Source organism: Xyrauchen texanus, chromosome 26 (genome assembly GCF_025860055.1).
Source record: "Xyrauchen texanus isolate HMW12.3.18 chromosome 26, RBS_HiC_50CHRs, whole genome shotgun sequence".
In the NCBI taxonomy this organism is placed as follows: Eukaryota; Metazoa; Chordata; class Actinopteri; order Cypriniformes; family Catostomidae; genus Xyrauchen; species Xyrauchen texanus.
In genome coordinates, this window is record NC_068301.1 from 26725006 (window position 1) to 26869184 (window position 144179).

The window sequence follows — 144179 nt, forward strand, 5'->3', positions numbered from 1 at the left end:
TCTTCTGTGAACGCCAAAACGAATTCACGGTGTATGCAAAAAATAAAACAATAATAAAAAATATACAAGCACTGGTATCATAACAAGATAAGAAACTTTTGTGAGAAAAGGTATAGTAAAAAAATAATTCCACACACTGAGAATAATAGGGAATATTGATTTGCGTGATAGATGCGTGTCATCGGTGCGCAGTGCACATGCAGCATCAGAAGACCTGTGGCTCATACTTTCACGCGCGTTGCCTACATCAACATTCGCGCTCATTCTGCTTGCATGCGCAGTTGTGTGGAAGATTTAGGGGTTACGATACTAAACAAAAGCAAGTGTTACATATTACTATTCATCACAAGGAATAAATATGGATTGCTCTGAAGAGGTGCAGTCACTCTCAGATGAAGCCAGTACACCCATGGAGTTAAAGAGAGGAATGTCAATATTTTTGGATGTAAGTGTTTTTAACTATTATAATTATTATTATTTTTTTTTATATCCCGTATCACAATAATAGTACCAAATAATTGTTTCGAACGATAAAAGTAAAACAGAGTGGTTAAACAATCGAAATATATATATATATATATATATATATATATATATATATATATATATATATATATATATATATATATATATATATATAAACTGTTGAAAATCGATCACGATTGACCGAATTTTGATAATTTGCTCATTAACACACTATTAACATAATCGGAATCCAAGTGTTACATGATTTAACATTTACATCTTATCTATCTATATATGGAACTAGTTGGACGTCTATTTCGTGGACCAGACGTATTCCCTTTAATTATTGACTAATTGATGAATGTTGTGGTCTGTAGGTATGGGTGACATATATCTGTAGGTAGGCTATATGGCTATATGTTTAAAGTAATGTTGTAAATCTGTCTATCTGTCTTTCATAAGACTGTATTGACTGATGAATATATCGGTTTAAAAATTTGGTTGGAATATGAACTGATCTCTGGTCTTGGTTGGCTCTTGAAATTATGTTAAGGTAATGTGAGACTAGCATCCTCCATAGATATTCACGTTTGACTTATGTAATGCTCTGTGATCAGTGCATTCATCATATAGATTCATGCATATTTAAAAGAACCGTGCATTTTGTTAATTTGTTGCATTGTTTATTTTTTTTTATTATTAAATAGTAAAAAATACAATAAATAAAACAGTCAATTTTCTGCTTTACAATGGATGCTGGTCATCTTTAACCACAATGAGATTCTCACTTAAAGACCAGTTGTAAGTGAGGTTTCAGTTATTAAATGGTAGTATGCAGTTTAAAAAGCTTCCTCTGGTACAAGTGGTGTTTACAGTTAATTATGATTCCATTCCTTGACAGAGTGGTGGCATAGTTTCCCCCCTCACTCCTCTAATGAGGAGGCTAAATTCAGCATAATCTTGGCATGCCTATCAGAGGACCATATTTAGAGTGTGAATATTCTTGCTGTGAATTGAGACCTTATCTACCAGACCACCACAGTGCGCCTGAGCTTAGACTGGGTGTTCAAAGTCAACATAGCCATCATCACTTTTTCTTTCATCTTTGTTTTTTAGGGCTCGACCTAAATAATTTAGAGCAAGCAACCCTTTACATGATAAACACAGCATCCATTTTTCCATAGCCTTTGTTTATGTACTCATATTCTCCTATTTGCTTTCAGATATTGAGAAGAGCTGACAAAAATGGTAAGACACCATTTGTTGTTCACCTGCATAACTGTATTATAGATTGGTGCACATTATTCATGGTGTTTTCATATGTTTCATTGGTTTTCCTCGCCAGCCAATGCTGTTGCTCTGTTGTCATGGAAACACTAGCCTGTCCATACGTTCTTTAATTATAGACAAAATTTTAATAGGGTGTCACCAAACAAATGTCACTGTACTCCTCCCTGTTGCCCACTTCCCCTGCTTTGGATTTTGCCACCGTGGACTGGTGCTAAACTTCTTGAAATAAGTAAAAATCTGATTTAACTTTGATAAGAATTTTAAATATTGTTACAGGAAAACAATACAAACATTATTAGTTTAGCATAAAGCTGACAGTTTACACAAGGTTCATTTCTATTTCTTCTGCTCCAAACTTACTTCAAAGTTACTTCAAACTTACTTCTCTGTCTGCTGTATGAATGTAACACATCATAAGAAAGTGTTTCACCGCTGTTCAAATGCTCTTTGGATCGCATCATTTGGATAAATGTTTTCCATCTGAAAGGACTAAATATTAAATTAAATAAATGACAAAAAAATGCAAAGTAATCTCTTTAGTAATCAAAATACTTTTTGAATGTAACTGTATTCTAATGACCAATGATTTAAATTGTAACTGTAGTGGAATACAGTTACTTATATTTTATATTTTAAATTCGTAATCCTGTTACATGTATTCCGTTACTCCCCAACCCTGGGTTCAGAAACGAAATACATGTAATGTCACGAGTTGCAGACAACGAAGGCAGACGAAGGTTGAGGATCCAAATGCAGCTTTCTTTAATATAAACAAAACACAAAGGAAAACCCTCAATGGGGAAATAAACATGAACAGAGAACTAGGGCAAGGAACACAGACCAGGCTAACTACATTTCACAAACATTCAACGATAGACAAGGACTGAACCAAAAACCGGGGTATAAATACATGAACAAGGGACAAAGGGGCCAATGAACAAACAGAACTCAAAACAAGATAACAAGATGACAAATAGAAGCAAATGGCAAACTAATGAGGACAGGTGAAAACAATGACAGAAAAAGTCTCGGGTTACATGTGTAACCCTTGTTCCCTGAAAAAGGCGGAACGAGATGTTGCGCTGCTAAGCGCTACGGGGGGAACAGCTTTAGCTGTGAGCCGAGCTGAATAAATGTGTGGAACACGTCAATGAACATTGACCGGAATTTATAGCCTCGGCTGATGTAATCATTAGATGCACCTGAGGCCAGGCTATAAATGGATACGTCACCAGGTGTCGATCAGATACTTCTTTTGAAGAGCAGTCCTGGGACGCCCCAGTGCGGCAAGGCAGCGCAACATCTCGTTCGCCTTTTCAGGGAACAAGGGTTACACATGTAACCCGAGACGTTCCCTTTACAAAAGGCTTCACTATGATGTTACGCTGCTAAGCGCTACGAGGAACGCAATACCCACGCCGCCGCACTTGGGGCTGTCCGGACCCCTACGGTTGTGCAGTGTACTCACAAAACGCGAGAGGTCTCAGACATGAGCTTGAGATGTCGACACAAGGGCATAAGAGCCCGGAGTAGCATAAACATCTAAACCATTCAATTTTGATGAATGTGTGCGGAGAGGACCAGCCTGCCGCATCACAAACTTGTTCAGGCATGAGCTGAGATGTCGACTCAAGGGCATAAGAGCCCGGAGTGCAGAACATCCAAACTAAAAAGTCCAATGAATGTGTGCGGAGAGGACAACCTGCCGCATCACACACTTGTTTAGGCATGGGCTGAGATGCTGCACTCAAGGGCATAAGAGCCCGGAGTAGCAAAACATCTAACCCATAAAGTTCGATGAATGTGTGCTAAGAGAACCCTATCGCACCACAAACCTGTCATAAAAACTGATGAATGTGAGCGGAGAGGGCCAGCCTGCCGCATCACAAACTTGTTCAGGCATGAGCTGAGATGTCGACTCAAGGGCATAAGAGCCCGGAGTGCAGAACATCCAAACTAAAAAGTCCAATGAATGGGTGCGGAGAGGACAACCTGCCGCATCACAAACTTGTTTAGGCATGGGCTGAGATGTCGACTCAAGGGCATAAGAGCCCGGAGTAGCAAAGCATCTAGCCCATAAAGTTCGATGAATGTGTGCGAAGAGAACCCTATTGCAACACAAACTTGTCATAAAACTGATAAATGTGAGCGGAGAGGACAAGCCTGCCACATCACAAACTTGTTCAGGCATGAGCTGAGATGTCGACTCAAGGGCATAAGAGCCCGGAGTGCAGAACATCCAAACTAAAAAAGTCCAATGAATGTGTGCGGAGAGGACAACCTGCCGCATCACACACTTGTTTAGGCATGGGCTGAGATGCCGACTCAAGGGCATAAGAGCCCGGAGTAGCAAAACATCTAACCCATAAAGTTCGATGAATGTGTGCGAAGAGAACCCTATCGCACCACAAACCTGTCATAAAAACTGATGAATGTGAGCGGAGAGGGCCAGCCTGCCGCATCACAAACTTGTTCAGGTATGAGCTGAGATGTCGACTCAAGGGCATAAGAGTCCGGAGTGCAGAACATCCAAACTAAAAAGGTGCAATGAATGTGTGCGGAGGGGACAACCTGCCGCATCACAAACTTGTTTAGGCATGGGCTGAGATGTCGACTCAAGGGCATAAGAGCCCGGAGTAGCAAAGCATCTAACCCATAAAGTTCGATGAATGTGTGCTAAGAGAACCCTATCGCAACACAAACTTGTCATAAAACTGATGAATGCGAGCGGAGAGGACCAGCCTGCCGCATCACAAACTTGTCCAGACATGAGCTTGAGATGTCGACTCAAGGGCATAAGAGCCCGGAGTGGCAAAACATCCAAACTATAAAAATCCAATGAATGTGTGCTGAGAAGACAACCTGCCGCATCACAAACTTGCTGCAGAGGGAGACCTCTAGCCAAGGTTTTAGAGGAGGAGAGCCCTCTGGTAGAGTCGCCCTGAAACCTACTGGAGAAGCTTGACCGCTACCGTGAGGCCCGGCAATAATGAGGATGCCTCTTTGAGGGCACCCCGCCCACCAAGCCGTGGCAAACCGCAGTGGCCACATAGAACCTGGCAGTGGCGAGGCAAGTGCCCGCTGACAGTTCTTTCTACAGAAAATCCAGAACTGAATCAAACTGGCAGTTAGCTGGTTCTGTAATAAGAACTTTAGTAGAAGGAAACGCATGCAGGTGCATTTGCGCTACTACGTTCAGCCCCTCCCAAGGGGAGGGGAGGGGGCACTGGGGGACTCGGGAGAAGTAGAGGAGACATTGCGCTTATCAACTGAGGCTGAAGAGGTCCTCTTCTGCCCTGTAAAATCTACCCAGATCAGTTCCAAGTGGAGGGAGCCCTAGCACTTGAAATGGTCTCGATAATCTCAAGAGAAAACCCCGTGAACCTCATTTGGTACCCTTAGGGGCCAGACATGAAAGGTTTCACAATTTGGGCCGGGGATGAAATATCGTCCCCTGTGCCTAAGACAGAAGGTCCCTCCTGTCCGGAATCGCCGAGATATAATTCTAGAGATATAATTTCTGAGAACCAAATCCTGTTCGGCCAGTGAGGTGCTATCAGTAAAAGGCAAGACCCTTGCTGGCTAACTCTGGCTAAGACTCCCGAGCAGAGAAACCGGGGAAAAGCATACCGACACATTCTGGGCCATGCATGCGCCATCGGCCCAGACCCAGGGGGCTGGGTGACTCAGAGAGAAGTAGAGGGACATTGCACAGTCTCTTGAGAGGCTAAGAGGTCCACTTCTGCTCTGTAAAATCTCTCCCAAATTTGTTGTACTACCCCGGGTGGAGTTTCCACTCGCCCTCGGTATGTTCTGTCTGGACAGCAAATCTGCTCCCACATTTAGGCGTCCAGGGATGTAAATTGCCCTGAGTGACAGGAACTTGCCCTGGGCCCAAAGGAGAATCCGACGTGTCAGAAATACAGCTGACAAGAACGTGGGTCTCCTTGATGATTTATGTAAGAGGCTACCGCTGTATTGTCCACCAAGCACCAAGACATGGCAGCCTCAGGAGGAGGTATTTCAGGGCCAGAAATACAGCCATCAACCCGAGACAGTGACTGAGACAACCGAGCTGACGACCCTCCTATCCCCTTAAGCTGGACGACCACTTAAGGCCGCTACCCCGCCCATCAGGGAGGCGCCTGTCGTTAGCAGTCTGCGACAACAAGACGCACCTAGAGTGGGACCCAAGGCAGAAAACCGGGTCTGAACCACATAGAAAGGGAACGAAGCCTGAGGCGCGTAACCCTATTTAGCCCAGTGGTTTTGGCCCTTGGAAGAAATCCCCTGGCTTTTGGCCACAACAAAAACGGTCTCATGAGCAGAAGGTCCAGAGGGATCACCGTGGACGCTGTTCAGCCCTGAGACCTGGAAATCGCTGATACTGATAACAGTGCAACCTAGCCTGACTTTGCTCAGGGTGATCTGAATGGACTCAATCCTAGCGGGAGACAGTTGTGCCTGCATAGTGATTGAACTCCATACGATGCCCCGATAGACAGTGTTCTGAGTGGGAGAGAGGACGCTTTTCTTGGCGTTGAGCCTCAACCCCAGAGAAACAGATGAGCTAAGACGATGTCCCTGTGCTGAAATGCCAGTTCCTGGAACTGCGCTAGGATCAGCCAGTCGTCTACGTAATTCAGAATGCAGATGCCCCGGAGTCGCAAGGAGCCAGCGCTACATCATGCATTGTGAATGTGCGGGTAAAAAGGGCTAGGCTGGGTGAAAGAACCTGACCCTGGAAGACTTCGCCCCCGGAAGTGAACCTCAGGAACTTTCCATGTTGTGGCAGAACTTCTAAATGAAGTATAGAAGTGCGTCATAAGATCGATGGTGACCAGGCAAACGAGTTGTAGGGCTTGAGACACGACCGTCTTGACAGGCATCATCTTGGACTTGAACACCCACGGGTAGTTCAAGCTTAAGATATAAGCCAGACACCACCCCCTCACCCTCCATGGGAAACGGGAAGTATTTAGTGTAATAACCTAACTCTCTCTCTGGAAGGGGAACACATACCATGGCCCCTTTAACTAGGAGATTGAGAGTTTTTTTTTTTTTTTTTTTTTTTACAAAAAAAGAAATCCGGCTTACGGTAGTGAGAACACGCCGTTGAAACACGGAAAAGCTGGCAGAGAATTAAATCCTGACGCCTTTATAAGACCCACAGAAAAGGATATATCCGCAGAAGTTTCCACGCTGCCAGGATCTCTGAGATGGGTATTATATTTTAACACTTCCTGTTGAGGGTTGTCGGGTGTTTCAGGCCCTGAATAAAATGCAGGAACAGCTGAAAACACCCAATTTTGACAGAAGCCTCTGCAACCCGAAACACCAAGAGGTGGCGGGAATGGAGGGGCTTCGAGGGGGTACCGGAGGGGTGAAGTGAAGCACGCCCCGTCCCGAGGGGAGCTACCCCTAATCTAGGCGCAAGACCGCCAGGGTCTTCTCTTACTAGAATTTATAGTCCTGAGGGCTGGCAAGGGTGGCGAGACTGTCCCCAATCCCTGGGAGGAGGAGCACGACTCGCCACGCTTTGCTTTTGAGCCTCTTCAGTCAGGACCGAGGTGGGTCTGAGGCTTGCTCGTCAAGTGCAGAACCCACACTCAGGTCGTCCAGGAGGTCAGCCTGGTATGCCTGAAAAACAGCATAGTGTGCAGAGCAGCACCAGCCTGACCTGCTGCTTGATAAGCCCTTCCCACTAAAGTGGAGGTTGTCCTATAAGGCTTTGAGGGGAGAGAGGGCTTCTTAAGTGACGATGTCGAGCCCGGCGAGAGATAGCCCGCAAGCGTCTCTTTGACCGGCGGCATCACTGAATACCCCCGTGCCTCAGCACCCACGATAGTCGAATATAATGACGTCGAGGGTATGTGAACACGGGAAGAAAATATATATATATATATTTTATTTATTTATTTTTTTTTTTTTTTAGGGGTTCTCCATGAGCGAAAAAGCTCTTCAAGGAGGTTATCAAAGAAAGGGAAGGGACCCATGAGGCGTTCCCTTTCTTAGACTAGAAGATAAAATCTATCCCCTAATTGGAGCGTTTGGGGGTCTCTTTTTCGCGTGGCCAGTCCAATCTGGCAACCGCACGAGTAACAACATCGAGCAATTCCTCCGTAGATTTTTTTTCTCCGTAGGACGGAAAGCTCGGAGGCGGGAAGAGAATAGCGATCCACCTCATGATCCGAAGAAGCGTCGGAACGCGCTTCGAGATCATTGTGAAGGACCAGCTGGGTTTGGGGAGAGAGTGAGAGAAAGGGATCAACCCGTCTCTTGCTCCTCAGCCAAATCCATGCACGAGCCCCACGAACGATCTTTTCGTGAGTGCTGACTCCCGGAAGCAAGCGAGGCGAGCACGCCCTGCTGCAACGCGAGAGCAGCGTGCTCTACCCCAAACAAACAGCAAAAACTGATGTGTGCCGTCTTCAGCTATAGAGCAAGAAGAGGGAACACGCACCGCTTGCTTTCAGTCATTCTCTCTTTCTTTTTTTTTTTTTAAATATATATATATATATATATATATATATATATATATATATAAATATATAATATTTTCTAAACAGAAGAGAAAAATAGAACAACGTTCACTGCACACTGCCTAACTGAATCTATCTCCTAACAGAGGAAAGAAAGTTTTGACAGGGTGTGTGAAACACACAGAAACAGAATCGCTCTGAAAAAAAGAGTTTCTGACGACACCTGGTGACGTATCCATTTATAGCCTGGCCTCAGGTGCATCTAATGATTACATCAGCCGAGGCTATAAATTCCGGTCAATGTTCATTGACGTGTTCCACACATTTATTCAGCTCGGCTCACAGCTAAAGCTGTTCCCCCCGTAGCGCTTAGCAGCGCAACATCGTAGTGAAGCCTTTTGTAAAGGGAACACGAACGCTAACAAGATGACTGTGGAGCTACAAAAGGGACAAAAGTGAAAACTATGGAATAACAAAAGGGACAAAAATGGAAAACAAAGGGGCAATGGTAAAACAAGACAAGGTCATACATAACATAGCCCCCCCTCAAAGGATCGGATCCCAGACGATCCGAAATAAAAGAAACACAAAGAAAAAAACACCAGGAGCAGACAGGCAGACCGGGGGGGGGGGCACGAGAGCAGGCAGGAAGTTCAGGGGGGCACAAAGGGCAGACAGGAAGTCCAAGGGGGCACAAAGGGCAGGCAGGAAGTCCAAGGGGGCACAGAGGGCAGGCAGGAAGTCCAAGTCCAAGGGGGCACGAAGGGCAGGCTGGAAGTCCAAGGGGGCACAGAGGGCAGGCAGGAAGTCCAAGGGGGCACAGAGGGCAGGCAGGAAGTCCTGGGGGGCACAGAGGGCAAGGACAGGTTCAGGTGGTCTGGGAGCTGGCCACAGGGCAAGGACAGGTTTGGGGAACCTGGGAGGAGGCCACTGGACAGGGACTGGGTCAGGGGGCCTGGGAAGAGGCCACAGGACAGGGACCGGGTCAGGAGGCCTGGGAGGAGGCCACAGGATGGGAACAGGGTCAGGAGGCCTGGGAGGAGGCCACAGGGCGGGAACAGGGTCAGGAGGCCTGGGAGGAGGCCACAGGACGGGAACAGGGTCAGGAGGCCTGGGAGGAGGCCACAGGACGGGAACAGGGTCAGGAGGCCTGGGAGGAGGCCACAGGACAGGGGCTGGGTCAGGAGGCCTGGGAGGAGGCCACAGGACGGGAACAGGGTCAGGAGGCCTGGGAGGAGGCCACAGGACAGGGACTGGGTCAGGAGGCCTGGGAAGAGGCCACAGGACGGGAACAGGGTCAGGAGGCCTGGGAAGAGGCCACAGGACGGGAACAGGGTCAGGAGGCCTGGGAGGAGGCCACAGGACAGGAACAGGGTCAGGAGGCCTGGGAGGAGGCCACAGGACAGGGACTGGGTCAGGAGGCCTGGGAGGAGGCCACAGGACGGGGACTGGATCCGGAGGAGGCCACAGGACAGGGACAGGTCTAGGAGGCCTGGGAGGTAGCCATCGGACAGGGACAGGTCCAGGAGGCCTGGGAGGCAGCCTCAGGACAGGGACAGGTCCCGGAGGCGGAGCTGTGGGAGGCTCTGGAGACTCAGGAAGCGGAGCCAAGGGAGGCGGAGCCCTAGAAAGCTCTGGAGTCTCTGGGAGCAGAGCCGTAGGAGGCTCAGGAGGTGGAGCCGTAGGAGGCTCTGGGGCCGGAGCCGTAGGAGGCTCGAGAGGTGGAGCTGTAGGAGGCTCAGGAGGCAGAGCCGTAGGAGGCTTGAGAGGTGGAGCCGTAGGATGCTCGAGAGGCGGAGCCCTAGAAAGCTCTGGAGTCTCTGGGAGCAGAGCCGTAGGAGGCTCGGGAGGCAGAGCCCTGGAGGGCTCGAGAGGCTTGAGAGGCGGAGCCCGGAAGGCTCGAGAGGCTTGAGGGGCGGAGGAGGCTCTGGAGGCAGAGCCCTGGAGGGCTCGAGAGGCTTGAGAGGCGGAGCCCCGGAAGGCTCGAGAGGCTTGAGGGGTGGAGCCCTAGTAGACTCGAGTGACTTGAGGGGCGGAGCCCTGGGAGGCTTGAGAGGGCGGAGCTCTGGAAAGCTCAGGAAGCTCGGAAGGCAGAGCTCTGGAAAGCTCGGAAGGAGGAGCCCTGAAAGCTCGGAAGGAGGAGCCCTGGGAGGCTCAAGGGGTGCTGGCTCTTGGACGATCATGGCTACTGGTGCTGGCTCTTGGATGGTCATGACTACTGGTGCTGGCTCAGGGACGGTCGAGGCTACAGGTGCTGGCTCAGGGGCGGTCGAGGCTACAGGCGTTGGCTCAGGGGCGGTTGAGGCTACAGGCGTTGGCTCACTGACCTCTGAGGTGACAGGCTCTGGCTGGATGACCGTGGTATGCGCTGGCTTGGGTTCGCTGACCGTGGCTGACGAGGGCTCTGGCTCGCTGACCGTAGCTGACGAGGGCTTTGGCTCGCCGGCCGGGGCAGACGAGGGCTCTGGCTTGCTGACCGTAGCTGACGAGGGCTCTGGCTCGCGGACCGGGGCAGGTGAGGACTCTGGCTCACTGACCGTAGCTGACGAGGGCTCTGGCTCGCAGACCGGGGCAGGCGAGGGCTCTGGCTCGCTGGCCGTAGCTGACGAGGGCTCTGGCTCGCTGACCGTAGCTGACGAGGGCTCTGGCTCGCAGACCGGGGCAGGCAAGGGCTCTGGCTTGCTGGCCGTGGCAGGCGTGGGCTCTGGCTCGCTGGCCATGGCAGATGTGGAGTAGCGAGCAGAAGCTTCTGCCCTCCTCCTCCTCCTTCGGGCTGACGAGGTTGAGCGCGCTGGCGCAGGAGCAGAGGAAGCTGGGCAAAGACGACTGTGGAGCTACAAAAGGGACAAAAGTGAAAACTATGGAATAACAAAAGGGACAAAAATGGAAAACAAAGGGGCAACGGTAAAACAAGACAAGGTCATACATAACATGTAACGAGATTTCATATTTATATGGTAAATACTATGGCTGTGTCTCGTTTGGAAGGATGCGTCCTATGGATGTCACATTTGACGGCCGCATACATCATCGAGGCGGTCTTGTTTCAATTTTTTTTTATTGGGAATGGAAAAAAGGTTCATATAAAACCTAAAAGGTTATATACATAAATTGCATTGACAATAGATAAAAAATAAGAAAAAGGATGACAAAAAAAATTCAACAGGACAGATTCGTTGACATATGCGTTTGACAAAAGCGACCTCCGGAGGACGCATCCTTCCAAACGAGACACAGCTTACACGTTTTCAGCACAAATCAATATATACAGTGTTTAAAGGCTATCATTTTAGTTTGCGGATATTCACCTTCATTTGCATTCACTTTTATTCTTCCCTCTAAGATTCTTGTACTGCATTTTTTTCCATGTAATGAATTAGGGGTGTATCACGCAGCATGTGCAGCAGTACATTTCTTCTATTTTAAGGATAGCTTGGCATGACTCACCTGTCACTGTTTGTATAAAAACCTCTGGGCGTCCACACAAACTAACACAAACCTCAGCCCTGTCGCTAATATTCTCTTGTAGCATCTGTATGTGTTTGTGCTGTTCACCTCAGATACGAGACGCACGAGCTGCATTGTCATAGCCTGAAGCAGTGTCAAAAATTAACCTTTTAGTAAATGGCAGTTTTTCAGAGGCATTTTTATATTAGGGCATATCTTTGTTTCGAACCATATGAACGGTGTGTGTGTCATCCATTCATGTCAAATACTTTTGAATCAATGGAATTAATGAATTGAACTACTTTTATGACTGCTACTTATTGAATCCAATCAACATAAAAAGTACAGTAGCTGTAAATAATCCACAAGATATCACTATCAATATTATACGGCTCTCAATACTTTCTACTGTCATTGGTAGATTGTGATATACAGATGGTGTTGGGAGTGTTTTCTTCACATTCTCCTTCAAAAATACTGGAATCAAAATTTCTGGCAGCTATAGATCCCTTTAATACCTGCAGAGGCACCAACCCCAACTAGATAGGATTATAATAGAAAATTATAAAATACATTAAATGTTAAACAGCTACATTTTGAATACCTTAATTTTTTGCCATATCTCCATTTTGGCATTTATGCTCCAGGACCTGGTTAATTTCTCGTCCTGGTCTTAACGATGATGCACTTCCTTTTTCATTTATAAATGCAACCAGTGATGCATGCAACACTTTACTCATTAAATATGCAAAACTATTTTAAATTCGATTTTAAGGCAACTTTCTTCTGTAACCACATTTTTATCTCAATAGATGATGGGAAGCTGTCCTTAGATGAGTTCAAGTCTTATTTCTCAGATGGCGTTCTGTCGGGAGATGAACTGAAGGAGCTTTTCCATACAATTGATACTCATAACACAGAGTAAGTATCGCTGTGTACCTTGCTATATTTGCAGCATGGTCTCATGAACATTAAGTCACTCTGGTGACATTTTTTTAAAAGAAATTATGTGCATCATTACACGTTTATTTGCAATTTCCTAGTGAAATATCCAGCGGGTGAAATGGTGTTGTAATAAGTCGAGGTTTTTCAGGTGAATATTAGTCGGTGGTTTTAATGAGTAACATTTACCTCACTAACCTAAAACTTTAGCCTAAACCTAATCAAAAGTGTTTTAAAAAGTAAATGAAAGGGTGAAAAAAACAGACATCATTACCCTTAACCTAACTGATAGTGCTGTACAATGAAATCAGCATGAAAAGAACATTTTTGAAGCAACCACATCATCTCGTTATTTCTATGATACTTCCGTCTCACGTGTCAGCTTGCGTGCTTGATTGGTCTCGAGACGCAGTCCAAAGTCCAACACTCTATCAGGTGAGCTACCGCACAAACTAATCTTGTTGGAATACAGGTGAAACTCGAAAAATTAGAATATCGTGCAAAAGTTCATTAATTTCAGTAATTCAACTTAAAAGGTGAAACTAATATATTATATAGACTCATTACAAGCAAGGTAAGATATTTCAAGCCTTTATTTGATATAATTTTGATGATTATGGCTTACAGCTTATGAAAACCCCAAATTCAGAATCTCAGAAAATTAGAATATTATATGAAATCAATAAAAAAAAAAGGATTTTAAATACAGAAATGTCGGCCCTCTGAAAAGTATAATCATGCATATGTACTCAGTACTTGGTTTGGGCCCCTTTTGCATTAATTACTGCCTCAATGCGGCGTGGCATGGATGCTATCAGCCTGTGGCACTGCTGAGGTGTTATGGAAGACCAAGATGCTTCAATAGCGGCCTTCAGCTCTTCTGCATTGTTTGGTCTCATGTCTCTCATCTTTCTCTTGGCAATGCCCCAAAGATTCTCTATGGGGTTCAGGTCAGGCGAGTTTGCTGGCCAATCAAGCACAGTAATACCATGGTCATTGAACCAGGTTTTGGTACTTTTGGCAGTGTGGGCAGGTGCCAAGTCCTGCTGGAAAATGAAGTCAGCATCTCCATAAAGCTTGTCTGCTGAAGGAAGCATGAAGTGCTCTAAAATGTCCCGGTAGACGGCTGCGTTGACTCTGGACTTAATAAAGCACAGTGGACCAACACCAGCCGATGACATGGCTCCCCAAACCAACACAGACTGTGGAAACTTCACACTGGACTTCAAGCATCTTGGATTGTGTGCCTCTCCATTCTTTCTCCAGACTCTGGGACCTTGGTTTCCAAATGAAATGCAAAATTTGCTCTCATCAGAAAAGAGGACTTTGGACCACTGAGCAACAGACCAGTTCTTTTTTTCTTTAGCCCAGGTAAGACGTTTGACATTTGAAGCCCATGTCCAGGACCCGTCTGTGTGTGGTGGCTCTTGATGCAGTAACTCCAGCCTCAGTCCACTCCTTTTGAAGCTCCCCCACACATTTGAATGGCCTTTTCCTGACAATCCTCTCCAGGCTACGGTCATCCCTGCTGCTTGTGCACCTTTTTCTTCCACACTTTTCCCTTCCACTTAACTTTCTATTAATGTGCTTTGATACAGCACTTTGAGAACATACAACTTCTTTTGCAATTACCTTTTGAGGCTTTCCCTCCTTGTGGAGGGTGTCAATGATGGTTTTCTGCACAACTGTCAGGTCAGCAGTCTTCCCCATGATTGTGAATTCAACTGAACCAGACTGAGAGACCATTTAAAGGCTCAGGAACCCTTTACAGGTGTTTAGCTGATTAGAGTGTGACACTTTGAGCCTACAATACTGAACCTTTTCACAATATTCTAATTTTCTGAGATTCTGAATTTGGGGTTTTCATAAGCTGTAAGCCATAATCATCAAAATTATATCAAATAAAGGCTTGAAATATCTTACTTTGCTTGTAATGAGTCTATATAATATATTAGTTTCACCTTTTAAGTTGAATTACTGAAATTAATGAACTTCTGCACGATATTATAATTTTTCGAGTTTCACCTGTATGTGTGAAAATGACAGTGGGTCTGTAATACAAGCGTTAAAATATTATAGTTTTTCAAATGTGTTTCTATATCATAATAAAGTCATAATCAGCAGTTGTAGTCATGATTTGTGTGAAAGTGAATAAAAAGCACAGTGTTCATTTCACCAGGAAACTGCAAAAAAAAAGTAAGTTTACAAAAATATTTTTTTATTCTATGGTTATATATTTGTTATATGATTTATCCAAAAAAAACATAATTCATGTTATTAACCATGCAAGAGTGGCTTAAAGGGATAGCTTACCAAAATATTTCAAATGTCATAATTTACTCACCCTCATTGTTGCAAACCCGTATGACTTTCCCTTTTCCGTGAAACACAAAAGATGTTAGACAGAATGTTAGCCTCAGTCACTATTCACATTCATCGCATCTTTTTCCACAAAATGAAAGTGAGTGGTCGCAGGAAGGTGTGGTTCTGGGGGCAGTGCCCCCATGTCAATAGGCCTGGCCCTCCCAGGGTCCCCCCTAAATTTGAGTAATAGTATGGTAAGTGTTATTCTCATTTTCCATCCTACTGAGAGTTCAGTGACCCCACATCATATCATAGATAGTCCAAACAAATTATATTTAAACAAAACATCAATGCATTATGAATGCATAATAATATTTGGCAGGGTAAAATTTAATTAAAGTCAAATATATATTAAATATTCTCATATGGTTTCTAAGAGATAGTCTAAAAAGTCAACACACTGTGCTAAAACGTCAACAGTGTCCAAGTGTTCAATGCAATTGCCTTGCATGTTCTGTCTAAAACACTTTTTAAAATAAATTTACACATTCTAATGATTGTAAATTGTATGCATAACTTACACTTTAATTTAATGAATAAGTGAATCGGACACTTCCGATGTTTTAGTGTTGTGGGTGGAATTGAAAGCCCATTGGTGCATTTCAATGTTTTATGCCTGTATGATATAGTCATATATTCTTTAACCTAATTGTGCTAATGAATTGTCAGCTCCAGAAAGTATAGGTGGGAGAAAACAAATGTCAAACAAATAACGAGCCAACAACATCTGGAGATAAGGTAAAAGTTCAGCATTAGTTTCGCATCTTTGGACCCGTCAGCTCCAGTTTCAGTTCTACTTCATGTGGATTATACGTGCTGCTGTAAATGTACTTGTAATGTAATACAAGTTACTTTTATAGCACAATTTCCCTAGTTATTATCACGAAACCTGATCTGGATTTGATTTTCTGCCTTATTGAATGCACCTGAGCCAAACTCAGAGATCGCTTTTATTTGGCAAGCATTCATTATAAACATTTTTTAATGTATACATCTGTTAGGTTTTATTTGCCTCTGGAACAACATACAGCATACACTTATGTTAATTATAATGAGGTATTTCTTTCCACTTTAATTGAACATTTTGCACTATACAATGCAGAAACAAGACAAAGACTGTGCAACAAGTTTGGCAAAATAAACAATGAAGTGACTCTGATGAAACAGCACGCAGGAACAGATGTAAAGAAACAGGTATGAAGAAACAGCAGCTAGTGTTACACAGGGTCACACCGCACCTGCAATGGCAAATGTATTATGAATACACTTAAAACATAAAATTGGAACCCTTATAAACAACCTTCAGTGAGAAAGGCTCTTGTACACTAAGCTCACCACATCAACCTAATAATACATACAGATTAATATTGGTACATTGGGTAAAGGTGGAATAATAAAAAGAAAACGTGCAACTAACCGGGAGAGAGAGAGAGAACAAAGCTTCAGACTTGAACCTGCTGCTTCTCTAGTAAACAAAAAATGCAAGAGAAGCACTAAATAGTTCACAGTCAGTAGTGTAGTCTAGGGCATATGCAGCCATATGCCGTATGCCCACCTATCTTTCTTATGATTTTGCGTATGGCCACCTTTTTAAAAAATAATTTAATGTTACCGCCAGAGCAATTAGTCTTTTGACTCGGAACTTTTTCAATCTACTAACGGGATGCCACAGCACCGTTGAGTGAATTGTGTATATATAAATATACAGATATTCTCTCTAAACGCACACGGAGCCATGGGAGCACAACTGATGTCACTGGCAAAACAGACAGTCCGACCAAACTGATCCACCAGTCAGAATGTTTGTTTCAGATGTAATTGGATATTTGCTAACCAATAATATTTTCCATTCTTATGTAGGCTACATATGGTAATACAAGATAACCTGCAAAGTGAACATTACTACACTTATACTTTACTATACTTACTACACATATTTGCTACAATTAGTGTATTAGTTATAATAATAAAGTATTAACAATTTTCATAGTATCCCAATAAAAGGAAGATTAATAACACTTAATTTAAATACACATTTAACATCAAGGTACCATTATTCTTGATAATCTACTCTAGACCATGCCAGCAAGAAACATCCTCTTTATGAACACTGGCCCACCAGTCACAAGGGAGATGCACATGTGTGCTCAATAACGGAGAATTGAGTTTGCTGTTGCTAATATTATTCTCTAATAAGAGGTGCACACCAATCATGCTCAATAAGAAATGTACAGACACTGACAGACATAATGATTAAAAAACACATTAAAGTCATCATATTGGTCACTTATAATTACGATGCATGCAACTTTTTTAACTCATTGTAATTGAGATATATACATGCATTTAAAAATGCACTTGTTACACTGGACATCAAAATATTTTAAAAGGAAATGATGACCATTTACAAGACTTGTACATGCTGATTACAGCCTACTGATTAAATGTTAGGGTGTAATGACTTATAAACAAATAGGTTCATGACAAATGTTTCAATATCTTTTAAAATTAAAATGTCAAATTTGTACCCAAATTTGGTCAATCTTTGTCTTTAAAATTGCATGTCCACAAATATTAAAACAGCAAATTTATTTATTTGTGTACAGGGGACATTTAAGGTATAATCAAGTTGCCCCCTACAAGCACACCCAGCCCCACCCGCCCCTGGTCGTAGTTAGACATTAGTGTTCCAGTGTGTCTATTGAATCAAGGCCCTTTCTAGAGCCCAGATTTGTGTTCTCTGTATATACTGATTAATGTCACATTTATCAAGTCAAGATTTAGAGGGAGTACAGATCGCTGAATGTTCCTCACTCTGGCTTACCCAGCAGCCACTATGTCCTGATGATGTCATACAGCTCTGTTAGTAACATCCATGAGGGCGAGGGTGCTTTCTCGAACACGAAGCACTCATGTCAAACTGATGCTCATCTTGCTTCTGGCTTGTCAGGCACATCAGTGGTCCATGTTGTGAGTGTGTGTGTTTGTGTGAGAGAGAAAGAGACATACGGTTTTAAAAGTTTGACTTCTCTTTATTTCAAGCCTCTTTGATGAAAATATAAGGGTATTAGAAATAATGGGAAAATGGCAAGGATTATTTTGTGAGAGGTGAAATAATAAACACACTTTTTTATATTTTCCGTAGACTTAGAAGTAACAAATACTGGCTTACCGAAGCAAGATGTATGATTTTTCTTCTTGAAAAAATGCATATGTATTATTTAGGAATATATCTTAGGAGATATCCATAATATTTATGTGTTGCATTAAATATCCTCTTTCCAGATTAATTTATGTTTAGCAACTATGTGTAGCATATGTGATGAGTAGATCTTTATCTCGCTTTCACCTCCTCGCCGAATAATTCCATGTCACTTAAGTCATCTTGGTTTCCATAGCAGCAGCTCTCCTGGCTGGTGCATGGTCGCTTTGTAGTAGGTGTTTGATGGGAATGTGCTTGTGATTTTATTTTCCATTCATTGTGTGGCTGGGGCAGATTTGGTTTTGATGTAGGATTTCAAAGAAAAATCACTATCCTGTACAAACAAAATGGTCGGCTTTTCCCTTTAACACAAGCATAATATTGTTTTTGGTCAAACAGTTATTTATCCTGACAGATAGTAATGATAAAGTGATAGTAAACCGAATACTTTTTCTCCAGAAAAATTCCACATAACCGGTTTTACTCTGATACAAGCCAAACTAAATATTGCCCACTTATCATGCGGAGCATTCACCTAATATTTTAAATGTTTACATTTACATTTATGCATTTGGCAGATGCTTTTATCCAAAGCGACTTACTACAGGGAAAATCCCCCCCGGAGCAACCTGGAGTTAAGTGACTTGCTCAAGGACACATTATAGGGCAAAACATAAGACATTTGTGTAGATTGGAGAGTTCGAACTTTATTAACATGTTGACTTGAGGGCCTTTATCAGGTTTAAAAGAATAAGTAGCAAGAAATATTATAAATACAAACTAAAACAAGAGTTTAAATTTGAAATCAATTATGTTTAGCTCCCTCCCCTGGCACCCGTTTTATCCCCTCTTTGAATGGCGCCCCGTGATACTTGTTTATACTTGTGTGAATTGACTATGAAAATGACTGAGTGTCTCATTATATTGAACAAGCTGACAGATAAAAGTTTTTACAGTATCAAATCACAGATCAGTTCATGGTTTGCCACAGTTCTTTGTTCACAGCCAGAGAGGGCATGATTAAAAAAAGACAATAACAACATGATTAAATTACATCTCATAAGTATCTTAACTCAAATGATAAAGAAAAAAAAAGATAACAGGAAAATAAAAAGAAAAATTTATGCCAATAATTTTTTTTATCTCGTCTGCTTTTCTGGATTGAATTCAACAACACTTAAATATACAACTTCTAGGCTCTGTTACATTGTTGTGGTGTCTCTAATGGAAATATACCCTGTAAGAACCTATCAATCAGGTTCAAACTATTACTTAACATGAAAATAAAACTAGAAAGGATCAGTAAGCTATAAAGAGATGTTCACCAAAAACCACGGCTGCTACTCTCATTTCCATCCGACTAATGGAACAAAGGTAATTCTTTCTGCGTCTGCAGCTGAAATCGAAAGAACAGGCAGAGGGATATATCTCATGAGACTCACCAGCAATTAGTCAACGGAGAAACTAAAAGAATAGATGAAAACTCACCTCTATAACTTTGAGCCTTGCTCAAAAAAATAAAATCTATTTAAGATTTACACATTTCAATTATGTAACAAATTTCCATTAAACTGATGGGAGAATGGACTAATATATTATTTGAAAGGAATTCTCATTACAGCCTTCTCTGGTTGTGACCAAATAATTGTGGTAAACCATGAATGGTTCTGTGATTTGATGGTAGATTGGGCACATTTATATACTGTAAAAACTGTCACCTTGTTTGACAGGATGGCACTCCTGACTATGTCATTTTCATAGTCATATAAAATATGTATCTTACTATTCCAGTACTTCTGACCAGAGGGACAAAAACTAGAGCATAGTAAGTCAACTTAATTACTATGGGGGGAGCCATCCCCCTTGTTGCAAGAAATACCAAAAAACATCCCCTTTGTAAACCCCCTTTGTTTCAGCACTGCTCTTCTTGTGGATGAATCTCATGATTTTAGCTTATTGCCTGTGTATGATCATGACTGGAGATATTCAGAGCCTGAGTCAGATCATTCGGTTTTCATGTTGATATTCTTTTATATAATTACACATTTAAAACTGAAATGTTACTTGGCTTGAAAACCCCACTATTATTTACACATTTCTTAGTAATTTTACACTTATAGCGCTTTTCTGACACTTAAAAAAACACTTATATAGTGTATATAGAGAACACGGGACTCAAATCACCTCAAACAGCACCAGTTACCAATATATTAGATTTTTCAAGCATTTTATCCATTAATGTTTGTATTGTACTACACTTATCAATTTAAGAGGTAATATTTGTGATATGGCTGATGCAAGTTCAATGAAAAAAACTTTATAAGTTTTATATTATACAGCCTCAGTTGATAATGCAAGTGAACAGTAATACTAGAATAGTATGTGTATTCAATGCACACAATAACACCATAAACTAAAAACATAAAACATACTTCTATATAAAATATACTTCAAAATAATATGCAATATAGAACAAAAGCACGCAGATCCAACGGCAACAAACTCAGTGTGGGTGCCCAACAAAATTGTTATCAGAAAAGAGAAATGTCAGCAGACCACGGATCCAAAATGAGAATTTAAAAAAAAAAGTTCTCACCTTAGATGACGTTTCAAGCCCATGGCTTGACACTGTATATAAAATGCATACACATACATAAATTCGAAGTGCAAATAAAGATGCATTTAAAAAAAAAAAAAAAAAAAAAAGTATAATAAAAAAGTATGAATAACAAAGTATCTACAAAAACAATCAAAATCCAGAAGGCTAAAAAACATCAGGTTAAGATACCAGCATAATACCATCAGGAGCGTTGACATTAAGTAAAGGTGAGAACCCAATCAATGGACAAATGAACGTCCTTGTACACGGACAACCTTACTGCAGACTATTTTTATTACAGCCAGACTATAAATTGCACAGAAAATAATAACTATTTTAAGTAATGATTTAGATAAATGTTAGGGAAATGAATAAATGTCAAAATCTACATTCTGGCCTTTAGGTGCTACAACCCCTGGCAAAAATTTAATCACCACACTTAAGAGGATGTTCACCCAGCTTTTTTACTTTGTAGCAAAAAAAAAAAAAAAATAAAAAATAAAAATAAAAATTAAAATTAAATGATATGATTGTTTAATAGCTGAACATTCTGGCTTCGTTAAACATCCCTCAAATAAATTAAATTACATTATTTTAATGAATGGCATATTTTTTTTTCAAGATTAAGTAGAGGAAAATATTATGAAATCACTCAATGTTGAGTAAAATTATGGAATCACCTTGTAATTTTTATTTCTAAAACAAATACCAGCACAAGTCTAAAAATGGAAATAAGTCTGCAGTTAAAAGTGTGCTTACAGACCTTAATGAGCTGTTGGACTTGGCTAATTGAAAGGAAACATGGCCCAAACAAGTTGCCAATTGATAAAAAAAAATGGAGAGGATTATAAAACTCCTTAATAATAATAATAATAATAATAATCCGGAAACAGGAGTCAATGTTTTTGTCAGATCTGTATGAAATTGGCTGATTGAAATGGGGTTTACGTATACTAAAGCCAAACAAAAACCAGCACTAACACCTAACAGTGGTGGCTCAGTGGTTGAGGCTCAGGGTTACTGACCAGAAGGTCAGGGGTTCAAGCCCCAGCACCACCAAGATGCCACTGTTGGGCCCTTGAGCAAGGCCCTTAACCCTATCTGCTCTAGGGGTGCTGTATCATGGCTGACCCTGCACTCTGACCCCAGCTTAGCTGGGATATGTGAAAACTAATACATTTCACTGTATATATGCAAAAAACTGTGTGTATAATGTGTGACCACAATAAAGGATTCTATTCTAACAGCCAAAGAGAAGCACTCATGGTAGTGTGGAAGATTGGATTATAGTGATGAATCACAAATCTGCATTTGCCAAGTCAGTGATGTTGGAATTTTTGTCTGGTGCCATTCTAAAGAAACATAAAAAGATGACTGTTTGAAGAAAACAATACAATTTCCCCCAGTCATTTATGATATATGGTTGCATGTCAGGTAAATGACCAGGGGAGATCAATGCACAGGTGTACATTGAAATTTTGGACACTTTTCTCATTCCATTGATAGAAAATAGGTTTGGTGATGAAGTCGGTTTCAAGATGATAATGCATCTTGCCACAGAGCAAAGAGTGTTACTGCTTTTCTTCAGGAAAGGCATATCAACTCAATGGCATGGCCAGCAAACAGTCCAGATCACAATCCGATTGAAATTTATGGTGTAAATTGAAAAAAATTGTTCCATGACAAGATCTGTCAACCGCTATTCTAGAAAGTTGGAACCAGCTCGATGGAGAATATTATAATGTTATATAATATTATTATGTTTTTCATTAGTGAAGTCCATGCCTCAAAGAATTCATGCCATCATAAAAGCCAGCGGAGGAGCAACAAAGTACAAATTGTGATTTTTTTTGTTGATAATTCCATAAATGTTTTACTCCACATTGAGCGATTCCATATGTTTTTCCTCTACTTGATCTGAAAAAAAAAGCCTTTTTTTCCAATGTAATTTAATGGGTTTATCGAAGCCAGAATGTTCAGCTATTAAAACAAAAATTGTGTGTAATATCTGCGATTTGTTTATTTGCTATGAAGTAAAAAAGCTGGGTGAACATCCTCCAATTGTGGCGATTCCATAATTTTTGCCAGGAGTTTTATAGTATCTAGAGTGTAAATCCAAAAGGTTTCAACAATTTGACCTACTTCTAAACAGGAATGCAACCAATGGAATAGTGAATTGAAAAAAGGACATTATTCCCTCCAAAAAGATCAAATTTGATAGGAATGCATCGGATTATGCCAATGGTAGTGTCTACCAGTGAAAAAAAAAAAAAACACCATCCAGCAATTCATTCGCTCGCAATTCAATTTGGATTCAGATTCTAGTACAGTGTCTCAGCCAACACGTTTTTTTAGATGCAAGGCATCAGTCAGATACTTCTCGCCCAAGAAGAAATGCAGGAGGGGCAAAAAGTGCCCACATGAAATCAATATGCCATACGCAGAATCACCCAGAGGAATTAAAAGTCATCAATCTCTTAAGTAGGTCCAGTTCAGAGGATTGTTAAACTGCTTTAAATTTGAAAAACTACATTCTTTTACACCAACTACTCTCTGCAAAGAATTTGATTCGTACATTGTCATGCAAAAATTCTTCTGCAATTTAAGAATTTCAGTGGGCGCACCATTGTGTACCATAAGTGCCCAGAGGACAATTAACATTTCTTCACATGGACTGTACAGTCCCAGGAAATTTTGGTAGAACTAACGGACGATAACACTTTCACTGTGCGACCTCGGAATCCATTGAGATGCAATTTCACATTTATTCCTCAAAATAGAAACTCTTCTCTGGACCCTTACAGTTGAATTGTGAAACTTGATGTCACATTGATATTGAAGTGGAAAAGACAATATAAATTGGCACACAATCTTACGGAGATGCAACGGGTCGATCTGGAATCCCTTCAGAATTACATGTCTGTAATTTTCCCAAAGTGCTGACAAAGGAGCAGCTGTGGTTATACTAAATCATCAGGTATACGAGTTAGAGATTCAGAAACAACTTACAAACACAACTTATGAGAATTTAAATAGTAATCCTGTGCTTCGATTTAAAACATCTGTACTCACATTAAAACATCTTTTTGAGTTGGATCAATGAACTAAAGTTTGATTATGTGTGTGCTGAACATCCTGTCACACCAGCCTTGTACACTTTGCCTAAAATTCACAAAACTTGGTGCATTCACAATTATTTTTATTTTCGGATCCGATTTTTATTTACAGGTTTCTGGAGATCATGGGTTCTAAAATGGCCCCTAGTTTTGCCTCTGTACACATTGTTGTTCAAGTAAACCCCAGTATAGTCAAGAATGTAACCCTCTCCTCCTGTGGAAATATTACATTGATGATTTTTTTTTTCATATGGAGTGGTACAGAGTCCCAGTTACTGGAATGTCTTGTTAAAGACAGCAGTAGTGCATTAATTTACTATGGAGTTCCATTGTGACAGAATTCATTTCCTAGACGCATATCAACGATACCGCGAATGGTCTTGAAACAAGTCTATACTGAAAACCCACTGAATGTAATAAGTTACTACATGGGTCTTCTTACCACCCTGTTCAACTGAAGCGCTCTTTACCCATTTCTCAATTTAGCCATATCCGGAGGATCTGTAGTAAATATGATGACTACCAGCATCAATCAGATATTCAGTCACATAGGTTTAGACAAAGAACCTACACTGAGGAGTGGATTCAATCTGCTGCAAATCATTTCAAAAACATGTCACAACAAGAATGTCTCAAATCTACCAGCCGTATGCAGGGTACACATTAACATACAAACAAGAACAGACCAAGGAACAAAGAAATACACACACACATTCTGTCACGTTTTGGACTCCTGTTAAGACTTTGAAAGTTCCTTTGTTTCAGTCTTCATGTCCTCCTTTTATTGTATCCCAGGTGTTCCCATTTATCTTGTTATCCTTTGTGTGTGTGTGTGTATATATATATATAAGTTTGCATTTTTTCTTGGTCTTCCGTTTGAATGTTTAGTCTCTTTGTGTACATTGAGGAATCACAACATTTTCTAGTGTTTATCTCTGGTGAATCATGTGACGTATATTGATTGCTTTTTCCGGGGTACATGAGGGCTGACCTTTGAATGATTTTTTTTTTGTTTGAAGGAGAGCCATGGGCTCGAAACGTTACCTTTTCTAATTTTGAAGCAGTGGTATGCAGACTATCCTCTCCTTTTTTAAATATGCAATAACAATTACTAGAAGTACATTTCAGAAGTTATACATATTATACTTGTCACAGTAACTTCACCAGACATAGATTCATCCCAGTCGGTTAACACATGAGTAATGTTCGATTCATAAAAGCATGACAAACAATATAAGCTTCAACAACCCTACCAGAAAACATATCCAAGCATTATAGCAGGTAAACTACTCCGCCAAACAGATAAATATCCATACAGATTGGAGTGATTCGGTCCTGAACGGTGTAAGTGTGACTGACTGAACGAGGTTTCTAGACAACTGGTTCATCTTTCCTGTGTTTACGGGCATGACGCAATGATTTACAACATAAGCCAGCGATTTCACGCCGTATCCAACCCGACAACTCAAAATCCAACTAGTTATTATAAGCTTACCGTAGTGAATCGGGATAAGGTAAGAACGTCTAGGTTACGTATGTAACCTCCGTTCCCCGATGGAGGGAACGAGACGTTGTGTCAGAGAAGCGACACTAGGGGTCTCTCGAGCGCCGATATTCACCTCTGAACTATGAAAAAAGGCCAATGAGAGTTGGCAACCAGTATTTGCATGTCCCGCCCCCGGACATACGGGTATTTAAGCGGCGCAAATACGGGAGTTCATTCAGGATTTTTCTGAGGAGCCGGAAATGGTCCTGCCACAACAGGGGCTCGGCTCAGCGATGTGGCAGGGGAGACACAATGTCTCGTTCCCTCCATCGGGGAACGGAGGTTACATACGTAACCTAGACGTTCCCCTTCTGTCGCTCTCTCCACGTTGTGTCAGAGAAGCGACACTAGGGGTCCACTTAAAAAGAGCCATGCGCTGAGCCGTGTACGTGATCCGCTGATACAGGAGCAAGCAGGTATTCCTACGTGCAGAACGACCAACTGTATCAGGCTGCACGTACCCTTCCCCAATGCCCCATTTAAGCCATCAGGATTCCTTATCGTTACCCTGGAGGGGGGAACAAGGTGACGGCCGCCAACATGGGAACGGGCCAGCCTGGCTGGGCCTCTTTTCTCTCCATGTTTCTCGCATAGAGCAACTAAGGCCGGGGCCCTTACACGCATTGAGAGAAGGGGGTCTTAGCCCTTATTAGGGCGGAGAAGACCCTGCGGAGGCCACACCTAACCGGGAGGGGAGGCAAATTTTGAGTGGCAAATACATTGTATGGCCTATACTTAGGTCTTATGCGGAACAGTAGTGCGGTGGTAGATCCAGCCTTGCAGAGGGGGGGAAACATACATCACGGCACCTGAGGCAGCTGTAACTGCCTAAGGAAAACACAGAGTCAACTCTCGTGAGGGGACAGAACCGTGGTTTTACACACAGGGGGAGTCCGAACAGGAGGCCTTACCTGTGGGGCACCTATACTAGTACAGGGTAGCTAGTGGTACCCGCAGTGGTTTGGGTCGGCGAGTTCCTCTGCAGAACTGCAACCCACGAGGGCTAGGGAGGAGTCAACCAGTGTCCCAAACCTGGGATCTCCTGGGAAAGAAGGCACACTGTTTCCCCTGGTCAGGGGGAAGGGCGCTGGGTGCAAGCAATTCACCCGGTCAGATCGTGGACGTGCCACCGAGTTCTACGGTCTCGGTACCTGAGAGAACACGGGACGATACTGACGTAACTCGGAGATTGTAGAATCTCGCAAAAGTGTTAGGTGTTGCCCAGCTCACTGCTCTACAAATGTCTGCTAGGGCAATGCCCCTAGCCAGTGCCCATGAGGATGCAACACTCCTGGTGGAGTGGGCTCAGACCCGCAAAGGGGGGGGGGGGCACGGCCTGGGTGTGATAAGCCAGGGAAATGGCGTCGACAACCCAGTGGGCGAGTCTCTGCTTGGAGACAGCATTCCCTTTCTGCTGTTCCCCAAAGCAGACGAAGAGCTGCTCAGAGCGTCTGGTGCTGTGTGCGGTTCAGGTAAATACGTAAGGCACGTACTGGACACAGCAGTGAAAGGGCTGGGTCTGCCTCCTCCCGGGGCAGCGCTTGCAGGTTCACCACCTGATCCCTGAAGGGTGTGGTAGGAACCTTGGGCACGTAGCCCGGTCGCGGTCTTAGGATCACGAAAGTGTCTGCCGGACTGAACTCCAGGCAAGCGTCGCTAACAGTATGCATGCAGATCCCCGACCCTCTTGATGGAAGCGAACGCGATCAGCAGGGCGGTCTTGAGAGAGAGGGCCCTGAGTCCAACTGAGTCAAGCGGCTCGAAGGGGGGTCTCTGGAGTCCCATAAGGACGACCGAGAGATCCCAGGAGGGAAACCGGTTGGGCCGGGAGGGAGTCAGCCTCCGGGCACCTTTTAGGAACCTGACGATTAAGTCGTGCTTACCAAGAGACTTGCCGCCTACCAGTAACGTGGTGGGCCGCGAGAAGGCAACATACACCTTGAGGGTGGAGGGGACAGCCTCCTCTCCAGCCTCTCCTGAAGAAACACGAGCACTGACCTAACTGCGCACTTCTGCGGGTCTTCGGCTCGGGAAGAACACCAGTCCGTGAACAGACGCCACTTCAGGGCGTAAAGATGCCTGGTCGAAGGGGCTCTGGCTTGGTTAATAGTGTCTATGACGGCCGAAGGTAGGCCGGCTAGATCCTCCGCGTCCCGTCCAGGAACCAGACGTGGAGATTCCAGAGGTCTGGATGTGGATGCCAGAGCGTGCCCAGTCCCTGAGAAAGAAGGTCCATCCTCAGGGGAATTCGCCAGGGAGGGGCTGTCATGAGGAGCGCGAGATCCGAAAACCACGTCCGGTTGGGCCAGTAGGGGGCCACCAGAGTGACTTGCTCCTTGTCCTCCCTGACCTTGCATAGCACCTGTGCAAGAAGGCTCACTGGGGGAAAAGCGTACTTGCGCAGCCCCGTGGGCCAGCTGTGCGCCAGAGCATCTGTCCCAAGGGGAGCCTCTGTGAGGGCATACCAGAGCGGACAGTGGGAGGTTTCCTGGGAGGCAAACAGGTCTACCTGGGCCTTGCCGAACCTATCCCAAATCAGCTGGACCGATTGGGGTGGAGCCTCCACTCCCGCCGGGCAAGTTTTGTCTTGACAGCGCTCCGCTATCACATTGAGGTTGCCGGGATGTGAGTGGCGCGCAGTGACTCCAGTCGCTGCTGACTCCAAAGGAGGAGACGACGGGCGAGCTGTGACATGTGGAGGGAGCGTACTCTGCCTTGGCGGTTTATGTAGGCCACCACCGTGGTGCTGTCTGTCCTGACTAGGACGTGCTTGCCACGAATGAACGGAAGAAATTTCTTCAGGGCAAGAAAAACGGCCAGCAGCTCTAGGCAGTTGATGTGCCAGCGCAGCGGGCCTCAGTTCCACCGGCCTGCGGCTGCGCGCCCGTTGCACACGACGCCCCAACCCAATTTGGAGGCGTCGGTTGTAACCAAAACACGACAGGACACCTGCTGCAAGGGTACTCCTGCCCGTAGAAAGCAGAGGTCTGTCCAGGGTTTGAAGGTTTGGCGGCAGGCAGGGGTAACTTCCACGCCATGTGTGCCGTGGTGCCATGCTCGTCTCAGGACTCGAGTCTGGAGCCAATGCTGAAGTGGTCTCATATGCATCAACCCCAGTGGCTGCCGCCGCGGAGGATGCCATATGCCCCAGGAGCCGTTGGAAACGTTTCAAAGGGACCACGGTGCCTGGTTCGAAGAAGCGAGGCATTCCAGCACTGACTGAGCACGCCGTTGGAGAGACGTGCTGTCATTGAGACTGAGTCTAACTCCAAACCGAGAAAAGAGATGCTCTGGACCGAGGTGAGCTTGCTCTTTTCCCAGTTGACCTGAAACCCTAAACGGCCGAGGTGCTCGAGCACCTGGTCTCTGTGTGCGCATAGTAATTCCTGCGAGGAGGCCAAAATGAGCCAGTCGTCGAGGTAATTGAGTATGCGTATGCCCGCTCCTCGTAGCGGGGCAAGAGCCGCCTCTGCAACCTTCGTGAAGACGCGAGGGGACAGAGACAGGCCGAAGGGAAGGACCTTGTACTGATATGCCTGGCCATCGAACGCGAACCGTAGAACGGGTCGATGTCGAGGGCGAATTGAGACGTGGAAGTACGCGTCCTTCAGGTCTACCGCTGCGAACCAATCTAGATGCCGGACGCCAGATAAAATTTGTTTCTGGGTGAGCATTTTGAACGGGAGTTTGGACAAGGTCCGATTGAAAACTGGCAGGTCCAAGATCGGTCGTATGCCGCCGCCTTTCTTGGGTACAATGAAGTAAGGGCTGTAGAAACCCTTCTTCGTTTCGGTCGGAGGGACAGGCTCTATCGCGTCCTTGATTAGAAGGGAGGCAATTTCCTCGTGCAGGGAGTGGGCATGTTCGCCGTGCACTGCGGAGGAACAAACGCCCATGAAGGGGGCGGAGACCTGGCAAACTGAATTGCGTAACCGAGTCGAATGGTCCGGTGCAGCCACCGTGACGAGCTGGGCAGTGAAAGCCATGCCTCTAAGCTCCGTGCTAGGGGCACCAAGGGGACGAGTATTTTGGATGTACCTGGCGGGGCTTCACAGCGGTGCGGAACAGGTAACGCGGCGTCGGGATACGCTGTGGCGTACCGAGGCTCTGGTGCTGAGAATAAACTCAAAGCACTTACCTTGTTCCGCGCACCCGACAGGGGGTAGGTTCGTGACTGAGGGGGAGGTCTGATGCTGGTGTCCTCTGAACTCGTCTGAACCGGCCGGGGAACAGTCGTGGGGCTGAGGGCGGGAGCACTGCATCCTGGGCGCAGAGACTGTTGAGGCCTGAAAGCACAGTGCCGTGAGAACGGCATTTGCGGGCCATGTGACCCAGAGGTAACAGAAATAGCTCTTTTATTGAGAATTTGGGTAGCAAATGAAAAAACAAAAGATTCTCCTCCCGGCCCTCCACCGGGGGACGGAGTGGTCTTACCACCTCCGGAGCTAACTTCTTGTCCTCTGGGTCCGCTGTCTCAAGGGACGCTTGGGAGCCTTCCGGGTCCTCGAAGGGGTCCGTGAGGCAGGGGGCGTACGCTTCCTGCGGTTTGCTCGACGCCGGGGCTGAGAGCTGGGCCCAGGTTGGGGCGGAGCAGAAGGTCTTCTGGCTGCGGGAGGACGCCCTCGGCAAGCAGGTGGGGCCTGGGCCGTGGCGGCAAGCTTGCGGCGCGGCATGATGTGCGAAATGGCCTCTGTCTGCTTCTTCACCAGGGAGAACTGCTGGGCAAAGTCCTCAACGGTGTCGCCGAAGAGGCCGAACTGCGAGACAGGGGCGTTGAGGAAGCGAGTCTTGTCAGCTTCACGCATCTCAACCAAGTCCAGCCATTGCTGACGTTCCTGGACCACCAGAGTGGCCATCGCCTGCCCGAGTGCCTGCGCTGTGACCTTCGTCGCTCTCAGGGCGAGGTGGGTCGCTGAGTGCAGTTCCTGCAGCATGTCGGGATCAGGGCCACCCCCGTGCATGTTGCGAAGTGCCTTGGCTTGGTGGACCAGCAGGAGAGCCATGGCATGCAGGGCGGAAGCGGCGCGTCCAGTAGCGCTGTAGGCCTTCGCGGTGAGCGAGGATGTTGCTCTACAGGACCGGGAAGGGAGTACAGAACGGCCCCACCAGGTGGTAGTGCTTCCGGGACATAAGTGGAGCGCAACAGCTCTATCCACCTGGGGGATCTCCGTGTACCCGTGGCGCGCTCCGCCGTCGAGGGTGGCGAGGGCGGATGAGCAGGTGGCGGTGCGACGAGTGGAGAGGGGTGCTCTCCACAAAGACGTCAGCTCATCATGCACCTCCGGGAAGAAAGGAACCGGGGGGGGGGGGTTGGGGGCGAGGCTGTGAGGCGAGTCGCCGCCACCTCGAGCGGGGACGGGAGTCAACGAGCGTGCCGGGGCGCGGGTGGTCCGAGGGGGCGTACCCGGCGGAGCTGCACCCGCTGCCATCCCTGAATCGCCTCCATCACCAGCCGCATCGTCCACAATCCCGTGGGAAGAAGGAGCGACGCGGGGGCGGCTGGAGTGGCCTGCTTACGGTTGTAAGCAAGGCCAACTGTCGATGCGCTCAGGGGCAGGAAGTGCACAGCCGTGCAAACAGGATAAAGCCGCTGTTGTGCGCCGTAGAATCCAACAGCATGCAGCAGAGGATAGCAGGAACTCGGTGTGTAAAACGCAGCAGTCTGCAAACACGACCATCGGCTCTGAAGAAATTTTCTGAATGAACTCCCGTATTTGCGCCTCTTAAATACCCGTATGTCCGGGGGCGGGACATGCAAATACTGGTTGCCAACTCTCATTGGCCTTTTTTCATAGTTCAGAGGTGAATATCGGCGCTCAAGAGAGACCCCTAGTGTCGCTTCTCTGACACAACGTGGAGAGAGCGACAGAAGGGGAACATTGTTTATATACACAAATCAATAATGGCGATGTTAATTTTTAACCAAAATTTTTACATACTGCAGCTCTAAATCGCTATATTAAACAAGAAGCCACATTTTTTTGGAGCATAGGGGGCTGCGATCCCCATGTCTTTTATGAGTACAATTTTTATTACAACACAGGAAAAAAAACCAATACACAAAATCAACTTTTAACACCCACTACTACCCCTCCTCCTACCCATCCCCATGTCTAGTGGGCTTACACACTTTTGCTACACTATGATCAAGGACTGAGTCCATCAATAGATTAAAGTCTCCTCCCAATATTATATCATGAGTGGTGCCAACGGTTTGCAACATCCCTTCAAGATCTATAAAAAAAAATTATTATCAGCATTCGGTGCGTAAATTAGCCAAAAAACAACCTTTGCCCCTTAATTTCAGCTAAAACAATAATGACTCTCCCTAATTTATCATTAATCTGTTTGAGAAATTTACATAACAGAAAATACTTTGTAAAACAAACTCAAGCCAATAGAAGGCATAAGCACAAAGAACAAGCAGATTCTTCCACATCTGCTCCGAAGTTATGTTCCTCCACAAAACAAACTCCAGCCACTAGGCGGAAAAAGCACAAAAAGAAACAGGCATCTCAGTTCCTCAGACGGTCAAGTGTATATTTAACGAGAAGTTGACTAGGAGGCCACATAAGAAACACCATGATTTTCGCAGTCCATCAACTCTATAAAAGACATCGCTTGTTGTTGGCATGTAAATATTTTGCGGTCATCCTCATCACTGGCTGGGAACTTCAGTGTAAAAACGATCTTCCATCAATGCAAAAAAAGTTTATTGGATTGTTATTCCACAAAACAAACTCCAGCCGCTTGACTGAACCAACACAATAATAAATGGAAATGGCGCCCAGCTGCCTCAGATAGCCAAGAGTAATTAAAGAGAGTCAATCCACTCAAATGAGAAACACCAAAGGCTTCCTCACTCCAATGCTTTTATGAAGTACAGTGCTTGCTTGTGGCATAGAAATACTCTGCGGCCATCCTTAGTATTTATACCTAGTATGGCCGGAAACAGTGAGATTCTTGCAAATTTAAAAAATTAAAAAAAAACTGCAAATTTTCCTTGCCAACAGAGGCACAATTCAAACAGTTATTTTACACTTTCAGAAAGCATTTCACCATTTTATAAATATATATTCCAGTAAAAAAAACTTTTTATATTTTGGGTGCATGCCCACCCCGGCCCACCCTTGGCAACACCACTGATTACTATACATACAATACAGGACAGAAACTGCCACTCGTCAAGCGAATTCATGCGGTCTCTGAGTATTATCCTTCCCTCTAGTCAGTGGTGGACCCTGCATATTCAATATTTCCAAGAACGACGCTGTATAAGACTGTAATCCTAAAATCAACTGCATCCAATGAATTTCATAAAGTGTATTCTTTTAAGTGTGACAAGAGCTCAGTCGAGTTACAAGAGGTCAGTTCAGCTCCATACTAGAAAGAGGCGTGAAAAGGTAGGGATTTACTAATAATAGTGATTTTAACAATTCCCATTTTAATGACCACTATATCAATTCCTGTACCCCATAATCCTTTTAATTTAACAACTATAAACCAAGATCAAACAATTATTGCTTCAATAAACAAAATCGAATTGATTACTATTGGTTTATTAGATGTGTCTTGATATTGTGTAATTTCTCTAGGAGTGAGTTGAAATGAGAGGAGATATGTGCTGTATATCATTGACAGTGTAGAGTTACTCGGGGCTCATTGATCTGTTCTCTCGGTCTGTTTATCGAGGGCTTAACCCCCTGTGAAGAGGTCTAGCCCAGGCAGTTAGCAGTACAGCCAGGCAGTTAGCAGTACTCCTGTGATGATGTTTTATCCAGAATGTCTAACAATAGTTATTCCTTGTTGTTCCACACTCTCTGCCATAGACTCTTAACAACCAATGAATTAAGTCAATGCCTGCAGACAACTGCCAAACACAAAAAATCTTCCACCTATGTGAAAATGGAATTAAACTGCTAAATCACTGTGACTGTGAAACTACCGGTACTGCAAACTCTCAAATTTGACATTTCTCGCAACCAAAAATAATAAACGTCAACATAAGAGTATATTTCTGTCATCAAAGCCTGATATACAAAATCTTAAAAACAAAGCAAAACAACATTGCAGCTTTAATGCACACTTAGGAAAAGCACATATAGGGGAGACTGGTGACAGTTGACACATGGGGAAGGGCTTTATCTCAATAACTAGAATGTTTTAGAAATGTTAACTATAAAAAGTTATAAAATAATGTTTTGAGTCAAGTCCAATTACATAAATGCTTTTTCTGGTCTGTGCTTACTGAAATTTAAACCACTGCCCATAGTGGCTGGAACTGTTGCCGTCCAGTGTCCGGGTGAAATGTAAAATTTTTGTAACATGCTCTTATCCAACCCCAAACCTAAACCTAACCTTTAGTGGAGTAAAAAAAATGTAACTTAAGAATGAAAATGGACCTCCGAATCATGCTCATTGTTTACAAGACTGCAATTATTTCCTGGTTTCCATGGAACGAGAACCTGTGTCTCATATTGTTCATGCAACACACAATAGCTAGCACCATAGGGAAAGGTAAACAATTAAATTAATACAAAAATGTTTTGTTGGGATGCCGCTTGTCTGTAATTCTGCAGAATTATCGATTTCAGGGTACATGAACATTCAGAAGCAGTATGTCGATTTTATTAGTAGTGCTTTTGTATGCTGTTCTCAAACAAAAATTATAATATTTTTGTTATAGTCGTTGGGTTAACACAATATATCCACACTGTGATTTTAATTCATTATTTACCATTTCTGTTGACCAAAACAAAGGTTAAGTTTGTGCATGTTTTCTTTTACTTTTTGCCGTTTCATGTTTAGGTTCAAGCCTACTGTTTGGCAAAGGACATTAAATATACTATAATATATTTAAAATACAGATATGTTGTGGAAGATAGCTTTTTAACATTAAGATATTTTATATATTTAAAATAAAAAAAATGCCAACAGGTTCCAATAGTCTTCTCACGCCCAACTCTATAGGGTCAGTTTTGCCACTGTGCATTTACATTGGAAATGTTTAAGCTTTTTTTATAACCAAGGCTTTAAAATATGTGTATATTCATATTTTAACTTAAAAACTTAAACCCTAAACACACACTTATGACACATTATATGCCTATATTCTCAATGTCTAAGATTACAGTCTGCTTTCACTCACTGCCTTGGGTCTCTAATCAGGGCAGAGTTGAGACATGGAGTTGTCAGTGAGGCTCAGTGTTGACTTGTGGGTCTTACCCAGGGTCAGAGTCTCGCTGTCTGACGATGACCCTCTCTCATTAGGCACACATCGCATTCCCATAGGACCCCCCTTTGAGGCCTGCATAGTTTGCGATCACCACACAATATTAGATCACATTTAAATGTAACGGAGATGTCTTCTATCATGTTGTTATGGAAAAGAAATTAACATGTTTGTTTATCTACTTTCAGCAATGTGGACACGGATGAGCTCTGTGGTAAGAGTTAACACTTATTGAAAACATCAAAACTACCATTCAAATTGTGCTTGATTGTAATTTAAAAAAAGCAAATAAAAAATGTATTGTAGTAATACCACAAGAACTGCACTTTATTATATTGAAACATGCAAAAAAAAATATATATTTTTATACATTAGCTCTCAATTGTTGCTTTGAACATGGTCAATAAAAGTTCAAATGTTAACGCTAATGCCTAGATTATAATGATATACTGTTTTGTTGATGCTGTGATGAAACAGAGTTATATGTATTTAATTATTGCACACATTCTTCCCTTCTCCTAGAATACTTTTCTCAGCATCTTGGAGAATATGAAAATGTCCTTGCTGCCCTGGAAGACCTGAACGTCTCCATACTGAAAGCCATGGACAAAACCAAGAAGGTGAGCTGCCTTCTAAACTTACTCTGCATTGCAGCATTCAACAAATGGAGATTACCTCAATTATACAGGTGACCAAGGCCACATCTATCAGAAGAGACATTTCTCTTGTCTAAATATCCTCAGAATGAAATCAGTGTTTACTAAATGTTCTTGATCAGAATGCTATGGCTCTGTGCATTTGTGTAGGAGATGTTTCTGCGTACTTGTTTTCTCTCCGTATAAGATAAATGTGATGCCTCGAAGCATTAGAATTTGGTTTCTGCATGCATTCCTTGCGGATGTCAGTATCTTAATCACTCACAGCATTTGAGTCATAATAAAGCTGTGGGAACTCTTAGGATGGATGACAAATGCTCACTAGCACAAACTCAAATCTGTTTGACAGAAATACAGTACCATTGTTACAACCCATGTGGATGTCTAGGGTAAGGGGGGTTGCATTTCTAATTGTGACTGGATTTTGTGGTGTGTTGGCAAATCACAAAAGAAAGGATGTATACGGTGCAAAAGTAAATTTATTTTGTATATCACCGTAACAAAAAGTCCATGATAAATGAATAAAGAGTATTTACATAGAATACGAAGTATTCAATAACATGAGCCAAAGAAGAGATAATTAGAACTCATTTGTTTCACCCTCTAATCTCATTAAATTGTCAGTTCAAACAATCCCACAATATTGAAATAAAACAGGTCTTCAGTGTTCGAAACAGCAATATCTATACTATCCTACCTGATCCCAAAAACATCAGAAGTAAAGGGGTTGGCACTCACTCCTAACCTAGGGCGTCTAATACAAATAACAGTGTACATGATGCATAGTGTACGTCACATCTTACCTGTCCACTTTTCCACTCTGGTTAGAAGAGCAGCGAGTTCTATAAATAACACCAATGAAAAGTCACATAAACAGTGAATGGGTAACGAGAGACTAAGTAAACCAGTATACAAAATGAACATGCAGAGGCAAAATGAGCCAGTAACAATACACACAACTGGGAGCTAACAGGCAAAGCTGTCATCAATCAAAAAGGGCTCCAAATATATGAATTCAACCGGCTTTTAAAGGGTAGGAAGCACCATTCATTGGGAGAGAGAGGGATGATGTCATCAGGGTAATGAAGATTGGCAGCTCAGAGAACCAATAACAGCAACCTAATTATAGAGCGTGAAAGAGAGGGAAACAGAGAGTAAAGAAAAAACAATATTATATTATATTGTATTATATTATGTAATAGTATATTATATTATACTATATTATATTATATTATTTACAAATGAAAATATCAAATTAAGTTATTCTCCTGAGACCTGATCGTGACTGCTGTGTAGTACTAGTAACTATTAGCGCCTAATAAACATGCAAAAAAGAAAAGGAAATATTTTCCCTAAAAATGTATGCCCACATATATCACATTTTGAATAATACCAAGCTATAGAAAGTCTGATTTTTTGTAATCAAATGTATTTATTATTTATAAATTTATATATTATTTATTTTGTTTCCAGGGGTGTTGGTTATTCATGTTTTTGAGACGTTGCAGACATCACATAAGAAATTAGCATAATTAATTATGATTCAAAATAATGGCAAGCGTCATTCAATCACTGCCAACCATGTTAAAATAAAATTATACATTAAAAATTCTGAATCTATGTACTGATTACCATTGTCCCATGTCTACTAAACATGTTGAGTGATCCAAACATCTTCAGCCTGAAACATTTGGTTAGATTTTAGGAGTGAATGCACTTAGCTGCATAGGGAAACTGTAGGATGCTCCTTTGCTCCCTATTTAATGAATGACAACCTTCAGTGTGCTGTCTGTGTCACTGGTCTCAGAACAGTTCGAGATGCACCTTATTTTCATTGTCTATGATAGTGTAGAGGTCTGTACAGAACCCGAGAACCTGACGGTTTTCAGGCCAGGTTGGGGTCAGTTTTTCAAGTAGGACTTTGGGTTCGGCTCGGGTTCAGGTTTGTAATTAATGAAAAAAGAAACAGGCTTCCTGAACTTGTTTTGCACGCACTCTCAATCACAGACACGTGCGAATGGACGAGTTAGGGGCCGTTCACACTGAATGCATTTTTGCGCGTGGTTGTTCTGTTTTCCATTCGTTTAAACACTTGCTGGACGAATGTCTTTGACATTTGCATCATGTCTCGCTTTTTCTTCAGCGTCTTGCACAGGACCGGCATATTTTAAACACTGTGCCAAATTAAAAAGTCAATTGTCAAAAAAGCATGTTCAGACACCTGCGCTCTGTTTCAATCTTTGTGACAACTGCACTAAAAACAATTTAGAAGAAGCGCAAAGATTCAACATTCTAAACAAGTTCAGGCTGCATAGAGGGGACTGTTGCAGTGGTTCATATTATTCCAGATTGTTCTGCACCAAGTGAAGTTTCAGCACATAAATGGTAAGTCAATGCTTTTTTCCGTTCTGCTCTAGTGTAGGCTACTTATGGGCAGCCGTGCCTTGTTAAAACTGTGTATGTTTACTGTTTCAGTACTGTTACGAATGTTGCATATATGCTTACATAAAATACAGCCTATTGCAACAGTACTTGCTAGGAGAAGAAATTAGATAGTAAGCAATTTCGGGTTCAGACATAAAATCTGACGGTATCGTTCGGTCTCGGGTGTGGGTCGGGTTCGTGTTTCATTTTAATGCACTTAAAAGTAATTAAATTACTTGAAAGTCACTAACTGTAATCTGAGTACAAGAATATTACATTTACTGCAATTTTAAATTTTTACATTTTTTTTACTTAAAAGTAATTACGTTGTAATTAGATTTCACCCATCATTGGCAATAACATACCTTTCATTTTGAGGCATGACCAATTCATTCATATTTTGAATATCATGACGGAAAGAGAAGGGAGAATAGATCATATTTAAATTTCACAGCCTGCAACGCTTAAAATAAAATATTTAACAGCCATGTACTTTTTCCATGGATATACTTGTCATAATTTCAAGCAGGTTTCTCAACTAGTTTAGCTTCAGGAGCCAGATTTGGCATCAAGTGGAGTCCCAACACAGAACCAAAATTGTTCAAAAAAAATTCCTTAATTCCACACATTTTCAATCATTTATACACTTATTAATTTATTAATGGTATCTCTATTTATATAACTGGGACAAAACACACTGTGGTTGGCACAAACCATGGTTTTCTTATTTTAACCCATATTTAATTCAGCCTTGTTGTATTTTCATTTCAGTTCTGTTCATGGTTTTCGAGGATGTGGACATGTCAGTTAATCTTGGCATTTGAAATTTAGCTTGCTTCTACCAAGTGATCTTGCAGAGTTTGATCTATAGTTTGATCTACAGTGACATCATCAACAAAAACATTTTCTCCAGATTTTTAAGTTTATAAGCCTATTTATTTTGCTGTCCTGGCTATGCATGATTATATTGTTATTTGCAATTAGCATTTTTTCTGCAACCAAATTCTGGGTCATAACTTACTAGTTTAGAACCACTGATTTCCAGCACTACATCTATGTGATCAAGTTGTCAGTAAATTTCATAAAGGAAAAATAAAAAATATACATATTTTGTCAGTGGAATATTCTAACCAAACAGTGAAAAGACATAACCAGACAAGAAAAACAGTGAAGATGAATAACAGTGGTATCTACAATTCAGTTACTGCTTATACTTGACAATACAGTATATTACACTCTGTTGTGGAAACTTGGCAAATAATAAAAATATCATATCCTTATTTCATGGAAAAACAAAGGCAATTTTTTCCAATTTCCTCATAAATTATTCAGATTGCAAAGGCTTATAACATTTTCAGTGACCATCAAATCATTCATCTAAGGTTCGTTGTGACTATCAAGAAAAAATACATGTTAACAAAGGCCTGCATAAAATACATCACCAAGTGTCATTTTTTCTGTAGTCTCTCTCTTCATAGTTGGTGATGTGTAAATTTCTATTGCATGGACTCCATTAGTGTTGTGTGTGTGTTGCATAGCGCTATGAGTGGGTGGGCAAACCAGCTGCTATGATGCATTTGGTCTCTGCCCTCAGGCCCTTCTACAAACAGCAAACACACATCTGAACGTCTAATATGTGGGCGCTGGATTGGTATCATCCAGCCAATTTCTCTTGCCTTTAGTTTGCAGGTGAATTCATGACAGATTTCTAATCTGAATATTAAAAATAGCCGTTTCTTTGTTTTTCACTATTATGATTTTCTTTTCAGATGTTTTCAAAGAGTGACATATCTTTTTAATGTTTAAATGTGCCATTACGTAATAAATTTGTGGTTGTGTAAACAGATGCCAGTCACAAGCACAACAGCTGAAAGATAAAAAATCTACAGGTTATTTATATCTCTCTATGTGTGTGTGTGTGTGTGTGTGTGTCTGTCTGTCTGTCTGTCTGTCTATCTATCTATCTATCTATCTATCTAATAGTAGTTAATCGCTATTAATTGCAGATTTTGAAAGTGCTGAAATTTGACTCTAAATATAATTATTTTCTTGTTAAAATGCATTTATTTCCTTCTTAGGAAAGAAAACAAAACAATATGTAACAAATAAATGCTTTATTGAAATGTTCTGAACAAAGCCCTCCACAGTATAAAGAGAGAAATGCACTAAAATAGCACCAATTCAAGTAACATTAAACATTTCACAAAGTCTAATTGGGAGGTTGACTAATTGAAAGAACTAGTTTAACTATAGGTTGCATTTTCATCGCAATGTAAATTAAATCTCTTAAAATCTCATCATCCGCAACGTTGATCAGCCAGCAGACTGTGGCTATCTGCTTTGTTACAGCAATTATGAAGCTGTGTTCATGATTCACATCAGGGTGTCAACGTCAGCGTCAAGCAACACTTTGAACTCTACATGAAACATATTTGCAGACAAAAACATCTCATTCTTCGTTTTGGTTATAGTTAAGACTTGACATGCTTCTGTGCTAATTAAAATATTTAAAATACTTACTTATGCTGAAAAATACTTTTTCTATCACAAATCCCATCTGGGGGGACTCTGGGTGGACACATCACAAAGTTCCTGCTCTTCCATCCAGTAAATGCTGTATTAATGGTAAATACATTAACCCTTAAATGCATGGTAATTTCCCCAATATTCTTACATATTCAGGTTTTTAGAGACCCCCTCATGACGTAACTATGTTTACCTTAATGTGGTACAGGATGCTTGGCAGATTTGATTGGATTTCTTAAATTGATGCAATGTCTTAAGGCCAATTATATGTAGCCTACCTTTTAAACATAAACCGTTACAAAATCACGCATTATTAATAGGAAAGTGCATCGTATTCAAATAAGGTCTTCAACCGATCTGAATTTGACGGTACCCAACAAACCTACAGGTTTTGGGCCAGGTTTGGGGCAGTTTTTTAAGTACATTTATTTACATTTACTTTTATGCATTTGGCAGACACTTTTATCCAAAGCAACTTACAGTGCCCTTATTACAGGGTCAATCCCCCCCGAGCAACCTGGAGTTAAGTGCCTTGCTCAAGGACACAATGGGGGTGGATGTGGGGGTCGAACCAGTGACCTTCTGATTACCAGTTATGTGCTTTAGACCACTACACCACCACCGTCTGCAATGTTTTTCAATTGTTTTTCGAGACCATGTAAACACGCACTGGATGGATGTCTTTGATCATTGTGCCACAACTCACCTTTTTCAGCATACTGTCAGATTTTTTTAGACTATATTAAGTTTAAAAGAACTTTAATATTTAGAAACGCATCTCTAGAGACCTGTTTTACAATTCGTTGTGCAGGACTATCACATTTGAAATGTATGTGTAACTTATGTGTAGCTTATGTGTATCTTGAGCTTATGTGTATGTTATGTGTATTTTATCAGCACTTGTTGAGTCTAAATAGATGCACAACTTGCATTATTTCAGTAGTACACCCAATTGGCAATAGTCATACCATACTTTTCATGTGTACTTGCTATAAGTTTACTTTGATGTTGTTGCTTCGTCAAATACCAATGTCGAATGTAAATCAAGTCAGTCACTGAAACATCAGTGCCACCTTGAGTAAGAAATAACATATACACATATGTGTAATATGCATATAAAATACTGATAATTCACCTTAGTTGACAGTCCACTGTTGCACAGAAAGTCGTCATTTAGTATTTTATTTGTATGTATATAGTATTTCTTTCTCTTGTAATACATATAAATAGATATTAAATAATTATAAAAAATATAATTTATGGAAGTGCAAATAATTAAAACTGACACTATACACTTGTTGTCCTTAAACCATTATAATTTTTGGTTGTTTTTGCAACTTTGGCATTTTTTGTGTGCCACACTATTTATAAGAGATAGATGGAGGAATACTAAAGAGGTGTGGGCACAACTCCAAAAAATGGATGAGGTACAGGAGGTGGAATGAGGTCCTGGGTTTTTAAAGACCTGAGGTACGGATTTAAGGGTTCATCACGATTAAGAATAATGTACGTGTTAAACTTCTTAAATTTATTGCATGCTTTGACGCATACATTTTGATAGCTCTTATTATAATTAATCTTGTCCCTTGTCCTGAGAACACAGTTCAACTTTTTGATTAAAATCTACATTTATTATATACTGTAGTTGACCCTTGCTTGAAAGTATCCCAGTGTGGTTTTATTGTGTTCACTTGTTTACCCAAGAGCTGTAGCAGAAACTTGATGTTGGATTTTTTGTTTTGAGGACAGAAATCACAAAAAATATCCTAAATTAAGAAGAATTTAAACTAGTTGTTTTAAACCAACATATAAAACCTCTGCTAGAACAAACAAGCATTTGTGTAATTGGACCTTTGACTCAAAATAGTCCTTGTGACAACAAGGACTATTTTCCCTTATTGTCACGATTCCCCGTTGTCTGCTCAGTGTTTCTCCCCTGTCACCTGTCCCGAACTACACTTCCCATAATCCCCTGCCCTCATCTCTGCCAGTGTCATTGTTCTCACCTGTTTGTAATTTAATCATCATCCCAGTGTATTTAAGCCCTGTTTTTTGTTAATTCGTTGTTGGTCATTGAATGTTATGGTTGTCCTTGATTGTGTTCCTGCCCGTGCCCTCCGTGGATGTTTTTCCATGTTTATACTTTGTTTTCCCCTCGTGGATGTTTTCTTTGTTCCCTGTATTGTTTTATTTTTAGTTGTCCTGTTCACCGTTTGTTCCTTCATTAAAAAGAACTGCATTTAGATCCTCACTCCTCATCTGATTCATAACACTTATACAGTATATGCATGTACTATATGCATTAACTAATTATTTATGATAATCTGTTGTAATCCTGGTTAGGGGAAAATTAAAAAAATCTACAGGTTGTAGTGGTTTGGTTGCTTTATTATAAAGGCCTGCCTCACTCCAAAATCTGCCTAACCAGGTTTGCACCTCTGCTTTGTAAATATGTGCTATGTACCGGTGAATGTGTTCTGATTTTACTGATGCAAGCAGAAGAGGGATTTCTTTTGACCGTCAACATCTCGATCGTGTTCTTAATAGATGCGTAACACCTGGATGCTCAGAAGTATTATTTGTCCTGTTAGCTGAGGGATGTTCTCGGCTTTAGTAATGGCTTTTGATAGTGACAGAACAAGGCTCATTCTGCTTACATCATAATTATACAGGCGACTGTTGATTCCTAATGCTGAATAACCGCACAACCCACAAATAACATACCACTGAGCTCAGCCTTTGGGACTACGAGTGCAAAACAAGTCTCAACCAAAACAGATGAAGAGACTCATTGGCAATGTCTGAGTGTTTTCACTCTCAAAAGATATATGATCTAACAAAACACTTTCATTAAAGATGTGATGCATGAACTGTTTGTATCCACTCTATGCTATAATTGCAAGTCAAGTCATTTTTATTTGTATATTGCTTTTGTCATGTTTTGCTTAAGGCAATTGTGGCATGGAACACAAAACTCCATAAGATGTTGGTTAATGGAGAAACCAGGCTCACTGTGGGGGCCAGTTTCCCCCTGGCTAAACAGCATGAATATAATTCCAATATTAGTTATTTATGTGTAGTATAAGTAAATATTTAAAATGAGTAAACCGAAAAAGTGTTAGGGGCCAATGTTTAAACAAAAAGATTTTGTATTAACTGTAAGATTAATTACTAAAGTCTTAGAATTTACATTCTTAATTAACTGCAGAAGTGTAAACAGATGCATTTTCTTAAGTTCATCCTCTGTGAAGTCCATTATAGTAGACTGAAGAGATATCTGGCTGGCACAGGCTGCAGTTAGTCATCATCACTCAGCAACATGTAGTATTGGGAGTCAAATATCAGGACATCATGCACGACCAGAGTTAGATCTGGCAGGCTTTGGTAACCTCAAGAGATACATCCCAAGGTTAAAAAAGTGAAACAAATAGAATAATATTAGCGTAGATGTCATTCACTTTAAAACAGGGTTATAGAACATGAGAAGTGCTTCCAGTTCCGGTAGACTTAACTAATGCAGCATAACTATGAGTTGATAGAAAAATTAGGCGTATACCTGGCTGAAAAAATTAGTCTTAAGTCTAGACTTAAAATGAGACAGTGTGTCTGAGTCCTGAACCATCTTCGGAAGAGTATTCCATAGTTTAGGAGCCAAATAGGAAAAGGATCTTCCTCCTTTTGTGTATTTTGATATTCTATATATTTTTAACAGGCCAGAATTTTGTGATCTTAGTGAACATGATGGAATATAGCATAATAGAAGGTCACTTAAGTACTCTGGAGCTAGAGAATTCAAAGCTTTGTAAGTAGTTAAAAGTATTTTAAAATGAATACGAAATTTATTAGGTAGCCAATGTAGTAATATCAGGCTGATATGATCATATTTCTTGGTTCTAGTCAGCATTCTAGCTGCTTATTTATGGTAATGCATTACAATAATCTAGTCTTGAGGTCATGAACACATTAATTAGTTTTTCGGCATTAGAAACAGAGAGCATCTGTTTTAACTTAGCAATATTTCTGAGATTTCAGATGCTGTTCTACAAACATTTCTATCAAATATAAAATTCTAAGTTCTTCACTGTAGAAGACAACATGACAGTACATCCATCGATAGAATTTTTGTGAAATTTTGTTGGGGTTCAAGGAAATATAAAGTAGCATAACAGTGAAAACTAATTCCACAGTTCCTGATAATGTCTGGAGAGGCAAAACTGATCCCTGTGGCACTACATACTTAACTTTAGTTTGATCTGACAATTCCTCATTTATTTGCAAAGAGCTTTGTGACTGACTTTCTTAGAGTTCTTAGATTGAAACTTTTTGGTTCCAGTAGTTATAATTATAGTAACGGCCTGGGTTATAGTAATTAATTCAGGATCCAAATACTTTTTGGGGCCACTGCCCAGTTCATGAGCAATGTGAGTTCTTTGTCAGTGACAGTTAAATCTCTCCCTTTATCTGCAGGAGTATCAAGAGTCAACACATTTGGAACAGTTTGTGACACGCTTCCTCCTGAAGGAGACCACCAGTCAGCTGCAGTCTCTGCAGAGCTCTTTGGAGTGTGCTATGGAGACCACGGCTGAACAGACCCGACAGGAGAGGCAAGAAACATCACTAAATATACAATTGTAATAGTCCCCACTCCCCACAGATGTACAAATATTATTTCACTGTTCAATATGTAGACAGTACTTCATGGTTGGGCAAAATTTTGAATGGCCCTTTCAGCTTATGATTGGGAATTTGAATTGGCTATGGCCCATTCGATGTTAAATTGAAAGTTGAATTAAAAAAACAAAAAGAGAAAGATACTGAATTGTATAAAAGAAATGTAACACAATCACACAAAGTTTTTGCAACAAAATGATTGACTAATTGTGCCTATTTATTTTCTTATAAATTTAATATACACTTACTGAGCACTTTATTAGGAATACCTGTACACCTACATATTCATGCAATTACCTAATCAGTCAATCATGTGGCAGCAGTGCAATGCATAAAATCATGCATATATTTGTCAGGATCTTCAGTTAATGTTCACATCAACCATCAGAATGGGGGAAAAATGTGATCTTAGTGATTTTGACCTTGACTTGATTGTTGGTGCCAGACGGGCTGGTTTGAGTATTTCTGTAACTGCTAATCTGCTGGGATTTTCACACACAACAGTCTCTAGTGTTTACTTAGAATGTTGCCAAAAACAAAAAACATCCAGTGAGTCGCAGTTCTGCGGACAGAAACGCCTTGTTGACGCCTTTAACCGGACTCAGTGAAACTCTGTCTTTGACTTTGACCCCACTTCAATCCCCAGTTGTAATAAGGGTAATAAGCGGGCCAAAGGCCATTAGCCATTGGTCCCGAGAAAGCCCAGAGGAGGCACGATGAAGCCCCGGAAGTAACAATAGGAACACAACTGGCACGCACTTGCACACCTTCATTTGGCCCTTCATCAAAAATGCAACTAGTGAGTGTATATGAGAAATAAGTGATCCATGGTCAATAAAATGAAAGTTCATTAAATGTAATTAAACCCCATATGATAACATGAGAAATACAAAATTTAATTAAAGCCCACACTTACAGTAGTTTTTTTTATTTTATTTGAATTTCATTCCATTTTGACATTTTTAAATTATTATTTCAATTCTACATTCTGCCTCAATTAAAATTCAGGAACTGAAATTGAGATTAAAGGGCATTCCTGGTGCACAACCTGGCAGTACATGTGTATTGGCTCATCATAAATTGAAGCAAAAAGTTTTCCAGGCAGAGCAATCCTTGATACTGAAGAGCATCATGTGCATTTATTCTTAATAGACCAGGTGACCAATATGTGATGACCAGGCCCTGCTTATTAACTGGGACAGAAGCCAGTTTAAACCATCAGTGAAGGCATCAAAATAAAGTCTAGCCTGTGTGTGTATGTATGTGTATGTGTTCATTTTGATTGTCAGCGTCTCTGACTGATGGCATTCATGTGTGGATAATGGTCTGCTGTAAGGCCCGCCATGGGGGTCAGCTTCTTAGAATGCAAAATTTTGAATGGAAAATTATCTGTTTTGTTCCAGCACCTGGATAATTGCATGCTGCCAAGAAATGTGTGCCTAGGATTGTGAGCATAATTGAGTGTGTGTGTGTGTGTGTGTGTATGTGTGTGTGGGTGTCATAAAGTGCCCACTACATCTCCGCTCGATCTGTGGCAGCTGTGCTGCTCTGCTCACCTTACGGTCTCAAGAAAATGAGCAGGAGCAGCTGGCCTAGAGAAATTATGGATGCTGAAGCTTCATTTTAATTTCAAAGGAAGTGCTTCCTTGTCTTCTTTGGTCTGTTCTTAAAAGTAAACACACTGGCTTTGATATAGCCAGTGTGGCAGCGGGGGCATGATCAAGCATCTGTCCAGAGAGAGAGAAAGTGGTAAGGGCACTTGCACCTGTGCTAGATTATGTATAACACCTGTCTTTAATTTCAGTGAGCATGGGGAGAGCGGCATATAAGTAGCCATGCCACCAGCAGAGAGGGAGAGAGAGTCTGGCACGAGACTCTCATTGTGAAGCTACTGAGTTTTGATGTTAAAGAATTGTGATAAAGAATGTGTGATTATTGAGAGGCTGTGACTAGCAGCCTGTGATGCTAAAGAGTTCGTGAAGCTGAAGAAGTTACGATGCTAGTTGTGACTGTGTTAAACCAAAATTTGTGAATAAAAGCTCACCTGATACCTGAAGCGGCCTGTCCCAGTGTCCTTCTTCCCTCATTTTGAGTGTCTTCACTTACACTGCCGTGGCAACCCGGGAATACAATCGAGTTGGAGGAAGTGCACCCCATGGAGTCCCTGTCGTTGGCAGAAATCCTTAAGTCCCTCACCAGCCTACACCAATCCCACTAACGATCCCTGCTTGTGCTCCCTATTGTGAGATAGGGATGTGAAAGTGCGACATTCAGCTGGAGACATTCAACCATAGATCACTTTCACTTGGTCGAATGCGTACTTGAGGGTTTCGTCCGTGACTGCTCCAAAGGGAAATCCCCTTCGAGAAATCCCCGGAGGATGGGAGGGGCTTCATCCTGATGTGGCGCTGATGAAGAAGGCTCCGTCATCACTTTTATGCAGGACCCATCCGCGCATATTCCCTTTAACACATTTCTGAATTTAGGCCAATTAGTTCCCAAAATCAGAGGATGGATGAGGCGGGAACTAACCGTGGCATTAACTCTATGTTTGGTTCCCCGAAATTTTATCACAAGGTTCACCACGTGGTAATTGTGAATATCCCTCATGCACACACTTCACCCTCACACTTTTGGTTGTGCCCAAAGCCTCATGTTGGACCAAGCATTGGTAGATAGTGGTTTGATTACAACCCGTGTACCCCTTGACTCTTACCAGTATCCGGAACGCTCTGGCCCGATCGGGGGCAGCCTGTGGAGTGTCGGGGATCCGGACCACCGTCTCCAGCTCCATCACAGGGCATTGATCCTGGAAGTGTCCCCGATCCCTGCAACTCCAGCAGACCGGCCCAGGCACCACCCAAGAGGTCTAAGTACGCCTCGGGATCCATCTTCTGAAGCGGGGCATGGGGGATGTGGTGTCCGGGGTCGAGGTCAGGGCTTTCTCCAGGCTAAGGAGGCTCCGGATCGCATGCCGTTCCTCTGCTTGAGCTCGTAGTATCTTGAATAAATGACATTATCTGCATTATCTGCAATGTTGTAAAGTATAATTGAATACAGATGAATGGCTTTAATTGAACAGGCTCCAATTTCACCAAAAGTAACACTAATCACCCCCATTTTGACTTTACACAAATCACAAATATCAACCAGCTACAAAAAACAAACAAAAACAACAACAATAATCACAAGAATTGAAACGTCTTGGTTACGGATTTAACCTCCGTTCCCTGATGGAGGGAACGAGATGTTGTTTCGAAGAAGTGACACTAAGGGTCTTTCTTGAGTGCCGAATATACCTCTGAAAGGCCAATGAGAAGTTGGCAGACAGAATTTGCATGTCCCCACCCCGGATGTACGGGTATAAAACCGGGAAAATACGTCTGTATGATTCAGGATTTTTCTGAGGAGCCGGAAATGGTCCGGCCACAACAGTGGCTCAGCTCAGCGAGGTAGCCGGGAGGACACAACATCTCGTTCCATCCATCAGGGAACGGAGGTTACATCTGTAACCTAGACGCTCCCCGTCTGTCGCTCACTACAGCGTTGTGTCGAAGAAGTGACACTAGGTGTCCAATTTAAATCACGCCATGCGCTGAGCCGTGTACGTGTACTGCTGACACAGGAGCGGGCAGGTACTTGTCGTGCCAAAACGACCAACTGTTTCAGACTGCACATACCCTTCCCCAATGCCCCATAAAGTCGTCGGAATCCTTATAGTTACCCTAGACAGGGGAACAAGGCGACGCTTGCCAACCTGGGAATGGGCCTCTTTTCTCTGTATGTTTCTCGCATAGAGTCAATGGCTGGGGCCCTTACATGCATCGGGGAAGGAGGTCTTACCAAGTTTCCTATTCTTTCAGGGAGAAAAGACTCTGTGGAGACCACACCTGCAAAGAGAGGGGGAGGTAAGAGTGGTGACATACACCACATGGGCTTTTAGGTCATATGTGGGAAGTGGCCTGGTGGAAGATCCTGCCTCTTCGGAGGGAGGAGTTGTTACAGACATGGCGACCGGGGGGCAGTGGGAACTGCCCAAGGGAGACATGGGTCCGCTCTTAAGGGGACCGGACCGCAGAAAATACACACAGGGGCGAAGTCCACGTAGGAGCACTGACCTGTAGAGCACCTATTTCAGTACAGGGTAGATTTGAGTACCCGCAGTGGATTGGGTCAGTGAATTCCTCCGCTGAATTGCGGACCCAGAGGGCTAGGGAGGAGTCATCCAGGGAGCCGAGTGAGTGGGATCACCTGGGAGAAAAAGCGCATGGTTTTACCTCAACCGAGGGAAAGGGCGCTAGGTGCAAGCGATCCACCCGGTCAGTCCGTCAGCGTGTTACCGAGTTTTACTGGCTTGGACCGAGAAAACATGGGACGAAACTGACTCTACCCTGAGATTGTAAAATCTCGCAAATGTATTAGGTGTTGCCCAACCTGCTGCTCTGCATATGTCTGCCAGGGACGTGCCTCTGGCCAGTGCCCACGAGGATGCAACACTCCTTGTTGAGTATGTTCGGACCCGCAAGGGGGGGGGCAAAGGCCTGGGTGCGATAGGCCAATGAAATGGTGTCCACCACCCAGTGGGAGAGCCTCTGTTTGGAGACAGCGTTCCCTTTCCGCTGTCCACCAAAGCAGACAAAGAGCTGCACAGAACGTCTAAAGCTCTGTGTGTGGTCCAAGTAGGTATGCAAAGCACGTACCGGACACAGCAACAAAGGGGCTGGTTCTGCCTCCTCCTGGGGCAGCGCTTGCAGGCTCACTACCTGGTCTCTGAAGGGCATGGTAGGAACCTTGGGCACGTAGCCCGGCTGCGGTCTTAGGATCACATGTGTATCTGCCGGACCGAACTCCAGGAAAGTGTCGCTGACAGACAATGCTTGCAAATCCCAGACCTTCTTGATGGAGACGAGCGCAATCAGCAGGGTCCAGAGTCTAACTGATTCTAACAGCTCAAAGGGGGGTCTCTGAAGGCCCGAGAGGACCACTGAGAGATCCCAGGAGGGGAACAGGCTTGGCCTGGAGGGATTTAACCTCCGGGCACCTCTTAGGAACCTGATAATCAAGTCGTGCTTACCCAAAGACTTGCTGTCTACTGTGTCGTGGTGGGCTGCGATAGCAGCTACGTACACCTTCAAGGTGGACGGGGACAGTCTCCCTTCCAACCTCTCCTGCAGAAATGAGAACACTGACCTGACTGCACACCTTTTTGGGTCTTCGGCCTGAGAAGAACACCAATTAGTGAACAAGCGCCATTTAGGGTGTAAAGTTGCCTGGTAGAAGGGGCTCTGGCTTGGTTGATCATGTCTATGACGGCAGGTGGTAGATCAGCTAGATCTTCCGTGTCCCGTCCAGGGGCCAGACGTGGTCTGGGTGCGGATGCCAGAGCGGGCTGTCGCGAGGAGTACGAGGTCTGAGAACCATGCCTGGGTGGGCCAATAGGGAGCCACTAGAGTAACTTTTTCCTCGTCCTCCCTGACTTTGCACAGCACCTGTGCAAGATGGCTCACTGAGGGAAATGCGTACTTGCTCAGCCCCGTGGGCCAGCTGTGTGCCAGTGTGTCTGCCCCGAGGGAGCCTCTGTTCGGGCATACCAGAGCGGGCAATTGGAGGTCTGATGGGAGGCGCACAAGTCTACCTGAGCCTTGCCGAACCGTTCCCAGATCAGCTGGACCAACTGGGGGGTGAAGCCTCCACTCTCCACTGGGCAAGCTTTGTCGTGATAGCGCATACGCCACCACATTGAGGTTGCCAGGGATGTGAGTGGCGCACAGTGACTTGAGTCGCTGCTGGCTTCAAAGGAGGAGACGACGGGCGAGTTGTGACATGTGGCAGGAGTGTACGCCGCCGTGGCGATTTATGTACGCTACCGCGGTGGTACTGTCTGATCTGATCAAGACTTGTTTGCCCTGAACCAGCGGGAGAAACCTCCGCAGGGCAAAGAATACAGTCAGCAACTCTCGGCAGTTGATGGGCCAGCTGCATGCCCGTTGCACAAGGCGCCCCAACCCAATTTGGAGGCATCAGTCGTGACCAGGACGCATCGGGACACCTGCTGCAAGGGGACACCTGCCCGCAGAAAGCAGAGGTCTGTCCAGGGTTTGAATGTTTGGCGGCAGGCGGGGGTGACCATCACACGGTGCGTGCCGTGGCGCCATGCTCGTCTCGGGACTCAAGTCTGGAGCCAGTGATGAAGCGGTCTCATATGCATCAACCTCAGCAGCGCGACCGCCGCAGAGGATGCCATATGCCCCAGGAGCATCTGAAAAAGTTTTAAAGGGACTGCAGTGCCTGGACTGAAGGCAGCGAGGCATATCAGCACTGACTGCACGCGCTCTTTGATGAGGTACGCTGACATTGAGACATGCCAAGAAAAGAGATGCTCTGAACCGGGGCAAGCTTGCTCATTTCCCAGTTGACCTGAAGCCCTAAGCGGCTGAGGTGCCTGAGCATCTGGTCTCTGTGGGGGCATAGTAACTCTCGGGAGTGGGCCAGGATGAGCCAGTCATCAAGTTAGTTGAGTATGCAGATGCCGGCTTCTCGAAGCGGGGCAAGGGCTGCCTCTGCGACCTTTGTAAAGACGTGAGAGGACAGGGACATGCCAAAGGGGAGGACCTTGTACTGATACGCCTGGCCGGCAAACGCGAACCGTAGAAAGGGTCGATGTCGAGGCAATATTGAGACATGGAAGTACGCATCCTTCAGGTCTACCGCTGCAAACCAATCTAGATGCCGGACGCAAGTTAAGATGTGTTTTTGCGTGAACATTTTGAACGGGAGTTTGTGCAAAGCCCAGTGGAAAACCCGCAAGCCCAAGATTGGTCGTAAGCCACCACCTTTCTTGGGTACGATGAAGTAAGGGCTGTAGAAACCCTTTTTCATCTCGGTTGGAGGGACAGGCTCTATCGTGTTTCTGGATTACATTACATTGCATTACATAGTCCTTCAGAACCAATACAAAGGGATGTCCACGTGCTGTCCACTCTAATGGCCCAACAAGGTCCATACCAATTCTTTCGAAGGGGGCGCAATGGCACTCTTGGGGTGGCTGGCGGATTTAACAGCTGACATTCACGGCATGCAGCACACCACCTTCGAAAATCCCAGCGAATGACTGGCCATTATAGAATATAATGAATAGAAATGGGCCATTAGACGGTTCAATGGCTTTTCCTGCACTAAGCAACCCGCCATTGTATTATATGGAGCCGTCTGGAATAACATTAACAATTGAGTTGTATCCTCCTTTGTCTGAGTGTCCTGCATCACTCGATTCAACCGATCCTTGATAACTGAAAAATACAGATATGCGAGTGCTATGTGGAGGCGTTGACCATCAATCACTTTCACTTGATCAAAGGCATGCCGAAGGGTCTTGTCTCGCATCTGCTCCTAAGTGAAATCCCCTGCCAGGAATCATCTAAGGGCTGGGGAAGCCTCAGCTTCCCCCTACCTTACGTTCTCCTGATGTGGAGCTGACATAGATGGCACTTGCACCTCCTCCCCAGCCAGCAAATCACACACCACACACCGAAACGTTTTGTTGCAAGACCCGTCCACACACATTCATCTTAATAAAGTTGTAAATGCCGGCCAATTCGTACCCAAGATTAGTGGATGAGAGAGGGGGGGACTAATCGCAGCCTCGACACTATGCTTATGTCCCCAAAATTGAATAATGACCATCACTACAGGGTTATTTTTTTATATCCCCATGCACACACCTTAACTTCCCCCACTGGCTTGTATCCAAAGTCTCGGATTGAACCAAGCTTTGGTGAATGGAGGTTTGATTACAAACTGAATCAAACAAGGCTTGAAATGTTCCCCCTTAATACTCACAGGTATCCAGTATTCTCCTGCTCAATCGGGGGCAGCCTGTGGTGTGTCAGGGACCCAGACCAATGTCTCCACCTCCATCCTGGTATTGGTCCTGGAAATGCCCAGGTTCCCCGCAGCTCCAGAAGACCAGCCCAGACTTCACACTAACACCTGCGACAGTGGATTCACCATCCTGTGGTGGTGAGTGGAGAGGGTTAGGGGATACCGGCCAGCTGAATGGCCTACGGGTCTGGGGAACCTGTTTTTGGGTAGAAATTCCCCGTTTCCGGGGAATAAGAACAAGATGAGGGGAAGGAGAGGAGGAGGGAGGAGACAGGGGAGAGAGAGAGAGAGAGAGAGAGAGAGAGAGAGAGAAAGAGAGAGAGAGAGAGAGAGAGAGAGAGAGAGAAGAAGAGGGCTCGCCGGTCCCTGAATATGCTGCCATATGGTCCTTTGCCAGCTGGATCGCCTCATCCAGCAAAGCCGGGCAGTGGCACTGGACCGATTCCACTTACCCTTTCGGTATTCAGTTGATAAGCTGCTCCATCACCACCATGTCGACTACGGCTGTGGTGTCATATTCTGCTGCCAGCAACCATCGCTGGTTGGAGCATGGAGCTGTTGGGCAAAGGCAAATGGGCAGCCGAGCTCGCCAAGCGTTAGCAAGTGGAAGCGTGGGCGGTGCTGCTCTGAACTGTGGCTGAACTGTTACAAGATGGCACATTTCAAGTCCTGATACCCCAGGAGGTTGGCAATGGGCAGTTGTTGGGCTGCCAGTTGTGCTTCTCCCGACAGCCTAAGCAGCAGGCGGACCACCTACTGGGACTCTGGCCATTCCTCTGCTTCCGCCGCATGCTCAAACAGTTCTACAAATGCCTCCGGGTCATCCTCTGGCCCCAACTTGGTGAGCGTGAAGTAGGTCATAGCGAGGGCGGCAGCCGAGGTTGCACCAGTGCAAGCCCCCTGGGGTATCAAGCTCCATTGCACCTGCCGGTCCTCTGCTTGGGCTTAATGGATGACATGAAATCGCTGCTCCTGTTCCTGGAGCAGCTCAAGCAGAGCTTGATGTTGTGTTTGGTGGATGCTGTTGTGTTTGGTGGATGACTGCCCTTTTAACCCCCTCCAGCTCTCACTGCAACACAAAACAGCCTTTAGAGGTGAATTACCACAGGTGTCAATCCTAACCACTCCTCCTCTTCCGCCTCACTTTCCACAGACATCGTACTGCCACACCCACATAATCACAACGTGTGTAGCACATTTAAGCCACAAGGTTCACATTGTGGCATCTCATAGCATTAGTGTTATTTATAAAGTCTATTCACATTTTGAGACAAAAGGCTTTCATATGGCTTGACCTACTGTTACAGGACGAGCACATTGTGTGCTACTGAGTGCTGTTTCATGGGGCTTGATTCCCACTGTGTTAGGTGTACTTAGGATGGATGGTGGCTAGAGCAATTTGAAATAGCATGGTCCATTCTCTATTCTGTGTGAAGCATTGAGTTAGGCTTTCAGAGGAGCAGCAGCACACAGAGGGATGAAATGCCAGTGATGAGCACAAATCTGAATCCAGACCTAACAGGAGTTCAGCCATCATGAGCTCACCCCATTCAGTGTGAGAAGAGCATCATTATCAGCTATTAGGAAACAGCACTCCTACTGATATATGGGTGGATCTTATGAAAACAAGCCAGGGTCATATTTCACTCCAAAATTTAACTTAAAATGAACCTATAATGAAAAGCAGCTAGTTTTTTAACATTTAATTTTTTCCTCTGTTGATTCGATAAAATATTTAATATAAGCCAGACGTATTGTTGACAGGCTTTGTGACATTTGCCCATGTCTCCATTTTGTTTTCTACTGTCTTAATTTAAATATTATTTAAATCAGATAAGAGGGAAGTGATCTCTTAGCATTGGTCAGTGCAACTTCCATCATTCCATCAGCACGGGTCCATGGATTATTCACCTGTGTGGCTCCATGGTGTGGCTTATTCATTTGCAGCTGTGTTTTATGTGCTGATGAAGCAGTTGTGATCCATTTTTAACTCTGGAGGATAAGCTCCTCTCAGGACATGCTCCGTGCAACAGTGTCTTTAGGGATAATGACGAACCAGCTGAGCCATACTTTTGACACCTGCCTGCATTCATTTATTTTTTCTCAGAGTTAAAATAGACACAGCATTCTGCTACTTATCGTGAACAGCTGAACAATAGATATAATTAGATTTCATATAATAATTTTCCACTCCCAAAACCGAGTAGTGTAATCTTTAATTCTAAGGATATCATCACTTTGGTCAATGGCACATTCATTACAACAAAAGAGCTATTCAGATTACACTAAAACATATAAGAGCACTGACATTTTCGTATCCTTCTCGTATCGTATTGTTTTTTCAGAATAATGGTCTTTGATTAATTATTATAATAGGTGAGTGGTTTTATTCTGCAACAAAATGCTAAATAAGAGCTACAACTACCAAAATGTGAGTTTGCATGCTTAATGAATCGGATAACCTTTGCAGTCCTTATGTAGCAACTTATTAGCAACTAATGTTTTAAAAAACAAGGTTTGAATTTAAAAATTCCCATCTGAGTTATCACTGCATGTAATTTATATTGTAGAATAAAATGTGATGAACAAGTAATGTTAGCCCCCTACCTTATTTTACTTATAAATCGAAAACTGCTATTCTAATAGCTCTTTTGAAATTCCTGAGGGAACCCATGGTGAATAGATCGCAATGGTGCCCATCCACTTTTTCAGCCATTTTGATTCCGGAAGTAATATTCCCATTCATTTTTGTATATGCAGGTTTCAAAAAACTACCTTTATAGAGTTCTAAGCCATTAACAAAATCAATATCACAACTTAAAGAAAGACTGTGTACTTAATTTCTTTAATGAGGGTAGGAACTACAGTTCCATGAAACATTACGATTGACAAAATAAAATACAGAACAAAACAATGTAAAAATATAAAACTATTGATATAAAATTGTTGAATACATGTATTGAAACAATATATTTTATGATTAGTGCAAAATATATAGATAAAAATGCAAGTAGTTTGAAATGTTAGGGAGACTGATTCGACTCCATCATTCGTAGTGTGTCATGGGAGTGAACGGTCGCTGCAAGGCTCTTTTGATGCACTTTGTTCCCTGTAATTCTCTGATTGGTGGATCTCTCTTCAGGATTGTGGGTAGTGTAGTCATTCACAACAAATTCTGCTATTAATTATCATTTTTATTAAATAAAGATGAAAAGACGTAGATGGCTTCAAGTATAGCATTTACTATTGATTAACAAACTTGGACCTCACGGTAGGCCTGTCTTTTAAGGTTTATGGAAATAAATTATGGGATTTTTACAAACGATACAAGACTGATGAGCTCTATTAACCTTCTGTGTTGGCCAACAAATTCATACCATGACTGAACAGCTCTATAGAGAAATAAAAAACATCTAAACACCATCAGTAAGACGAAAAGTAAATTGTTTTCTTTCAGAAAGGAAATCACCATATTCCTTCTTACTGCCAAAAAAGAATATGTTCTGCTGGCATCAGCCATCTAAAAGGCGACCATTTCTTGAACTCTGAGCATTAAAGAAAGCTTCAAGTCCTGATGACTTCCTTCATACACTTTAACTGTTAGCATGTGGTGCAGGCCAGAAAGGTCAGTGTTGTCATGATGCTTGGAAATTGCATTTTGATGATGGCTAAAAATGTGGAAGCATCATTTGCATGTAAATATGCTCTGTTTCTACTCTAATGGAATTCAACCAGATTCAATGTGTGAATGATACTGTATTAGCAAAGACATTTGAGCTTTCTTAAGTGCAGGGAAATAAATATATTTTTTGTCTCCTCATGTATTACTGTGCAATTGGAAAGAGGCTCTTGCTATTGCTTGTACTTAGGGTTAGGGATTTGAGCAAACCCCCAACCCTATATTAAAGCTCTACATGTAACCTGCCACACTCCATTATACTACAGACATGAATGATACCTCAAATCATGCAGCTCGTTGAGGTGAGGTTTTATTTTTCTAAGCAGTTGGACTTTTGAATGGAGGTGCAGCAGATAAAGTAATCCTGCAGATTTGTATTAAAGGAGGGACTCGAGCCACACCTAGGGACCAGAATATCATAGAAACTTTGGGATAAACTTGACTTGGGCCAGTAAGCAACCACCCTAGCAACCACCTAGCACTGCCCAAGTAACCAACCAAAACACCCTAGCAACCACACAGACATGCACAAAAATAAATAAATAACAGAACATCTTTGGAACAGCATTGCATAACCGCAACGACATGTGAGTTTTGCACAGACAAGCACCAGAACATTTCTTCAGAGTATTTAAAAATGTTGCTTCTTTTATGTATTAATTTATATACTTTACATTTGTTTGTTTGTTTTTACAAGAAATTGGATTGTTTATTCTTCAATTGCTTGTTAGGGGCATGACCTAGAATATTAAGGAACATAATCCTTATTTGTATGTGACATTATAATGACACTCCTGTGGCTATGTTGTAAATTATTGTTTCTGTAGGGTGTTACATTTCCAGAGGACATTCATCAGTTGGTAATATGTGATATTGATTGTTTTTTTACTCTCTAATGCTCAGGGCAGAATAATCAGAATCTAATAATGAGATGAAGATGTGAAAAAACCCCCACTTTGTTCACATTCCTGAGCAGCTGCCTTGTGTATTTTATTCCTTTGCACGTGTCTGTTTTGCTGACGTGTGCATGCTGTTTTAATCACAGAAAAGGACCTGTGAAGCCCGAGGTGCTGTCGATTCAGTTGTCAGGACGGAGATCAAATCGAAGACTTCAAAGGAACAACAGCTTGTCTCCAAACAACCCACTTATCAACCATGTCAATTCAGGTGATTATTCTAATCCTCAATGCTTCAGAGGGACGAAAGGTTATTTGTCTACATCCAGAAGACATGCAGCAGATAGGAGATTTAGGATGGTGGTCAGGGAGTGACTCTATGTGAGACTCCAGAGGATGGAAGAGGATCTAATTGGGATTCTAGAATGGAGTCTGTGTAGGACCCTATAAATTAGATGGAAACTTAAGTTCTGTGATTATCTTAGTAATAGAGTAAAATTTATTTTCTGAAGTCCATTTGATTCAAATGCATTCAATTACACTGGGTCAGAGCAAGATCAGCCAAGTAACAAAAAACAAAAAAACAAACAAACCCAGAGCAGGAAAGAGCTGTATTTGACTGCTGAAGTGTGTGTTTCTGCAGGTCTATATGAAGAGGACAACCAATGGATGACTCAGATCAACAGACTGCAAAAGCTGATCGACCGTCTTGAAAAAAAGGCAACTGGCTACACACATGATATCACTTTCTCAGTAATCTCTTTCTTTCTCTCCTTCTTGTCACACTTACCTCAAACTAAGTTTACATTTTAAATCCGAAAACCTGTCCAGAACATGCCTGAGTCATATTTCATTACAAAAGTCACAAAAAATGCTTTGTTTTGAAAATATTCCCAGTCCTCATTTACAATCATTATATGAAAAAAGTGTTCATGTATTCTTCAAAATTTCAGCTTTTGTATTTCACATAAGAAAGAATGACATTAGGGAAAGTAAATAATGCACTATACATTTTTTAAATATAATTTTGAGGTAAAATATTCCTTTAAGATTTTTGCATTGTGACATTATTTTCGTGATAATTAAGCACCCCTCCCAATTCTGATTACTTTTGATTTTAGAAAAATGTGTTAGATCCAGCTTGTTATTGTTTTCATAGGAGCTGCGTCTGGAGCCTGTGGAAGAAGAGGTGTTGGAAAGCACCACCAAATCAGTAAGTCAGTAATGGTGTCTCTGTCTCTCACCATATTCTCTGAGATTCATACACAGAGACCACAGATCCCTGTTGTCTAGGAAACTGTGAGGATCAATAAACTTTCTCTAAGTTATTCTTTATCTTTTCTTCTCTCTCTATCACTCATTTGGCTCTGCCATCTTTTGCAAAGTACTTTTAGAGCGCTTTTCACTCTGGCTGACAAGATGTTGTTGGCATACTTTAAATAGGCGGTTTGTGTGTCTGTGATTCAGTGCTTGCGAGAAGAGAGTGGAACCGGGACCCCTGTGGAGACTGGCTGCAAACATGTGATTGCTGACAGACACACAATACAACATGGATATTGGACATGTTGAAGCATAAAATTACACTCTAAGTAGTAGTTCCCTTATAAAATAACACTCCCATTCAATATATCATGCTTTTAAAGGAATAGTTCACCCATCGCTTATAATTTACCCACCATTATGTTGTTCCAAACCTGTATGACTTTGTTTTTCTATTGTGGAACACTAAAGAAGATTTTTGGAAAAATGCCCAAAATGAATATGGACTGGGGCTGCTGAGCTTTAAAAAAACAAAAAAGACCAAAAATGTAGCGTATATTGTCCAAGTCTTCTGAAGACATGAGATAGCTTTTGTGTGGGAAACAGGCCAAAATTAAGGTTGTTATTCACTGAAAATCTTGCTTGAAAATGAAAGATGTCCTGATACAATACTGCTACTAATATCGGAATCGGATCCGATACTTTACTCACGTACTCGTGCTCGTACCAAAAAACGATACCACACGAATTTCATTGCATAAACATTCAGTGCAAATTAAATCCACGATGTGTCCTAATGTCATTATTCAACAGCAAAGGCTGCAACTGAATTAAATAAATATGTAGTCTGCATGTGTGCATTTAAAATCATGCACATTAAAAAAGGTGTTTAAAATCACATTGTGTCATGCAGTGACCTGCTCTTCTGGAGGTGTAGAGCTATCGTCTCAAACCAGCTTCACTCGGTGTCCCGCCAAAATAATAGCTCCATTTAAATGGACAAAAATACTACATCATTTTATCACTACTGTATACTTATGTAATATTCACAGTAATAATATTAATAATAATAATAGTAAAATAATAACTGCATTATATTTAAGCACTTCTTAACATCTGTGATGCTTGTGCAGCTCTTTATTTGACAAAAACTTGTTATTGTTGTTTTCATTGTTCAATTAAAGTTTTATTTAATACATTTATTAAGACACCCTTTAATGATCAAATTTAATTAAACTTTTGAATAGGAAATTTGTGAAAACAAAAAAAATAATTCTTGTTTCATAGCCTTGTTATCATGTTCATTAGTTTAGACTTGTCGTTGGTTGTCTCTGTCTTGTAGTTAGTCATGTTCATGTATTTAAGCCCTCATGTTTGCCATTGTCTGTTGTCAAGTATTGTGTTAATGTAACGTTGTGTCATGTCGAGTTTTTGGATATATCACTCTTCATGTAAATAAACTGCACTTGGGTTCTCACTTCATCGTCTTGTCTGTTCCTGTCTTCAGCCTGTCCTGCCTTGCCTGAATATTAGGGGTATTGCATTTGTGCTTGTTTGCACATTCTGATACATAGAGGAAGAATACACAATTATAAATTATTTATCTCTCCGTGGTCTATGAAATGATAGAACAATTCCACTTCAGTAATGAACTTTCTCATCAATTTGTCATTTGTCAGTTATCTAAACAGACTGTGACTTACACTCCAGCACAAACTTTATGCATGCAATAACTATTTCAGCATTGCTAATGCATTTGAATCATTTCATTACTGTCACTAATGTCATGTTAATTCATTATTCACTGTCTTATTTCAGCTGTATTTTATGTGAATATGACAGACTATGTTTAATTTGTATTGTTTTTAATGTTTATTAGGACAGCTATATGTGTATTTTTAAGCATCAGAGTGAGATGAGCTCTCAGTATGTAGACTCAAATGTTTATGAAAGATGAGAAGTGGCACCAGCACAGTGCCTGTGGAGAGGTCACCAATCCCTGCAGGGAAAGAACTCTCACTTCCTGTTTCATTCAGCCACAATTTACCTGTCAACAACCTTCCACCATCCCTGTTTTTAAAAAGCAACCATTATGACACGATTTTTCATGGCTCAACCTAACGCTTGAGGGGTTCCTCTCTATTCCCAATGCAGTTTAAGTCACAATTTCATAGGTGGATAGTTCATGATTTAGTCTATGAACAACATGGCTGTTCGGCCCCATTAACCTCACCTCTCCCTGGTTGATTTTAGATTAGATTAGATTAGATTCAACTTTATTGTCATTGTGCAAAATACAAGTACAGAGCCAATTAAATGCAGTTAGCATCTAACCAGAAGTGCAAATAGCAATAAGTATATATATATGTGTGTAAGTATATAATATGGGTTTTTTGAGTGCAAAGATATGATGTAGAGAAGCAGAGACCAGCTCAATGCAAATGTCTATAATACAGTACATGTGCAAATGAAGAAGCATAAACTGTAGGAGCATTGTACAGAATGAGGTATAAATATATAAATGTGTAAATATATGTATATGGCCAGTGGCCATAACAGTACAAGCAGCATCAGGAGGTAGACGTTATGTGCAAGAAATGTGCAAGGGAATGTGCGAGAAATAATAATTAAAACAAAATTCTTCCTCAATTCAGTTTTGAACACTGACCTGGTATCTTGCACTTAAAAAGTAAAAATGGGCAGTTGTTACCGACCCTTGAAGGGATATTTCACTGAAAAGTGAAAATTCTGTAACTCTCATGTCGTTCCATACCCGTATGATATTCTTTCTTGAATGGAACACATAAGGAGATGTTAGATAGGATATATTCTGCTATTTTCTACACAAAGAAAGTGAATGGAGACAGATGCTGTAGAGCTCCAAAAATGACAGAAAACACCATAAAGATGTTCAATAAGACTTGAATGCTACATTTGAAGACTTAAAAAGCCATACGATAGCTTTGTGTGAGAAACAGACCAAAATTGAAGATGTTATTTACTGAAAATCATATCTCATTTCATATTTATTCTGGCACACCATAATTTGTAATGACACACTTAACAATCAAAGGCATTTGGCACCATTGATGTGAAACCTGCTGTGATGTGATTTCACTTGTCATTTTTTTAAATAAATGCATATGTAAGTGAAATTTGAGAGTTTCAGTGAATAAAATTTTTTATTCTGTTCCTCAAAATATTGTGTGGCTTCAGAAGACTTGTAATATACTACAAGTGATATGAACTAAATCTTTGGTGCTATTGTATTATTTTTGGAGCTCAACACATCTGTCCCATTCCTATTTACTCTCAAATGTATGGAAAAGAGCAGCATAAATATTCTCCCTCCTTTTGTGTTCCATCGAAGAAAATAAATAATATGGGCTTAGGTTGGTGCTACTAATGAAGTCAGGTTGATTCAGTCGAGTCATTAATTTTTTTTTAACCTAATAAAACCAATTAATTTAGATGTTACCACATAATCAGAAGCACATGTTTCTTGCACTGTATGTTAATTTCTTAGAAAACTGGTCCAGAAACAATTTGGTACTCTTTTATAAATAACGCATGGTCCTGAATCCTTTATGTAACATCATTTCTGGCTGCTGATCTCTGATGTCCTGCTCTCTCCTTTGACCTCTTTTCTAGCACATTCTGATCGTACAGAGGCAGCTCTCCGTTCTGGAAGAGGAGGTGGAGGAGTTTCGTCTGGCTCTCAGGCAGTATATCGACTGCGCCAGTGTCCAGACCGGCTGCCTCCAGTGAGTTCACATCACCACTGGATCTGCGTGAAGCTTTGTGCTGTACAGAGGGATTGAATTGGCCGATCTGTACTTGAATTACACCTCCTTTGATTCAAACAAGAAATTAAATGATTGACAGTTTGTTTGGTAATCCAATCCATTTCATGTGTGTATACTCCAGTCCAAGTTTTGTTGGTTCCAATGCACACATTCTTGGCTCTTTTTAGTGAGTGAAAAAAGTATAGTATATATTTCGGTATAGTCTACCGAAATATAAAAATTCTTGCATCCTTTACTCACACTCATGTTGTTCCAAACCAGAATGAGTAGTATGAATAGATTAAATACATTTTGCATGAATATTTTTTTGGGAAAATTGACTACTACTGAGAGCAAGTGTGTGAGAATATAGAATATATAATTGCACAAAGCTCTGAAGTCCAGCACAGATGAACTAGAAAAAATTGTGTAAAAGGTCGCAATATATAACAGTTTTAAATAACTACACTAAAGAAATTGCAATGTTAGTGACATTGTTCCACATATATCAGTGTAATATTGCTAGGTCCCCACTGATTTCTACCCCTAGTCAACTTTATGATGCATATATATCTTTGCATATATGCATGCATTTAATTTAAATTAATGTTATTATTTCTGCTTTCTTGCCATTGGATCTTGAGTTTTCTCACTTCCAAAATCTAATTTTAAAGGGATAGTTCACCCAAAAATGTTAATTCTCTCATCATTTATTCACACTCATGCCATCCCAGATGTGAATGACTTTCTTTCTTCTGCTAAACACAAATTTTCAGCTCTGTAGATCCAGACAATGCAAGTGAATGGTTACTAGGAATTTGAAGCGCCACAAATCACATAAAGGCAGCATAAAAGTAAACCATCCAACTCCAGTGGTTAAATCCATATCTTCAGAAGCTATATGATAAGTGTGGGTGAGAAACAGATCAATATTTAAGTCCTTTTTTTCTATAAATTCTCCTATCATATCGCCATCTACTTCTGTCCAGCAGATCGCAATATGCACAAAGAATGTGAATCATCAAAAAACAAAAGAAGAAGAATGTGAAAGTGAAAGGTGAAGATTTATGGGAAAAAACTGTTTCTCACTCCCACTTATCATATCACTTCTGAAGATATGGATTTCACAATTGGAGTCATATGGATTACTTTTATACTGCCTTTATGTGCTTTTTGAACCTTCAAAGGCCTGATCACCATTCACTTGCATTGTATGAAGCTAAAGAGATGAGATATTCTTCTAAAAATCTTTGTTTGTGTTCAGCAGAAGAAAGAAAGCCATACACATCTGGGATGGCATGAGGTTGATGAAATAATGAAAGAAATTTCATTTTTGGTTGAACTGTTCCTTTAAGCCCTGGGTAGCTTTATATATGAAGGGTCAGTGTGGGCCACTTCTCCTCATTTGGTAAATCAAGCAATCAGTATTCTCATCCATGTGGTTGAAATCATTTAATCGATTGTTTCAGTTCATAGATGGAAGCACATTTTTTCTCACACCAGGAATCCTCATAGTTTTCTGCATGAGTAATCTCTTATAAAACAATGATACCCATAATTATTACCATTACACCCCAATTATACTGTTCCAAGCTTAGAAATATGTAAGATAAGATATCCAATTGTTCACATGGCTTAGCCTATGTAACGTCATAGAGCTTACAGTGCTCTGTGTATGAGTGGCATGCTGGGAGGATGCTGCCGTGTGTTTACAAGCCATCAGTCCAGGTTTGACTTTTTAAACTGATGTGTCATCGCATTAGTTAACACCACATTTCTCTGGGACATTGTGTACTTTTTTAAAGCACTGGAGGAGGCCCTCTCCTTTGGTTTTATCTTTAAATCTTTACTAATTGGCCAACTGGAATGCTTGGATGAAGAGTTTTTGCTTAGGCTATTAGATACTGTTGTAAATGACATGCTTCAAGCTCTACAGCTCAAATGACTGACTCATTTTTTCAACCTTTCACACACATTTTGTTTGATGACTTTGGAATATTTGAATTAGGTAGTAGCTAACATAAAATGTAACATAAGGAACCATGGTAGTACAATAGTTTTTGGGTCATTGTACCATGCTAGTACTATGTTTTTTGGGGCATGCACCATGGCAAAAACATGGTAGTCTTTTAAGAACCTTCAGTACCATAAGATATGTCAATGCACTGTGATATTACCAATTGATAGCATCACTGTATTAAATGGTAGGGAGGAATTGTAAGGGATTTTAACTAGACATTGATAGTAATTTTTCACTGGCTATGCTCTATTGGCAGTGTTGCAGTTCAGAGGCTTGCCAATGAATCCCGCTTCATACTGTACGAATTCTGGGAGCAAAGCAATGTGTGGAAAAAGTAAGTAACTTTTATTCCATTTAGTGATGCAACAGACTGATCAGACAGTGAATTCGGCAGCAGTAGATAGAAAGGTTTGCCGCTGAAATTGGTCTGTGTTTACCGAAATTCTAACCACTGCCCCCAGTGGCCAAATCTGGAAGTGTTGTTGAACGAATGTGCATGTGTGATCTCCAGTTTCTTGGTGAAATGGCCACAGAGTGGTGCCAAAAGCGAGTTGTATTTGTAGTTGAAAATAGTGCTGTCAATTTAACATGTTATTTTAGTGCGATTTATTATATTAAAAATGATGCTTTAAGAAACGTTATCTCCGTAATCATGCCTCCTGAACTGTATCTGTAATAAAAGTACATATTTTAATATTACTGGAGCAATTCAACGAGAGGAGCCTTTCTCAGCAAATTATAATGTATGTGAGTAACTGTGTTATCAATTAATCAGATTACATTTTAATCGATCGACAACCCTAGTAATACAGTGAACAGGAATGCACATTTAATTAACCCTACACATAACCCAAACCCAAATCCCAACTGTCAGTGGAGAATTACAGTGATGTATGAATTGCAAAATGCAAAACTGTCTCATGCAATTCAGCTGAATTGGATTGATTTCTGGGAACGTGAACCTACGGTAGGATCATGTCGTATTCTCGTTTGATCGTGTTGTTATGCTAATGGAACACATGCTAATCACTTCAACTTTATGTCATTGTTTCACATTAAAGTGCAAGCATTTTTTTCTGTCTGTAGTCATCTCCAGACCAATTACAGCAAAACCTTCCAGAGAGGCAACGTGGATTTCTTAGAGACACCAGAGATTATGACGACAATGCTGGTTCCAGGTGAACTACAAATTCTCTCTGATGGCAAAACCAAAAGCTGGCACAGTAGTAAGATTTCACATACATTCAATCTCTATTAAATGTTGTTCTGCTTCTTTCTACAGCATCATGGTGGGTCCTCAACAACAACTAGAACTTGTCAACTCTATTTACTTTAGGTGATGCCAGAAATTACATGGACCACACATGCCAAGATTGATATCTGTATCCTTCTGTCATCAGGAAGTGACCACTTGTGTTCATATTTGCTGTGTAGTCATAGTGACTAGTACTTGTTGTCCATTATTTCAATGTTGTTACATTATTAGCTCTATATGAATAGTGTAAACTTTAGATTATATCAAATAAAGCAATGAGATCTGATAGCACTCTGACACCAATAGTTCCAAATGTTTTAATCAGAGATACATAAGCTATTTGTTCATCTTTGACATGACATTACAATGATGTGTACTGTCATATTATGTACTGTTTGTCTATAGAACAGGACTGTGTCTCTTACTCATAATAATATTAACCATTATTTTGAAAATATATTCTTATGTTATTTTGTAGTTTGTCATCTCTGAATAAAAATATGACATTAAATGTGTCCAACCACCATTTTTATGATACATATTTGGGTTATTTATCTTTCTAAGCAAATGGCATGTACTTAATTTAACCTACCGTGAGGTTTAGGGTTTTTTCTTTCTTTCTGTACATGTCATATGGTATTTGAACAGCACGTGAATGATTTTCTTGGTCCAATGAGAGAGGACTGATTGTGCTAGACTATTTTCCAGAGCCAGATGACTCACAGAGGGCTGTGTGTTTCTACCTTTCAAGTATCAACACTGCCATCCTGTGGATGAACAAGGATCAGGATCTCATGATATCAAGCACTAGAAATTGGTCATTACATATTGACACTGTCAGTATGGAATAGTTTTAAAATTTTATTTGTCACACCAGAGGACAATTTAAAAATGAAATAGTGAAGGCTAAAGGGTAAAATAAATAGTAACCAGCTATATGACTTAAGATATACCCTTTCCCATATAAATTTGTTTACATTTTAACCTAGAATCTTAATGTCGATTAAACAAAAGCTATTGACACATTATGCGTCAACCACCCTTACACATCATAGTAGTATGTGTTGTACTGAATTTAAATTATGCTGATTTGTGCTGAAAAAAATGTCATGGAAAAAGAATCTTTCTTGATTTTTCATTTTTTCTTGATCATAATGATACAACATCCTAGTGCTTTGGCCCATTTACATCATGTACAAATATTCGTGCTTTGTTAAATCAAAATTATGAGATAGTCATTATGTTAAAATAAAAAGTCAAAATTATAAGATACATAGTCATAATTATGAAAAAATGAATAATTATGAGATAAAAAGTAATGTTAATGATACTGTCAAAATTATGAGAAAAAAAAGTCATAATTATTTGCAAAAAAAATCGTGTTTATGATATTAAGTCAAAATTATGAGATGCTAAATAAACAATTATGGAATTAAATTCAAAATGTAAAGATAAACAGTCATAATTATGAGATAAAAAGATCAAATGACACATTGTAATGAATGAAAAGAAATAATGAGGCTATTGTGAGAGTGGGGTCCAAATTCATATTGACAATCTAATTCAAAATCAACGGTAAATGGATTTTGAAAACAAAGAGCATTATGATGTAAAATAAAGAAGAAATACTGTGTTTAAGAATCGTCATTATTGCTATATCACGAATCAAATGTACGCAATTTTTTCAAATCGATGCATGTTAACATCTTTATACAAAAGGTCAGATTTCATTGTTCCATTGAAGCACACAGGATCATTCTAGTGTGAAACATTCTCAAATCATACTTGACAACATGGATCACAAGGTTTTGCACAAAATTGTGGTGTCCATGACATTAAATCAAAAGGGGGACATCCCAAATACTACTTTTGTACTCAAATTGTTATGCTGATAATACAATTTGTATTGAAATAAATTTGTATTACATTAGAAAAATTTACAAAAGAAGGATTTTCACTAGATATACAAAACAATGAAAGATATTCATTAAAATTCTGATTAAAGTCAAGCAAGCATGAAGCATCTGACTGTCATAGGGTTAGTAGTTTTCAGTTTTATTGAGAAATTATTGTTGTTTGAAAAAACAAAAAAACCAAGCCATATTACAACTTGAAGCAGACTTTGTGTGCTGAGTTGCCTATGTACAAAACGTTTACTGGCTTGTCACATTCAGAACAAGTTTATTTCCAATTGTCTTGACAAAATACAGAACTACTGTAAATGTAAGCTACAGCAATACTAGCAAGGTTTTTACAGAGTTTTGGAATGAGGAAGCTAGCAGTGAGGCTTTTACATTCTACACACAGGAAGAAGCACTAGACACAAATGGCGTAGCACTTCCACTGTGCCCTTTCAGTAACAGACTAATAAAATACTGTTGAGTACAAAATAATCCAAGTAAAATCATGCACATGTAATTAACATCCATTCAGCATGTGTCAAAAGGATAGTTCACCAAAAAAAATAAAAAAATTATAATAAGATAATTCTGTTATTGTTCATTCAACTTTATGTCCTTCCAAACCTGTATTACTTACTTTCTTCTGTAGGCCACGTTCAGCAGAATGTTTAAGCTACTTTTATTTTTTGTGAATGTTGACCATGGGTTTCACTGACCATAGTGAAATATCAAACACTTCATTCTATTCCTCACATACAGCTATCATAAGGCTTCAGAAGACTTAATGGTATGGTGCTTTTCGTCCTTTTTGGAGCTTGTTACCCCCTAGTCACTATTCACTGCCATTATATGGAAAAAAGCAGAGTGAACATTCTACTAAACATCTCCTTTTGTGTTCCATGGAAGAAAGAAAATTAATGAGCATGGAATGACAGAATTTAATTGATAGAATTTTCCTTTACGAACTATTCCTTTAAATTTCATTAAGAGGAACAGTGACCCTGTACATGCTTCTTTTTTACTTTTAAAGCCACAAAAACATATGATTATTGCTCACAGTGAGTTTCAGCAGCCAAAATGGATTTTAAAATACTGCTAAATTTAATCCGAAATTCGGATTCGGACCTCCCCTAACAGACACTGAAACAAAAATGTTGGCACAGGATTGTAAGAAGAGTTAAATATATCTGAACATTTCATATGACAGACAGTGCCACCATTGGTGATGGCAGGCTTTCTTAAGACATAACATCTCTCATCTCGTTACAGTTGTGGTAACTAGCAGCAACAGAACAGAATAATTGCATAAAATCGTAGTGCAATGGGCAAACTGTTCATAAAAGATCATCTCATTTGGTCAAGTTTATAACAAAATGCAGTACTTAAAATATGTCCACCCACCATGACAACTTCAAGACAAATCCAAGAGGTGTAACAAAAAGAAGAATGGATTATTAAAATTATTATTATTATTAAATCTAATTTTAGAATCACTTGTTTCACTTTATTTTCTCTAGTCATCATAAAGTTCATATCAGTTAGAGAAGTATCAGAGCCAATCAATAACTAATTCTTTTGAAGTAAATTCTGGCTCTTGTAAGATGAATGGGCATCCAGCTGTTAGCTTGTTTAAATCAGGATTAATCAAATACTAAATGGACTCTTTGAAAGATGGACAAATCTTTGTCTATGCAAAGGTGTTCTCTGGATAACTGACTTTAATAGCTCCCCAGTAGCAGGCCCGTACCAGACAGATAAGACCAAGGAGATATGCAAAGGCCCAGGACACATAAGTAGCATGATAGCGCCTGGCGAAGTCCTGAGTGCCCACCTGTGAGGAAACACACAAAAGATCTGGTGAGAACAGTTAAGGGGGAAATTAAGTTGAAGTTAAATTTAAGTTAATGGTCCTAAAATAGACAAAAATGTAATATATATATATATATATATATATATATATATATATATATATATATATATATATATATATATATATATATGTATATATATATTATTATAAAGTTAATTTAAATTCAAGTTAAAAAAATGTAAAAATTGTCACCCATTTGACCATTATTTATTCCACTTATGTGGATCCAAACCAGTAGGACTTACTTTATGTCATATAATAAAAGTGAAAAGTGACTTGTTAATGTCATGGATTTAGCAAACTTTTTCATGATTTTCAGTGTTTCTATCCTTTATGGAGCTTGACAGCCTGGAGTCACTATTTGGTTTCATTATATGGCAAAAAGATGTGAAGATTATCAGAATTAAAACATTTTGGTCAACTATCCTCACAATGTAAGTGAATGGTGACCAGAACTTTGGAGCTACAAAAAGCACATAAATGCAGCTTAAACATTATAAGACTCCAGAGGTCAAATATATTTCTTTAGAAGCATTATGATAGGTGTGGGTGAGAAAAAGATCACTATTTAAGTCATTTTTTACTATCAATCTCCACTTTTACATTCACATTCTTCTTTTGTTTTTGGTAAATTGCATTCTTCATGCATATCACCACCTAATGAGCAGGGAGGATAATTTATAGTGATATAAGTATAAGTATTTAAATCGGTGCAGCAATATATCAGTGTGCTTTGTCCCACGGCCAGCATGTCATAAGCAGTATTTATGCATTTACTCTGCGCCCTTGCGGGGGCACTGGAAACTATCGCAGCTACTTCAGGTGGATTAACTGTATAAATCCATGTAAACATCCAAGTTAACTGTAAATCACTGCCATTCGCATGATCGACAACTGGAGCGCAAATAGACAGCATTTCTGCGCGTGCACAGTGAGGTGCCCTTGGTGAGCGTGTGAGATGTGCGGGCACGAGGCAATCATGGTGCAAAAACGTCACATATAAAATTTTACTTACTTGTTATACTTAATAAATAATATATTAATACAATAAATCATCATTCTGTTCGTAATTTTTTATATATACAGTGTGTTAATATAAAGAGTACATTTTAAAATGTATCTGTATGTTTTGTCTCTAAATGTTATTATGTTAATCAAGTAATGATTTGACAAAAAGTAATTTACTACATTAAGAATGAAATAAAACATTGCTGTAGAGATGGAAGCAGTAAACTTCCAGCTTGTACATATTCCCTGTGGTGGATTGTGGGAAATTAACCATCATCGAGTGTACATCAAATGTACACTTGAAATTAGAGTGCATTGTTGGTATGAATGAGTGAACAATAGCAGGGAACGAGTGGCTCACTCAGAATTCAGACACACCTACAAAATATCAGACACTCGAAATAGTGCACTATTTAGTGGATAGGGGAAGTTTCAGACACACAAGTGTTCCACGATCAGGGTTTGTGCCCTACGTAGGCTGCGTACTCTGCATTTAGAGAGCGGTGGTATTGCTGTACAGAATTAATTATCTAAATATTTACGACACTAAAAACTGTAACTACACTGAAATAAGAATCCACACAGGACTTTAAAAGCTATGAAATAGTGAAAGGCTTTAATGAAGCATGATCTTGCTTTGGTTTATATTTCAGCATTATATATATAAAGTCCTTGTGGGACATTTTCACAGTAATAATTACAAGAAATGTTTCCAAACCTTTCTTGTTATTGAGAAATTCATCCAGACCTGACAAAAGCCATTAATGGGATAGTTCACCCAAAAATTACAGTTCTCATTATTTACTCACCCTCATGAAACCCCAGATGTGTATGTCTTTCTTTCATTTGCTGAACTAAAATGAAGATTTTTAGAAGAATTTCTCAGCTCTGTAGATCCATACAATGCAATTGAATGGGTGGCAACATTTTAAAGCTAAACAAACAAATATAAGTCATCATAAAAGTAATCCATAAGACTCTAGTGGTTAAATCAGTATCTTCAGAAGTGATGTGAAAGGTGTGGATGAGAAACAGAGAAACAAATCACTTCCACATTATTCTTGTGTTTTTGGAGATTCACATTCTTCTCTGCATATCACCTCCTGTTGTCTAGCAAAAAAGGACAAATATTGATCTGTTTCTCACCCACACCTTTCATATCACTTATGAAGATATGGATTTAAACACTGTAGTCTTATGGATTACTTTTATACTGCCTTTATGTGCTTTTTGGGCCTACAGAGCTAAAATAATCTTCTAAAAATCTTAATTTTTGTTCTGCAGAAGAAAGTCATACTATTTCTTTAAAGTGATAGCTCAGCCATAATTTAAAAATCTGTCATCATTACTCTACACTCATGTTGTTGCAAACCAGTGTGATGCTTTGTATTATGTGGAACACAATGATAGGGACTGACAGTCTCGGTCACTATTCACTTTGAATATATATATATATTAGGGCTGTCAATCGATTACAACTTTTAATCGAATTAATTACATGGTGTCCCGATTAATTAATCACGATATCGCATATCCAGATATTTGCTGAGAAAGCCCCTTATATAACAATAATTCAATATATAATGATGAAATAATTATACATAGTTATCTTTAAATATTAAAATGTATATATATATATATATATATATATATATATATATATATATATATATATATATATAAAATACAACATATTCAGATAATCAAAATGCATTACATTCTTGTGACAGAAGAGTTAATCATTAATAAGACAATACAAAAAGTGGCTTTAGAATACAATGTATTGTTTACTCTCATATTATTGATCATAAGTCAATCATTGGCATACAGTTCACAACAATCCATTTCACAAGGGAATTTGTCAATCAGTTGGAGATTTATTATGAGAGCTTGTTTAAGGACCCCCAATGTACACCTGCGTCAGACATTTTTTCTTTTTTTTTTAGAAACAAGCCAGGGGTATACATAGTACACAATACTACAGATATATTTTACAATAATGCCAAGACATTATATTCATTACATATTGCAATGGTTTTCAATGCTTTGGAGTTGTTGGAGGTACAAAGAGTATTTAAATTATATTTCAAGTCTTTACAAAAAAGTGCATATAGGGGCATTATAGACATAAATTTACACTTATGTATATAATAACTTTGCAAGAAAACGGTGTAACAGTTTAAAGGACACCTCCTTAACCTTGTTGGTAATTAAATATTTGTGAGGTAAAGACCAACGCAAGCATCAGATATGCTTGCGTTGCGTCTCGAGTGTGTTGCGTCATAAAAATAAAATGTTTAGGTCACTGTGTCAAGTTAAATATAGTTTAAAACTCAATCTTTAAACATCTTGAGATCCCTTAGTTTGCATTAGCACTCCAAGTGTTTTGAACGCAAGAACGTAAGGCATATTTGTGATGTGTGTCCGCTGAAGGGTTGTTCATGTTTTATTCAATGTAATAAACTGTGTGTTGCTCATACAGCTGAAATTTCACTTACTGCCCTCTGGAGTAAACAGGTGGTACTACACGCTTGCATTTCTCAGGAATTTCTCAGGAAAGCATTGCGATTAATTAGTTAATTTTTGTTAAATTAAACGCGTTAAATCGACAGCCCTAATATATATATATATAAATATTTATATATGTATATAAACATTCACTGAAAGTAAATAGTGAATTGGAACAACATGATGGTGAATGATGACAGAATTTCCAATACATAAATGTGTATTATGTAATGGAATATTGGGGAGTTAACGTCTATTATGTCATTTGTGAAAGTAACGAGTTACTCACTACTTTAGTACTCTTTTAATTGGATACTTTCTTACTTACTCAAGTAATTATTTTTGTTATTACTTTTACTTGAGTACAGTTTTTGGCTACTCTACCCACCTCTGTTAAACTGTAAAGTTTCATTCATACGTTCAGCAATGGAACTTATTTTCTAGACAGTGGAACTTCTGGTATATAAGTTACCAACATACAGCGACTCCCTTTCTGGTTCCCATGTGCATATCATGGGAAAGTGACAGGGTTTACTGACTTTAAATGTCAACAGTTGAAAAATTTTGCATAGACAAGGTTAGTGTGCAAATTTACTTGCATTCAACCTAGATAATTTTTTAATATTTGTATTGTATTTTCTAATATGATATTCCTCTACTTGTTATAGGTGTCGAATTTAGTGCAAAATTATTTTCTGACAATAAGATTTCTTATGCGCATTGTCAAAATGGACATACAAATAATTGGATGGAAATATAACCATGATGAATACTCACCGTTAAACCAACACCAATGAAAATGCAGATCATTCCTACTGTAATGTAGGCACAGCAGCGTCTTCTGGGTAGGGCACTGCCTACAGAGGATCTGAAAACAAAGATTACATACCTGGTAAGGCTGTCAATGCTCTTTAGCATAAAACCTGTGATTTACTGCTGGCTTTACCACTCTATTGGGCAGCAACCATCTCTATTTACACAGGTATAATGGCCTCATTACATGGATTTGCAAATAACTTAACAGGTATTATTACACTTGCAAGCTGGGCTAAGATGAAGCTACCAATCCCCTCAAACGATAAAACCAATCTCTCTTGGTTAAGCACAGCTGAAAGGGAACACAGAGCCCTTTGTAATTTTTTTAAAATCTTTTTGTTATGTTGGAAATATTTTACCATGCTTTCATAATTTATTTTTGCTGCTTTTGAAATATCTTGTATGTATAAATAAAAAAAAAAAATAATACAAATTCATGACATGCCTTTTTTATTATTTTAATATGTTGCATGATGTTCACTTATGTTATTAGTAAAGTTTTGTTCACAAAAAACAGTCATATATTTGTAAACATGATCATATTGTACCCTCATACTGAACCTGTCAGAAACGCTTGGTTTTGGTGCTGCTGCTGTTTCTTTAAGACTTCACAGCAAACGCCCACTGTTATGATTGGCTGTCTGTTCTTGACTGACCTGCTCTCTCTCTTTGCCATCTCACTGCTCAACGCTACTGGGCGAGCTATGGGAGTAATTAAAGGTAAAGTAGGCACTGATGTACTGTTGTGGAGGCAGTCAGATGCAAATGTCTACCACAGTGTGACATCACAATGTGGAGGAAGTACAGAACAAGTTGTTTTGGTAGCTTGGACTACACAAAAATGCTCTTTTCTCAGTGAGGAGGAAGTTTTGAGTTCTGAAACTTCAAGGACATTTTAGAATTTTATTCTTCATGTCATGATCCTTTAAAATAAGAAACTTCATCATAAAAATAATATTACATTTCAAAGCTATGATAATCTAAACAACAAGTTCATTGAACAAGTCATGAACCAGTTCAATATTTATTGTGTAAAAATTATTTATATAATATTTTACACAAATTTCATGGTATCATATCTATCTCAACAAACAGTTTTGTTATTAATACATTTTCATCAAAACGATCATACTTGGTTATCAAAGGAATAACAGTGTCTGGAATTACAGTTTCATATTTCTTAAATATTACTCATGAACATAAAATTGTGTGCAAATTGTGCATACTTTTTAATTGTGTGTATTTAGGATACATACAAAGCTAGCCATGAAAATGGATTTAGTAAGACAAAAGTAATAAGCCATTTCATTCATTTCCACCACCACAAAATGTTGTTAAACATAATACAACATTTGTGATATAGAAATGTTCATGATATTTCAGAAAAAAGACCAAAATGACAGAATTCTCCAGTGATACATTTATATACAGTTGGATGCTATTAGTGGAAACATTTAAAGGGATACTTCACCCAAAAATTCTCCTATCATTTACTCACCTTTATGCCATCCCAGATGCGTATGACTTTCTTTCTTCTGCAGAACACAAACACAGATTTTTAGAAGAATATGTCAGCTCTATAGGTTCATACAATGCAAGTGAATTTTGACCAGACCACCAAAAGCTCCAAAAATCACAAAATCAATATTTAAGTTAATAGTTCAAAAACACTTCAGAATGTGAAAGTGGAGATTTATAGTAAAAAGGATTGAAATATAGATCTGTTTCTCACCCACACTATCATATCTCTTCTGAAGACATTGATTAAACCACTGGAGTCTAATGGATTACTTTTATGCTGTCATTGTGTGCCTTTGGAGCTTCAAAGTTCTGGCCACCATTCACTTACACTGAATGGACCAAGAGAGCTGAGATATTCTTCTAAAAAACTTAATTTGTGTTCTGCAGAAGAAAGAAAAGTAATATGCATCTGGGATGGCATGAAAGTGAGTAAATGATAAGAGAACTTTCATTTTTGAGTGAACTATCCCTTTAACTCTGGAGAGAGTGAACATTAAGTCTATTTTCTAAAACTCCACAGGGCCAAAAGTGGCCATGGTTAAAGAAACACTCCCCCATGCTTGCAGTCAAAAGGATTGAGTCACTGGGTCACATGGCCTTCTTGTTGTTTGAGTCTCATTAAGTCTTCCTATGAACCTTCACATGCCTCTCTTGGTACAGGATTTTGAAACATTCTTTTGGAATCACAACAAACCATACAGTCTTTATCTCCTCCTGCTTTTATCTCCTTCTCTGCCTCTTTAAAGGCTCGGTTTCCAAGTGGATTTTTTAAAATTGTGATTTACTTCAGAAGATTCAGGGCACTAGGCTTCATCTCTGCTGCCTCTGCCATAACTCTCTGTCATAGCATCACTAGTGTGTGTAGTGCTCATGTTCCAATATGTCAGCATGATTTGCATTGTGATGGCCCTGTGGCCTCTCAGGTGACTGGCAGATTGGCATCACATTGCAAATTCCTCTCTAACCGGTACCACTAGCAACGGTTTATTTATTTTCACTTCCCAGGGAAAACTCTAACCTGACCTACAGCTAGTAATGCACATTACACAATTAGATTTATGATATTTCTCCCGGGAACAACAGTTCAGCTGTTGGCATGTTGAGACAACACAGGCTCAAGTCGCTACAGACAAGAACCCTGACTGATTCGGGACAGTCAACCCCATCTTGAGCCAGCAATTTTGACATACAAAGAGTGGAGAATATGAAAAATTATTGCAACTCACATTTTTTTGCAGTGTGGGCATTTGGCCAGTGTATTGAATCGGAGCTCCATCCACTGTGGACAGAAAACAGAGGAAGTTACTTATATACCAAGCAAACACAAAGCATGGTAGAGCAACAAGTCAATTCATTTGACTAAACTACACCAAAGCGATTCCACGGGTCAGTGCATGGTATTTAAAATTAAAGTCAACATGAAACAGTGTTTGCAACCCATTTTATTTTCCGTAATGTGATGTATCTCTGCTGTGACATCTGCCGAATAGGAAACATTGTTTCAGAGGTGGAGCAAAACGATTACATTTTGCTAAAAGATTATGAAGACAAAATAATTTCTTTGAATAACGCTGTGCACTGCCACCGTTGAATTGTTCACCATAAGGCTAGGAATTTGAATTAGAAAAGGACTTCATGTTGACTTTAAATGACTACTGATAAATTATTCAAGATAATTAGCAATATCTTTTGTATATGAGGATTTCAGTACAAATAAAATGTATAAGAGGGGAAAAAATGAAATGTAAATTAGTGTATTTAACACTATACAAAGGGCTTCTCCACCAAAACATTGCACAAGAATATGTGGCACATATTTTGTGTGACATAAGAAGTTCCTGCATCTTGCCTCTGTAGACCACAAAGAGTTATGTTCATTTGAATCATGCGTAATGCTTCCATTTTTGCAAATTAAAATTACATGCTTCATTGTATATTTGGCTGCAGTTTCCAAGTGAAATGTCCAGTGGAGGGCACCAAAAGGGAGTGAAATTATGTTGGAACCAGACAAGGTTTTTAAAGTGAATATTAGACGGATGTTTTAATGAGTAAAACACATATCTCCCTAACCTAAAACTTTAGCCTAAACCTAACTGATATTTTCACTTCACATTCACTCCGAGCATCCTTGGCTGGGCTTGAGGCTCAAGGTGCGTACACACTGCCAGCGACTTTGTCGCTGCAGGTCGCCAGTGGCTGGCGGTGAAGTCGCTAGTGGGTGTTCCCACTACTGGTTGCCTAGTAACGATTATAAATAACATTCACGGATGTCATTCCATTGTTGTTGACAGCGAATCTCTTTTCTTGCCACTAAAAACAAACATTTTGGAGGTAAAAGACTAAATATAAATGGAATCAGTACATAAAATCCTTTATATCAAAAATGAATGAGAAACAAGGCATGCTGTTTGCCATAGCGGCTGTTTATCTGCAGCGAAAATGCAAATGCCAGTCTGTCTGGGTCCATAAAATCCCCGCGATCTCAGATACACCTTTCCACGCAGTATTTTTCTTAAAAATGTCCTTGTACGTGGGAAGAGACATATCATAGAGCACTGGAAAATTTCTAACAGCAAGAATTAGCCTTTCATCCATCTTTCCTTTACTGCAGGAGCTGAGAGAGAGAGAGAAGGATCACGTGAGCTCTCCCGTCTTCTCTCCTATTGGCTGTCGCTTCCGTTAGTCGCTCTTCATTTGAATAAAGTTGAACTTGTCTTAACTTTGTCGCGTCGTTGGACACGCCCATATCTAGTCGCCAACGGTCGCGACAGCTCGTGTCACCGGAAGTCGCTGTGCTCTCATTGAAAATGAATGGTATGGAGTCGCTGTCGCTGGCAGTGTCTACGCACCTTCAGTCTTGAGTCCAAAGTACAACACACGATCAGGTGAGCTAAAGCACAAACTAATCATGTTGGAATGTAGGTGGGTCTGTAATACAAATGTTAACACGTATTGTTTTTCAAATGATGCAATACAGTAAAAGTGTTTCGAAAAAAGTGTCCCTAAGTAGCCCTAATACCCTCAATTTGTGTGAAAGTTAATAAAACGCACAGCTGGTGTAGCGCCTTTAGTGTTAATTTCAACAGAAAACTGCAGCAAAACGTAGATTATCTCAGTAACACTTTACAATAAGGTTGTATTTTTACATTAGTAAACAGTTTAGTTAACATGAACAATACTTTTACATCATTTAACAAAGTCAATTTCAACATATACTAATACATCCTACAAATTAAACGTTGTATACCTTATCATTAGTTAATGCATTATGAACATGAACTAACAATGAACATTAGTGTTTTAATAAATTGTCATTAACACATTAATAAACACTGTAAAATGATATTATATATATATACTAAAGTTAACTAATGGAACCTTACTGTAAAGAGTGACCATTATTTCTGATTAGTTTTTTAGTTTGTTCAGTCTGCCCAAAGGGTGGTAGATAGGGGCATTAGGACCTTGAAGACAGCAAAGGAAACACCAATATCCCGGCCTGAGGCAGTCTGGGATGACTCATCTTCGCTGCCCTACACACCGGGGGCATCACAGAAACACTAAGAACATGTTCTACAAAACTCTTCACAGTTCACAGTTCTTCTATGCTTTAATGAACTAACACCAAAAGTTTTAAGAGGGGCACACCCTGGAAGAAACTTTATTAATATAACGATTAATATAAAGACCGTACAAGGAATGTGTTTCCGCAGTGGCCGCAGATCACGCGCATGCCCTCGGGCTGGACTGGTAGAGCTGGCTGGGTGGGCTGCTCCTCTGGGATAACCATCACTGGACTTAGATTGATGATCCGTCTGCTGGGGGTCAATAAAAACAATTATGTCAATTGTAAGCTTTCTACAATTTTTGAAACAATTTTTGAAACAATTTATGAACCCCTAAAAATATCTAAAAACCCACCATTATTTGTTAAATGTTTTAAATTTAAGTCATAAAACTATACTCTGCAAGCTCACAACTTGATGTAATATATTTCTTTTGAGGCAGAAAAACATGGTGAATGAAACATGGTGGTGTTTATAGAAGTTTAGACTGCTTTGTAAAACCATGACAAATATTTTAACACCACCAAGTGCTAATTCATCAGCTGTAAATTAAAACAGCACTGCTCGTTTGAGCATTCATGGTACTGCACTTTTGCTGTGATATAATGGTGTTGCAGCTACCATAACACATGTCCACAACATAACTACCCACAAAAGTGCCCCGTTACCACTTACCAGTTGGGCCGGGGGCATCCTATCCTCCTAGATGTGTCTTTACAAATTAACAGGCAATTGCAAGGACATCTAACATACTTCTTTCCCGTTGGTGGGTTTTTTATAGGCTGTAAAAAAAAATGTGATACATGTCAAATTTTCAGATGGATCTACACTAACTGAATATGAAACATGCAAGATACAACATAACAGAGCAATAATATCTAAAGCTGTAGTCTGTATTTTTTAAATGTTATAATACTTTCTCCTATCTCAGCACAGAACACTATAAGTATACCATTCTGAGGTTGATTTACATGAAAAGTGTAATCACTGTGCCACTATAGCATAATCAAAGCATTGCTCTGTTTGATTGAGCTTCCCTGCTCGACACAACAACACTGACTCAACTAATGCAGTGAGCTTGGGCATGGGACTATCTGTTTGTTTGACCAATAAAAGACAAGGAGAGTGTGAGAGAACCCTATTTAACATAATTTTTTGCAATTCCATTGGCTGACGCTAGTTCATGTTAAATTCAATTGAAAGCATTTGTGGCATAATGTTGACTACCATAAAAAAAAAAATTTGACTTGTGCCTCCTTTTCTTTAAAAAAGTCAAAAATCAAGGTTACAGTGAGTCAATGGGGCCAATTTGTAAACTTTAAAATACTCACTGTTTCAAGAATATAACCTCAAGACATAAACAATATGCATGTTAACATGATTTTAGTGTGATAAAACGGCTTAAACTAACCTTTTCTGTGTAAAGTTCCTTTTACAACTTCTTTGCCATGACAACATAACGCTGTAAACCCTATAATCCCGCAAAAATTAGGATTTATGAAATTACGAACTTTACAGCACAAATAATACATACGTTTTAACAGAACATTTAATGCAAGTGCTTTTATAAAATTATAAGCTTCACAATTCTTCCATTAAACCTTACATAAACTGGCCCCATTCACTTCCATTTTAAGTGCGAATTCATCATTTTTTAAAGTAAAGGAGGGACGAGTCAAAATATATTTATGGTAAACAACACTATGCCAAAAACGCTGTTGATTGAGCTTAACTTGGATTGAACCTATATTCCTTAAAGATAATGCAAGTTGCCCATCTCATTTTAAATTTCATTTTGTGAATAAGCAAATAATCGTACCAAACCCATAATTATGCATAAAGAACTTTCTTTACATACCCCCTTTACATACATGCTCTTATTTAAGTATGTTCTATAAGCATGTTCAATCAGCAACGTCTTATGCATTAAATAATTCCATTATTGTGGGTAGTAGTTAAAGGCTGCATTTATAGCTGGACTAATTCATGAATATTGCACGTGGTCTGAATTCTTTACACAGAGAGTCCTCTCATTTAGTCTAGACAAAGCAGCTCCAAACTGTTACTAATACCCATTATTGAGGTCAGGTCTGCACCAGAATTTATGAAACATTTGAACCAAGCTGAGATTTTATTGTTAGCCAACATTTACAGTACATGCAGATGACCAATTATGAAAAAGTGCTTTGTTAAGCCCTTTGATTTTGCTTTAGCAGCTCAATTTCACATAAATGTATACATTAAACTTTCTGGGACACACATTTATGGTCCATTATAATAATCAAAAAGCTACAAGCATGTTTTCAGGTGACATTGCAGAGCATCCATTCATCGACTTGTCAGTGTTTATGAAAAGTATTTTTCATGTAGGTGTAAGGCAGGGTGCCAATGTGTTTGCATTCAAAGGCAAAGAGCAAATGTATGATCTTTGAGAAAATCAACAAACTAACTTTCTCGCAATTAGCAACTCTTCCTGAGGCACCACACCCCACTGAGCGAAGACTGCAAATTCACACCTCATTGTTGCCTTAGACACATCTGGGTGATTCTCACGAAATCCAGCTTTAGAAGGTGTCCAGCATCAGAACTTTTAAAATGCCCTTAAAGCCAATTTTCTTTTTGCACATATAAGATTAAGGTCTGAACTTACTATAACCATTATTTTTACAAGATTTTAAAAAATATTTCCTATATAATTATTTACATTTTTAGATGAAGTCCATAAAAAATTATCATCACCGCAACATGACATTACATTAAATACATGGTTAAAATTTTTTATTTTTGGCTAATGTTAAAGTAGACTCTTATTACTCGTGCTCAAAGCTATGTAAAACTCTGGAGGGATTACTTTTTCATATTTATTATTTTTTGTAATTTCCTTATTTTCTCTCATTACCGAAACATACGTGATGATTTACCATTTCTTTTATTTAATTGTTTTACTAAAAGATAACATACACATTTGTTATGTAGCAGACCTTAAATAAGTAGTGTTGTGTAATATGTATATACATTTAAAAAAAAAATATGATTATCTAATTATTACTTAATTTGTAAAATAGATACATGTTGTGGTAATGAAACTGCCATTTCGGTAATGAGGATCAATGTTTCGGAAATGAGATTTAGCTCACACATCAACTGTTGACAAAGGGGTTTGATGCCTAACCCTATTTTACATATTTAAAACGCATACAATTTTTAAAATAATATTTATTTCATGAACAGAGTTTCATTTTCTCATTTATCGTAATCATCACAGTACCATGCCTTGTGTTAACAAGTGTTGTGTATATAAGTTACAATGTTATGCTCATAAAGAATCATGTCATGTAGCCTACACTGTAGTACTAACAAATATACAACCATTAGTATAAATATTATCATTCTAGTATAACATATAATCATGTGTTCATGAGAACTTTTTCAATGTAACATATTATCATGTGGTCCTGAGAAACATTTAAATGTAACAGCATCATGTGCTCTTGTAAAAAGATTTTAGTTTAGCTAAAACACTTTGGTCCTGACATTCAACCACACAGCCTTTTTCTGAGAATAATTTCATGTGAAGAACTTGAATAGCAGCAACTCTATTTATGAGTTGTCAAACAACTAAAACAAACAACTGGAACGACTGCTTTGTACTAGAGATGCACCGATCGACCGTCCAGGGACCGGAATTAGCCGATTTTCCGCATGCTCGGCCCGGACCGGTAACCGGCCGGTCAGCCTCACGTCTTACCGATTCCAAGCCAGTCCGTTTTGTTGCCAGTGGCGCAGGCAATAACGTCACAGCCGCATGTAAACATGTCATTGGCGTGGGAGATCTTCACTGTGTGAGTGAAGTACACTCACCTAAAGGATTATTAGGAACACCATACTAATACTGTGTTTGACCCCCTTTCACCTTCAGAACTGCCTTAATTCTACGTGGCATTGATTCAACAAGGTGCTGAAAGCATTCTTTAGAAATGTTGGCCCATATTGATAGGATAGCATCTTGCAGTTGATGGAGATTTGTGGGATGCACATCCAGGGCACGAAGCTCCCGTTCCACCACATCCCAAAGATGCTCTATTGGGTTGAGATCTGGTGACTGTTGGGGCCATTTTAGTACAGTGAACTCATTGTCATGTTCAAGAAACCAGTTTGAAATGATTCAAGCTTTGTGACATGGTGCATTATCCTGCTGGAAGTAGCCATCAGAGGATGGGTACATGGTGGCCATAAAGGGATGGACATGGTCAGAAACAATGCTCAGGTAGGCCGTGGCATTTAAACGATGCCCAATTGGCACAAAGGGGCCTAAAGTGTGCCAAGAAAACATCCCCCACACCATTACACCACCACCACCAGCCTGCACAGTGGTAACAAGGCATGATGGATCCATGTTCTCATTCTGTTTACGCCAAATTCTGACTCTACCATCTGAATGTCTCAACAGAAATCGAGACTCATCAGACCAGGCAACATTTTTCCAGTCTTCAACTGTCCAATTTTGGTGAGCTCTTGCAAATTGTAGCCTCTTTTTTCTATTTGTAGTGGAGATGAGTGGTATCAGTCGGCCCATTCTCCTCTGACCTCTAGCATCAACAAGGCATTTTCGCCCACAGGACTGCCGCATACTGGATGTTTTTCCCTTTTCACACCATTCTTTGTAAACCCTAGAAATGGTTGTGCGTGAAAATCCCAGTAACTGAGCAGATTGTGAAATACTCAGACCGGCCCGTCTGGCACCAACAACCATGCCACGCTCAAAATTGCTTAAATCACCTTTCTTTCCCATTCTGACATTCAGTTTGGAGTTCAGGAGATTGTCTTGACCAGGACCACACCCCTAAATGCATTGAAGCAACTGCCATGTGATTGGTTGATTAGATAATTGCATTAATGAGAAATTGAACAGGTGTTCCTAATAATCCTTTAGGTGAGTGTATATATAAAGTTCGAAATGTGTAATAATTGTAAGGCCAAAGTAAACCGTGGGGGAACCACCACAATAAATTTCAGAACAACAAACCTAATTAGACACTTATAACACCATCACCCAGCTGAAAATGCCCATTTTAAAAAAGAAGCTAAAAAGTGAAAGCGGCTAAAGCTAGCCAGGGCTCAGAGCCAGCCACAAGTCAGCAGCCTCTCCTATCATTCCTTGGAATGAGCAGCGAAAAGACCAAAGCAATTACAAGGAAAATTATGCAATTCATGGCCCTGGATGACCAGCTGTTCTCCATAGTTGAGGAAAAAGGGTTCAGAAATAAATTTCCTCGATACAGAGTATGAGGTACTTTCCGACGTCGCGTTGCCAGAGTTGTTTAATCTCGTGTCATGTCACACACGCAGCCTGTTATCTGTCAACATTTGGGTACACAAATCCGGGAGAGGGGAAGGGGGGTGCTGGATGGCAGAGGCAGGCTAAATACATACAAATTGTGCCGTTGTGATTTAACGTAATTTTTCCCACCGTGTCCGATATTAAAATCAGTGCGACACACATTACAAAAGGCGTGGGCATTGTCGATATGGCTTCGGGATATGAAATTCAATTCTTCCATCCAGCTGTTGTTAAATTTACATGTATATTTAGTTTTTTCACCGGAGCACCAGCTGATTCTTCTCCTCCCATCTACCAGTGATGCTTGATTTAACATCCCGCGTCTACTGCCTGCGCAGATATCAACAGTGCAAATGGGTTGTAGGTTGCCAGATCGTGGTCATAAATGATTTGTAATGTGTATGATGTGTCGACTGTGTGAGTAGGATGCGTTTCATTCAAGATCTGGCAACTGGACCACCTTGGAATAATATATTGATGTGATTATTCATATAACGTGGTTTGGGCCATACAAATTACGGGAGTTTTTTTGGGAGAAATAACAAAACGGGAGACTCCCGGGAAAAACGGGAGTGTTGACAGGTATGCAAGCCATTCCTGAAGCAGTGCTCTGTTTTACAACTGATATTTGTACATCTAACGTAAGTTGAGCGTATTGGACACTTCGGTTTTTCAGATCTTTGGAATTGTTTTGTTAGATGAGTAATAAAGAGAAAAATGTCCATTTATAAAAATAGTGGAAAATGACATCTGTTATATAAAGCAACTCATTTGCAGTTAATTGTTATTTCTACCCCGGAGGATGAGCAACCTTAAACATTCTTGCTAACTGTGGAAGCTAAATGAGGGTTAGCTAAACTTTCCCTCTCTTTTTATATTTAGACCATAATGGGGTATATAGTAATCAAAAAATTAAAACGGCAACTTTTTTAAATCTTCACAAACTCATGTTTCAGTAATGAGAACTAAAAAGTTGTGTAGGTACTATGACAAACAAAATTTTAACTTTTATTTGGAGAGAAAAAATAAGAACTGCTTACCTGGTAGCCATCTTGAGTGTCACAGTCAATTATGTCCCTTCCAACAAAATTTCTTGAAAATGTTAGTTCCTTGAGGACTTAAACAATGATTGAAAATTGTTGCAGAGGATGAGAAAATTGGTCTTGGACACATTTATATTCCTTATTATTGTCACTACATTTACCAATGATCAACAAATACCACATGTTTCTTTACTGTAAATGTTTATAGTATAACATGTACTGAAGCATTTTATTTTTTATATTTTTTAATTATAAATATTTCCATCTCAAAAAACACAAATCCAGTCATGGACACGTTGCGGTAACGAAAAATTTCCCCTTAAATGTGGAAAAAACAACAAAATTGGTATTTATGATGTCATTTGAAATCATGTGCAAAATAGTACATGAAGAGATGTTTATAACTGTATCCTTCTTATTTTGATAGCATTTACTTTTATCATCAAAATGTTTCATGACACCTCATATGTCTAATTTCGTGAGAATCACCCATCTGTCCCATTCTCTCCTCTCTCCCCCATTCAGCTCAGAATCACCTAAGAGCTGTATGTAACAAAAGTCTATATCTGATGTATACAAATAATGTAACTAGTGTAACATGTTTGGAATCATTTAAAATGTCTCAGTGCGTCTGGTATTGTGCTCTTATTCCCAGGTTTGTAAACTTAATGACAGCAAAGTTATAAGGTCTTTGCCAAATGCTTTATAATTCTGGAGGTCTGTCTCCATCCCTGCTTGTATGTTAATGAAGTATGTCCCCACTTCCAAACCTAACCACTCCCAAAATCCCCTTTGTCCATGGTTTGGGTATTTAAGGAAAGGCGACACATTGCTCAGGGCTCTCTGTAATCAGATGATCCCAAACAGTTTACTGTTTGTAGTTTATTTCAGGTCATAGCAATTCGAATTTCTTATGTTTTGATAAAATGTCTAACTTTGACTTATCAATGTCTAATTGGAATTGATGAATTGATTATGTTACCTGATCAATAAATTGTCAACATTTGATTTTATTCTGACTGACTCTGACATTGTGTTTCCCAAAAAGATTAAACGATTCGTATGTTACCGCAAGTCTGCGTCAGATTAGTGACGACTAATATTTGGCATCGATTCAAGTGTACTTGGTTTGCAAAGACAAAAAGGGAATTTCCGTTTAGAACAGCAAATGCTGCTTGACCAATCTAAATTTGGGTGTCTAACCTCTGTTTTAATTTGATGTTTCTCCAGATAAGTGTACGTGGGAAACCACGCATGGCCAATCCAAAGCTATTATAAGAGAAGTTATGTTGGTCAACTTACATCTGTAATAGTGGCCGTGACCTCTACTGAAGAAAACGTTAAGTTACATTCAAGTGTATGCAATTCCATGGGGCTATACTGAAGTATCTTTGATTGTGTGAACGTGACTGATCTCAGGTATATAGCAATTACCTCTGTTCTCAGGTATATAGCAATTACCTCTGTTTGATGATCCAATACTGGCCGCTTGTGATCGTGAGACCCGCGGTGTAGAGAAAACACGCGAGGACCTCAAAGCGACATAGTTTCTTAATCTAAACGGGTAAAGTATAATTAAAGAGTTAAAGGAATAATCAAACATTCGCTCACTTTTAATGATACTCAGATATCATTAAAAACCTTTTTCATTTATGGAGTCAGATGAATAAACGAGATAATAAATAAGAGAAAATGTATTTCATTTAATATTGTTGTGTTGCGTAACAAGAAAGACAGTAACACGCAGAGACCTATTATTGGAGACCGCCATTGGACCGATAAACGGGCTTACATAGGCAATCCAATTACATCACAATTCAGTTCTATGTGCATACAACACTTATGGGTATGTAAGTAGATCCTTTATTTCCATGAGAGCCGAAACACAATTACTAAAAACTCTATGAGAACTATATATCTGATGTTGATGGCTGATGTTTGGTTGGATAACCAAACTTTGTCCCCTCAAAGTTTGCCAGAATTCATGCAAAACAAAAAACAAAAAACAAAACAAAATGAATGTACTTAGCTTGAAAAAGAGCAAGAGTAAAAGGGAGAGAAGTTGTGGAGGACTATGCACGAGCTGCAGATAGGTCTTTTACCGTTGCCTCGTTGCAGACGGTGCACTTCACCACGTGCTGATGGAGCTTGCCATCCAGATTTATAAGAGACTGGCACACACGACAGTTGATGACAGGCACCCCTCCTGCATCTGGACTGGCAATGGCTGTGTAGGGCGGAGGTAATTCGGCTGTAAGAGAGAAAAGAAAACATAAATGTCTTGAAGTTGTTTAGAGCACTATTTAAAAGTTTTTTTTTTATAAAAATAACAAGTAAAAATCACGGTTATAATAAGGCACACATCAGAAGTGAATGGGCCCAGTTCATTAAAATACAAATGGTTTCAAAAGTACATAAACATTATACAGGTTGTTAACATGATTTTAGTGTGATGAAATGCTTCCTAACCTTATCTGTGTAAGGTTATATCCAATATTACAACTTCTCTGTCATGACAACGCAACACCAGTATTCCCTGTAATCTGCAAAACGCTTCAACTCTAGTAAATAGCAGATTTTAGCACACTAAAATCATGTAAACATGTAGAATGTTTGTCTTGTGGCTATTCTTTTGAAATAGTGTCTACGTAACATTTTATAGACAGATTTTATCACACTAAAGATATTTTATCACACTAAAATCATGTAAACAGATTTGATCACACTAAAGACAGATTTTTTCACACTAAAATCGTGTAAACTTGTATAATGTCTTTCTCTTGGCTCTTCTTTTGAAACAGTGTCTATGTTAAAGTTTATAGACTGTATTGAACACGGGACATTTCTTTAAGGACCCAGATATTAAATTGGACATTAAGTGGTGGCCCAACAAAGTACCAATTGTTTATCGTACATAAGTTTAAAATAAAAAATTAAAAATATAAATATTATCATGAACTATGTCAACTACATGAAATATTTAAAGATGGCGCCGCGAATGGCCGCCTCGGTGTGGAGCTCTCCATTAATTTTGGTGTTTTTGTTTGTATGTCCTGTGTTATTGCCGATAGACAAGTTGCTGATTATTCGGCAGCACACACCAGACATTCCTTTACCGGTTTTTGTTTATTCGTATGTTTGAAATTTTAGTCGGAGGAGTAGCGTTGCTATTTAAAGCATGCTAAAAATGCAAATGTGGGAAGCGAACCGGCATGCTGGTCAAGCTCCGACAGTGCGGCTTTCGAACCGCGCTGCCAAGCAACCATCTAGTTCTGCTTCAAGGAAACCTGGTTGAGTGAAGCCATTCTGGACAGCGCATTACATCTACCGGAGTTTTGATGACTTTACTATTATTCTAAATTGTGAAATAAAATTAAAATAAAGAATGTGTAAAAAAGTTTCAAAATGTTTGACCAGTTGTGTATGTAACAACACTGAAGAAGATGTGCTGTCCTAATGTAGAGGTGCTCTTCATAAACTGCAAACCTTTCTACTCATCATGGGAGTTTTTCTCGTTTAGTCTTGTGTGTTAACATTCCTCCACAAGCATGAGTGAGCACGGTGCTACAACAGCTGGCTGATCAGATCACAGAAATGGGGCAAGAACACCCAGACTCATATTATTATTCATGTAGATTTTAACAAGTCAAATCTCACACGTGAACTGCCCAAATACAGACAGGACATTACATGCCCCACCAGAGACCGAAATACACTGGATCACTGATACACTACATTAAAGGATGCATATTGCTCTGTCCCTAGAGCATCTTTGGGACTCTCTGACACTGTCTGGTTCATCTTCTTACAATCTACAGGCAGAAACTAAAATCAGCTAAACCTGTAGTAAGGACCGTAAAGAGTCCCTGCATCAGTGTGGAGAGGGCATTCTCTGAAGGGCATTACCAACTACAAGACACCATCCTCCAACTCTGTAGGGAATAACCCTGTCTCTTTCGCAGTGTAAAAAGTGCACAGCTGGCTGGGGCTGGCAAGTGTTATGTTGGTTCAAGAATATTAAAATAACCATGTGAAATCCCAACAGTGGTGCTCATAATTCAGCAGTGGCACAGCGCAGCTGCAAAATACATATAGGGGAAACACTATTTCAACATCTAAACTGACCAAGGACTCATGCAAGGATACTATTTTTTGACTTCAGTTTGGCTTTTAACACCATCAAACCCACTCTCCTATGGACTAAATTAACCCAGCTCTCTGTTCCTGTCTCTATCTGTCAGTGAATTACCAGCTTTCTGACAGACAGGCAGCAGTTAGTGAGAATGGGGAAATTCACCATCACTCCAGCAGAAGTATAATCAGCACTGGTGCCCCCCAGGGATGTGTGCTCTCCCCACTACTCTTCTCCCTGTACACAAAAGACTGCACAGCCAAGGACCCCTCTGTTAAGATCCCGAAGTTTGCAGATGACACAACAGTAATCAGCCTCATCCAAGATGACGATTAGTTTGCATACAGAAGGGAGGTTGAACAGCTGGCCATCTGGTGCAGTCAAAACAACTTGGAGCTGAACATGCTTAAAACAGTACAGATGATAGTGGACTTTAGGACACCACAGTATTAACTCCGCACATATTCTGAACAGCACTGTGACAGCAATGGAGTCATTCAGGTTCCTGGGCACTACCATCTCACAGGATCTGAAGTGGGAGACCCACATAGACTCAATTTTGAAAAAGGCCCAGCAGAGGTTGTACTTCCTTCCCCAGCTGAGGAAGTTTAACCTGCCACAGGCCCTGCTGATACATTTTTATTCAGCAGCCATTAAGTCTGTCCTCTACACTTCTATAACTGTCTGGTTTGGTTCAGCTACCAAGTCAGACATCAGAAGACTTTACAGGATAGTTTGTAAATATTGCTCTATTCTATATTTCTCTTTTTATATGTTATGTCATATTTTTTATTTTTATGTTACTATTTGTATACTGTATGTTTAAATGTATGTATGTATGTATATATGGTTGCATTCTCTTTGCACTGCAAGCTTCTGTCACCATGACAAATTCTTGTGTAAGCATACTTGGCATCAAAGCTCATTCTGATTCTTAGACTTAGAAATAGAAAAATCTATAATTTTGTGAATAAACAATGGCAGAAGTGGGATTTGCCAGTCTAACACATGGAACAAACACTGAGATGAATATTGTATTAGTATTAGCTATATTATCATGCGAGAGATGAATTAATCATTCTTTTCATTGTTGAATGCTAAATTTACAAATCTATAAAAACATTTTTTTAAATAGACAATTAAAGCTGCTATGACTTCTGCTGAGTCAGGACATCTAGTATTTGTGACCTATGGAGGAGTAGACTTTCCTCAGGGATAATATATGTAATATATATAATATTTTATGTGTCTCAATTTCTATACTCCTCCAAAGGACCCACACAGAAAGAAAACACTCATTAATTTTGTTTAGCAATAAGTATATCCTATTTACAATTTAAATTGTACTGTAGCTGGCCCGTCAGCCAAGCTCTGCACTCAGTAACCTCTTGTGTACATTATTACTAAAATTCTGAGTTTAGCCATCCCCATTCCCCACCGCTTATTCTCAGTGATATAAAGACAAGTTCCTCCTACTGTCTGTCCATTCTCATTCTAAGAGCACGCTAGTCACCAACACAGACATACTGTTGCCTACCTGAACATGTGATAGCACAGCAAAAACAACTGACAGGAGCTCTGGACTAATGACCTAACTCAGCCCGCTGGGATAATCCAGCTCTTTTTGGGCTTCTACAATATTTCAAAGATACGTTGTGTGTCAAAGAAGTAAGATCCAGTATGATATGTAATAAAACTTGAATGTATTCCTAATTGGCTCAGACTGTAGAATGGACCTTATACAATTGCCCCCTTGGGATTCAAAATTTAGTACTGTTTGGTTAAGGGGACAAGATACATGATGATGTACCCTGATCTACAATGATGGAAAATAGAAAGTGCAGAAAAAAAGGTTATAATACATGGAATTTAATTCAAAAATGTTTGGGATTTTCTTTACATTGTTCCAAGAAATAACAAAATGTAAACTATATGATTAGGGAAATGTTTTTACTTGGGCACACACAATGTGTTTTATTCTGCTATAAAAATGCAGCTGTTTTATATTTACTTTTTATTTATTTATTGTTGTTTTACAATTAAAGGTGCACTCAGTAACTTTTGTATTTGTGTCATCTGTTTGGATGCAGCATCATTTAAAATAAATAGATGACTTTAATCAATGAGTGAAAGTGTCAGGTGTCAAATAACAGGACGGTTACTGAGATTTAGCAAGTAGTATTCAGCTTGTCATGTGATTCTAACATGGCAACCCCCATGTGCGGACCCTCTCATGTAGAATAAAAAAGCTTTTATAGGTTACTGATATGACTGGAGTCTTTATTTTAATTTAACTAGTAGTGAAGCAAGCTGTTTTCAGCTTTACAGGATCTTATACAACGAAGAGAAAAGCATACGTTTATAGATTCTATCCCCCAACACAAAAACAAACCTTACCTTAACAATTAGTGGAGTAAAACATTAATACTAGAATAAAAAGTGAAACCTCCGAATCATGCTCAACATTGATTATTCAATCATGGTTACTGAACCCTAGTCTCCCACGCAGCTGATGCAACGAACTGCCAATTGCACCAGGTGGAAAGTTGAAACCACTGCAAACATGTCTGATAAGAATACTGCATGTCAGCGCAGCGGCATACAGTCGCCAATCCTATGGTACCGAAACTATAGGAAACATCATTCTGACTTCACGTGTGATCATGTTGTCCACAAGCAAAATTGTCTTTAGAAGTTACATTTTTATAATGAGGAAAAAATTACTGAGTGCACCATTAAATAGCACATCTGTCACTGCTGAACTGTCACTGTATGATACGGAATTCACTTACCTAATATTTATTGCATTTGATCGGTTTCTACTGCAGAGCTCCTGACCCAATACTGCTTTCTTTCTTTCTTTTTACACTATATGACTATTTAATTTACTTACTTTAGCTTTGCAAATGTAAAAAACATACAAACTTGACTTTAAACACAATGTAATCATGAGATAAACTAAAACAATGCAATCAAGAGATGCAATATGATACAATGCAGGGTTGTTTATTATTGCACAATCCATACTTCTCACTTTGTAACTGTAGGAATGATTGAGCACTTGAATATTATTTTCTCTAAATTCTTTTTTGACCGCACTAGATGTGTAATAACCACATAGTAACTCTATATTGTGTAATACATAAGCCCAAAGTATACTTCGGTCAGAGGGATGAGTGAAGCAAATCTCGTCATCAGCAGAGTGCGTGAGCACTGAACGTGCTAAATTTTGACCTGTTGCCATCATGAAGAAAACAAGAAAATGAAGTTAAAAAGAACAACACTGGATATGCAAGTCAAGAGTGCATGAGTGAGGAGGTTTGGATATATGTCACTGCATTTGTATAACTCGAGTCTAAAGGAAAATAAAAACCTGGTTATAGGTCCAAAAGTCTGGTGTCACATAGCAGATGTAATGTGCATGTGCCAACCTCCTGTGTATATGCACACACAGTTTTATGGAGTATACTTTGACAGACTCACGTTTGACTGTATTTAGACGCTGAGCAACACTATTACTATAAATAAGGTTACTATAAATAAGTTCCATCAGTCGATTACATTTTTTAAATGTGATTAATCACACAATTTTTGGTAGTTAATCTGAAATTTTACTCTATACTTCTTTTCCTGTCGGAAAGCATTAACTTCCTTCTTAGGAAAGAAAACAAACCAATATGTGACAATATAATGCTTTATTAACATTTTCCAAACAAAGCCTTCAACAAGAAATGCACTAAAATAGCACAAATTCAAGAAACAATAAATGTTGCAAAGGCTAAATGTTAGGCTGACAAACTGAAAGAACTAGTTCCCACATAGTTTGCATATTCATAGCGATGGGCATTAAATCTCTTAAACTCTCATCCTCTACAATATTAATCAGCCGGCATCGTGTCAGTGCATCAGTGTCTAGCGCCGCCTCGAACTCCACATGAAAAGCGCTTGCAGACAAAAAAGTCTCGTTCTGCATTTTGATGATAGTTAAGACTAGTTAAGACTATAGATAAGCTGTGCTTCTGTGGTAATTAAAATGTGCCTTACACTGAAAAATACTTGATTTCTATAACAAGTCCCATCTGAAGTTTGCTTTGTACTATAAACAGCACAAAGAGCTCCTTTCCCATCATGTTATAACTGACACTGAATCACTGTTGTGTGTTTGAGTGTTTATGCTGGTTTATTCTTTATTAATGGTAAATGCATTCCTCGTAATTAAGAAAAATTAATGTGTTCATTTTTTTTACATTAATTGCTTGCATTAACATGTTAATTATGACAGCTCAAGGCAAATCTCTTTGACAAAGCAGGGCCGAGATGGATTTATAACCCTTTTTGGATGTGGTTGCCATCTTTAAATACAGCGTAAGCTTGAATTGCTGACTCACACATGATTGGTATGCATTCATATATTTTTTAATAGGTGTCCTCATGACAGATTAAGGACACATACATTATGTCTCACAAATTAATATAGTATCTGCCAACTCTCCATGGACAGGTTGAAAGTCCAATTCTTGTTCCTCTGACACCAGCCCGAACCGCATGTTATATGAGAGAGGCCTTTTTCCAAACCTGGAGACTGCAGCCAGCTGTTGTTGCAACTCCCACTCTGTCCATCTTACTATCATGTATAAAATCTGAGAGAGGCTGGGCATCCCAAGAGCAGCAGATATTGATTTAGCATTAGCATGCATTTACAATAGTCTAAGATTGTAGGCCATTCATTATACCTTGAACTGAAGCATAGTTACTGCGTTTTGGCTTTGTAGGGCATTATACTCAGCGTCTAAGTGACATACACATTCTCTGTGATTTGTAAACTTATGTTGCCCATCCCAGTTTTTACTCTTAATCCTTATTCACAGATAATTTGCTGTGCTGACTGTGCTTCTAGACTCACAGTCTATTTTTAAATGTTATGTGCATAAAATTAAATAATTATTAAATCTGAACTATAGATACTCTTAAACCTAATCTAAACCTAAAAATGTATATCGAATTATTTACATTTAAATGAAGCTAAACATGTTCCAACAAAGGAACATTAACACATTGGTAATCTAGCTTGCTAATGAGGTCACTCACAGAAGAGAGTGCTTTCAAACACAATAATATCAATAATGATTCAAAATGTGTATTTGTGTAAAAAAAAAAAAAAATATGGTAACTACATTAAGGTTCCATTCATCAACATTAATTAATGCATTAGGTACTAAAAATGAACAATATATTTTTACAACATTTGTTAATCATTGTTAATTGTTAGTTCATGTTTGTTTATATTGCATTAACTAATGATAAGATTTACTAATACTACTGATTTTAATAATGTATTACTATACGTTGAAATTAACATTTAGCCAAGATTAATAAATGCTGTAAAAGTTGTTCATTGTTAGTTCATGTTAACTAATGTTTTATTTTTATTCCAATCATCTTTGGTATATACAAATATGTGTCTGCACCTACACCTTCAAGAGTTTTGATCGACTAATATATTATATTTTCAAAAATGTCTTTGGAAATCAAATGACATGACCATATCAGAGACAATTATTTGGTCTGGTATTTTCCTCAGAGGATTAATCACATGTCACTAAAATAAAACCCACTTATTTAATGTCAGACAAGATCAATGCTGTTTCTTATCCTTTTTCCTATTCTCACCGATATCTCTGGATATCTGGATAGCTCATTAATCAAGAGCTTACAATGTAGTTCAGTCCACACAGGTGTTTTAATTAATGTAGCTTTGGCTTCATACAGCAATTGCAGAATAAAAAAAAACAATAAGCACACTAAGCAATGTTGTGCACAGACTAAAGCCCAGCTCAGCAGTTCCTCCCTCAACAGGCAAAGCTAATCCCTCTCATTCACCTTGTGAGTGATTGCTCACGGTCAAAAAGAGCGAAAGAAACAGACTTTATCCAGGGGTTTGAAATACTAGGCCAGATCATAAAGCTATAGTACACCAGGACAAATAGCTTATGGCCTCCTCATAACCTTATCATGGTGTGAAAATAAAGCCAATATGAATAATGAGTTGTAGTCTAAGGGATCATTACCTTAACGATGTCAATCTTTTGCTGCTAATCAGGAAGTAAAAACGGACTTACAAATCAGCACAAAATGGGTTGACATATCTGACTGTTTAAGACTCCCACTGTGTCCTAAAGCAGGACGTGTCCTGGCGGCCCATGTTTATCATTGGGTTGAAAAGGCTGGCTCTTATGTAAAATCTGCAATACTTAAGAAAGTGAGAAGCTATGTTATCAGGTTCTTTCGTATTACTATTAGGCTATGTTCGTGAAGGAAATACCATCATCTGTACTTCTCTTCTTAAAAGAATTTCTAAATGTGAACTTATCATTACAGCCTAGGGATGTCTCAATACCATAGTTTTTTTTTTTAGAACAAGTATGAGTAGCGATACTTCCTTTTCAGTACTCACTGATACCGATACCTGCTTTTTTTTCCTTTTCTGAATTCCATATCAACAGTTTATAAATGTTATCATCAAAATGGTGTCTAAATAAATTCATTCATTAAAACTTTACTCAAATGAAAATAGAACAATTAATTTGCAACATAATATTGTATTACCTTATATATACACCTACTATTGATCTATTATTATTATTCATACTACTTGTAGTATTAGAGTAAATATTACATAACTACACAGTGGTGATATATTTCGTCTTACTTTTTCCATTTAAATGTAGCTTTTATTTTGAAGCTCTTTCTGTTTTTGTGTTTCTGACAGTATTCTCACCTCTGGAAAAGCAGGTCTCTATGTGGCTCAAAGTGAACCACAAAAGGCTGTTATTTAATTAAATAAATATGTAGTCTGTATGTGCCACACACTACCAAGCGAATACAAACAGATCATGCTATGCTCATGATGGTGTTTTCTATGTATGATCCAAGGAGCTATACAACCTACGAGCAGACAGTGCAATTACAACATGTAATGACATTTGTACATCAGATGTAATGGTTTTTGGTATCTGAGCATTTTTACAAGCATGAGTAGAAGTACATGAGTGCTGTATCAGATCCGAATCTGATACTAGTCTGTATCTTTTTATAATTATATGTAAAAGTTTGGAATTGTTAATTAAAAAGAGCATTTTTTTTTATAATTATATATTTTTTTATCCCCTTTTCTCCCAATTTGGAATGTCCAATTCACACTACTTAGTAGGTCCTCATGGTGGCGCGGTTAATCACCTCAATCCGGGTGGCGGAGGACAAGTCTCAATCGCCTCCGCTTCTGAGACAGTCAATCCACACATCTTATCACACGGCTCGTTGTGCAGGACACTGTGGAAACTCACAGCATGTGGAGGCTCATGCTAACCTCTGCGATCCAAGCACAACTTACCATGTGCCCCATTGAGAGCAAGAACCACTAATTGCAACCACAAGGAAGTTACCCCATGTGACTCTACCCTCCCTGGCAACTGGGCCAATTTGGTTGCTTAGGAGACCTGGCTGGAGTAACTCAGCACACCCTGGAGCTGAGCTACCCAGGCCCCAAAAAGTGCATATTGATTAACATAATAATTTGAAAAAAGGGGGCACATCACATGCACTCCTCAGTGTATACAGAGGTTATGCCCATTCACAATCACTGTGAGAAAAGCATACATTTAGCAAACAAAGGATTTAATTATGATTTTTGATGTTGCAGTACAGTTGCAGAAAGCTTCAGAAATCAGAGTTTAAACTAATAGTTAATCCAAAAATGAAAATTCTCTCATAATACTTACTCTCATATGCCATTAAAGATGTGTTTGACTTTCTTTCTTTTGCAGAACACAAATTAAGATTTTTAGAAGAATGTCTCAGCTCTGTTGGTCCATACAATGCAAGTGAATTGTGACCAGACCTTTGAAGCTCCAAAAAGGAAATAAAGTCAGCATAAAAGTAATCCATAAGACTCAAATGATTTAATCTATATCTTCTGAAGCGATCCAGTTGGTTTTGGGTGAGAACAGACCAAAATGTTTTCACAGTAAATCTTGTCATTGAAGTCTCTAGCCAAGATCATGATTTCAAGCTCAATTACACTTCCAAGTGCTTGACGTATGCACAGAGCGCTACATGGCTTGGAAGTGTAATCGAGCTTGAAATCATGATTGCCAAGGAGAGAGATGATGTCAAGATGTACAGTGAAAAGGAGTTACATTGTGGTCTGTTCTCAACCAAAACCAACTGGATCGCTTCAGAAGACAATAATTAAACCACTGGAGTTTTATGGATTACTTTTTTGCTACTTTTATCCCTTTTTTGGAGCTTTTGGAGTTCTGGTCACCATTCACTTGCATTGCATGGACATACAGAACTGAGAAAATCTTCTAAAAATCTTTGTTTGTGTTCAGCAAAAGACAGAGAGTCAAATGCATTTTAGATGGCTTGGGCGTGAGTAAATGATGAGAAACGTTTAATTTTTAGGATAACTATCCCTTTAATGGAACCTTAAAGGAACATTAGGGAAACCTTTTGCACAACTTGAAACAAAAATTCTGTAAAATCAACTTTCCTGGCTAACCAAAATTGTTCATGGTAACTTTGTGAAATGTTAAATGTTCTTCTTTTTCTAGTTTGTTTGTTAACTTGTAACAGTGTGTGCATGTGCAAACAAATGTTATGACGATTCATCTGCAATATGCTTACAGGATAGTCCCAATATAATGTGGTCTGGGCCTACGAGATGACTGGCATTGCTACAGTGTCTCAAACTACCTGCTCACGAATGAAAGCAAAACATCACTAACAGCGAGATAAATGTCAAATTGACCACGAAATGAAATACCCCTGCAGATTATACTGAACGGGTATCAGTTGACTTAAAATTAAAAGTACACGTTTAATAAGCTACTAAGCACTGTATAATAATTAGCAGTCAAATGATATAATTAATTAATTAGCGTGTAAAGGAATGCAACATATTGCACCCATCACTTTAGGCTGCGATGGCAACGTAATGTCTGTTGGGAGAAATCCAGTGTTGATCGAGGCCCATTCTTTTTACACTCTCATCTGAGCTGTTATTGCATGTCGTTTTGAGACAATGTCTCACATAAATGGGCTGATGGCTGCTACACATCACTGCTCACTACCGCCCGACCAAAATGATTCAGCACTCCTACGTTATTCACAATTCACATTTACCTCTCGGGCTCTGATCCTGCAGGTATGGCGGAGCTGTGGGCGTGACATTCCCCGAGTTCGGTGCTGACAACAGCGGTGATCGTTCATCCATACCATCGGAGGCCATTATATCAAAAGATCAGCCGGCAGCACAGATAAACAACAACAGCAGCGACGAATGTTGGTCTCTCCGTCCCCTGCTCGTGATTGAGCACTAGGCTGTGGCCGTGGAGAGGCGGAGTCAAAGACGTAAACGGGGAGGATGAGAAATCACTGTTGGGTGGACGGGATCTCCATTCAGTCCACTGTAAATATTGCGCACCAGTTATTTCTCGACTCCTGTTATAATATTCATTTGACCTGGCAGTGGCACTATATATTTTGCTCAGAACGGGGGATAATAAATAACGATTTACTGTCATTTCGTTATACAATTCTACTATGGTGGAAGCTTTGCTTATGAATATTAATTAGCCTACGTTACGTGACGTTCAATTATCAGTCAGCCTTACTGATTTGCTTATGGGGTGCTTCATAATACACCAAACATTCTCAACTGGTGACAGGTCAGGACTCCAGGCAGGCCAATCTAGATCCCACACTCTCTGCTCACACAGCCATGCACTTGAGATCTGGGGAGTACGTTGTTTGAAGTTGTCCTGCTGGAAAATGCAGGGACTAGCCATGCTAGTTGATGTTCTGTTTCAGGTACATCAGGAGGATTCCCACTGAAACTTCCCGTGCCCCGTTTCTTGCTCTCTCATTGGCTGTAGGTCAACGCTGCAGTTGTATTTAGCCAAAACATATTTCACATTGCGCGATTTGTAATCGTATGGAGGACAAAACATGCAAAAATAATAAATAAATACATAAATAAATAAATGTAATTATAAGAAAATAAATAAAGGAATAAATGTCTTGATAAAACAAATATAATTAGTTTTTAATTAAAGTTATTCCTGAATTTATTTTTGTATGACTTTTGTTCCTTTATTTATTATTTTCTCTTTTTATTTTTATTCTTTAAAACTTTTTTTATTCTTTCATTTGTTTTAGTTTATTATTATTATTTATTTATGCATTCATTTATTTTTATATTTATTTATTCCAACATGTATTTATTTCTATATTTAAATATTCCCACATTTATTTATTTTTGTATTTATTCTTACATTTTTGTCTCTTGTATGATAATTATGTGGGCTGGTTTCCTCAACAAAACCACAAAATGAGCAAGTTTCATAAATTATATGATTTATCCTTGTCCTTTTCTTTTTTTTCTGTGTATATAACTTCATATTTTGATGTCTGCAAATCCATACTATTGATTTCTGATGTTATGATTGTTCATTGTAAAAGATACAACCATGCTTCATTTCCCTGATCGTTTATGTATGTATACATCTGCAATAAAAACATTTTTAAAACTATAGCTGACTCTTCACATATATCTAGAGAGTTGCGCGACATGCGAATGAAGTCGATAACCACGCATCAAATAACTATGTTTCATTTAGAGGTGCTTATTGATGTTTTAGGAGAGCTCTATGCTGGTATGAATGTCGAAGCACATCCTGGATTGTTAAACTCTCTGCAAAACGTTTCCCTGCATCTTCAAAATCTGTGCAAGTCAAACCATGCTGAGGTGGGATGTCCATCTGCTTCCGATAAGTACTATTGAGCTCTCAACCAATGATGCACTGGAGCTCCGCAAGGACCGCCTCCCTCATTTCCATGTTGCACACAGATAAGTAAAAAATAAATACATGTATAAACAAATAAATATATATGGGAATATATAAATATGGAAATAAATATATGTGGGAATAAATAAATATAAAAAAATAAATTAACACATAAATAAAACAAAAATATGCAAAATAAATGAATAAATAATTAAAAGTTAAAAAGACTAAAAATAAAGTTAAAAATAAATATAGAAAATAATAAAGGAATAAAGTCAAACAATAATAAATTCAAGAATACATTTAATTAAAAACTAATTATATTTGTTTTATCAAGACATTTATTCCTTTATTTTTTTATTATTACATGTATTTATTTATTTATTATTTTTGCAGGTTTGGGCCTCCATATAATCGCAGACAGGTCCAGATATTTAACAGTCTAAATATCTCACTGACATCGGCGACACGTCTGTGCTTCTCTCACATCGCGTCTTCTTTGATAGTTCATACATTGCGATCGTCGCTCACGGGAGCGAGCTCCGATTTGCCTATGATTACAGGATATTATTAGTCACCCCCACTTATCATATCGCTTCAGAAGTACCTAATTAATATTCATGAGCAAAACCAGAGATTATTTAGCAGAGACGGGCAACTTCTATTTAAACAAATGGGAGAAAATGGAACCCCCAACCAAGAAGCTCTAGCGCTCAACGGATGTAGAAAGGAAGTCCCGCCTTATAGGTAAAAGAGCCAATCACCTTTTAAATATAGACATCGCCTGTCAATCAACACGGTAAAGCACATGCGCATTAGCTATACAAACCAGGTAAATTGTGTGTTTTAGCATAATACGAGGTAAAGAAGCATAATTTATTATTCCAATATTATCAAATTTTATTGCTGATTTGCAATATGTTCGTTGAGAGTAATCTTGACCAACCGTTTTTGAGATTTCGGTCTTTCCCCATTCAAGTAGAAAGGAGATGCACTGTCATGACAGGAAATAACCTCCCGAGAGTGTTCCAAAGATGGCCGACAGTGGACTGACTTGCTAAACCTTCATAGTAGTTTGATTCGTATTTCGTTTCCAAGAGGCGTCGCACTACGCATGTCAGGCCAAGAGAAACAACATTTGCATGACGACTGAGGCGCTCACGTAAACGAATTCACGTAAGAACAGCATCTTTTACAAGTATTCATATATAATATAAGACAAATCCGCTTCAGTGTTAGACACGGGAATTATCGACTGGATCCGATCTAATTAGCTTTGTTTTTAGTGAACATGTCAGTACGAGTTGGTGTAGTGTTAAGGCCTACGAATGGTTTATATAATGGTTATGTGTCTGTTTCTTACTTCGTACTTTCTGCTAAAACATCAAAGCCGTGACCAGACCTCAGGTCGTCCAGCTGTCATAAATCACTTACAAGAGGACAGCTGTCGTTTCGGCAAATACAATGATTGGTGTCACTGTCCGATCACTGACATCGTGCCGAGAATCATTCTCTCGGTTATATACTCTGTCGTGTTGACATGAGTCATGACTGTCCCAGATGATGTATCACGGCGGATAAAAATGAGTGTAAGTGTTGCTAGGGTCCAAATCTTTTCTACTGTTATGCATTGCAGCTGCGATTGCTGAAGTTCAGGCCGTTTAAACAGCTTTATTTATTTATTAAGTGTGTTTATACCTATACAATATGTTTGGACCTGCTAAGCAAAGTTGTTTTAGTATTTGGCCATTTTATTTTATTGGTTTTTGACTTAAGCCATCCCAGACAGCGTAATTTTCGAATCCTCCTCTAGTGGATTTTTGTGACGTAGTGGATGTTTTGGTTTTTATGCGTTACACTGAGTACATTTTTACTTAGTATCAGTATTTAGTTTTTTTTTTATGTTGTCGCCTTTTTCACCCAATTTGGAATGTCAAATTCCCAATTTGCTCTAAGTCCTCGTGGTGGACCTCAATACGGGTGGGAACACACATTTTAATTGCACTTATTTGTTTTTTCCAGTTTCATTTGAATTTTTAGTTAAAATAAATAAAAAATAAAGTGCAGAGTTTGAAATCAAGGTGTCTTGCTTTATTGTGTAGGCCTAACCCTGCTTAAAGAAAATTATCCCATAGTACCACCTAGTGTCCAGCCAGCGGTAATACTGTTGTTCGTCGATTTGAACGTTGCACCGTTTTTTTTTTTTTAACTAGTGATCTTATTATTTAGATAACAAGAATATTAATGAATCTCATAAGCTTCGAAGCCAGATAGCAGCCTTAACATTGCCAAGCGCCATATTTAATGTAATATTTTCATATTTTTCAAATAAGTGTCAAAATAGCAAAGGTGTAGAATTAGTTTTTTATTTAGGATTAATTTAGGATTAAAACACTCAGATGTCATACATTTGCCAACATAATTGCAACCCTCATGGAAAAAAATAGACATACTCAAATATTTACTTAAGTGTGAAAACATGTAATGGATAAAAAAAAAAAAAAAACCTGCAGAAAGACAATATAACAAAAAGCAATAAATGTAAAAATTGTTCAACATTAAAAATAAAACCATATCTAAAGAAAATAGTAAAATATAAACATTTACTATGTAATGGATACATTAATATTACAAAAGCAAGCAATAAATATACAAATGATAAACAATCAAATAAGCTACAAAAGACAATAGAACTGAAACAAACAATAAATGTAAAAATGAGACATTAAATATTTTTGGAAAAAAATAAATGTTAAACTGAACTGGTAAAATAAAAGCAACCTAAAAATAAAAGAAACACATTTGTAAGCTATCATTCAAAATGACAGTTTTGATATTATAATTTTCCCATATATGAATTGGGAAAATTCATTTCCCTGAATGTACCACGTTTATCTGTACAAACAATAGTACGCAAGTATAAACACCATGGGACCACGCAGCCATCATACTGCTCAGGAAGGAGATGCATTCTGTCTCCTAGAGATGAACATAGATTGGTACAAATCAATCCCAGAACAACAGCAAAGGACCTTGTGAAGATGCTGGAGGAAACAGGTTGACAAGTATCTATATACGCAGTAAAAATGAGTCCTATATCTACATAGCCCGAAAGGCTGCTCAGCAAGGAAGAAGCCAATGCTCCAAAACTGCTATAAAAAAGACAGACTACATTTTGCAAGTGCAAATGGGGACAAAGATCTTACTTTTTGGAGAAATGTCTTCTGGTCTGATGAAACAAAATTTGAACTGTTTGGTCATAATGACCATCGTTATGTTTGGAGGAAAAAGGGTGATGCTTGCAAGCCGAAGAACACCATCCCAACCGTGAAGCATGAGGGTGGCAGGATTGTGTTGTGGGAGTGCTTTGCTGTAGGAGGGACTGGTGCACTTCACAAAATAGATGGCATCATGAGGAAGGAAAATGATGTGGATATATTGAAGCAACATCTCAAGACATCAGCCAGAAAGTTCAAGCTTGGTCGCAAATGGGTCTTCCGAATAGACAATGGCCCCAAGCATACCTTCAAAGTTGTTGCAAAATGGCTTAAGGACAACAAAGTCAAGGTATTGGAGTGGCCACCACAAAGCTCCAATCTGATAGAAAATTTGTGGGCAGAACTGAAAAAGTGTGTGCGGGTAAGGAGGCAACCAAACCTGACTCAGGTACACCAGTTCTGTCTGGAGGAATGGGCCAAAATTAAAGCAAGTTATTGTGAGAAGCTTGTGGAAGGCTACCCAAAACGTTTGACCCAAGTTAAACAATTTAAAGGCAATGCTACCAAATACTAGTGTATGTAAACTTCTGACCCACTGGGAATGTGAGGAAATCAATAAATCATTAGTTCTGTTATTATTCTGACATTTCACATTCTTAAATAAAGTAGTGATCCTAACTGACCTAAGACAGGGAATGCTTCCTACGATTACATTTCAAAAAATTATTTGTAATGAACTGCTCCAAATAGTTCACAAATCGGACTGAACGCTCTGGTTTCAAAAGTTCTCACGTCACCAGTACAATGAGTCGCTCGCAGCAGTTCTTGTGTCTGACATACTGAGAACTGTTGAGCTGCTGATACTTGGCATGTGTGTGCAGTGTTATTAAGCGGGGTGAAATGCATGTTTCTGATGTATTTTGCTGAACAGCAGAAATTATTTCAAAACGTACTGGAAATATGTTTATTGCTTGATTGTACTTCCGTTTTATCAACATATGATGATAACCCAGTCGCGAGAGTTCTCAACAGTACACTGATCCATGGAGAGCAGCTCTCGAGTTCACAGTACACTGAACTGAGAATCGCCTCTTTCAGTTTCGAAAGCGAGTGAGCTGAATGAGGGGGGCGAAACATTTCAGTCGAGAGATGTAAATTAATTTTACTATTGAGTATTCTGCATGCAAATTATATTTGAAGTTGTTATGAGCTGGATCATGGTTTCTGTAAAAAGGGTGAGTTGATTAAGACTTGTTTATTTACTTTATATGCTTCCGAGAAATACATCTGCATTTGTATATCATTGAGAGTATTGCGTGCTTTAGGTGCAAAACTTTAATGTAGAAAACGTATCGAAGATGTGCGATCACTGAATGAAACACTGACAATAAACACCCTTATTATAACTTCACTGAATAAAATGTAATAATCAGCAATATGCACTTACAAATGGCTTTATTGAATGTGTTTGAGCGTGTATTCCACGACTCCGGGGTATTATCATTATGTGTAGCACCGGTTCATTGAAACGAACTGTCCGAAAGAACCGGTTTTCGGAAAATAATCGGAATTCTCATCACTATGGCATGCTTGTTAGTGCTGATAATGAGTCTGTGCATAATGTATTGCTGTTCTCATTGTTGTATTTCTACCCATTCAGGAGTTAGAAATATGACAATTCTGTAGTCAATACTGATTTACGATCAGCTGTCCATTTTGTGATTTTAAAACTGTGCCATAAAAATGGCGGCCACTTTACTTCCAGAATCTGGGTCTTTTGAACTATCTGTATATATCTACATATATTTTTGAAACAATATTTCTAAAAAGGCATCTTTGTTATAAATTTCATAATGTAGCTGGATATGAATCGAGGCCATTGAAAGGTTGAACATGATCAGAATCGTCTCTTGTAAACACAGACTCAATCCAGCTAGAAATAAGCCGAAAGTGTGTCTTGTGTTTATCCGCACTCATGCCACAATTCAGCTGACGTCATGTCTTTATTTAATTTGGCATACCAGATCTCAGCCAATTTTGGTTGACCAGACCCAAGCCAATGTTCAGGCAAATTAATGTCTGTCTTTGCGTTGTTTCTTTTGGTTGACCAAACTCACAATAGACTTCAGCCAAATGCTATTTCACACAAAGGTGTTAAAATGTCACTGCCATAACCAAACCAGAAGTGCCAAAAAAAGCTGGATTTGGCCCACATCTTCTTGCTATCTGGGTCTGGGATCTCGCATAATTCTGATTCTGTTTTATTTGTTTGTTGTACTGTTCCATTCTTTAGTAAAGATTTTGTTCTGTTTGATTTATTCAAATTAAGGATTCTATTCTCTATTAAAGATTATATTTTGTTCAATTGCCTATTATAGATTCCATTATATTTAATTCCCTTTTAAAGATACTGTTCAATTTGATTCTCTATTACATATTCTGTTCTATTCGATTAATCGAATGGGTTAATAACTGGTTAACCAATAATCACCAATCAAACAACAAAACAAGCATGACAAAGCTCTATACTGGCTAAAACAAAACAGGCTCATGGAACAGATATGCATTTTTAGCAATAGTTATTACCTGGGTATGAAATTAACTTTTTTGTCCACCAGTTATAGTGGCACATGAATGCACAGTTTTACCAGCCACTTTCATATTATATATATTCTGTCTGTCTGTCCTTCTATCTATTTATCTATCTAATCACAGCTGTACAGAGCAGTTATCTGAGTTATCGTAGACTTTGTCAGTTCAAACCAGTCTGGCCATTCTCTGTTGACCTCTCTCATCAACAAGGCATTTCATTCCACAGAACTGCTGCTCACTGGATGTTTTTTGTTTTTGGTACCATGCGGAGTCAATTCTAGAGACTTGTGCTTTAAAATCCCAGGAGATCAGAAGTTATAGAAATACTCAAACCAGCCAATCTGGTACCAACAATCGGTCCAAATAATTTAGATGGTACTGATGGTTGATGTCAACATTAACTGAAGCTCCTGACCCGTATCTGCATTTATTATGTTTTAAGATTATATAAGTGCTTTACACTGTGAGTCATTCACCCATTAACACACACACACCCCAATGACGGCAGAGCTGCCATGAAAGGCGCTAGCCTGCCATTGGGAGCAACTTGGTGTTCAGTGTCTTGCCCAAGGACATTTTGGCATGTGGAGACATGTGGGCCAGGAATCGAACCACCAACACTGCGATTAGTGGCCGACCCGCTCTACCACCTGAGCCACAGCCGCCCTACATCCGACTACATCACTCATTTAATTAAATGTACTAGTCTGTATTGAAGATTCCCTATTATTTTATTTCTGTTCAATTCGATTCCCTATTAAAGATAATGTTCTATTAGATTTTGTTCTCTTTAAAAAGAAACCTTAATAGTAATCCTTTCCATTCTCTATTAAAGAATCTGTTCTATCCAATGCTTTATTAGGGAAGAGATTATTAAATAAATGTGCAGTTGTCTAGTAAATTCTGGGGTTTTCTGAAAGCGTACGTATATTTGTAGCAATAATTTATGTTTTTCATCCATATTAAAACATTGCTGTTATCACCAGGTGTAAAAAATGGGGAAGGCTCTTTCCCACCTGCCTAAGCATACCTGTCATGATGACTGTCAGGATAGCCTGACTTCATCACCTGTCTACAGTGCTATGCAAACTGATGAGAGCAAGAATGGGGCTGATGTGTCGCAGTTCCCATATGTTGAGTTCACTGGCCGAGACGGCATTACCTGCCCCACGTGCCATGGCACTGGAAGAATCCCACGGGGTAAATTTGTAAATTGATAATACTTTATGAAGTATCTTTTTGTCCAGAGTTTCTGTTGAAATCTAATTGATTACATAAAGTGAATGTTTTAAAATAACCCATTTAGAAATGTCATCTCTCACAAAAATGACTTGATATGTTAAATATGACACACTGTGACATGTTTATGCAGGCCAAGAAAACCAGCTGGTGGCCCTGATCCCATACAGTGACCAAAGGCTGAGACCAAGGAGAACGTAAGAGATACGATTTTCATACTGGCCACATCTAATGCATTCATGCAAGTAGTCTACACCCATTTAGACTTATTATTAAATTCTTTCATTAAAATATATTTGGCACTTTAAGAGGAACATTTTGTGAAACAGAAGTATCACCTCTAGCATGATAACACCTGTTGGTTATCTCACTCTGCTGTTATTATATTTGAACATCTGAACCGGTCATCACAAATATATGAAAACATTAATTTGGACTACATTATAGGAATAATATTATACATCCTATTACTTTGTAGATGTGAGTGTAAAGACATGGGGGAAAAATGAGTTTTTGATAAAACACATTCAGCTAATTAATGTTATATGTCTTACAGCAAGCTGTATGTGACTGCTTCAGTCAGTTTGTGCCTGCTGCTCTCCGGCCTGGCTGTGTTCTTCCTTTTCCCACGTTCCATTGATGTGAACTATGTGGGAGTGAAGTCTGTGTACGTTTTGTATGACCAGAGCAAACGCATCGTTTATCTCAATATTACTGTAAGTTCCCCTTGAGCAATTTTCAAACTACAAATGAATGTTGTACTCTCACATTTTTTTTTAAAGTGTCTGATGGTCACGAGAAGAAAAACATGTGCTGGTGTGCTCAGAAGCCTGAAAACATTTTTACAACAAAGGTGCTCTTTGGTAGGATGGACTATTAGTAGTAAAAAAAAATGGATCCAAGACACACTTCAATGTGAAAAAAAGGTTAAAAAGCCTTTATTCAAATTATACAAATGGGTTGGAAAGTCGTGCATAGCAGCAGAAAAGGCCTTCCTCAGGGTGCGTTTGAATAATGGCTTTTTTGACAATAATAATGACTTTATTCCACATTGAAATGTGTATTGGACTAGTCTTTTTCATTTCTAACTGTGTATTTTCTTTAGGAGTAACTAAAGTGATAGTTTAACCAAAAATTAAAATTCTACTAAAAATGTAGTTTGAAACCTGTATGTATTTAGTTGGCTGCCTTACAAAGGCAAAATGCAGTGACTATGCCAAGATTATAAAATATAAAAATGGAATCATATTTATTTGGATTTAGTGTAGATTTTATATTTCACACTTTGTTTATTTCGAATCTGAGCATAGCTGACCCTAAAATGTTTGTCTTAGGACAGATCATAGTCTAAGACCCAGTTTGTACCTGATATTCTGATGTGTTTCAGGTGATCCGATCAGAAGTGGTCAGTGTTAAATACAGGTGTAAATGGGGTCTAAAACATTTTGTGACTGGATCGAGAGAAAAAAACACATCGCATTTGAGGTGTAAACACTAATTCATGTTGATTATCAAGCTCACCTATCAATCAACCTCTGCGCTAAAACAAGAGATTTAACTTTGCTACTTAGCTGCTGCTTTAAAAGGAAATAATCGTCCTGTCGGAAAATTTAAAAGGCGGAAACATAAACAAGCACGAGAGCTCCTTCAGTGTATCTTACATCAACGTGCAGGGACACAGATGAGAAGCATACACATCAGAAGCAAAACTAATAGAGGTACTCCACTAAGACAAAGGATAATTTTACTCAAAATGTTGCATTTGTTCTTTAAGTTTCAACTGCATCTGAGAGAAACAGTGCACCGGTTTTTTTGTGCTTTATTTGTCTTTTCTGATTTTTCAGCGGTTTATTATCTTGCAGTAACACACTGACATAGTGATTGATGTATGTTGTCATGAGTCCCTCCCCTCCAAATCTGAACACAAGTGGTCACAGGAGATTTATTTAAGTGACCAGGTGTAAACATCGATTTGTCTTACCTGACCACTTATTATCGGATTACCCGAGATGCATCTTTTTCTCCCAATTTCTCTCTAAGTTCTCATGGTGGCGTAGTGACTCGCCTCAATCCGGGTGGCAGAGGACGGATCTCAGCTGCCCCCGCGTCTGAGACCGTCAACCCTTGTGGAAAAAAAGACCATAAGACAGTTGCAGCTCATACCGAACGCTGCTGCCAGGATTCTGAGCAGAACCAGAAAATATGAACATATCACACCAGTCCTCAGGTCTTTACACTGGCTCCCAGTTACATTTAGGATTGATTTTAAAGTATTATTACTGGTATATAAATCACTCAATGGGCTAGGACCTCAATATATTGCAGATATGCTCACTGAATATAAACCCAACAGATCACTCAGATCATTAGGATCACATCAGCTAGAAATACCAAGGGTTCACTCTAAGCAAGGAGAGTCTGCTTTTAGCTATTATGCCAGCCGCAGCTGGAACCAGCTTCCAGAAGAGATCAGATGTGCTCCTACAGTAGTCACATTCAAATCCAGACTCAAAACACATCTGTTTAGCTGTGCATTTACTGAATGAGCACTGTGCCACTGTGTGTCCTACTGTTTGTACTGTATTTTATTTTATATTCTAAACTGTTTCAATTATTCTTATTTTTTTATTCTTATTTTAATCTCTTCTATGTAAAGCACTTTGAATTACCATTGTGTATGAAATGTGCTATATAAATAGACTTGCCTGGCCTTGCCTTGTGTCTTATCACGTGGCTCGTTGAGGACGTTACCACTGAGACATAGCGCAAAGGCCCACGCCATCCACCACGGCATTCTATGCACAACTCGCCATGCACCCCACAGAGAGCGAACCACATTTTAGCCATCACGAGGAGGTTACCCCGTGTGACTCTACCCTCCCTAGCAACCGGGCCAGTTTGGTTGCTTAGGAGACCTGGCTGGAGTCACTCAGCACGCCCTGGGATTCGAACTCGCGAATGCCAGTGGTGGTAGCCAGCGTCTTTAACACTGTGCTACCCAGGCCCCAAGACACTCCCTTTATAACCACAAGACATAAAAAATATGTGTTTAAACATGATTTAGTGTGATAAAATCACTTCATTACCATGTTGATATGATGTCAACGAGCCCTAAAGCGACTTTAAAAACTACAATTTAAACAACTTTACAGGTCAAATAATACACAAGTTTTAACAGAATAATGCAATTGCTTTTATAAAATAATAAGCTTCACATTTCTGTGTTAAAACCCTCCAAAAATTTGCCCCATTCACTTCCATTGTAAGTCCCTCACTATAACCTCCATTTTTGTTTTTTTTAAAGAAAAGGAGGGATGATTCAAAATTATTTTTTGTGGTAATCAACATTATGCCACAAATGCTGTCGATTGAGCTTAACTGGTATTTAACCTGAAATACACCTTGGAAATCCCAACATCAATCTTGTTCATGCGCAATCCTCTACAATGTGAGTAAATCACTGGCATGTGCAACCAAACTTTGCACTATGCAAATAAAAATGTCTGTGATTAGCCACTGGCTGGTGGAAAAATAAAAATGCTTGCTGAACGGCCACGATTTTTAAAGAGACAGGACCATTTTAGCACTTGTTCTACTTATCAATGTAAATACTTGTAAATAGTACAAAGTATGCATGTAAAAAAATAAACATGTAACAATACATAATATGGCATTTCAAGACATCCTATTGATTGATGGAATACATTCAAGGTTTCTACATTTACATTTTTCTTTTGATGAAAGTAATGATAAAATAAAATTTATAAATTCTAATTTCATAATATACCAAGAGAGAAGGTCCCTGTTAACACCATAAACTGAGAGAGAAATTCTTACATACAGCATATAAGCAAAATAGACATTAAGTGAATATAACCAAATGGCTCTGAATCTAATCAAAAGCTTGTGGATCTGCACTGAATCTAAAAATCTGTATCAGCCAGTTTATCCTGTTTATTTATGTGTCCTTGTTTCTTTTACAGAACTTGCTGAATATTACTAACAACAACTTTTACTCTGTGGATGTGGCCAACATTACAGCCCAGGTGCAGTTTTCCAAGACGGTGATTGGAAAAACCCGTGTTAGCAACATCATCTCTATTGGCCCCTTGGACATGAAGCAGGTACAATTGGCATTTGGAAAGTAGGCAGGATTGGTGACATTTTTCAGTATATAACTTTGTTTATATGTTGTTTTTCAGATTGACTACATGGTACCCACCACTATAGCAGATGAAATGAGTTATATGTAGTAAGTTTACCCCATTTTCAAACACTAAAACATGTTTTAAGGTGTTTTCTTTCCTAGCAGACCTTTTAAAACTGCCTCTATTTTACAGTGACTACTGCACCCTGCAGAGCATCAAGGTGCACAACATTGTGGTTATGATGCAGTAAGTATCCGTGAATTACACACACTTATATTGAAGAGCTTATGTGCTTGGGGAATAATACATGCAATTTAACATCAGTATTACAGGCAAATTACAAATCATTTTAAAGGGATAGTTCAACCCAAAAATGAAAATTCCCTCATCATTGACACCCTCATGCCAGCCCAGATGTGTATGACTTTCTTTCTTCTGCTGAGCACAAAGATTTTTAGAAGAATATATTCAGATCTGTATGTCCATACAATGCAAGTGAATGGTGGGCAGAGATTTGTAGCTCCAAAAGGAGATAAAAGCAGCATAAAAGTAATCCATAAGACTTCAGTGGTTAATGTGGATTTATGTGTAATTACATAAATATGCTTGATGCCCATTTGACTAACTTTGATTCTTGTTTTCCAGGATAACAGTCACAGCAGTGTATTTTGGCCATGCTGAGCAGGTGTCTCAGGAGATGTACCAGTATGTGGATTGCGGAGGGAACACTACATCCCTGCATGAGTATAGCCTGAATACACCTTGGTCAGGCTAGAGGTGACCCTGATGTAGTATAATGCCCCACCCTGTCCCTCACCTCTCCACTCCTTGTCATTGTTTCGGCAAAATTGTTTGAATGACTACTAGAGGTCTGCAACCCTACCCGGGCCCGACCGGTTTCAGGCTGGGTTTGGGTCAGTTTTTCCAAATAGGACTTCGTATTCGGGTTTGTAATAAATAAAAAAATAAAATGGCTCACCAAACTTGTTTCTTTGTATCTTTGAGCGAGAGCACGCGCTCTCACTCAAAGATACGCGCAAACGGACGAGTTAGGGTCCATTCACACAGAATGTGTTTTCATGCGCATATGTTCTGTTTTCCCATTGTTTGCACACATGCTGGACGAATGTCTTTGACATTTGCACCGCGTCTCATTTTTTTCTTCTGCGTCTCATGCAGGACTGGCATATTTTAAACACTGTGTCAAGTTAAAACTAACTTAAAATTGTCAAAAACATGTTGTTTTGTCAAATACGAATGTTGCCTATATGCTTACATAAAATACAGCCTATTCCAACAGTATATGCTAGGAGAAGAAATTAGATAGTAAGCAGGTTCGGGCTTAAAATCTGACAGTAGGCTATCGTTTGGGCTGGGTAGGGTCGGGCCACACTGTCGGTTCGGGATTTATTTTAAGGCCAGTGCAGACCTCTAGGGACTACTACTACATTTCTCTGCCAATTAACCACTAGAACATGTTAGGGTGTTGCAATTCACAAATGCACTTTACATTTCATGTTCTTCAGGCAATATTAACATTGAGGTCTGCCTAATTCTCATTCCGTTTCACATTGCCAAACTGAATCATGCATTATTGTTTTGGTAGAAGTTGATCCCTTTTGACAAACATACATTGTTTTTAAGCACTACCTATTTAAAAGCACTCTAAAATTACTTGATTTAAAGATTACTGTTTGTAAAGTGCACTCCTGTTTCATGTTTTTTATTATAATTTTTTTTTTCTGTTTTGTTCTGTAATCTGATATTCACTACAAATTTTAAGTGATGGGATAAATCTATCCAAACTCCCTAAGAGGCCCTGCATGCTTTGGGATCTTTACATTGAGGTGAGATGCACTTAGTGTTTATTTAAAAGAAAATATTCCAGAAAACAGGTTACCTCAAGTTACTGTGCATACCTCATTTCACAGAACTCTCACAGGCTGTGAGATTGGTACAGTTTGGTACATGTAGGATGTTTCTATCTATTTCTGTTTTGCTCTTTAGTGACATTTACAAATTGTCACAGTTCATAAGCTATTAAACTCCCCTCAAAAAATGGCCTCCAAATGTAAATAGACCAATAAAGCACTAAATCTGAAGAAAACCAACAATCACTGGGATCTGAGACTATTGGATGTGTGCAAGATGTTTTTGTATGAAATTATCATTCCCTCAGATTCTCAATGTAATAACATTGATTTCATGAAATTAATTTAAATGCATTTAATTTAGAAGAATTATAGTAGTTTGCTTTTTCATCTAGAAAATTTTATGTGATAATTAAACATTTTTAACATTCTCAAAGTGACTAAAAGGACTACATTTTTAAACATTTGAATCATGTTTGTAAAAAAGTTCACAGATTGATATTTTATGAAAGATGGTCTATCGCCTCTGTAATAGGAATGGCTACTAATATGACTTTGCATTTGTGTATTTTGTCACAAGCATTTTCTTCATGTACATATTTGTATGTAGCACTTTTGATTTTTGAGAAAAGAGGTTTGGACTGCTGTTGAGATTATTAATTAACTTGACCCTGCTGAAGGCTCCGTTTACGTGTTTGAAATATGAAATATATTAGTTTCTGTTAAATAGATGTGTTTTGAGTCACTCGTTCTTTCATTACATTTATTTGATTACGAGTTTAACAAATGTGCTTGACACAGTGTATGTGCATTTCTTTTAGCATATTGCTGTGACTGTAAATCATTTTATGTTTCAATGATGTTAATAATTCTGTCAGATGATTCTGTATAGGAGCACACAACACACTTTCTTATGTGTACAAGAGTGAATAATCATTTCCAGTTTGTTTTTTTTATGTTCTTGCTTTAATATATGTGCAATTTATGCACTCATCTCAAAAGAAACACTAGATTATTTCACACCATTATTGTGCATTAAAATGTATTGAACCAGTTTAATTATATTGAAAGTGGCTGAAATGGCTCTCTCACCAATATTAAACAGGGAACAAGTTTCAAATAAATTCACTCTTATTGAAAAACAGGAAATGTGATCGAGTGTGTGATGCTGCATTTCTTCTTAAACTTTGGAAAGTTTCCAAACTTCACTTGATTGCTGAAACTACCTATTAAGCACTGTTTTGAAGCATATTTTTAATGCCATTATTTACCAACAAAGGTATAAAAGTGAAGTAATCATGTTTTTAAATGCACTGTCTAAATAGTGTTATTTTAACCTTAATAACTGCAAACTGCAATGCCAGTTCAAAGGAGCATGGTTTTGACAAATTAGCTGTCAACAAAGCAGTGCATTCAGGACACATACAAGTCCCAATGGTTGTCATGGAGACAAAACTGCCAATAAAAGTCATAATTTCTATACAGTCAGTTGCTGTAATTGTCACAAGGACATGTCTCTATAAATAGAGATTCTTCAAAGCTGCATGCCAAATTTGTTTGGGGGCACTGAGAACTTTTGACAAAAGGTCCAGCTATTAATTTACATTTCCTGAATGTAAATATTACAAGTTGAAACATCAGAATAAAGAATAAGAATGAGATTTATGAGTTCTCTACTGTCTGCAAAGATCTTCATATTTGATCAGTGGGCCTTTGTAAATCAATCTGTTGGTTTTGCCACCAGAGGGAACTATGAGTCTCAAAGTACCATTCCAAGTCCCTGGGATGATGGCTAGGGTTTGCATAATGCATTGCTATGTTCATAGCAAATAATAAAAAAACTGAGGAACAAGGTCTTGATTTATCATTCACAGAACCCCAGATCAGTCAATAGATGGTTGCCATGGAAACAGAACTGGAGGAGTGAGGACTGTAATTACCATTCTGTCAATGTGAGGATGTGGGACTAGCCCCAAAATTACCATACCCTGTGATTATTGGCCATGATTGTCCTGTTTTGATGATTTATTGTTCCCCAATAATACCTGTAATGTGGCGTTAACTCAGGCTAAACCAAAAGGGGTCAGAATGTGAATGAAGGAAACCCTTTGACTTGTCTACCTTTTTATGATTGTGATTTACCAAACCTTCCAGTGAAACCTGTTAAGTCCAAAGCAGAGAAGATGTTAAACAAGTTCCAGGGAACAGTGGTACAAGTTACTGACAGGGAGGGTCTAGATGTTTTGAGTACTAAGTGGCAAATACCAACTGACATGTCTGAACCGCAAAAAGCAGATTCTGAAATTTCTCAAATATATGCCAGTCTCTTTTAGAGGTTTTGCTTTTTGTTTAGACAATAACCTGCTGTATCGTAGGACCCAAGGGAGACAACAAATGGTTCTCCCTTTGAGTGTGCGTAAAACAGTGTTAACAATGGGACATTCTATACCCTGGGCGGGTCATCTGGGGCACCGTAAAATGTATCACCGAATCAGTAAAAAAAATTTTGGGCCAGGAATGACCAAGGATATAGCTGAATTTTGTAAGACATGTCCAGAGTGTCAGTGGACTGCCCCTCGAGGCCCCCCGAAAGCTCCTTTAATGCCTTTGCCGGTAATAGATGTGCCCTTTCAACGATTGGGCATGGATATTGTAGGCCCTCTAGAAAGAAGTAAAGCTGGTAACAAATATATGTTGGTAATTTGTGATTATGCAACTCGATATCCTGAGGTTTTTCCTTTGAAGAACATTAAAGCCAAATCTGTAGCCTTCTGTTTGGTTCAGTTTTTTGCTAGAGTGGGGTTTCCTCAAGAAATACTCACCGAAAGAGGGTCTAATTTCACCTCAAAGTTATTGCGACAGATTTATCAGTTGTTGAGGATAAAAGGTTTGAAGACCACGCCTTATCATCCAGAAACAGATGGGCTGGTTGAAAGATTTAATCAAACTCTTGTTCAAATGCTCCGTAAATTTGTGAGTGACACTGCGTCCGATTGGGACCAGTGGTTACCATATTTATTGTTTGCATATAGAGAAGTTCCTCAGGCCTCAACAGGTTTTCCCCCTTTCAGCTGATGTATGGTCATGAGGTGCAGGGTCCTCAGAGGGGTTACCAGGATATCATGTTTGGGGGGCATTTGGCTTGTTTGGGGGAGCAATATAAACAATTGAAAAAATCGGCGCAAAATTAAGCTATACTACACACAATCTGTTTTAGTGCATATCTTTTTCTAAGCCAGGTACCCAGAGATAGTCACAGGGCCCCTATTAGACTATAGGGCTTAAACTGGATTTTTGTTGTGTCAGACTTCACTCATCTGCTAGCGATGGAAAAATATGCACAAACCAATCCACTTTTAAATTGTAATTTATCATCAGATGCAGAGGCGTTTCCAGCATTGAAGGACATCCGGGGCTTAGCCCAGACAATTTTATTTTCACACTAGCAACCACTTCCCTGTAGTCCAAAGCTGGTGAGAGGGTATTCTTTGAGTTTTGCTCTGGCTGGGCCTGTTTCTACAGTTCCTAAATCTTCCACTCTAGTACTATCCTCGACTAACTCATCCTCTCTCCTCCCTGAATCATCTGTGATGCAAAAGAACAGATACAGCACATAACGCATTGCAAATCAGCTTCAAACAACTAATTCATCAAGTGCTACATACTTCAAATTATAGACCAATACCATTGAAGAAAATGTATTGGGAAGAGCAGATCAGTGGGATTGCCCTAAGATCTATCATGATTCTTGAATTTTCATGTACATTAACATAAAGTCATCACAAAAGAGTTATATTATAGTCAGTAAAGTGAGGTAAAAAAAATATTGAATATAAATAATTTATATTTTTTGACATAAATAGTCAAAATTATGTATAAGATCCTAAGTTAAAGCAATACATGAATGTCTAAGTTCATTGACACACTATGGCATCGAACTGTATATAATTCTCATCATCTCTATGAGAATAATTCATCTGTCAAAATCATTTCATTAGGATCATTGAGATAAACAATGTTTCACTTTTAACTTTCTCTAAAGTAAAGTGACTGATTAATTGTTAACAGTTTCCATGCCTGATTCTGGCACAGCTGCTGCTGCTGCTCCTCAGTCTGTTGCTCATCTTTGCTACCCTCTACAAAACCATTTAATCAAGTCAAAGTGTATATTTCATACAAACTAATATCACAAAACAAGTCACACATACATTTTATGTTAATGCTTATTGGTTAACCTTAGCGAAAACAACACCTGATAAACAAGAAAAGTACGCTTCGAACAGGTCTCGAACAGCGGTTTCCGGCGTGAGAGGCGACTGTGTTAACTCAGAGCTACCAAGCTGCGTCAATCTAAATAAGGAGGTTAGAGGCTACAACTCTTGAGGTTTAGCCTACTGTGGGTGAAAGCCAGCTAGATGATGATCTTAAGACTTTAAGGACAAAAACAAATGTGAATTCTTACCCACTGACTTCTTTCGGAAAAATCCCCAAAGCCTCATTTGCTTCATTTTTGCTGTATTTCCTGCTAATTGCCATTAACTAGCCACTAAGTAACGTTAGTTGATGTCAACGACTGTGCAAGCTCCTCCTCTACCTGCTGCATATTCAACAGAGAGGAAGAAACGGAGTCGCCCATAGGCTACCGACAGCAAAGGAACTTATTCTATAGGCTAGACTAAAGACTCATCTGTTTAGCCAGGCATACACCTTATTTATCCTCCAACCCACAATTAGGCTGCTTTAGTTAGGTCTGCCAGAACCAGAAACATTGATCATGATCTATAACTCTGCAATAAATTGAATGGAATCTATGCTTATATTATTTTATTTGTTTCCCTGTCTCAACCTCGGGACTCCTATCCTGAGGTCACAAGAACCGGCTGGATACAGCAACATTCCTGCTTCGTGTTGGACTCCACTGCTACATGTCGCTGAATGATGATGACTAAATGCAGCCAGTGCCAGCCAAACATCACTTCCGTCTATTATGATGGACTTCAGAGAATGAACTGATGCCAACTCCAACCATAAGACATGGGATATTTCATATGCCATTGTCTGAACCTCACTGAAATTAGGTTGAACTGCGTTTCACATCCCTGAACTCTGCCTGCATCCCCTCGGTCTATTGATGGACTACGATCTTGAAATGGAATGCATAGACTAACAATTGCCAACAAAAGCCTTCATCAGCCAATTAACAAGGACAATTGCATCTATGTGAACATCTGCAGTTAATCCAGGATGGACTTCAAAGACTGTGGTCATTAATCTTACAGTTTAAACTAAATTGATGTTTAAACACTGACCGTGAACACTTACTTAGTTTAATAATTTTAACCATGACTTTAACTATACATAAGTAATATTTACATTATATTCATGATGTTAGCCAGAGGGGAACTAGCCCCCACAGTGAGTCTGGTTTCTCCCAAGGTTATTTTTCTCCATTAATCAACATCTTATGAAGTTTTGTGTTCCTTGCCACTGTCGCCTTCAGCTTGCTCACTGGGGTTATTAATAGAATTATTATTTAATTACATATTTTTAAACACGATTAACAATCGTATTTTATCTAATTACACAATGATGATTCATTGACATTATAGACATTACAGTTTTATTGTCTGTTAATGCCTGATCTTCTGTAAAGCTTCTTTGAAACGATGTGTGTTGTGAAAGGCGCTATACAAATAAAAATGACTTGACTTCTTCCCTTTGGGCCTAAATTCAATATGAGTGACACATGTTCAGCATTTAAAGAAAACCATGATTCCAGGACAGTTTTTACCTGTTAGGCAGGACGAACAGACTACTACTACTACAGAAGTTAGGGTTAAAAACACGAGAACATGAGCCCCACACGTGCACAGAACTCCAATGGTGCCTCAAGTATGTTTTAATTATTACAAAGCAGCACCAGACACAGTAAAATTGTCAAAAGGAGGTTGATTGTTTTGTCATCTAAACTTGGCCTATAAACGTTTATCCAGTTTTACCACTTCGTTGCCATGATAAGGTAACACCATAAATACTAAAACCCTAAAATGACCATGAAAATGGTAATTTAAACAACTTTACAGCTCAAATAATACACAAGTTTTAACAGAATTAATGTGTGTTTTTATAAAATTATAATCTTCACATTTCTGTGTTTAAAGCCTGAAAAGGAGAAACAAATCAAAATAAATTTTTGTGGTAATCAACATTATGCCACAAATGCTGTCGATTGAGTTTAACTTGTATCGAACCCAGAACATTCCTTTAATTAGATGTGATTTTTGAAAACATTTGAGCTGTAATTACAATAATATACTCCTAACCCTAACCACAACAGTACAAAGACCAAAACTGCGTTATTTCACTTACTTATTTTTAGTTTAAAATTTAGTATACCACTAGCTGGAGATTAAAAAAGATGTGACTGACAGAGCATTGGTGATTTTCGGGCAGGATCATTCGGCACATTGTGGTGCTTGTCTACAATTTGGTAAATTGGGTCTGAAAAAAAAAACCCCACTCTCTTTCTTACTGCACCTCTCTCTCTTTACGCTTGTTTGATCACTTTGCCGTGTCTCTGAACACGCCCACTTGATGTGTCAGTGGAGTCATCTGCACACTGCTTTATTGATTCAGTGCTGTCAGGCCACAGAAGTAAACTATCTGCCTCTCATACTGCATTTACCACACCACACATCTCTGTCAGCCATGGGTCTTCATCACATACAGTTTGAGCTGGCTGGAAAGTGTACTGGTCTCCAGATCTGGAGGATTGAGAAAATGGATCTGGTTCCTCTGCCAGACAACTTGAAGGGAAGCTTCTATGTAGGTGATGCCTACCTGGTGCTCAACACTGTCAAACAGAAGAACTCATGTTCCTATGGCTTGCATTTCTGGTTGGGTAAGCAAACGTTCCTCTATACTTAAGAAATGGGCTTGTATCTAAACATATTACATGTCATGCAAAATATTAATACAAGTCATGAGACTTTGCAATTAGAACAGTAAAATGGTCTCAGCATTCTTACAACATGTTCAAAGGGTATCAGTATGGTCAAATTATAGGAAGTTCACAACCTTTTGTACATAACACATTGCATGAATGTAAAGCAATAAAACTAATAATAAAACATTAGCAAGATCTTTACTGTTTAAAAGATTAAGATGTGAAATCAGATGGCATAAATCTCAGATGTGCAATATTGTAAATACACCAGCAGAATATATGGCCACTATAAAATGCATATACAACTTCAATAAAGTGAAGGTTATAAAGTTTAAAGTTTATACTCTGCGGGAACTGAGTTAGCTGATATTAATATTGGACTTTGAATTGTGTAGTAGAAGAAACAAGACATCCATAATCACATAATTATATGGTATAGAAAATGCTTTAACTGGTGTTCTAAAAATTGTTGCCTGTTCATGACTATGCAAACAATGTTTTTAGATTATCACAATGCTGTGATTGCAGATAAGCTCTTGTGATACTTTTGTGTTCAGGGCTTTACGTTTTTTTTATTGGTGATGCCTGGTGTCTACAGAAAGCATTTTCACAGCTATTTCAACAACAATGTTCTGTGGTCAAGTGTCAAGATAGCACAAAACACAGGATATTTGTTTAACAGAGCAAATTAATATGAATATGATTTTGTAAATTTGACCTATGAAAGAGTCCAAAAGAGAGAAATGTAAGGTTACGTTTTTGTGAATGTTACCAGTTTCTTAATTTTAATTTGGAAAGAAATAATAAATTAGTTGCAATGTGTCACCAGGCAACAAATAAATCAATAAAAATCATAGAAGTCATGTATTTGCCAGAAACCAAGTGCACCGACAAGAGGCACTTAACACAGTTTCCTTCCTCTGCTGATTGAACCACTTTCTTTACTCCATTAGATATTTCCGAGACGTCAATAGAATTAAGATGCTTTGGCCTTGTGTTGTGTCTCAGTTTTAACTCTGCCACAAATCACACACACACACACACATAAAATTGTCTCCCATTATGAGTCATTAACCACTTACCATGTAATGATGTTTCTGCCCATCATGTCTTTGTTGCCACAAAATGGGCAGCATAGAATGGAGGGCCTTTAAGAAAGACATGCTGCAGTCTCGACCAAAAAAAAAACAAACATATGTGGTCACAGGCAACAGCAAATACTGCAGGTTTTAAAGTGTAAAAATTTATACTGGGTGAGAGAAAAAAAACAATGAGTTTCATCTAGTGTGAAAGACTGTACAGTGGGCACTTTTGCAGATGAAACTGCCTGTAAAATATTCGTATTGCCCTTTCTGGTAAATTTACCACTGCCAATCACACATTTTGATGGAGAGCTTTTAACTGTGTTCCAAGTTCTTATTTATTAGATTCGATTGCCTGTTTCTAGCAAATGGGCGTAACCATTTAAGGAAGCACGTGTTAGAAGTGCTCAGTTTATCTATTTTAGGATATCTTAAGGTTTTACTGTGCAAATGTTTTATCTGTCCTGTTTATTGTATTACTTGGAGAAAACTCTAATTTTATCTCTCGTTCTTATTCATTTATTTCATGTGACTTGGTATAAGCAAGTAACAATAAATCTGTTATTGTTGGAGGGGAGTATGTACTGCTTTAGTACCAAAAACAGTTCTAGCTTTTAGAATATTTTTTTCTTAAATGGGGACATGGTTACTTACACTTGGTCGCGTTTTTACTGTTAGGATAGCTATCCGATCATGAAAAGACCAAGTGTAAATGCCCTCCATGACAGAGAAATTACATAGGGCTTTTATTGCACAATAAATGACAAAATAGATGAACGTTGTAGGAGAGACAGATCATTTTTCATTTATTTGATGCAGGTCGCTGGCGAAACTGAAACTAAACACTGACAATTATATTTTTTTGTTCTCATTTATTATTTTAGTTATGGTCTAGTTTTGTTTCGGTTTTGAGCTATGGTGTTGGTAAATTTTTTTCTTTAACTATTCTTTATATTGCTGTTATTCTTAATACTTATTGTTGTGTTCTAATTTTTTTGTACCTCGCAGTAAACTGAATGTTCAAATAAAGCTTTTAAAAAAGAAAAAACACTGACAATGATTGCAGCTGACACGCATGATGCATCTGAACTACGACAAGCCCCAAAGGGAAAAATATATGCAAACACGATACCAGTGCACAGCACAAGGTCACTTAGAATCAAATAATAAATCACATATTTTAAATTCTCTGCTTGCATTAGCATAATTATGGAAGATTTATTTGCATATAGCGTGGGAATTGGAGATCAAATTTATATCCATTTAGCTGAGACAACAACATGTAACCAAGTGTAAATGGAACGTGCATACTCATCGGATAGCAATCCGATAAGTAGAAACTCATGAAGTAGCCAAATATAGATACCCCATTAAGTAACCTTGGTTTCTATTTTATTTTAAACACTAATTATTTGAACATTTTACACCACCATGAAAAAAAAATCTTTCGGATCACCATTCCTGCTTCCTGGAGTGATTCTCCTTGTGACTGCCTTGGTCGCTATCACACACATGCAACAGCTTTCCATCTTTTATCTGTGTTCTCTACCATTCAGCATCAGCACTAAAATGTCATTAAACTCTGTGATGTCATTTGCATTTAGCAGTTGACACTTTATTAGTGATGGTCAAGCATTTTATTACAAGTCAACGAAATTACTGACGAAAATGTGCATTGATGAAACAGCTTTTGATTTAATCAACAATAACGAATCTGAGATGAAAAAGACTCATCATCACAATAATTAAACTATTTTAACTAGAAAAACATACTGTTGATGAAATTATGATGAGAAAAATAGAACAGTGCAAGATTTTAACTGTGCACGAACAGAGGAAGAAATGTCTACAAAGAATTGATGATCAAATAAAAAAATTCCATTATGCTTTGTGTTTCCCTGCTAGAGTCGTGTGAGTTGAACTCGCTGAACACTGAAAAAAATGAACCACTCTTAAAAGGGTTAAAAAATGACTTCACTTAAACACATCCTATTTCTACATGATATTAATAACTATATCCACAACATATGTGTAATATTACAACTTACATCTGCACAGACAATAAAGAAAATTAACAGGTAACTTAAACCAAGTAATTTGCTCATTATAATGTGTAAGTTGCTTTCTGAATGTGCTGCTTCCATTAAAAATAAAATAAAAAGTCACCCTGTGTACTTGTAATGATGGAGGTTTGGAGATGGGATGCTTTTAAAACTATATGCAGCTTTAATGTAAAACTCAAAAACCACAAGAGACTAGAAAAACAAGAAACACAGGAAACCAAAACACACCAACACTACAACCTACAAAGGACACGAACTGACAAAGACAGAGAGCACAGGATGGCATATATACACAAGTACGAACTGGGAAATGAGACAGACCTGGGAGCAATCATGGTAAACACAGAGAATAAGAATACACAGTTAAAGTCAGAAATGTACATACACAGCCAAATCGATTTAAAGTCAGTATTTCAAAATTCCTGACATTTAATCGTAGAAAACATTCCCTGTCTTAGATCAGTTAGGATCACTACTTTATTTTCAGGATGTGAAATGTGGGTCAGAAGTTTACCAACACTTTGTTAGTATTTGGTAGCATTGCCTTTAAATTGTACCCAAATGTTTTGGTAGCCTTCCACAAGCTTCTTACAATGTGTTTCTGGAATTTTGGCCCATTCCTCCAGACAGAACTGGTGTAACTGAGTCAGGTTTGTTGGCCTCCTTGCTCGCACACGCTTTTTCAGTTCTACCCACTAATAATCAAATTGAGGTCAGGGCTTTGTGATGGCCACTCAAATACCTTGACTTTGTTGTCCTTAAGCCATTTTGCCACAACTTTGGAGCTATGCTTGGGGTCATTGTCCATTTGGAAGACCCATTTGCGACCAAGCTTGAACTTTCTGGCTGATGTCTTGAGATGTTGCTTCAGTATATCCATATCAATTTCCTTCCTCATTATGCCATCTATTTTGTGAAGTGCGCCAGTCCCTCCTGCAGCAAAGCACCCCCACAACATGATCCTGCCAATGCTTCACAGTTGGGATGGTGTTCTTTGGCTTGCAAGCCTCACCCTTTTTCCTCCAAATATAACGATGGTCATTATGGCCAAACAGTTCTGTTTTGGTACCCAAATGCTGACAGGTATATCTTAAAGGGACAGTTAACTTGGTGTATGTAAACTTCTGACCTACTGGAATTGTGATGTGGTCAATAAAAAGTGAAACAATCTTTCTGTAAACAATTGTTGGAAAAATTATTAATATCATGCACAAAGTAGATGTCCTAAATGACTTACCAAATCTATAGTTTGCTAATATGAATTCTGTGGAGTTTTAATGACTTCAACCTAAGTGTATGTAAACTTCTGACTTCAACTGTAACAATAATTTTAAAATAAAAGAGATGAATCTAGCACCATCTGCTTGATGCTAAGGAATTATAACTTATCTTACATAACTCCCCCTTTAAGGAGCACCTCTCGACACCCAACCAAAGACAGGCCAAGGAACCAAAAAAGTGAGCTGTGTCAATAGTAACTGTGTCAGGGGCAAACCCATGGGGGATCAAGAGGGTGAACAAGACACCACGGTGAAGCTTCCAGAGGTGCAGGAGACCATGGGGAAGCCTGCAGAGGCATAGTAGGTCACAGGAGAGCTGGCAAAGGGGCGAGATACCATGGGGACCAGGGCGGACCATGCGGATGACCAGGGGACCACGGGATGTCCAACAGGAGAGCAAGAGAAGATGGGAGATTCAAGCAGCTTCTAGGCAGCCAGGGACACAGGCAGGGAAACAAGGGACTCTGGCAAGGGCAAGTCCACAGGATACTTTGGTGAGGGCAAGGGTAAGCCAGCTGAAGACTCTGGTGAGGGCAAGTGCAAGGCCTTAAGAGACTCTGGTAAGGCCAGGGCAGCTGGGCACTTGGGAAAGGTCATGGCAGCCAGGGACTCGGTTGATGTAAGGGCAGCTGGGGAGTCTGGCGAAGCAACAGGAGACAAAGGCAGATATAGCTGTACCCCTGACAGGGGAGCGAGGCCAGGTGGGACTGATGGTAGTGATTGGCCTAGGGAACACAAGGGACTCTGGAGGGGTGATGGCCTCGATAGGAGACTCAGAGGGCAGAGCCACAGGAAATTAAAAGAGCAAGTTCACAAGAAACTAAGAGGGTGAAGCACTTAGTCAAGGCACTATGGGAATTCAGGAAATATCTAGGCACTAGAGATCTCAGACAATTTCAAGGCACTAGGAGACTTTGATGAGGGTCATGGCACCGTACCAGGAACCTTTTGGGACATTGAAGCTGGGACCTCTGGGACCACTGTCCCCCTGACAGGGGAGCGAGGACAGGTGGGTCTGACAGGGGAACGACTAGCCTTGGGAACACAGGGGACTCTGGAGGGGTGATGGCCTCAATAGGAGACACAGAGGGACCACTGGAACAGGGAGCAAAGGAATTTCCATCGCAGGGACCAAAGGAGCCTTCTTCATAAGAACGACCAGAACAGGGAGCGGAACAACAGCAACCGTCAAAAGTGATGAAGGCATTCCCGTCATTACGACTGAAGCCAATGCCTTATTTTTTATGCCTCCGGCAAAAGATTGCTGACATTATTTTCATGATAATTAAGCATATTTTCTCCTGAATTCAACATTTCACTTTTAATTTTTTTGTGTGATTCTTGTTACTGTAATAGAGTAATATTATACTGTACAACAGTAAGACGATTACTGTAATACAATGGCTTTTTTTGTGGCATAAAATCCGCACAACAACTGGTATCATGATGTTAAAATACACTGAATAATATATAATTTTCACAAGAATTATATATATATATTTTTAAAGAGAATCCTACAAATATTGTTTGGTATTTAAAATGTTTTCTTGAAAATAATTTTACAATGCAAAAGAATCTTAATAGTCCTAAACATTAGCTTAATTTGCATTAAGTAAAATGTAATTTCTTATTTTTATTTTGTAGTGAAGACCCAGACATGTTCTTAACAGATTTTGTGACATTCACCATACTACTGTCTGTCTCTGTCTAGGTAAGGAGTGCACCCAGGATGAAAGCACAGCAGCTGCAATCTTTACTGTTCAGTTGGATGACTACCTGGGAGGTAAACCGGTTCAGTACCGTGAACTCCAGGGTGTCGAGTCCACCACCTTCACCAGCTACTTTAAAGGAGAGATCACATACAAGGTTCAAGACAATTTCTGTTCCTCTAGTTCTAGTCATCTAATTTGCTCTCTCATATTTTTTTTATTCTATTGATTTTCAACAGCATATTATTCTTTATTTCACTTCAATTCTCAGTCTGTTTCAGGTCAAACATAAAGCTGCCCTTTGGGGTGATGGAAAGACATTTTTATGATATTTTAGTTCATCGGAAGGAAAGAATACATTTAGAAAAAGTTTCCAAGAGCTCACAGTATAAATCTGCAATTGGTTCAGTCTTTTTGGTCACTATGGTTCTGTATAGGAATGAGGTAAAATTAACTATTCCAAGAAGAACCCACAAATAGCTTCCTACCTAGGGCCTTCCATTTTTTCCCCAAGCACAAACTTCCATGATGGTGTGAGGGGACGTCATGTGTTATAGCACGTGTTTTGGAATGCAACTCTTCAATGTTGTGTTTGGCCACAGAAAAAAAGTGACTGTGGAAGAGAGGGAATGACAAGAAGAAGAAAACACAGAACATTTTGAAAAACATTGTTTATTTTCTTACCTTTTCAGATGGGAGGTGTAGCATCAGGATTTCATCATGTGGTCATCAATGATCTTTCTGCCAAGCGACTCTTCCACATCAAGGGCAGACGGACTGTCCGAGCCACAGAAGTGCCTTTTTCATGGGCCAGTTTCAACAAGGGCGACTGCTTCATAGTAGATATGGGGGAGGTAAGACTTGCTGCATCAACAAACCTAAACTGTGTTAGAAAAGTAAAGACAAGTCTCTTTAATATATCAATTGTTTCTCCTAGAATACAGTGAGCTTAAATGGAGTGCATACAGAGAATAATGCCCTTGTAATCTCACGTCTCTCGAAGTTTCTGAAGAGATCTTAAGAATGTCTCAAACTGTGCTCAGATTTGCCAAGATACCAAAGTCTGTATCAAAAGTCAGACTTCAATATGAACTCAACCATTTCTCATCAAATTCTCCCAAGACCATATTATCTGCTGTACCATCCTCATTCATTTTATAGCTCCATAGTATCAAAAGTCAGAGATTTCAATATGAACTCAAACATTTCTCAACAAACTCTCCCAAGACCGTATTATCTGCTGTGCCATCCTCATTCATTTTATAGCTCCATAGTCTGTATGTCAACTACTATCTCAGGTATTTATATTTATATTTAACCCAAGACATTAAAGAAACATCTGAGATAGTTAATACTTAAATTAAACAACTGAGAGATCCAAAAAGTCTCCTGAGCTTTGAAAGAGCAACCTCTGAGCAATCTCATTTTCATCTGGAGTGGTATCTAGACTGAAGGCTCAAAGAAATACCAAACTGAACACAATTTTCAGTTTAAGTTATCCTCCAACCTTTCAACACTTTATCACTTTATCCATATCTTCTTGATCTAATTTAAGATAACCCAGAGAAATGGGCAGTAATATTGTGATTACAGACAGTAACTTGCAGGTTGACTTGTGTGATGTGTACTTAATGTCCTCTCTGTATGTACTTTGGGTGGGATTGACAATTGGATTACCGTCAAATTATTTTGACCGTCAACATAATTTCTAGAGCAAATATTACGAGCAGGTAAAGGGCTGAACCACAGTCTCACGGCAAACAACAGGCTCATTCATAAAGCTTATGGGACTTCTGCCGACCATCAGTTGCATGGGATAGTTCATACAAATTCTGTGACAGTACCATTCAAATATAACTGAATTCTTTGACAGCATACCTAGTGCTGCGCTCATTCATGTTTGTAATGGAATTTACAGACCATGGTGTAAAATACAGTTCCCATTCCATAATGACAATTTAAAGCTAACATTGCATGTCTAGCGTAGAGGTAAAAGAATCTGGACAGATGGCTTCCTAGGAAATGTATTAATGTGACTCTACACACTTGAAATGAAAGCACATCTCACCTACACCACTAAGAATTAAACCGATTTTTTCTTTAGAAAATCTATCAATGGTGCGGGTCTATGTGCAACAAGTTTGAGCGCCTCAAGGCTGCCCAGGTGGCTGCTGGCATTCGAGACAATGAGAGGAATGGGAGGGCACGACTTGTGATTGTAGAGGAAGGACAAGAGCCTGATGAGATGTTTAAGGTAACAAATTAAAGTTTGAGAGATTTGCATAAAGCCAACCTTAGGCATGTGGTAGAACTTGCTTGCTTTTTGAAGAATTTTACATTTAATCCAAAGATTGCTAAAGGCTGTGCAATATCTGGTTTAGCTGCAAAGTTTTATGTAATGTATTTTTCATGCCTTGTTTTTGCACATCATAGGTTCTTGGTAAGATGCCTGAACTCAGTGATGGAGACGATAATGAGGATGTGATTGCTGACATGTCAAACAGGAAAATGGCAAAGCTTTACATGGTAAACAAGTCTATTTTAGACTTGCATTTTATTTTTATCCTCCTGGGACCCAGCAAAAATAAAATTGTCAATGTATTGTTCAGAAACATGACAGAATTTATTTACCTGTTATGCAAAAATATTGTAATAATGAGATTCTATGTGCTAGAAAATGTTTCATAGGAGAATCAATCTCATATTCACCCATAGTGCCACAACAAGTGAAAACACATACTAAATGTTCTAGTGTAGTAGTAAATGGCTTTCTTGTAAAGGGAAATACACTGCATTATCTTAAAACAACAACATATTTTTCTAATTTTAAAAATCTTAAATAATTATTGACAAGAAAAAAATCTATTAAAATCAATCCAATACTAATGAAAATTACAAAACATCACACCTTTGCTGTACGGGAATTTCAGACATTTTAAAGACCAAGGACAGAAAGTTGTCGTCACCGAACCCCTAAACATTTGCTATCTCTGAGAATCTCTGGGTGACCCTTTAAGGGTTAAAAAAAATGTAACGCGAGAAGTTTATGGATTAATAATAATAAATGAATTGGTGTGTCTCAGGAACATGTGCATGTCTTATTTAAATAGACACATGTACAAACATAAAAAGGAACTGTAACAGGATATAAAGTAAATATGATCTACAAAGACCCAGAATACCATTGTGCTTTACAGGTATCTGATGCAAGTGGGAAAATGCAAGTGTCGCTTGTGTCAGAGGAGAATCCATTTAACCAGAGCGACTTGTTGTCAGAAGAATGCTTCATTCTGGACCACGGAAAAAGCAAAGTTATTTATGTGTGGAAAGGTAAACCTACTTCATTGACCAAAAGGTTAACTGAGGCCATGAGATGTTGGCGATTAACTTTTGCTGATTTGAATGACCTTATTCTTGATGGCCTAGGTCGTAATGCTAATCCCAGTGAGAGGAAGGAGGCCATGAAAACAGCTGAGGGCTTCATCAAACAGATGGGCTATCCTGCAAACACCCAGGTTCACCACTCAAAAGAAATTAAAAACAGAGACTTTAATTCAGAAAATTGCAGCATATATAGAATTCCTGTTGTCATCCAGGTTTTTTTCATCATTCTTAAACACAGATCCAGGTTCTTCCAGAGGGTGGGGAGACACCCATTTTTAAGCAGTTTTTCACAAATTGGAAAGACAAGGACCAGGCTGAGGGTCTAGGCCGAGTTTACGTTACCGAGCGGATTGCCAAGATTCAGCAGTCTGAGTTTGATGCCTCCAAGCTACATGAGTCACATCAAATGGCTGCTCAGTACAACATGGTTGATGATGGCACTGGAACGACACAGGTCTCAATTTACATACAAGAGATCAGTAATTATATGTGAAAATATGTGAACTTGTTAGTGCAAACAGTGAAGGTGTGTTCGTTAAATGTTTGAAAAGAAAGAGAGAAACAGTCTGGAACATTCCTGTCATGTTATAACATATCAAAGAAAAATTCAGTGATTTGTATTGTTCTGTGTTCTCATGGGCTTGTGTTTTCAGCGCTTTTAGAGCAGTTCACATACATTGTGAAATAAAAGTAATGCAGGTTTTAAGCATACGCAATTCCAAACATTACTATCGGCCACAAGTTATTATACAAATCTACAAATATGCCACTGAATAACAGAAAAGGATGAGCTGAAATCGCTTTTTGTGTCAAAATAAAAGCTGCAGGTGAAAGGGATATGTTAAAATAAAATCTCCACCTTTTAAAAATTTAAGTATAAATGATATGAAGGTATATAAATAATATATAAATAATGCTTTTTATAAAGCTACCATGTATAATTGTATATATTGTATATATATATAAATATGCATATCAATGAAAATTATTAGATCTCATTCTCCCTTGTGTTAGTTTAATGAAAACCTGAGAAAACATGCCTTCATTACTTTATAATAGATTTTTATTCAATGCCTTTAATAAATTGAATCTACTTGCCTACAATGGCTGTTTAGATTAAATTATGGTTCCTTAGATAAAAAATTAAAATTTCAGATCAAATACACACTGTAATTATCATGATATATTTTGAATATCATCAATAGAAAGAAACATATTGAGGTATCATTTTTTTAGCCATATTACCCAGCCTTTCTTCAAACCCATATGCTGTTATTTATTCTGTGTACTACAAAATGAACATTTTGAGGAATGTTATCATTCAATGAGCACATTTCCATCAGCAATGCACTGATAACTATCAACAATCATCGTATCAAAAAATATGATAACACAAGAAAACTGCTTTCATATGAGATTTGAATAATTTTTTGCTTAAACCAGATGCTACTCTTTACACACAAACAGGTTTCAATGAAAAAACCTGCATCTAGATGCACTTTTGTTTTCTCCGCGGCCGCAGAAACTCTTCATGGAAATTGACGCCATGCTGTTGTGTCACGTGATTCGGTGCATCAGAAGTTAATCCTTTAAATGACAGTCTAGAGTCTTGTGAACAGTACTCAGTCAGTTTAAAGTCATTTAAATTATGCGTTGCGTATAGCAAAGCCAAAATACAACAAGAGGTTTGCACGAGGTTAAGCATAATCATTGTGTAAATGTAGTCCATACAACTTATGTGCTATTTTCCAAGTATTCTGAAATTCGGTGATAGCTTTTTTGTGGGAAATAGACTACATTTTAAGTTGTTATTCTCAAAATGTATTCCTCAGAATAAAGAGCAGCATACAGGTTTGGAACGACGTCAGGGTTATTTAATCTAACCTATTAAGTATCCGAATACACGTGGTGCAACTGTACATATAGTGAATACCCTTAAAGTATATAATCCCACGTTCATTGTGTGTAAGATAGGCTAAAGGACAGACTGAAAGAACGAAAGCCAAATGTGAATATATTTGGTAAAAATTCTTGTTCTTGTGCTACTTCACAGATTTGGAGGGTAGAATGCGGTAATACCACAGGAGATACCAAAGTTCCTGTTGACCCAGAAACATATGGGCAGTTCTATGGAGGGGACTGTTATATCATTTTATATAATTACACCAAGGGACAAATCATCTACACCTGGTAAGCCTTGTGGAAGTTTTCTAACTTTTGTCAATCACTGGCGGGGTTGTCAAATCATGCAATACATAACAAATAAGGCTTATTGCTGTACATTCTCTCCTTCAGGCAAGGTTCCAGTAGCACAATAGATGAACTGACAGCTTCAGCCTTCCTTACCGTTGAATTAGACCGCTCTCTAGGTGGACACGCTGTTCAGGTAAGGGGATTTTGAATTTTATGCACAATATGTAATTATTATTGTCTACAACCATGGCTGGATTGTGGACTGAGCCAGTGAGGAAAGAGCCTCTGGGCCTCAGACACCAGTCAGTTGGTCAGGAAAACAGCAGAAAACTGAATATCAAACTCTGTAAATCTAGAGGAAACATGATTAGGCAAGTGTAATTATCTTTTAAGAAGCCTTTCATTCTATGTCCATCCAGTGCCCTACTCTGATCAGTCTTATCAACATGTAGGTGCGAGTGACACAAGGAAAGGAACCACAGCATTTGCTGAGTATCTTCAAAGACAAACCTTTGATTGTGTATAAGAATGGGACTTCCAGAAAGGGAGGACAAGCACCTGCACCTCCAACCCGCCTCTTTCAAGTTCGAAGGAACCTGGGTACCATTACACGTATTTATGAGGTAAGTTCTGGCCTCCACGGGAAGAAAAACTCAGATGAAGCACAGCGTCAAGAAAGAGTTTGGTCACATTAAATTATAAGGGAAAAGATAAAAAATAATTCAAGCTTTTGTAAGGGCTATGGAGCAACGGTCCCTGCAAGAAATGCTCAGGACTATGGCTGATGAGTTAACGTGTTCATTTAGTGCGATTCATTATATACAAAATAATGTGTTAAACAATTATGCAATTAACCATGCCCCCTGATCATGCATAAATTACCAAATAAGGAGTTTTCAAACCACCAGAGTAATTCAAGCTTGAAGTACCACCTTCATGTTTTTACATTTCCTAGTTGGCAGCAGGCAGAAAGCGCAACTACAGCTGTACAGGCACACTTACGGAGTGCAGGCTGGGCAAAAGGAGCCTCACACAGCAGGACATGCTTGTGTTCAAATTAAGTTAGACAGAGCACAAACAAAATGCAGGGCTCTCAAGACACATTTATCAAAGTTTCAAACTATGTTTAACTTGACACAAGGTTCTAATAACACAGTGTTTATGGGGTGAGTGTTCATGGCTAAAAATTTAGCAATACTCAACACTAAAGCATCCATCTGACGGATGTGTACATAGACCAACAAAAAAAGCACAGAAGGAACACTAAAATGTATCCTGTTAGAACATCTCTTAAATCTACCTTGGACAGATTGATGAATTTCAGACATTAACTGGATTGCTGTGCCATGCAGAACAGTCATAAACATACAACAAACGATATAATGATTTCTAAAGCCACTTGTGTATTGTTTATTTAATATTTTACTCATCTGCCACAATAATAAAATGTGTATGAATTATGATATTTATTAAAAATGTATCATTTTATTATATTTACATTTACATTTACATTATTTGACATATTTTTAACTATACATTTAATTTTCTTTCTTTAATGGGGTTCTCAGCAAATACTCATATAGCATATGCTATTAATTGCGATTAATAAAATAAATTAATAGGCACATCTTGTACTTTCTTTGATTAGATTGTCAATTGATAAATTGACAACCCTATGGGAGCCTAGGTTCGAGTCAGAGCTGGGACATGTCTCGATCATGTTCCCTCTTTCACACCTACTTTTCTGTCTAATCTACACTTCCTACCAAATAAAGGCAAAAAGATGTCACCTTTTAGCAAATTTGCACAAAGTGCTTCACAAAATCTGAAATCAAACACACTCTGTGAATTTTTGTTTTTACTTTGTGCTTTACAAAGTAGTAAAATCAAGTCTATACAAACAAGTTTTACACGAGACTTTAAAACAGACATAGATTCAGCAGATCGAATATCCAAGGGCAGGCTGTTCCTTCACGGAATATGCTCTATCACCTTTTTTTTGCATCTGGATCTAAGAACAGCCAACATTTCACAAAAAGATGATCTAAGATGTCTAACTGTTTCATAATGTCTTAAGGTTCTGCTAAATATTCTTGTGCCAACCCTTGTGATGCCTATATGGAATTAATTAAATCTTATAAATCAAACCTAAAATGAATTGGTAGCCAATGCAAGAAACTAAAAATGGAGTAATATGATTAAAAGACCTAGTTCATGTCATAAGTCTAGCTGCAGCATTGTGTAAAGAGCATTGATTTAACACAAAGAAATTGGCATTACAATAATCAAGGTTAGACAAAATAAAAGCATGTACAAGCTTCTCTGTATCCCTAAAACTCCAAACATGTCTCACTTTGGAAAAGATTCTTAACTGATAAAATCAAGACTGAACTAACTTCCTGATGTGATATTAAAAAAAATTACATTTGTAGCAAAATACTCTCAAATTTCTCACCACCTGCTGATAATTTGGGACCACCAAGTGCTGACTCAATCTGGCTCTTTTTAAAAGCATGACCGATTATAACAACCTCTGTTTTATTAATATTTATGTGAAGAAATGCCAGCCAATGTTTTATATCTACTATACACGCTACATAGAACATTTAAATTAGTCAGATCATTGGGATTCAATGACAAATACAACTGTAGGTTATCTGCATAGCAATGAAAGTTAATGTTGTATTCAGGAATCACGGAACCAAGTGGTAACGTATATAGAGAAAACTAAATTGGCGCTAACAGGGATCCTTGCGGAACACCACAATTTATTGTTGAAGATGGGGACATGTCATCTCCAACAGACACAACATATGTTCTATTCAACAAGTTGGAAGCAAACCAGTCTAAAGCCACTCCTGATATATATGTTGCTTTGTGATCTCATCTAACAGGTCGAGGCTATGGCGTCAAGTTTAAACACCAATGATGCCTACCTGCTGAAGTTACCTCAGGGTGATGCGTATGTGTGGAAAGGGAAGGGGGCCAGTGAGGAAGAAGTACGAGGAGCAAAGTACCTGAGTGAGAAGCTGAAGTGCACATCCCAACCAATTTCAGAAGGAAAAGAGCCAGGTAATGCACATCCGGCATATACTACAGGAAGAACAGTGTATAACCATTCATGTTCTTTACTCCTACATAAGTGCAAATACACAAACTAAAACAGAGTATCCTCCATAATATTTTTACATACTCGTTGATAATTTATTTTTTAAAGAGAACTTTTGGAAGGCTCTGGGTGGAAAGACAGAGTATCAGACTTCTAAGATGTTAGAGAGTGAAACTATAGCTCATCCTCCTCGACTGTTTGCCTGTTCCAATAAAACTGGAAGGTTTTCTGTGAGTATCAAAGACCTGGTTAAAGAGTACCAAATGTAAGCTAAGATTCACATTGGGCGTATGCAAATTGGGGTGATTCCTGCTTTCAATCCTGGATTGAAACACTGCTGAAATACTGTATATAATATGACATACCTTCATAGCAACTGCAGCCTAATACAGCTATGACACCGTTTAGGCTTTAACCATGCATTTTTAAAACTATAGATTGAAGAGGTACCTGGTGAGTTTAACCAAGATGACCTGGCAGAGGATGATGTCATGTTACTGGATGTCTGGGATCAGGTTAGTCAGATTGCTTTCATCATTATCTTCAGCAAGGTTATGAACTATAAAAGTAATAACTCTGAAACGGTCTTCAAGATTACAAGGACAGCAAATTGCTGATAATCTTTAGTATTCCATATATATAAGATGGCATTCCCTATATCAGTATGCTGCTAACCTCTGATCTAATCTTGTAGGTATTTGTTTGGATTGGAAAGGATGCCAATGAGGTGGAGAGGACTGAGTCTGTAAAATCTGGTATGGTGCCCCCCTAAGCAAAAATACTTAAAAAAAATATTTCTTTGTAATTTGAATGTATAACTGAAACCGCTCAATGCCTGCAACAGGTTTAACCCCATGCTTACAAAAACATAGCACAAGATCATCATATGCATAAATGCAAAAGATACATTTAAAAATTGTAATCATAGCATGTTAAGTCTATAATCATCTTAAGTCAACAAATATGGAAGTTCAAAAAAGTATTTGTCCCACCTGCAGCAAAAATGTATATCGAGACAGACCCATCAGGACGAGACAAGGGGACATCTTTGGTTGTGGTAAAGCAGGGGCATGAGCCCCCCACCTTCACCGGCTGGTTCCTGGGGTGGGACGCCTCTCAATGGGACAGGGATGTTGTGGAAAGAGCAGTAAAATCCCTGCAGGTTAACTGAGAGCTGCCATTCTGCAAATCTTGAACGCAAGTGACTTCACTGGAAAGAAACAACAGGTTGCTGTTTACTAATGATGAGTGTCTTGGAGCTTTCTATTAAACTCTATAGAAACTATGCCATATGTTCAAAATGCCAAATTATCTGAGAGAAAATAGGCCTATATCACCTTGCTATGAGGATACTCTATACATATACAATATACTGATCTTAAAGCTCTGTATTTCCCATTTTTCCTATTGTGTCGTACTCTGTATTTCTGAATATATGCTTTCAAAATGCAAAACTATTCTACAATTAAAGACTCAATACATTTATGGATGTTTTGTTTTCTTGTGTCACGAGAGCCCCCTAGCGGCGAACCCTGAATCACAACACTTGCACATACATATTGCACATTATGCTATGCTGTAGTCTTGCTGATGTACAAAGACATATGCTTCAAACAGCACAATCCATCTGGGAGCACTCGCACCCAACTGCCTTGTAATGTAAACATTTAATATCTGTACTTAAGATACATAAACATTTTGGGGCGTTTTATGAGTAATAACATTTAAATACGTGAGTAATATATAAATTACGGAGGCCCTGAACTGCAAGATGGAGAAAAAAAAAAAAAGGTGAAATAAATACATAAATTGTGTCTCAGTTCCTTCCTGAGCCTAAGTTGTAAAAAAATGTTTGATATTTTTCTCTATTCAAAAAAACTCCACCAACCTTGGCCACCAGGTGCCACTATCAGTAAACATGTAATCTTATGCTTTCTCTTAATTAATTCACCTTAAACATATTATTTTGATATACTGGGTGGAAAATGTACAATTATATTTAAAAACTTAGTTTTTTAAATGTGGCTTTTAATCTCTGAATGTATCTCCCGTTATATCTTCATTGTAGTCGTCCGGTTGAGTGTGCGTTAGTCTACGGACTCATGCATTAACATTACATGAAATATATACTGACTTCACTCAGTTTTCAAAATAAATTAATTAATACAAGTTGAACCAATGATTAAAGAAATATCGAAATGTAGAAATAAAATTCAACTTTCAATTTAGCATTTCCCTTGTTTTATGTTTCATACTGAATTATTTTTACATTAATATTTTTTGTATTTGTGTATTTTGTTAATTATTTTTTTTCAGGTTTCGTCCTTCATAAAGTGGTAATTTGAAGGAAAAATAAATAAACAAACAAACAAATAAACAGAAAAGCCACCGACCGACAAAGTTAATCGACATGGAAAACGAGGGTGAGCCCCCTGCTGTTTCTTTCTAACCACGAGATGGCGCACAAGTAAAAGAAAAATGACATTCTTTCAAATAAACTCCAACAAAAATTAGATCAATATAACACTAAAGTGAAACTGTAGGTTAAACATCGCAAATGGTGCAGCCAAAATCTATAAAAATGCGAATATTTTATGATTCAATTTAAGTTTGGATCCATAAGGCCACCAGCAACCAATACATTTTTGTTCTATCAACATTACTTTCCTTTACGCTGATTACCCGTACAGGTGATGTAACAGATGTTAGAACTATTATTATTATTATTATTATTATTATTAGGGTCTACCATGTGATTCTGTACGCTCAAGCTCTGTGAACCGTCTCGGATAAACTTTGTTCAGATTTTGTTGAATATGCATCTTCCAATGGAGATTTGAATTAACTGAATCCGGCATAAAATGAGCCTATTTGAAGAGACAGACTGATTAACAGGTAGGCCCTTACTGGATTAACTTTGCTAGTTGTTTATTAGGAAGCTCCGACGACCGATCGTGCGCTCAACAAGGGTGTTGTAAAGTTAGACGTCTCTTTGAGATCTGTGTATGAATGGCTGTGTAGTTTACGTGACAGACAGATCAATCACAGTGTAATTGCTCACTGATGCCAACGCTAATTGTTTTGGTACTCAGATACACATTCCTTTCTTTGGCAGGGTGTTATGACACTATCAAAGGCCACTGCTCACGTATGAAATACTTTTTGACTTAATGTATTTACTCTGGTCTGTACACTGCATGGTCAATAGAAATGTTCGTAGTTTTCATACAAAACTTTTGTACATTCTTTCCCAAAAATAAATCTCACCTGTATGCGCCTTGAGCGACGTGAACAGGTGGCGAGGCGGTGTGTCCAAAAAGACGACGGGCTTGACATTTCACCAATCAGACTCCAAGAAAAGTAATACGCGCCCATGGAATCAGACCAATCAGCGCGATTCTCTGCACTGTGGGAGGAGCTAACGGTGCTAGAATGAACTGGGAACCAGCTCGCTGTGGTGTCAGTGAAACAGACGTGGTTACAGGGAGTGGATTCACTTGTCGGCTCAGCTGTTCTGAATGGAAACAAGATTTTGGAAATAGTCGTAAACACTGCTGGACCCGTAACACAAGATTCGCGCTAAATAAGGTGAGTGCGGAACTGGGTTTTATTTCCATACGCTGATGTTGATTACAAAGGTTACTTGATTAAAAATTACTTAGTGTAATATTGTGCAGTCTGAATAACTTATTATTTTGGCAATAAAGCTAAAGCCTTCTGTTCCATAATCATAATGGATCTCATTTTGAGTTATCACTTGTTGGGTACAGAAGGTGATCAGAATCATAATTCATGTATTTATTTATAGAGATGTGCCCCTCCTCAAGCGCTTTTACACATGGCCTTAGAGATATGCGACAGAGACGAGTTTTCCAGGTTTAGATACCAAACTAGGCCAAACTAGCTTTCATCTCCATTAACAATTAGTGCAACTGCAATTCAACTATAAAATGGCATGAAAAGAAGGTCGAGGGTTTTTTTTACACATGCGTTATACAGTTTCTGAATAGGAATGAAATGCTGGTGCCCCTGTGGCGCTACATGTGCAAATGGGCTTCCTGCTGTTTCATTCACCATCACTGGTACTGAATGACACCCAGCTAGGTTAAATCTGCCTTTCAGATTGGCAAAGAGAGCACCATGCTTACTTGGAATGAACAGGCAAGTAAAGGGGATCTGTAAAACTGTGTGTCATGGTGCTTCACTGCTGGCCTCCTTGCATCATCTCCTTTTTCATTTGGTTTCAGGTTATAGCAGCTTCTCAGGGGAACAAGAGAAGCCTTGTGAATATTTGGTGAAGCATCAGCGGTAGCAGCGACGACACCTTGTCTCCTGAGTCTCTGGCTTGGCTTTCATCCTTTTCAGAGTGGCAGAACAAGATGGGGAATGGATTATCAGAGCCCCATGCCATCTTTCCCTGCCTGCCATCCTTTCAGGCCCTTCACATTGTTATTCTTGGGTTGGATTGTGCTGGTAAGACCACCGTATTGTACCGGCTGCGCTTCAATGAGTTTGTGAACACAGTTCCTACCAAGGGCTTTAACGCAGAGAAGATCAAGTTGACGCTGGGTGGGAAAGGCCAGACTGCGTCCTTTCATTTCTGGGATGTCGGTGGTCAGGAAAAGCTCCGGCCGCTCTGGCGGTCCTATACGCGGTGTGCGGATGGACTTGTGTTTGTGGTGGACTCGGTGGATACAGAGCGCATGGAGGAGGCCAAGACAGAGCTGCATAAGATCACACGACTACAGGAGAACCAGGGGGTGCCCGTGTTGGTGGTGGCCAACAAGCAGGACCTGCGCAATGCGTTGCCTCTATGTGAGGTGGAGCAGATTCTGGCACTGAATGAGCTGGGGTCCCACACGCCCTGGCACCTCCAACCTGCCTGTGCAATAATCGGAGAAGGTCTGCAAGAGGGTCTGGAGAGGCTTCACTCCATGATTGTCAAGCGGAGAAAGACGATGAGGCAGCAGAAGAGGAAAAGATGACTGTTTGTCGATGGGAATAATAACCGAGACGTGATGCTAGAGAGGTGCACTTTTGCCTCTGTGATGGCTCTGCTGATGGGCTGTGGGCCTTTGTGGCCATTTGCTCTTGGAATTATTATTTGGATGGGCTGAGTTTTATCAGTCAGATGGTGAAAGACTGCAAGAGGACAGTATTGATTTACCACTTTGGTTATTGGATTGTAGCAGTGGTCGGACAGCGCAAATGACCACATGGAACTTTTACATAAACACAGTGTTACACAATGTCGTTAGGTCTGTGATACAATGAGTTCCCATGAAGGACAACCCTGGACTTACGAAATGAACTTGTAAATGACAAAGAAGAGTTTGTCTTTGTCCATACATCTAAAGTGTTTCACATATAACTGCTTTTTAAACCACTGTAGTCATGAAATTGAAGTATTGATTACCAAAGCTGCCATGGACTTAAATGTTCTTAAAAAAAATCCAATGTATTCATTCAGGTGATGTGTCTCTCCCACTGGTTTTATCCCAGTTGGCCACCAGTCATTTTCTCCAAGTGTTTGTCATCTCAGTGGTCATCGGAACAAGAATAAGCTTTATGGATCACTTGTTTGGGAATGCACAAATGTTTGAAATCAGATGTCACTGAAAGGGTATTTCATCCACCAATCAGACTGTAGTTCAGTTGGTGGGTGCCAATGAATATGGTAATTGTTAGATTGGTGAAAGGTTTAAAGTTAAGGGTGTACTATCCTTGTTCAAGTAGTCCTGTTGACAGCATTATGTTGGTGCAATTGGGGTTACTGGTGTTCGTTGAATACGGGTGTCATTTTTAGCTCCGCCCAGATTGTGTGCTTCCCTGAATGACAAGATCTGTTTAGATGCACTTTAGCAATTTCCTTTTCTAATCTATGAACTTGCAGCATCCATTGCTTTGTTTTGTAAAGAGTTTCTCATACCACAGAAAAGAAGTAATGCATTGCTTCAAATGAAGCGGTTTTTTTATTTTTTTTAAATGGTCCATTGTTCCACATTCAAATGTGTCAAGCTGTCGCTCAGTGCTTGTGTTGGGGGATGTTCATATTTATTTGTCAGAATTTGTACACTGAATAAATCCACAACAACACTAAACACATGTTTTGAGTCCTCATTACTACCTGTTGCATGATGAACTAATCATCATTGCTAATTATATACATTTAAGTGATAGAACTCTTTATAACTGACACCATATAATTGCATGTTTATTTCTATAATGGTGTGATGCACTGTTCAGATGACTCACTGAAAGTTGTTACTCTACAGATCCATTGGCACATTTGGACATGCAAAATTTGATGTGAAATGAATGGTTTTCTTTCTGTTCTAGGCATGTGGCTGGGCAGGCTTCTCCCAGTCTGTTGTTATACAGCTGTATTAATTTAGAGGAATTGCATTAGTGCAAATGTAGTGCCTGCCTAAAAAATGAATTAAATATAGAAGCCCTCAAAGCTAACAGACATGGGCCACAAAACTCAGTTTTACAATTTTATTTTAATGGGTTATTTAAGTCCTTTAAATTTAAAACGAAACAAAAATATAACACGTTTAATAATTCTTGCATAACCAGTGAGACTCACTTGGGCAGTTCAAGCTTAATCAAGCATTGATTAATTGAGACTGCATAAACACAATATGCTCATTACAGTGTATATATAAAAAGCATGAACAAATTGAAATGCGTAACTGCTCAAAGTTTTTCATCACAGCTGGATTTGCCTGGAGCCCCCACAGAGTTGCGTGTTGTGTTTGGAATTGACCTGGCACAGCCGGTACTTGGACAAGAACACACGGATCAATGAGGTATCAATCCGGGGGGAGGGGACTTTGGACCAGCTGACCAGTTCAGTCAGGATCCCTTCACTGGCCTTGTTTGTTGTGTTCTGGTGGCAGCTGGATGGCACAGACACAGACTGATATAAATCACTCAATGGGCTAGGACCTCAATATATTGCAGATATGCTCACTGAATATAAACCCAACAGATCACTCAGATCATTAGGATCACATCAGCTAGAAATACCAAGGGTTCACTCTAAGCAAGGAGAGTCTGCTTTTAGCTATTATGCCAGCCGCAGCTGGAACCAGCTTCCAGAAGAGATCAGATGTGCTCCTACATTAGTCACATTGAAATCCAGACTCAAAACACATCTGTTTAGCTGTGCATTTACTGAATGAGCACTGTGCCACTGTGTGTCCGACTGTTTGTACTGTATTTTATTTTATATTCTAAACTGTTTCAATTATTCTTATTTTTTTATTCTTATTTTAATCTCTTCTATGTAAAGCACTTTGAATTACCATTGTGTATGAAATGTGCTATATAAATAGCCTTGCCTTGCCTTAAAAGAAACTAAGAATAGGTCTGCAACTATAGCTTTAAAAACTCTCCAGGCTTCTAAGATAATAGAGGGGGAATTACCTTAATTGGTCCTCAAATCATGAAAAATGCAAATGACTGTTTCTACAGCAGCCAGTGCACCAAGCAACATGGAAAATCTGTGTTACAGTGTGTCACGTACAATGGAAGTGAATGGGTGTCAATCTGTAAACATTAAATTACTCACTGTTTCAAAAGTATAGCCACAAGATGTAAACAATATGCATGTTAACATGATTTTAATGTTATGATAAAATCACTTACTAACCTTCTCTGTGTAAAGTTATATACAATTTTACAACTGTTGCCATGACAACTAAAGTATGTAAACCCAAAAATCCCTAAACTAAAATGACTGAAAATTATTTCAACAACTTTATAGCTCAAACTTTTAACAGAAGAATCAATGTAAGTGTTTTCATAAAATGATAAGCTTCACATTTCTGCCTTTAAACCCTCCAAAAATTGGCCCCATTCACTTCCATTGTAAGTGTCTCACTGTAACTCTAAATTACTTTTTAATAACTTTTACTGAACCTGGAAGGATATTTATATTTTGTAGGGAAACAACATCAATACCCAATATACCAGGTTGGCTTGCAATGAGGCTTTGGAGAGATGTGAGGCTTTGGTGTGATCTGGCTGACTGCCTGCTTTAAATTGTTTGAGAACAGCACTCAGGAATTATACCTGACAACCCCTATTTCACAAGCCATGCCATTGAGCTGGGGAATTTTAATGAACCATTGCTGTGTCTTTTGTCTTTGCATGAAAGTACAGCCCACTTGTTTTAGTGCTGGGTCTCAGAAGCAAGCTGGCATTATGCCCAGTGGGCCGTGTTTTGTTCCACTAGAACATTATTTATGTAGGGGCAGAGATGCAGTGGAAGTTAAGCTTGCGTGCAGATATCATGGTCAGTTAAGGAAATAAGTGGTTTATCAGAATGAAGCTAAGGATGAAAGGTTAGCAGTTCCTATACCCCCAACCCCTCCCCGGTCGAGGACATCAGAATCAGACTTCCTGTTCACTCCACCCTACAACATGCTGACTCAGGATATGGCATGACACCCTCCCTCCACAGATTGCCCATGCTTGTCATGGCAATACTGTCATAAAAGGAGCTCCACACATCGTTAAGGTCTGCCGTTGGGGAATGTCGACTCAAACTAGAACACTTTTTATTCACAGCAAATCTTTACTGTTATATGGTGTTCCTATGACTTGCAGTGGAACTAAATGTTTCTAATAAGACACCTTACATGAAATGCTTTTGGAAAATGACATAAAAAGTTTACATTTTATAATAATTATGCGTGCAGCATTTATGACCTCATACTATTGACTATGTAATGTTCATACCTTTTGAAATTCATTTGCATACAGGAAGATTTTGTGTTCCATACAAGTTATGCTCAATCGACAGCATTTGTAGCATAATGTTACTTACAACAGACTTGGTCTGTCCTTGAAGGGAAACAAAACAAAACAGTTGCAGTAAAATTAAGGCACTTATGGGGCTTTTTCACTGCACAGTAAAACTCAACTCAACTTGACACAGCTCGCTTTTTGGGGGTTTTCCACTGTGGATAGTACCTGGTACCTGGTACTTTTTTACTACAACCTAGGTTGTGGTTCCAAGTGAGCCAAGCCAATACTAAATGTGAC

General features: G+C 39.2%; 5 protein-coding genes across 6 annotated transcripts; 4 read left to right on the plus strand and 1 right to left on the minus strand.

Moving 5' to 3' along the window:
- Positions 1 to 213: 213 nt before the first annotated feature.
- LOC127619905 (N-terminal EF-hand calcium-binding protein 1-like) lies at positions 214 to 66225 on the plus strand. The gene is made up of 13 exons (XM_052092937.1): positions 214 to 445; positions 1689 to 1713; positions 12497 to 12605; positions 34874 to 34899; positions 35208 to 35305; positions 44759 to 44895; positions 57568 to 57689; positions 58062 to 58138; positions 58578 to 58631; positions 62330 to 62442; positions 64740 to 64817; positions 65570 to 65661; positions 65766 to 66225. Exons 1-13 carry the CDS (start codon positions 359 to 361, stop codon positions 65792 to 65794), a joined length of 1047 nt encoding a protein of 348 aa, XP_051948897.1. The 5' UTR covers positions 214 to 358; the 3' UTR covers positions 65795 to 66225.
- Positions 66226 to 67769: 1544 nt separating this feature from the next.
- On the minus strand, positions 67770 to 98828 carry LOC127619911 (type 2 phosphatidylinositol 4,5-bisphosphate 4-phosphatase). Of its 2 annotated transcripts, XM_052092942.1 has the most exons (8): positions 98628 to 98828; positions 87415 to 87563; positions 79604 to 79710; positions 79057 to 79180; positions 78827 to 78895; positions 76589 to 76641; positions 73803 to 73893; positions 67770 to 69470 (listed from the first exon to the last, which is right to left on the minus strand). In XM_052092942.1, exons 1-8 carry the CDS (start codon positions 98731 to 98733, stop codon positions 69327 to 69329), a joined length of 843 nt encoding a protein of 280 aa, XP_051948902.1. In that variant the 5' UTR covers positions 98734 to 98828; the 3' UTR covers positions 67770 to 69326. The 2 variants fall into 2 exon arrangements, with proteins under 2 accessions (XP_051948902.1, XP_051948903.1); XM_052092943.1 differs by lacking the exon at positions 78827 to 78895.
- A 2497-nt stretch (positions 98829 to 101325) lies between these two features.
- Positions 101326 to 114647, plus strand: LOC127619912 (transmembrane protein 106B-like). Its single transcript, XM_052092944.1, has 8 exons — positions 101326 to 101467; positions 107088 to 107301; positions 107474 to 107537; positions 107897 to 108056; positions 111324 to 111464; positions 111543 to 111592; positions 111681 to 111734; positions 112134 to 114647. Exons 2-8 carry the CDS (start codon positions 107097 to 107099, stop codon positions 112261 to 112263), a joined length of 804 nt encoding a protein of 267 aa, XP_051948904.1. The 5' UTR covers positions 101326 to 101467; positions 107088 to 107096; the 3' UTR covers positions 112264 to 114647.
- A 5365-nt stretch (positions 114648 to 120012) lies between these two features.
- On the plus strand, positions 120013 to 136590 carry scin (scinderin). The gene is made up of 16 exons (XM_052092933.1): positions 120013 to 120260; positions 126442 to 126596; positions 127132 to 127293; positions 128544 to 128693; positions 128873 to 128965; positions 129637 to 129769; positions 129866 to 129954; positions 130062 to 130277; positions 131877 to 132013; positions 132119 to 132209; positions 132469 to 132639; positions 134911 to 135088; positions 135234 to 135355; positions 135563 to 135640; positions 135820 to 135880; positions 136124 to 136590. The coding sequence occupies exons 1-16, from the start codon at positions 120068 to 120070 to the stop codon at positions 136294 to 136296; spliced, it is 2202 nt and encodes a 733-aa protein (XP_051948893.1). The 5' UTR covers positions 120013 to 120067; the 3' UTR covers positions 136297 to 136590.
- A 2002-nt stretch (positions 136591 to 138592) lies between these two features.
- On the plus strand, positions 138593 to 141207 carry LOC127619917 (ADP-ribosylation factor-like protein 4A). The gene is made up of 2 exons (XM_052092951.1): positions 138593 to 138713; positions 139373 to 141207. The coding sequence occupies exon 2, from the start codon at positions 139505 to 139507 to the stop codon at positions 140108 to 140110; it is 606 nt and encodes a 201-aa protein (XP_051948911.1). The 5' UTR covers positions 138593 to 138713; positions 139373 to 139504; the 3' UTR covers positions 140111 to 141207.
- The last annotated feature ends 2972 nt before the right edge of the window (positions 141208 to 144179 follow it).

Excerpts from the sequence above, each read along its gene's own strand:
- LOC127619905 (XM_052092937.1), top strand. The coding sequence starts at position 359 with ATGGATTGCTCTGAAGAGGTGCAGTCACTCTCAGATGAAGCCAGTACA. Across the intron at positions 62,443-64,739 it reads GTCCAGACCGGCTGCCTCCA|TGTTGCAGTTCAGAGGCTTG; the intron begins GTGAGTTCACAT and ends CTCTATTGGCAG. Across the intron at positions 64,818-65,569 it reads CAAAGCAATGTGTGGAAAAA|TCATCTCCAGACCAATTACA; the intron begins GTAAGTAACTTT and ends TTCTGTCTGTAG.
- LOC127619911 (XM_052092942.1), bottom strand. The coding sequence starts at position 98,733 with ATGGCCTCCGATGGTATGGATGAACGATCACCGCTGTTGTCAGCACCG. Across the intron at positions 87,564-98,627 it reads GCAGGATCAGAGCCCGAGAG|CCGAATTACCTCCGCCCTAC; the intron begins GTAAATGTGAAT and ends TCTCTCTTACAG. Across the intron at positions 73,894-76,588 it reads TGCCCACACTGCAAAAAAAT|ATCCTCTGTAGGCAGTGCCC; the intron begins GTGAGTTGCAAT and ends CTTTGTTTTCAG.
- LOC127619912 (XM_052092944.1), top strand. The coding sequence starts at position 107,097 with ATGGGGAAGGCTCTTTCCCACCTGCCTAAGCATACCTGTCATGATGAC. Across the intron at positions 107,302-107,473 it reads CACTGGAAGAATCCCACGGG|GCCAAGAAAACCAGCTGGTG; the intron begins GTAAATTTGTAA and ends ATGTTTATGCAG. Across the intron at positions 111,593-111,680 it reads GATGAAATGAGTTATATGTA|TGACTACTGCACCCTGCAGA; the intron begins GTAAGTTTACCC and ends TCTATTTTACAG.
- scin (XM_052092933.1), top strand. The coding sequence starts at position 120,068 with ATGGGTCTTCATCACATACAGTTTGAGCTGGCTGGAAAGTGTACTGGT. Across the intron at positions 130,278-131,876 it reads ATGGCACTGGAACGACACAG|ATTTGGAGGGTAGAATGCGG; the intron begins GTCTCAATTTAC and ends GCTACTTCACAG. Across the intron at positions 132,014-132,118 it reads GGACAAATCATCTACACCTG|GCAAGGTTCCAGTAGCACAA; the intron begins GTAAGCCTTGTG and ends TCTCTCCTTCAG.
- LOC127619917 (XM_052092951.1), top strand. The coding sequence starts at position 139,505 with ATGGGGAATGGATTATCAGAGCCCCATGCCATCTTTCCCTGCCTGCCA.